The sequence below is a fragment of the Capricornis sumatraensis genome, chromosome 1, assembly GCF_032405125.1.
Source record: "Capricornis sumatraensis isolate serow.1 chromosome 1, serow.2, whole genome shotgun sequence".
In the NCBI taxonomy this organism is placed as follows: Eukaryota; Metazoa; Chordata; class Mammalia; order Artiodactyla; family Bovidae; genus Capricornis; species Capricornis sumatraensis.
This window is the reverse complement of record NC_091069.1, coordinates 167,969,511-168,113,689: the sequence shown is the minus strand read 5'-3', so window position 1 is coordinate 168,113,689 and position 144,179 is coordinate 167,969,511.

Genomic DNA, 144,179 nt, shown 5'->3' with positions numbered 1-144,179 from the left:
TTTAACTAATTACCTATCAAATATTCCTGGGAGCATGTTGCTAGGACAGGTATTTCTAACACTATCTTGCATATGGAGAAAATGAAATAGTGCTTTAGGGAGAAGTCAGTACAACAAAGTTGACAAACAAAATCTAAAAAGCTCAATTCTAACTCTGGCATCTTCCATCAAAGAGCCCAAATTCATCTCCATTAAGCATAACCCAAAGAGTGACTTGTAAAGTCTAGCTTACTTATTATCTACAGTCTCCAAACTCAGTCATCTTCATAATGCAGTTGCTGATGGAGGATTAACAACCCTAAATCTCCTGAAGTTGGTGAGATGTCATGTGGCAAAAGGCTAATTAGAAGAGCTTTGATAGATTTCAGAGGGAAGTGTGGCCATACTTGTAATACCTCCGTGGCTGATCTTCAGTTCCAAGCACCTTGGAGATATTCTGAAATGTTTTGCCATTTGGGAAATTAAAATTTACTGTGACAAAATTGCATATGTTAAAAAAAGAAAGCAAAACCAAACCAAAAGAATGACTTCAATTAATGGGTCAGCCTAGGGAAATGGATTTTTTATTTGTTAAGAACCAAGGGACTGAATAAAGATCCATCAATATACAGTACCAGGTAATTCTAATTAACTACAGTAAGCAAAGAGTTTGTCTCACTTAGTTTAGGAGTCGCAGGGGAAAACAGCACTTCCTTCTTAATGCACAGGCATTATCTAACTTTCCACGAAGGAGAGAATCTTGTTTCCCTGGAAATCTTTGCTTATTCTTCTCCCACTAATATTTTTATTAATCAGTATTTGATTATATTTTCATTTTCAAAATACTTTAAAATCTTAAGGTTTATAATAAGAGTTTTCTTGATTATTATCACTTTATTCTTAAAAAAAAAAAAAAAAAGGAGGTAGCTAGAACTTGGCAAGTAAAGGGATCGGCAAGAGATTATTGATTTTAAGGGTTCAAGAATTTGGAACTGCCCATTATATGGGAATATAAAGAAAAAGTCTGTCACCTGACTTCCAGCTTTGTCTGCCTAAGTTATATCTTGTGTCCATTTGGGGTCTTTTATTATTTTTTAGGGCTTCCCTGGTAGCCCAGCTGGTAACAAATCTGCCTGCAATGCAGGAGACCCTTGTTTGATTCCTGGGTCAGAAAGATCCTGTGGAGAAGGGATAAGCTACTCACTACAGTAAAACTGAATTTTAAAAATTTACTAAATCAACAATTTAGTTAACCTTAAAAAACTGCCCTCTATATTTCATGCATAGATGTATTTCATATATGTAAAAAGATAACTCTTACTATCTATTCTGGAAGTTTCACTTAACATACCAACTCTTCTGTCATTTTAAGTATTAATCAATTTTTTAGCTGTACATCATTTTGTTGTATTAAAATGATATAATTTATTAACCTATATTAGTGTGAAATACTCAGATTGTCTCTGGCTTTTTTCACTATTATTGATAACACTACAATGATCATCTTATTTACATACTAAATTATTACTTTAAGATAAATTCTAGGAGTAAAATTTTTGAGTCAGAAGATGTACCAGTCCTTGTGGTTTTTTGCTACATAATTTCACTTTTCTTTATATATGAATTGACCAATTTATAAGCCAATATAATGAATTAGTATGTCATTTTCACTATAACCTTGTTAACTGTGAATTCTGTCAAACAATTGATACTTCATTAAATGCAATATAGTGTTTCAAGTTCACTTAAATTTTCTTCTTTTTTTGGCAATGAAAAGAATGATATGTAAGCTAATTAAAGCTACTGGAATCATTAAACCTATATGGGTTGTTACTGTATTTTGATTAATTAAGCTTCAAATTTAGTTATATGCAGATGAGTTTAAAATTTTAGGAATTCCATGAGTGAAACTTGTTATACAATGACATATCACTAAATAAAATTATTTATAAGGTTGAACTGACTCAATCTCATATAAAAGTACCAAAAGAACCTTGTTAAAAAAAATGATCTCATTTGAAAGAGGCTTGAAATGAACTCATTATAACAAGGCATGGACCCTGGGGGCGTGGCTGCAGTATTTCAAATTTTATTTGTCTTTGATTGAAAACTCGATTTATTAATAGCATTTAACTGATTCTTTTATCCATGTGCATAGCATAATTCATATTCATCTTCCTTTCAGAAAGGCCACTGGAATAAAAGCTTGTTTGTTTGCTTGATCTTTCCCTGATTTCAGAGTTTACTGTTGAACTCTATAGGGGAAATAAATTAACTTTCTAAATACTTATTAGAAGTCACCTTAGGCAGAGTTGAAAAGTGAGAGTGGAGTCACTATTTTGGGACAGTGATATCTCATAGTTCTGAGGTGAACATTGCATCACTTTTTGGACCAGGGATCAAATACCCCGTGCAATATTTGTCTTTAGTGCTCACAGAGCCTACACAGGGCCGTCTCCATGGAGTGGATGTCCTTTGATAGTTTTCACCTATTGGTTCTGAAGTTTCATTTCATCTATACAGTAATCCTCATTTTAAAAAAAAAAATTGAAAGTCAGAGATGTTACATAATCACATAACAGCTATGTATTCATTTTATAGATGAAGAAACTGAAGCATAGGGATTATATAATATTCCAGAACCAGAAATTTGCAGGGGAGAGATTCTGACACAGAACCCCTGTGTCAGCGCAAGCTTTTAACCATGGTGCATTCTGAAAACTCTGAGTCTGGTGTTACTAGTGCAGAATAAAGAGAGGTGATCAACCCCCTCATTCTAGATATTACCATTACTACTGTGGCATCTAAAGTTTTCTTTAGAATTTCTTTCACAGTGTCATTATGGATGAGCCTCTGTTAGTCTTAATGTCTTCTAAATCTACCAAATCCTGTTTGTTTGGCTTCATTTTCCATATTTTTCCCCTTAAACTAAGTTGTCTACTGTTGGTGCCTGAATTCTTGTGGGAGAGGTCCTTACACCACCTTTATATAAGAAGGCATCTGGGGTTACCATAATTACAGACACCGAGAGCCTTTCACTAAGATTGAAATCAGATGCAAAGTTTTCAGAACATCCCTGTCGTGGAGAAGATAAACAATTTAAACATATTCTCCAATAAACTGAAATCCTTGGTTAAAATCAGAGTGAAGATAAATATGTATTTTCCTTTGTCAGCAATTGAAACTGATTTGTTTACTCACCTGTTTGATAATGTGATGATGGATATTGCAAGATACAGTACTGAACAGATAGAGGATTCTGTAATGAAAAAGTGAAAATCAAAATTTTAATATGATGCTTTATGTGTATTGGGGAAGATCTGGCATTTACAAATGGCCTGGATTCTATTATTGTTTGAAATGTTTCTTTGTATTCTTGGTGTATTTTCTTCACCTTGCATTTTTCTAAGTCTGTTGATAACAGTGCTAATGAAATGTTCTTCATATGCAAATCCTTTACATGTTGGGAGAGCAGACATGAAAGAAGTTGGTGATACAGCAGTGTAAGTGCCAGTGACAATATTAGTCATGGTAATGATAGAGAAAGCAGTGAGAGCAGTGTCTTATGGCTCCACTGGGAATTCACAACATCTTCAATGCATACGTTAAAGAACCCAGAAACAAAAGATCTGGCCAGTGCATAGACTCTCTCAACTCTCCCTTACCTCTGGGCCAAACCATTTCCTTCAAAACCATAGCACCTTAATTCCACATGGAAATGAGATGAGTTGATATCATCTCATTTTTTCTTTGTTTTGTAGATTGTGTGCTGGCAGTGAGAAAAGTAGCAGTTGGATTGGGACTAAACAAAAGCTATATATTAAAAAAAAAAATGAGTATATGAACCAGGGTGTCAACCATGGTTATGCATTGAGAACTGACAATCGCAGCTTATACTGAAAACCAGAACACACGGTGGCACACATTTATATACCTATTTGATTTTCTTTAACTGGACTTAGCAGCCCTGATGTAGATATAGAAACTGATTTTGTAGAATTGGTATGTAGTTGGGAGTTTGAAAGTATGCAAGTGTTTAGTCACGTCCCACTCTGGCAACCCCACAGAGAGTAGCCCACCAGATTCTTCTGTCCATGGAATTCTCCAGGCAAGACTACTGGAGTGGGTTGCCATTCCCTTCTCCAGGGGATCTTCCCATCCCAGGGACTGAACCCAGTGTCCTGCATCATAGGCAGTTTTTTTTACTGTCTGAGCCACCAGTGAAGCCCAGAGAGGAGTTTACATGGAGGTAAGATACTAGAGAGCAAAGTAAAGTGGGAGCAAGTGGTATAGAGTGCTCAAAATAATGGAACCAAGCTGGTGGTGGAAGGAACTGAAATAGGGGGAAAAAACTGATAGAAGGAAAATTGAGGTCTCGTAGAACTAGACATCTTAGTGAGCTTAAATAGTAGATCTAATGAACCTAAGGAACAGCAGAGGGGACAGATAAAACGTAGGAACTTGTAACTGGAGGAAGACAATGAAACACGTGACTTTGAAGTAGAGTGATGAAGTCAAGTGAGGGTAGATAGAGATAATGGGGAAACCCAGGGTGAATGGATGACTCAGATACTTGGGAGGCTAGATTATTCAACAGGTGCAAGCAGAAAATAAAGAGTTACCTGAGTAGGGAATGACACAACCCCAGACAAGAGGGAGGGGAAGGGCAAGGTTTTAGGGATGGTGAGAAAATAGAAGACACATGTGTTAATTTAGTGGGAGTAGATGATTTTGGGGCTTCCCAGGTGGTGCTAGTGGTAAAGAACCCACCTGCCAATGCAGGAGACATAGAGATGCAGGTTCGACCCCTGGGTTGGGAAGATCCCCTGGAGGAGGAAATGGCAACCCTCTCCAATATCTTAGCCTGAAAAATCCCATGGACAGAGGAGCCTAGTGGGCTAGTGGGCTACAGGTCACAAAGAGTTGGACACGACTGAAGCTACTTAGCACGCGTGTGCAGACAATTTTTAGAAATAAATTTTGTGTAGTTCCCCCTACTCCTCTTTCTCCTCTTCCCATTCCCACTCTTGTTCCTCTTCCTCCGCTTTTTCCTCCTCTTCTCCTTCATCTTTGACTATAAGTTGTATGAAAAAATACTGATTGAGATTTTAAGACTGTATAGAGTTCATGAATTTGCAGCCCAGCTCCCTAAACAAAATAAAGCTGGTTAAAGTACAGGGCTGAGTACTGCTATCATTATGCAAAAAAACAGTGTTGCGTGACAGGTTGGTCAATTGTATACATTTCCCAAAGCCACTTTTACAGAGAATGTGTAATGGAAAAATGATCTCCACCTTCAAACAATAATGTATCTAATGCTTTTTCTTCTCATTTGGGCAATATATCAGAACTCAAGATTTATGAATGTACTTTAGTATATTACAAAGGAAAATTGGTATAGTTTCTAATATACATATCTGATGCTTCCTCTCTTTATATACCTAAATAAACATATATATTCCAAGTGACAACTGATGTTTGGTCTCCATGGCCAAGAGAAAAAGGAGACTTTAAGGAATTCATCAGGTGGTACTTTTTGTTTTACTCTCGTATCACTACATCTACATTATCTATATAGCTATTTAAAATTTATTAAATATATTTATATTTAATAATATATAATTAAATATCATTACATATTCTTAATTTTGTGGAATATGTATATTTTTATTCTAGAATATATAGCATATAGCAATGCATAATATATAACCTATATATAACTTTATGCATTTATATGTATTTTATATATATTATAAATAAAGTATGTTTATAGATATACACACACACACACACACAAGCTGATAGGATTTTGACTGGATTCAGTCTACTTAGCATTATCGTATCTTCCCAGAATCACAAAGTCAGCCAGAGATAACATGTTAGACTTTATTTTGGATCCTGTTTTCTTAAAGTTTTATATTATTAATTTCTTCTGTCTTTTAGATTTCTTTAGGAATAGCAGAACTCATTTCTTCCCTTAGGAACAGAATAAGCTATAGAAATATTAAAATCTGTCCCCTCCCATTCACAAGAGTAATACATACATACATTTATATAAGCTTTGGGGTTCCCATCTACCACTGGGGGACTCTAACAGTAAAGGCACTCTGAAATATGAGTTGGCATTTCAATTTGGCCCAATTTCACCCTAAAGTTAACAATTCTGTGCTCACATTTCAAAAAAGGTTTAAGGTAGTGCTGAAGATGGAATCTGATAAGCAAATTTTTGTATAGTTCCACTTGCTCTCTCATTTTTCTTTTTCTCTTTTCATTTTAAATAATGAAAGCAGTATGACTGGAAAGGTCAAACACTTTAGATTTTGTCAGGCAGTTTGGGATTTCTTCAGTGAAGAACACATCCCAATTCCCTAGAATGTCAAATCAGCGGCTTAGTCGGTCACTAGAACCAGGACAGACGGGATCCCCCAGGAGGGTTGGCCCATTTTCCTTCTTACTTACACAATTAAAACTTGAAGATGTAGATTAATTTGACCTCAAAAAAAATTTTTAAAGAAAACTATTGTTTTTCACCTCTGAAAGAGTTTAAGCCAACAATTTGAAAAAAAAAAATTGAACTGTTCTCTAGAGATAGATCAAGAAGAGCAGCAGATGAAGAAGTAGAATGCCATATTTTTATATAGGTTATTTAATTAGGAAATTGTAAATAAATATTCATTGTGTAGACAATTGCATGTGTTTGATCAGCAGTGCCATTGCTAATATCAGGATCCAATTGTTGCGTTGAAAGTATGTGGCTTGGTTGTGGCTTAGCCCAGTTGAAAAAAAGTATTTTCTTTTTATTTTTTGCATTGAAAAGCTTTACAAGCCTTGTCTTTGGACAGGCACATAATATGGTTTTGGAAATAAGTTGTGAATACAGGGTTCTTGTCTGATTTACTCATGACAGTGTCCGGCAATATCCCTGACATGTTACGGGTTCCTAATAAGTGCTGACCAACCTAGATAGCATATTAAAGAGCAGAGATATTACTTTGCCAACAAAGGTCCGTCTAGTCAAGTCTATGGTTTTTCCAGTGGTCATGTATGGATGTGAGAGTTGGACTGTGAAGAAAGCTGAGCGCCAAAGAATTGATGCTTTTGAACTGTGGTGTTGGAGAAGACTCTTGAGAGTCCCTTGGACTGCAAGGGGATCCAACCAGTCCATTCTAAAGGAGACCAGTCCTGGGTATTCATTGGAAGGACTGATGCTGAGGCTGAAACTCCCATACTTTGGCCATCTCATGCGAAGAGTTGACTCATTGGAAAAGACTCTGATGCTGGGAGGGATTGGGGGCAGGAGGAGAAGGGGACGACAGAGGATGAGATGGCTAGATGGCATCACCAACTCAATGCACATGAGTTTGGGTGAACTCCGGGAGTTAGTGATGGTCAGGGAGGCCTGGAGTGTTACGATTCATGGGGTCACAAAGAGTTGGACATGACTGAGTGACTGAACTGAACTGAACTGAATAAGTGCTTATTGAACAAATGAATGGACGAATAACTGACTTTTGGTTAGAAGGCTTGAATTTTGTGATAGACATTCTGAATGGTTATGTCCAAATTATTTAATTCCTTTGCGTGGCTTCTTCCTCTTAAAGTTTCTATAGCTATTATAAAGATTAATAATATTGTTATTATTTATTCAGCTAGGGTTATTAGTTTACTTAGGAACACAGTTCATTAATAGTATTAGTATTGCTTGTATGTTACTATTATCACTGATTTTTGATGTCCTTACTGTTTCTATTACACTGCCATCTTCAATTTCAATCAAGACATCTCAACATAGAATTATTTTTGGAAAATAGTCTGATAATAGTATCATTTGTGTTGCTGTTACTATTGTATTATGGCATAAATTATGTAGTACATATGATATAGTACATAATTTTTATCAATATAAAAATTATTCAAATCACAATATTGTTTTGAATACCTTCTGTATCCAATTACTATTTGAGTCATGGAGGGTATTACAATAAACCAGACAGTCACAATCCCTGAACTCATAGTCTAGTTGAGGATAATAGTGCACAGAAAAACAGATACAAAGGAGGTGAAAAAAAGATAATGATAAATACTTAGAAGAATATAAATGGGTTAAATGTGAAAGAAAGTGATGGAGAAATGAGTACATTAGATTGGGTACTCAGAAAGCTCTCTGAGAAGAGATGATTTTTTAGCTGAACCTCAAATAAATATGGAACCAGTGCAAATGTCCTAATAGAGAATGAATTTGAAAGTTTCTAGAACAACAACGAATTCATTGTGGCTGAAACACAGACAGCAAGTGGATAACAATATTTTGTACCAGGATTTGATGCACAAAAACACGTAATGAATTTTTTCCCATTGTCCCTCTTTAAAGCTGTTATTTTTTTAATTACAGTAAGAGGAAGAAAAGCTAAACTAAAATGTGTTTAGAGTTTATTTCTAGCACAGTTTTTCCAGTCTAGTTGTTGGGCATGCTAGGTGGTGGTCAGCAGGCTGACAACATGTAAACATGTGGACATTCTCTGGCTTTGCAAGCAGGAAGTGTGTTCTGAGAGGGGACTGAGTTTTGCATATTTTGTTGTGCTTTTTTTTTTCATAGTAAAAGGAAGATGCACTTGAAAAAGAGGGTATTAAGAATGGAAAAATGGACTATGCATACATCTGTATGTCTCTGAAAATAAAAACATGTTCTTACACATGCTTGACTGTCATAAAATGTCATGAGGTAAAAATAGATGCATTTTATAACATCAGAAATGATTATGGATTGGGATTCATAAATACTATTAAATGGTAACTCAAATATTAGGAAGAAAATTTTAAATGTAGATTTTTAGTAGGCATTTGTGTCTTTCATTATCAAAATTATAAAACACACTCAATACCAGTAAGGAAAAAGTAGTGTAGTGCACCTTATATACCCATCATCAACTTCAACATTTATCAATGTTTCACCTATGTTGTTTTATATAAATTGCTGCTTTACTTTTTTTTCAGAGTACTGCAAAGCAAATACTAATTTTGACATTTTTTCACTCATAAATAATTTAGTATGTTTCAGTGTGCTTTAACAGAGAAGGGCATACGTTTAAAATACTACCACAGTAACATTATCATATCTACCAACATTAAAGACATTGCTTCATATTATTTAATAGCTAGATGTATTCACATTCCCTAATTGTCTTAGAGGTGTCTTTCTGTAATTGGTTTGTTCCAGTCGGGATCCAAAAATGGTCCACAAATTGAATTTGGTTGTAATATCTCTTAAGTCTCTAGTGTATTATGGCCTTCCTTCTCCAAAGTTTTTGTTTGTTTAGAAAATTGGGCCATTTGTCTTGTGAAATATCCCATAACTAGATTTTATTTTTTTCCTTCATGCTCTTGTTTAAATTGTTCCTCTATTCCACATAGTTTATATAACTAGAGTTTGATTAGATTTGGAATCAATTATTTTTTTTCAGGAATATTTGATCAGTGTGCCTAGTGCATCTGCATCACATATGCAGGAAAGCACCTAATAGCTGTGGTCACACTTTTAGTGACATTAAGATTAATCAGTGGATTCCGCTGCTATCCATCTGGTCCTATTATTAAGGTTTCCATTAATATTTTACCTAATAGCTTTGGTTTCCATTGATGAGTATTGCCTAGGCATGATTTTATTAAGGGGTTATGAAACAGTGATTTTACTTATATATTGTTTTCCACCCAGAATTCTTCTATGAAGAATTTTTCTTATCAACTATTTGATTGCCATGAATTATGCTATATAAAATTCTCCTAGCATCCATGTAGTAAAACAAACCAGCCAAGTAGAGTATCAATAAGTACAGAAGATGGTCTAACTGTCTATCTGTTTTAAGATGCTACCTCTGATCAAGATCATACGGAGGCTTTACACAGAAGTTAATGTTTGAATTGACTTGTTTCCTTTCCTTTCCTTTCTCTTCTTCCTTTTTCTCTCCTCCTCTCCCACCTTCTTCTTTCATCTTCCTTCCATCTTTTTCCTCTTCTTCACCCCATTCTCTCTTTTTCTTTCTTTCCCTCCATGCAATAAAGCTCACAGTTCTAAAGTATACAGTTTGGCATATTTTAACAGATCTGTGTAAAATGCTGTTGTTTAGTCACTCAGTTGTGTCCAACTCTTGCAATCCCATTAGCTAGCCGAGCTCCACTGTCCATGGAATTTTCCAGGCAAGAATACTAGAGTGAGGTGCCATTTCCTTCTCTGGGGGATTGTCCCAACCCAGGGATTGAACCTGCATCTCCTACTTGGCAGGTGGATTCTTTACCAATGAGCAACCTGGGAAGTGCTGAGTGTATATATGTAAGAAAGAAAGTGAAAGTGAAGTCACTCAGTCGTGTCCAACTCTTTGCGACCCCATGGACTGTAGCCACCAAGCTCCTCTGTCCATGGGATTCTCCAGGCAAGAGTACTGGAGTGGGTTGCCATTTCCTTCTCCAGGGGATCTTCCCAACCCAAGGATCGAATCCAGGTCTCCCGCATTGCAGGCAGATGCTTTAACCTCTGGGCCACCAGGGAAGCAGTAAAAGTGAAAGTTGCTCAGTCATGCCGGACTCTTTGTGACCCCGTAGACTAAAGAGTCCATGATATTCTCTAGGCCAGAATACTGGAGTAGGTAGCCTTTCCCTCCTCAAGTGGATCTTCCCAACCCAGGGATATGTAACTTTATTTTAAAGCAAGATATATTCAGTTCAGTTCAGTTGCTCAATCGTGTCTGACTCTTTGCGACCCCATGAATCACAACACAGCAGCCTCCCTGTCCATCACCAACTCCTGGAGTTCACCCAAGCTCATGTGCATCAAGTTGGTGATGCCATCCAGCCATCTCATCCTCTGTCATCCCCTTCTCCTCCTGCCCTTAATCCCTCCCAGCATCAGGGTCTTTTCCAATGAGTCAACTCTTCACATGAGGTGGCCAAAGTATGAGAGTTTCAGCATCAGCATCAGTCTTTCCAATGAACACCTAGGACTGGTCTCCTTTAGGATGGACTAGTTGGATTTCCTTGCAGTCCAAGGGACTCTCAAGAGTCTTCTCCAACACCACAGTTCAAAAGCATCAATTCTTCGGTACTCAGCTTTCTTCATAGTCCAACTCTCATATCCATACATGACCACTGGAAACCCCATAGCCTTGACGAGATGGACCTTTGTTGGCAAAGTAATGTCTCTACTTTTGAATATGCTATCTAGGTTGGTCATAACTTTTCTTCCAAGGAGTAAGCATCTTTTAATTTCATGGCTGCAATCACCATCTACAATGATTTTGTATATTAGGTTGGTGCAAAAGTAATTGTGGTTTTTGCATTGTTGAAATTTGCCGTTTGATATTGGAATACATTCTTAAATGTGGTTATATTATACAACATCTCAATGTGCATTTCTTGCTTTATGTTTTTTTTGCTAATGATTTACTACTTGCTATTTATTTTATATGCATTTTAGACTATGGAAATGATGTTAGACAAAAAGCAAATTTGAGCAATTTTCTTATTTGAGTTCAAAATTGGTCATAAAACAGCAGAAACAACTCACAACATCAACAACGCATTTGGCCTAGGATCTGCTAATGAACATACAGTGCAGTGGTGCGTCAAGCAAGTGTTGCAAAGAAAAGGGGAGCCTTGAAGATGGGGAGCATAGTGGCTGGCCGTCAGAAGTTGACAATGACTAATTGAAGGATCATAGAAGCTGATCCTCTTACAACTACACAAGAAGTTGCCAAAGAACTCAATGTCAACCATTCTATGGTCGTTTAGCATTTGAAGCCAATTGGAAAGGTGAAAAAGCTTGATAGGTGCATGCTCCATGAGCTGACTGCAAATCAGAAAAATAGTTTTGTAGTGTCCTCTTCTTTTATTCTATGCAACAACAATGAACCATTTCTCAGTAGTTGGGCTGAGAAGAAGCTCCAAAGCACTTCTCAGAGCCAAACTTACACCAAAGAAAAGTCATGGCCACTGTTTGGAGGCCTGCTGCCCATCTGATCCACTGCAGCTTTCTGAATCCCAGTGAAACCATTACATTTGAAAAGTATGCTCAGCAAATCAATGAGATGCACTGAAAACTGCAAAACCTGAAGCCAGCATTGGTCAATAGAATGAGCCCAATTCTTTTCCACAACCACACCTGACTGCATGTTGCACAACCAATGCTTGAAAAGTTGAATGAACTGGGCTTCAGAGTTTTGCCTCATCTACCATATGCATCAGACCTATGATCAACTGACCACCACTTCAAGCATCTTGACAACTTTTTACAGGGAAAATGCTTCCACCACCAGCAGGATGCAAAAAAACACTTTCCAAGAGTTCGTGAATCCTGAAGCACAGATTTTTACACTACAAGAATAAACTTATTTCTTGTTGGCCGAAATGCACTGATTGTAACGGTTCCTATTTTGATTAGTAAAGATGTATGTGAGTCTAGTTATAATGATTTCAAATTCATGGTCCAAAGCTGCAATTACATTTGCACTAACCCAATAGAATGTTTACATTGTCACAGAAAGTCCTCTGGCTCTTTTCAGTCACTTCTAACTCTCTCTCTCAAGAAATGACTTTCTTATTTCTGATATCTATCTCTGTAAATAATTGTGCTCTTTCTTGGAGTCTGTATCAATGAATCATACAGTATGGGACTTTCAAATTTTGCTTTTGCATGTGAATAAAAATATATCTTGGAGAAGGAAATGGCAACCCACTCCAGTATTATTGCCTGAGAAATCCCATGGACAGAGGAGCCTGGTAGGCTACAGTCCATGGGGTTGCAAGAGTCAGACACAACATGGTGACTAAACCACCACCACCAAAGATATATCTGGATACTTTTGCTTAACATAATGTGTTGGAGAATCATTTGTCTTGTCATGTGAATCAGTAACTCATTATTTTCTAGTCCCAGATTTATCACATTCTCCAGTTGGTGGACATTTGCTTCTTCCTAGCTTTTAACTCAAAGGGATAAGGTTACTATGAACATTTTTTTTATTATTTTTTTCCCAAATCTATTATGTGGACATATGGCTCATTTCACTTCATATTATCTCTTGGATAAAACCTTTAGGAGTGACAATTCTAGATCTACACAGTGAATTAATTCACCTTTATGGTGGTATAATTGAAGTATACCAAACTTCACTAGTTTGGGCATATATATACACACTCTTGATCAAGATAAATATTCCCATCATTTTCCAAAAGTACCCTGTGTCAAGTATCTGTAATCTATTTACATCTAAACACCCCATCATAGGAACACGTGATTTGCTTTCTGACATTATAGTTTGCATTTTGTAGACTTTCATATAAATGAAATAACATGTGTTTTATTTTTCCTGGCATAGTTCGTTCACTCAGCATAAAGATTTTGAGGAATCGTGCGCATTGTTGTGCATTTCTGTAATTCTTTCTTTTCATTGCAGAGTAGTATTTCATTGATATACCATTATTTGCTTATCTGTTCAACTGTTGATAAATATTTGGATTTTCCCAATAGTTTTTGGCTATTACAAAGAAAGCTGCAATGAATATTTACATATATAAGTCTTTGTGTGGACATTTGCTTTCTTTTCTGTTAGGGAAATAACTAGTTGTAAAATGATGGAAACTAGTTGCAAAATGATGGATGATAGGAAAATATTGAATTTTTAAAGAAACTACCAAACTTTCCCAAACATATCCCAAAGTGGTTATAGCATTTCCATTCAAAGAATATGAGTTGCAGTTGTTTCACATCCTTATTAGGACTCAAAATGGCTAGATTTTATTTCTTGTGGTGGTAGTGGTGGTTTTTAAGTTTTAACTTATCTAATGAGTGTATAGAGCATATCTCCTTGTTTTTGATTTTTATTTTACCAATGCCTCGTGATACTCAGCATCATTTCATATGCCATTGGCCATTCATATCTTTTCAAATCTTGTATCTATTTTCTTGAGTTGTTAGCACTTTTATAATTAAGTTCAAAAAGTTCTGTATATATTTTAGATTCAAGCTCTTAGTCTGATCACTGTGAATATATTCTACCAGTCTGTAGCTTGTCTTTTTGATTAATTAATGGTGTCTTTGAAGTTAAGAATTTTTTAATGTTGATGAAGTTCAATTTACCTTTTTTTTTCCTTTCTTGTATGACTCATCCTATCATATCCTAAGAAATCTTACTTACCTCACAATCACAAAGACTTTATCCGAGGAGTTTTACAGTTTTAGGTTTTACATTTAGGACTATAATCCAGTTTGAGTTAATTTTTATGTGTGGTATAAGGTAATGGAAGATGTTTACATTTTTTTTTTTCATATAGGAGTTCATTTATTGAAAAATCTTCCTTTCTCATTGAATTTCATTGGCACCTTTCTCAAAAATCAATTCAGATATGTATTTGTCTATTTCTCGACTCTCTTTTCTGTTCCATTGATCTATGTTTATCTTTTTCCAAATATCCAAACTATCTTGATTATTAGAGTTTTAACAGTAAGTCTTAAAATCAGGTCAAATAAATCTTCTAACTTTGTTCTTCTTTCTTTTAATTGCTTTATCTATTCTAGAGCCTTTGTATTCCTGTAAAGACTTTTAGGTCAACTTGTCAATTTCTATTAAAAAAAACCCTGCTACAAAATGGTCCCACAAGGACATTTATTACTTAGTGGTAATGGGTAATCATGCATTAATTATTTCCTTCATTCAGCATTAACTGTGGGTGTGACATATGCAGAGACTTATAGTGGAAATACAAATATGTATAACTCTAAGTTATAAATGTACCATCTTTTAAAAAATGACACTTCAAATGAAGGAGAATAGTAGAAAACATTACACTTTACCATATGTGCTATGAAGAAAATATGAAAACACTATTGTAGGGACTGAGACTAGGTTCTCTGTCTGGGAATGAGGGAAAGTATTTGACAGAGTGATTAATATATTGTTGTGTTCTATGTGTTTACCTTAGGATTTTTGTAGCTTAGGTCATTCAATTTCATTATTATATAGATCACATATGTTGTTTTTATTATATATTTATGTTTTGCTCATATTCAGTGGTTTTATCTGTCCTTATGTTTAAAAAATGCTTTATAAATTTGATTCTCTTCATTACAGATTTTATATACAATAAGAAAATACTTTAAGACAAAAATAAATTTAATTTAATTTTTAAAATAAAGCCTGCTAGAATTTTGATTGGAAGTATGTTGAATCCTTAAATCAGTTGAGAATCAGTTCAGGAATAATTTCCAAATTAATATTGAGCTTGGTCAATCGATTTTTGACAGGGGCATTATGCTAATTAAATGAGAGAAGGTATTTTAACTAGTGATTCTGGAATAACTGGATGCTCACAATAGGAAAAAAATGACTTCTATATCTACTTTATCCCATGTTCCAAAATTAATTTAAAATGATCACATTTAAAACTATAGCTATAAAGCTCTTGAAGAAAATGTGAGAATTATTTTTAACCTTATAGATGGCAAAGATTTCTTAGAATCCAAAATGTACAAGCCATAATAGAGAATAAAAATCCTATTAAGTTTGAGATAATCAAAATTAAAAACATCTGCTCGTCAAAAGGCATCATTAGGAAAATGAATAGGCAAGAAAAATCTAGAAGAAAACACTCAAAATTCATTTCTCACAAATAAATTGTATCAAGAAATAGAAAGCACTCCTAAAAATCAATAATAAAAAGACAAACAATCTAATTAAAAATGAGCAAAGGTATTGAACAGACAATTTACAAAGGAAGATGTATGAATGACCAGTAAAAACGTGAGTAGGTGCTTAACATCATTAATCATCCTGGAAATGCAAATTGAAAACTCAGTGAGGAATGCAAACTGAAACTCCAATGAGATACCATTTCACACTAGCTGGCATGGCTAAAATTAAAGAAAAATAAGACAATATAAAAAGATCTTGAGAATGTGAGGAGTAATTACAATTTCATATGTGCTAGAAAAATGTACAGCTTCCCCTATGTTTCAGGGGTAAGGAATCTGCCTGCCAATGCAAAAGACATGTGTTGGGTCCCTGGGTTGGGAAGATCCACTGGAGAAGGAAATGGCAACCCTCTCTAGTATTCCTGCCTGAAATGGACAGAAGAGCTTGGCTGGCTACAGTCCATAGGGCCACAAAGAGTCAGACACAACTGCGCACACAGCTAACTAACTAGAAACATTAATATGTAAAGTGTCACAAGCATTTTTTGAAAACTATTCAGCTGTTTCTTAGAAAGTAAAATATATCTTGATCCTTGAGTGTAACTGTAATTCTTATTTCAGCCTTCTGTTGGTAAGAGAGGCAGCCCAATCTCTTGACATTGTTTAGAGCCACAGAATAAACGTGGCTGTATTGTTTGTCACCAGGCGCTGATTAATGTGCCTCTCTTTTCACACAATTCCAGACCTTGCTTAAGACAGGGGGAGGTGGGGCGGGAAGCATTAGTACTCACCTGGAAAACCATGCCACGGTATGCTCACTTTCTACCTCATTGAGCCTCTGGGAACATAGAAGATTCTTAACCTGTGATATAGACTGACTCCCGGGTCATTTTAGTTGTAGTTCAGTATGACTCTTGTTCTTTCTTTCTTTCTTTATCACTTTCACCATTAGTATCAAGGCTAACCAGGTGACTGATTAGGCAGAATAAAGCTTGAAGAAAGTTAAAAAAGACAAAGATGAAGAAAGTAAGGAATAAAGGCGTAAAAAGAGGGAGGACTAAGTTGGCCTGGTGGACAAGGATTAATGCATTCTAGTGCTATATTTAAGGAAGAAAACAAAAGAAAAAGGGGGGAAATTAGACTTAATTAGTTCTTGTCCTACTTTATCCTAATAGTGAAATCAGTTGAGTATAGCGCATTTTCCTGTAGAATTCCCATATCTGCAACATGTCACTTTCTCTCTCTTTCTTTTTATCATGATTTCCACTGGTCCCTGTTAAACTTCATTTTGTTGATTTCTGATTACTTCTCCAATTTAACAATGTAATTTTGAATTCAGATGCCATCCTCTAGAGTGCTGCCCTCCCTGAACCTTCCTGGGTTTCATTTGTAAGTTTGGGAATAACTCTATTACCATTTCATGGTTGGATCTATTAAATATGCAGTTTGAAATGCATAATAAAATTCCCTAAACTATTTCAAGGTTTCACAAACATTAAAAATGATCAAACCCATAGAGTCCTCATGATTTAAGGTTTAGAATTTTCATTTTGTGCTAAAACATCAGACTCTGATATGGTATAAATTGTTATTTACACCTAGCTAGGAGTTCTGATGACGAGACCAAAATCAAAAACTTGGTATAATTCCAGTGTAAAGTCGGCAATAAGGAGCCAGAACCACTTGCTAATTAGGAAATATGAGTAGAGCTGCACCTACAAACCTAATTGATGCAGAGATATTTGTTAAATAACAAATCAAAACTGCCAAGCTCAGATTTTTTTTTTATTGCTACATGTAAACAGTTGTTTTTTGTGTGTGTGTGAATTATACTCTGTTTCAAATATATGAAATGTTTTAATTTACATCTGATGTTTAAAATATTTTCTCAATGCGGAACAGGTGTCCATCGTACTTAAGGAAGCAGCTTTGTTTGTTGAATATGACAACAGTTTTCAATGAAAGGGGAGATTGTCTCATTCACCTCAGATGTTATAATAATATGTTGAGAGTCTTCTCCCAGTCTCTCTTGCTTCATCTGCTATTAAGACATGTGATACTTTCCTAGTCTCCCTTCCAATGTAATTTGCAGCATTTCCCAGAGCTGCACACTGTCAACACAAGGCTCCAGAGTCTCCCAGCAGAAGAAGTGAGTCATGAGATCCCAGGATTCCTGGTTGCTATTTCTAGTTGGCCCCAAACTGAATGTATAACTTGTTCAAGTTGACACTCTGCTGTGCTATGCTGTGCTGAGTTACTCAGTAGTGTCCAGCTCTCTGGCCCCATGGATTGTAGCCCCTTGGCTCCTATGTCCATGGAATCTTCCCAGCAAGAATACTGGAGTAGGTTGCCATTTCCTACTCCAGGGGATCTTCCCAATCTAGGGATCCAACCCATGTCTCCTGTGTCTCCTGCAGGTGACACAGGAGACACGGGTTTGATCCCTGTGCAGATCTTAACCACTACCACCACATGGGAAGCCCTGAAATCTCTGAACACCTTTAAAAAAGTTGTTTGTGCTAAACAATTTCTGAATTCTCTTCCACTCATGAAGTATGTTCCTATTTGTTCCTTCCACTTATGAAATATGTTCCAATTCCTAATTGTTATCATCCTGCTTTTGAAAAATGCAATGATGTATTATTCCTCAATACACAAAATAGTATCAGAATATTGCTCAATGACAATAAAGAAGGTACATAGAGGTTCTGATGCTCTTTCTAACAATAATGATAATAATATTAATAGCAGCTGACATTTATTGAATGTTATGTGCCAAGCAGTACTGTAAGCCATGAACATATTCATGTAATCTTCAGAGTGGACCTGATTGACACAAGAGTAAACTGAGTAGAGAGAACTTAAATCTCTTTCTGAGCAAGTGGGTAACTGAACTGATGTGACAGGTGGTAGAACCTCACCATCTGAATCTGAAGTTCATGAACTTGACCACTTCATACCCTGTCATTCAATGTTATGGACTAGGTTGAAGAAGGCACTTTCTGGTATTTTAAAGTTGAGAGACCAAGGAGCCTAAGTTGAGCAAAAGATCTTCAGCATCGCTTCAGTCTAAAGTGAAGACACCACTTCAGCATTTATGAAGAAAGCTGAGTGGATTAGAAGAGAGACAGACTGGAAGTACCTAGGAAGGGCTATTATACTCAGTTTCTTATGAAGCATATAATTATCACGTGGCAAATGGGATTTGATGTTTTAGAAATATTATTACTAAATTTGTAAAATACTTTGAAAGTTGAATTTCATGATTCCAGTAAGTTCCCCTTGGATTTTATAAGCATCTATCTAATCTTTTAGCTATAGTTGAAAACTGCATAAAATTAGAAAAAGTTAAAGAAAAGTACTTGCTCCTTATGAAAGATAACATTTGCTCTTGTGTTATTTTTGCTAAATAGAATTTAAATTACCTTACTATATTCCATTGAACAAGTATACCATAATTAGCCATTCCTTTTCAAGAGGGCATTTAGGTTCTTCTGATTTTTCACCATTATCAGTCATGGGGATAATGGACATCTTTATATATGGATCTTAATCCATGGATACTTTGGCTGAATTTGTAGAAATGGATTTACTTGATTAAAGTTGATAATAGGTTCTCTGGCTTTTAATACATTTTGTAGGATGCACTTTTTGAGCACTTTTTTCATTCTTTTTTTTTTTTTTTTTCCTGCTGAAAATGGGATTGTGCCAATGAGCATAGTATAACCAGCAGGTTTGGTTGAGGGTCCTGTGATGACTTTCAGATGTTATTTGGCATAAGAAAATTATCTCCTACTGTCTCTCCAGAGTGAGATTCAATGACTAAGCTCCTCTTGTTTTTGCCAGGAAAGATTACCTGGGGAAATACAATACAGAACTTGAAACAAAAAACATCTGAGAAATCCATTATTCCTGACTAACCATTGACATTGTAACTTCTCATAGATTGTCATTTACAGTAATTACTTACACCCTTTCTTCAGACATCCACTTGAAATTTGACCAATAATTTCACACCTTCTGGGTAAATATAGAAAGTAATTGTGTCAATACTGCTCAAAATTCTTTTTGACCCTTTTAAGGAGTTTCAGTTATAGAAAATATCATATATATGATGTCAGCATTTACAATGAGATAAAGTTATATGACTATTTTATAGGTTAGAAATGAAATAATGAGTTAAGTTAATGTTTACATGCTAAGTTGCTTCAGTTGTGTTTGATTCTATGCAACCCTATGGACTGTAGCCCACCAGGCTCCTCTGTCCATGTGATTCTCCCAGCAAGAATACTGGAGTGGATTGCCATGCCCTCCTCCAGGGGGATCTTCCTGACCTAGGGATTGAACCTATGTCTCTTATGTCTCCTGCATTGGCAGGCAGGTTCTTTACCACTAGCGCCACCCTAGGTTAATGCTTATGTCATTTAAAAATATTTTATTATGAAGACAATAGACTTTCAAAGTGCTTTTCAAATTTAATAATGATATAATATCCCTAAAAAGTTTGATTGTTTTGTATCCCTCCTTGTCCAAGTATGTACAACTGAGCTTTCTATAATGAAGCACTTGCCATAAGTACACCAAGTTCTGCCAGACCTCAGTGTTTGGTTTCTGTGGCTGATTTTCAAAGCTACTTATTTGCCTCAGAATCTTCTCCATTTCACTACTATATGTGACTAGCTAAAATATGTTTCATGTCTAAAGGGAAATGCAATATTCTTTGAACCTAAGAAACCCTTTTAAATGGGGGGAGAGCCTGGTTTCTTTGAGTCGGCCCCCAAAGTCAAAACAGCTCTTCCTTTTCCAGATTTAAATGCAGCACTAATATAAAAATGAGTTCAGATATACTTAAGAGAAGGTCCATTATTAGCTATAGACATGAACTTTCAGATTTGCAAAATCCTTAGTTTTATGGAACTTGGAAATAGAAATATATGGAAATTTAGATTGAAGGATATTGGCAAAATTATATTTGCAAACTGTACCTATTGGCTGTTTTAAATAGGTAAGGATGTCCCAATTACTCACACTTTTGTGTGTGTGCTAAGTCACTTTGATTGTTTCCAACTCTGCAATCCTATGGACTGAAGTCTGCCAGGTTTCTCTGTCCATGGAATTTTCCAGGCATGAATACTGGAGTGGGTTGCCTCCCACTAGGGGATCTTCCCAACCCAGGGATCGAACCCGAGTCTGTTGTGTCTCTTTAAAACCAGCACCACCTGGGAAGCCCTAAAAAGCCCTTATTCACACCTTAAAAATGTTTATAGGAGGTGCTATGGACTGAATGTTTGTGTCACCCCAAAATTCATATGCTGAAGCTCTAACTCTGGTGTGGCTATATTCAGAGATTGTGCCTTTAGGAAAGTTATTAAGGATAAATGAGATCATAAATTTGGGACCTTGATTCAATAGAATCAGTGTCCATATAAGAAGAGATACCAGAGAGCTTGTTGTCTCTTTCACCCTCTGTACACAAACACCTAGAAAAAGCCATATGAGTATAAAGATGGCCATCTACAAGCAAGGAAGAGAGCTCTTATAAGAAACTGAATTGGCTGCACCTTGATCATTAATTCCCAGTCTCCAGAACTGTGAGGAAATACATTTCTTTGTTTCAGCCACCAAATCTATAGCATTTTATTATAGCAACACAAACACAAATACAGGTGGTTCCAAAGCAGAGGGAAGAGTCTGTAGATTGGGTTAGAATTGTGGGATACTTAGAGTAGGCAAGTTTTGTTCTATTAGCACTCCCTGGAATCCTTGTATATGGTTTATAGTTAGTATTATTTTATAATTATATTTTTTTTCTTCCTGTGTAGTCCATGGGAATAAAAAGAAAGAAATTAACATTTATTAGACACTTAACATGTGCCAGGCAACATTTCACATGTATTTTTTCATTTAATTGTTAGAAACATCTTGTAACTTAAGTATTATTATTCAAATAATTATAGTTAAAGAGATGAAATAACTTTCCCCTATATCACTTGATTAGTTAGTAGATAGATTTGGGATAGAGGCCCATCATATTTTTCCTACAAAGCCATTACCTTTTTTCATATTCTTTTCCATTATGTTATATTATAAGATATTGAATAGTTCCCTGTGCTATGCAGTAGGACACAACTGAAGCAACTCAGCAGCAGCAGCAGCAGCAGCAGGACCTTGTTTACTTCCTCCTTGGAAGTAAGTTATGACTAACCTAGATAGCATATTGAAAAGCAGAGACACTACTTTGCCAACAAAGGTCCATCTAGTCAAGGCTATGGTTTTTCCAGTCGTCATGTATGGATGTGAGAGTTGGACTGTGAAGAAGGCTGAGTGACAAAGAATTGATGCTTTTGAACTATGGTGCTGGAGAAGACTCTTGAGAGTCCCTTGGACTGCAAGGAGATCCAACCAGTCCATTCTGAAGGAGATCAGTCCTGGGTGTTCATTGGAAGGAATGATGCTAAAGCTGAAACTCCAATACTTTGGCCACCTCATGCAAAGAGTTGACTCACTGGAAAGAACTCTGATTCTTGGAGATTGGGGGCAGCAGGAGAAGGGGACGACAGAGGATGAGATGGCTGGATGACATCACGGACTCGATGGACGTGAGTCTCAGTGAACTCCGGGAGTTGGTGATGGATAGGGAGGCCTGGCGTGCTGCAATTCATGGGGTCACAAAGAGTTGGACACGACTGAGCGACTGAACTGAACTGAACTGAGGACCTTGTTTTTTATTTTATGTGTAGTAGTGTATATATGTTAATCCCAAACTCCTAATTTATCCCTTCCCCTTTCTCCTTTGGTAACTATAAATTTGTTTTCTATGTCTTTGATTCTGTTTCTCTCTTGTGAATAATTTCATTTGTAACTTATTTTAGATTCCACATATAAGTGGTAACATATGGTATTTGTCCTTCTCTGTCTAATTTAATTCACTTAGTATGATAATCCCTGAGTCCATCCGTGTTTCTGCAAATGCCGTTATTTTGTTTTACAGAGTAGTATTCCATTGTGTGTGTGTATGTGTGTGTGTGTGTGTGTGTGTGTGTGTGTGTGTGTGTGTGTGTACCCACGTCAATAGCCTTTTCATTATATAATATTAAGGATCCAGTCAGAAAATGGATCTGGAAGGGAATTGATTGTACTGGGAGTTTAAAAAAAAATTTAAAGGCCAGAAAGAAGACACGGAAGCAGCCCAGTAAGTACCACAAGCAAGGCATAGGTTCTATTTATTACCCTTGAGCTGGAGAATCTAAGGGAGTAAATAGTATCACCAGAGCCCAGAAGCATCCTGGTAGACATTTCTTGCCTGTTCTGTGTCAGATGATACTGTGGAGGGGAGGTTGTCCAATACCGGGCTGCAGACCTGCATCTTCTGTCAGATCAGCAGCTGCATAAAATTAGAAATAAAAAGTATGTTAGTCACTCAATCATGTCTGACTTTTTGCAGCCTCATGGACTGTGGCCCATCATGCTCCTCTGTCAATGAAATTCACCAGGCAAGAATATTAGAGTGGGTAGCATCCCCCTCTCCAGGGGATTTTCCCAACCCAGGAGTCAAACCCTGGTCTCCTGCATTGCAGGCAGATTCCTTATCATCTGAGCCACCAAGGAAGGTCTCACTCAATCATAACCAACTTTATGTAACACTACAGACTGTTGTCCACAAGGTTCCTCTGTCCATGGGATTCTCCAGGCAAGAATACTGGAGTGGGTTGCCTTGCCCCCTTTCAGGGGATCTTCCTGACCCAGGGATCAAACCTGCATCTCTTACAGCTCCTGCATTGATAGGAAGGTTCTTTACCAATAGTCACCTGGGAAATCCAAATTAGAAACAAAGTGCATAGTAAATGTAATGATCTTAAATCATCCTGAAACTATCTCCCAACCCCAGTCCATGGAAAAATTCTCTTCCAAGAAACTGGTCCCTGATGCTAAAAAGATGTGGGATCACTGATCTAACAAGAGCCAGAGCTGCTGCTCTAGACATTATCCAGGCAGAGAAAAAGAAAAAAAATAAATCATTCTGGCTTTTTTCTCTTCACATTCTCCAGTCTTGTAGCAGTGTCTGTCATTAGTCAAACTTCAGGAAGAAGCAAAAGGCTCAGGACATGTGGAACAAGACAGAAAAGGAGCAAGTAATATTCATATTAATAGATGTGAGAGCAAATAAGCAAACAACCTGGGTTGGCTGTTCACGTTGTCATCTAAGTGGCAGAGAGTCTCAGATCATGTAACTTTTTTACATTCCTCTTAAATCCCAGGAAAGTGTTATGTTCGTACTCACATCTCGATACCCCAAAGGGCCTTCCTACTTGTGTCGACTTTCATTTCACACATTGAAAAACCGTGATACAAAAAGGTAAGTTTATTTAGTAAAAGTCAAATAGCAGGTAACTAGCAGAGCCAGAATCAAATCCAGGAAATCTGAAGCCAAGTCCAGTTTCTTTCCATTTCAGCTTAAAATGCTCAATAAATACTTGTCAAACTGAACTGAACTGATTCAGCCGAGGTGATTATGGTGAAAGGAAAACTGCAAGTTTCCGAAAGCACAGCAATATGTTGTCATACAGTACCACAATGATACTGTTAGATAAAGAAAATTCCTGGTCAAACCCTCATCATAAGCCTTTCTTATCATTAATTATTGCTCATCTTTTTGTTATTTTTTTCTATATAGACTTTAAATTTTGTCTTGCAGTCAGTAGAAACAGAACAATTTTTAATTTATTTTGGATTACTGCCTGGTTTGTTTAAACAGTCTACTATAAAGCTGATGACTATCAAAACTATTAATACAAACTGGGAGTCAATCCATATACCAATCACATGTAAGGAACATGTAGTTTTTATTCTGTTTTTTTCTTAAAGGAACATGATTTGAGCATTTTTCTTGGCTGATCACATCTGAGATTAATCCCCCTTTGTCCTTAGTTTCTCATAACTTCAGGGTAGTAACTAAAAAAGATTCCTTTCACCCCCCCTCAAAAAATCTATGTTTATTTCACCTCATAAAAATTCACAGTAATTTCTTCTCAGAATTCTTTTTTATATTTCTCAGTAAAGTCAGAAGAGAGGTGAGGTTATATTTCTGTTTTCACAAAACTTGCCTTGGCAAAGGAAAAGAAAGGTGAAACTTTATTTTATATTCTTTCTTTGTGTTCTCCAAGGCCGCCAGACTACAATACCCCAAATCATAGAATTCAGGTACCTTAGCTATGGAATTGAAAATAGTTTTTTGTGGACTAAAACTTACATATTAAAATAAGCTCCCATCTAAAACTGACTGCCCCCACCTCTTCCTCCTTCTAGTTGATCACCTCTCCTCATCCCTTCTCCTTTCTTGCCCTCCCTCCCTCTCTCCCTCATCCCCTCTCTTGTTTTTCCCTCTCTCTCTCCCCCTCTCTTCCCCCGAGAGAGCACCCATATGTTACTATAAGCTCTATCCTCAAATGACAGTTTGCAGTTTAGATAATCCTGAGAAACCGTCAAGCTAGGTTCATTACGTGACTCTACTGTACGTTGCCAGTGTCTTCTCCTTTCCTCCAGATTTGTCTCTAACCCATAAGGTGGGAGTTTCATTTATTTGTAGCAGCATAGCCTCATCCCAGTTGTCATTCACAAAGAGTTAGTAGCTCTGTCTGTTGTTCATGGAATTAGGAATATCACTGTCCCCACTCACTCCCCACCATCATATGTATATACCCCCAATTCTCTATAGCTTTCTTAAGTGAATAGTGACTTCCGTCCATTTATGTACAGAGGCAGAAATATTTGACTAGTAAGAGTGAGTCTATCAGTCTCCATACTGCACATTCCAGGAGTCACCTGTCGCAGAATGGTCTCTGTGAACTGCATCCCCACAGCATTGTGCAGTCCACAATCATTGATGTAGACTCCCAGGAGTTATGCAGAAGGACACCTTAGCAATCGTATAAACAACGTGGTCTCAGGCAATTAAATGGGATACAGACAAAATCAGTGAAGCTTTGTTAAGATTATAAGACAGTTCTGATCATAATTCCTTAGGCTATATACCAATATCTTAACTTCCAAGTCCCTTTTGCCAGGCATCTTGAAAGTTTACATGTTCTCATGGCATCCAACTTTGTATTCTTTCATTCGAGGGTTCCAGTCCCCTTTCAGCTAGTCCTAAGCTTCTTCCTGACTCCTCCTCATTCTCTTAACAGTCCTCTACCTCCTACTGGACTATCTGTGTTCACCTTCCATTTGTTATTTCCACCACGTAGAACTCTTTATGTTATGTCCAGAAAAAGACAAAGGTCTCTCTCGTTTATCAGCTATCTATTAACCTTTGCTCATATAAATAATTACATGACAGTAAACTGATTACTTCCAATATGTATGCATAAGAAACTCAGACAGTATCATTCACCAAAGCTTATTTTTCATGAGAACCTGCAGGAGCAATTTTTATTAATCAGACTTACAAGGTATCTATCCTTTAAGTTGTTAATGGAGACCTAAGAATGCATTAAGAAGGTCCCACAAGTATGAGTTTAGTTGTCCTAGGGCACCTGCTTATGCTGAAAACAATTATAATTATTTTCTTTTCAGGAAAAAGGACAGCAGTAACTAGCATTCATCTTTGCAGACATTCATTCAGAACTATTCACAGTGTTAGGCAATATCCTGTCCTATCACTGTGCTTTTTCCAAAAGATCATTTATTCAGCATAAGGGACTACCCTGGTCTACAACAATTTAAAAACAGTTCTAGATCCAGAGTGGTTAACTATAACCCGTAGTCACTTGACTAGTTAGTTAATCACAGAGTGAGGTCTTGAGCTCAGACATTCTGAATATCCATAGTGTTGTATTATTTATCTTTTTAAAACAGTGTAAACTAAGCAATGTCCCTTTTATTTTCTCAATCTGAAAAAAATCTAATTAAAAAAAAAGAACAACGCATGTAAGAATTAAAGATTTTAAAATTTAAAAAAAGTAATAAATTTAAAAAAAATTTTTTAATAAAAATAAAAATACTGTTGTATGATTTCAAAAAAAAAAAAGAACTGTGTTAAAATAACACATTTTCTCTTCTGTTTTGGGTTTTCCATCAACTGGTACCTCTTATGTGAACCTGTGAAATCAGAAATAGGTCTGCTTAAGTAAGCCTTTTCACCATTGCTGCAATCTCCCCAATAATAATAAAAGTCTATTAAAATGTCCTAACTGTGAGTGGGTAAAGGATTCACCTGCAGTGCAGGAGCACAGGAGACATGGGTTCGATTTCTGGGTTCGGAAGATCTGCTGGAGAAGGGAAATAGCGATCCATTCCAGTATTCTTGCCTAAAAATTCCCACGGACGAAAGAGACTGGCAGGCTACAGTCCAAAGGGTCACCAAGAGTTGGACATGACTGAGCGACTAAGCACACCAGTGATATGACTTCTCCAATACTGCAGAAGCCATGATAACTCTGATAGACCTTTGAAATTTATGGGCAACACCTAGAGATCTGTATGGATCTCCATACATATTAGGGTTTAGCCTATAATTTTTTTTATTTTCTGGTTGGACACTAATGCTAGCTTAGATATGCTCCCCTTTCCCTTCATCATCTTCATGAGAAGTTTTTGTTGTTGTTACTGTCATTTTAAAGGGAATGGGGAGGGGTAGAGATTCCTAATGAAACAGTTTATTTTTTAGTACTTCAATAGAGAACAACTAACATGGACTGCAGTCAAGATGAGGGGTGATCAGCTAGATTCACTCACTGATCAAGCAGTGTTAAAGAGTTTATGTCACAGATATTTTAAAATAATTTTTCTTGTTATTTATTTGTCATTTGGGGCTGTACTAGGTCTTGGCTGCATCGCACAGGCTGTTGCTGCACACAGGCTTTCTGTAGTTGTGGCAAGCAGGGGCTACTTTCTGGTCGCAGTGTGCGGGCTTCTCCTTATGATGGCTTCTCTTGTTGTGGCACTCAGGTTTAGTAGTTGCAGCATGCAGGCTCTGGAGTATGTGAGCTCAGTAGTTGAAGTATGAGTTTAGTTGTCCTAGGGCACCTGGGATCTTGGTTTCTGGACCAGGGTTTGAACCCGTGTCCCCTGCATTGGCAAGTGGATTCTTAACCAGTGGACTACCCAGGAGGATCCTATGTCACAAATTTGTACCTCAGTAATGTTAAAATATTTTATACATCTGAGAATTTTTATTTCTTGTTAAAGTATAGTTGATTTAGAATGTTGTGTTAGTTTCTGGTATACAGCAAAGTGATTCACTTATATAGACATAATATATGTGTGTCAGTTCAGTTCAGTTCAATTGCTCAGTCGTGTCCGACTCTTTGGACCCCATGAATTGCAGCATGCCAGGCCTCCCTGTCCATCACCATCTCCTGGAGTTCACTCAGACTCGCGTCCATCAAGTCAATGATGCCATCCAGCCATCTTATCCTCGGTCATCCCCTTCTTCTCCTGCCCCCCAATCCCTCCCAGCATCAAAGTCTTTTCCAGTGAGTCAACTCTTCGCTTGAGGTGGCCAAAGTACTGGAGTTTCAGCTTTAGCATCATTCCTTCCAAAGAAATCCCAGGGTTGATCTTCAGAATGGACTGATTGGATCTCCTTGCAGTCCAAGGGACTCTCAAGAGTCTTCTCCAACACCACAGTTCAAATGCATCAATTCTTCGGCGCTCAGCCTTCTTCACAGTCCAACTCTCACATCCATACATGACCACTGGAAAAACCATAGCCTTGACTAGATGGACCTTAGTCGGCAAAGTAATATCTCTGCTTTTCAATATGCTGTCTAGGTTGGTCATAATTTTTCTTCCAAGGAGTAAGCGTCTTTTAATTTCATGGCTGCAGTCACCATCTGCAGTGATTTTGGAGCCCCCAAAAATAAAGTCTGACACTGTTTCCACTGTTTCCCTGTCTCTTTCCCATGGAGTGATGGGACCGGGTGCCATGATCTTCGTTTTCTGAATGTTGAGCTTTAAGCCAACTTTTTCACTCTCCTCTTTTACTTTCATCAAGAGGCTTTTTAATTCCTCTTCTTGTGTGTATATATGTATATATACATACATTCTTTTTCATATTCTTTCCTATTATGGTTAAGATATTGAATATAGTTCCTTGTGCTATACAGTAGGACCTTGTTATTTATGTATTTTATACATAGTAGTTTGTATTTGCTAATTTCAAACTCCTAATTTATTTCTCCCCCACCTCCTTTCTCCTTTGGTAACCTTGAATTTGTTTTCTATATACATTAGAGAATTTTATGTTGATTTTTAAAGTGCCAAAACTGTAAATGTTGAATTCATAAATATTGAGTAGCAAATATATCTGGCACTCATTCAACTGAAATGACCACATCTAGCCTTTTTCCCATTACCTTCTTTAGTGTTTCTGGGAAATAATTCTTTTTTAAAAGATAAATTTATTTATTTTAATTGGAGGCTAATTACTTTACAATATTGTATTGGTTTTGCCATACATCAACATGAATCCATCACGGGTGTACACGTGTTCCCCATCCTGAACCCCTGTCCCACTTCCCTCCCCATACCATCGCTCTGGGTCATCCCAGTGCACCAGCCCCAAGCATCCTGTATCATGCATCAAACCTGGTCTGACGATTCATTTCGCATATGATATTATACACGTTTCAATGCCATTCTCCCAAATCATCCCACCCTCACTCTCTCCCACAGAGTTCAATAGACTGTTCTATACATCTGTGTCTCTTTTGCTGTCTCACATACAGGGTTATCATTACCATCTTTCTAAATTCCATATATATGCATTAGTATACTGTATTGGTGTTTTTTCTGGCTTATTTCACTCTGTATAATAAGCTCCAGTTTCATTCACCTCATTAGAACTGATTCAAATGTATTCTTTTTAATGGCTGAGTAATACTCCATTGTGTATATGTACCACTGATTTCTTATCCATTCATCTGCTGATGGACATCTAGGGTGCTTCCATGTCCTGGCTATTATAAACAGTGCTATGATGAACAATGGAGTACATGTGTCTCTTTCAATTCTGGTTTCCTTGGTGTGTATGCCCAGCAGTGGGATTGCTGGGTCATAAGGCAGTTCTATTTCCAGTTTTTTAAGGAATCTCCACACTGTTCTCCATAGTGGCTGTACTAGTTTGCATTCCCACCAACAGTGTAAGAGGGTTCCCTTTTCTCCACACCCTCTCTAGCATTTATTGTTTATAGACTTTTGGATAGCAACCATTCTGACTGGTGTGAATTGGCACCTCATTGTGGTTTTGATTTACATTTCTCTGATAATGAGTGATGTTGAGCATCTTTTCATGTGTTTATTAGCCATCTGTATGTCCTCTTTGGAGAAATGTCTATTTAGTTCTTTGGCCCATTTTTTGATTGGGTTGTTTATTTTTCTGGAATTGAGCTTCAGGAGTTGCTTGTATATTTTTGAGATTAATTCTATGTCAGTTGCTTCATTTGCTATTATTTTTCCCCATTCTGAAGGCTGTCTTTTCAACTTACTTATGGTTTCCTTTGTTGTGCAGAAGCTTTTAATTTTAATTAGGTTCCATTTGTTTATTTTTGCTTTTATTTCCAATATTCTGGGAGGTGGGTTATAGAGGATCCTGCTGGGATTTATGTCTGAGAGTGTTTTGCCTATGTTCTCCTCTAGGAGTTTTATAGTTTCTAGTCTTACATTTAGATCTTTAATCCATTTTGAATTTATTTTTGTGTATGGGGTTAGAAAGTGTTCTAGTTTCATTAGTTTACAAGTGGTTAACAGTTTTCCCAGCACCACTTGTTGAAGAGATTGTCTTTTCTCCATCATATATTCTTGCCTCCTTTGTCAAAGATAAGGTGTCCATAGGTGCATGGGTTTATCTCTGGGCTTTCTATTTTTTTCCATTGATCTATATTTCTTTGTCTTTGTGCCAGTACTATACTGTCTTGATGACTGTGGCTTTGTAGTAGAGCCTGAAGTCAGGCAAGTTGATTCCTCCAGTTCCATTCTTCTTTCTCAAGATTGCTTTGGCTATTCGAGGTTTTTTTGTATTTCCATACAGATTTTGAAATTATTTGTTCTAGCTCTGAAAAATACCATTGGTAGCTTGATAGGGATTGCATTGAATCTATAAATTGCTTTGGGTAGTATACTCATTTTCACTCTATTGATTCTTCTGATCCATGAACACGGTATATTTCTCCATCTATTAGTGTCCTCTTTGATTTCTTTCACCAGTGTTTTATAGTTTTCTATATGTAGGTCTTTTATTTCTTTAGGTAGATATATTCCTAAGTATTTTATTCTTTTCGTTGCAATGGTGAATGGAATTGTTTCCATAATTTCTCTTTCTGTTTTCTCATTATTAGTGTATAGGAATGCAAGGGATTTCTGTGTGTTGATTTTACATCCTGCAACTTTACTATATTTATTGATTAGCTCTAGGAATTTTCTGGTGGAGTCTTTAGGGTTTTCCATATAGAGGATCATGTCATCTGCAAAGTGAGAGTTTTACTTCTTCTTTTCCAATCTGGATTCCTTTTATTTCTTTTTCTGCTCTGATTGCTGTGGCTAAGACTTCCAAAACTATGTTCAATAGTAGTGGTGAAAGTGGGCACCCTTGTCTTGTTCCTGACTTTAGGGGAAATGCTTTCAATTTTTCACCATTGAGGATAATGTTTGCTGTGGGTTTGTCATATATAGCTTTTATGTTGAGGTATGTTCCTTCTATTCCTGCTTTCTGGAGGGTTTTTATCATAAATGGATGTTGAATTTTGTCAAAGGCTTTCTCTGCATCTATTGAGATAATCATATGGCTTTTATTTTTCAATTTGTTAATGTGGTGTATTACATTGATTGATTTTCAGATATTAAAGAATCCTTACATCCCTGGGATAAAGCCCACTTGGTCATGATTTATGATCTTTTTAATGTGTTGTTGGATTCTGATTGCTAGAATTTTGTTAAGGATTTTTGCATCTATGTTCATCAGTGATATTGGCCTGTAGTTTTCTTTTTTTTGTGGCATCTTTGTCAGACTTTGGTATTACAGTGATGGTGGCCTCATAGAATGAGTTTGGAAGTTTACCTTCCTCTGCAATTTTCTGGAAGAGTTTGAGTAGGAAAGGTGTTCAGTCTTCTCGAAATTTTTGGTAGGATTCAGCTGTGAAGCCGTCTGGACCTGGGCTTTGGTTTGCTGGAAGATTTCTGATTACAGTTTCAATTTCCGTGCTGTGATGGGTCTGTTAAGATTTTCTATTTCTTCCTGGTTCAGTTTTGGAAAGTTGTACTTTTCTAAGAATTTGTCCATTTCTTCCACGTTGTCCATTTTATTGGCATATAATTGCTGATGGTAGTCTCTTATGATCCTTTGTATTTCTGTGTTGTCTGTTGTGATCTCTCCATTTTCATTTCTAATTTTATTGATTTGATTTTTCTCCCTTTGTTTCTTGATGAGTCTGGCTAATGGTTTGTCAATTTTATTTATCCTCTCAAAGAACCAGCTTTTGGCTTTGTTGATTTTTGCTACGGTCTCTTTTGTTTCTTTTGCATTTATTTCTGCCCTAATTTTTAAGATTTCTTTCCTTCTACTAATCCTGGGTACTTCATTTCTTCCTTTTCCAGTTGATTTAGGTGTAGAGCTAGGTTATTTATTTGACTTTTTTCTTGTTTCTTGAGGTATGCCTGTATTGCTATGAACCTTCCCCTTAGCACTGCTTTTACAGTGTCCCACAGGTTTTGGGTTGTTGTGTTTTCATTCTCACTTGTTTCTATGCATATTTTGATTTCTTTTTTTAATTTCTTCTGTGATTTGTTGCTTATTCAGCAGCGTGTTGTTCAGCCTCCATATGTTGGAATTTTAAATAGTTTTTCTCCTGTAATTGAGATCTAATCTTACTGCATTGTGGTCAGAAAAGATACTTGGGATGATTTCACCTTTTTTTAATTTACCAAGGCTAGATTTATGGCCCAGGATATGATCTATCCTGGAGAAGTTTTTGTGTGAGCTTGAGAAAAGGTGAAATTCATTGTTTTGGGATGAAATGTCCTATAGATATCAATTAGGTTTAACTGGTCTATTGTATCATTTAAATTTTGTGTTTCTTTGTTGATTTTCTGTTTAGTTGATCTATCCATAGGTGTGAGTGGGGTATTAAAGTCTCCCACTATTATTGAGTTATTGTTAATTTCCCCTTTCATACTTGTTAGCATTTGTCTTACATATTACAGTGCTCCTATGTTGGGTGCATATATATTTATAATTGTTATATCTTCTTCTTGGATTGATCCTTTGATCATTATATAGTGTCCTTCTTTGTCTCTTTTCACAGTCTTTGTTCTGAAGTCTATTTTCTCTGATATGAGTATTGCTACTCCTGCTTTCTTTTGGTCTCTATTCGCATGGAATATCTTTTTCCAGCCCTTCTTTTTCAGTCTGTATGTGTCCCTTGTTTTGAGGTGAGTCTCTTGTAGACAACATATATAGGGGTCTTGTTTTTGTATCCATTCAGCCAGTCTTTGTCTTTTGGTTGGGGCATTCAACCCATTTACGTTTAAGGTAATTATTTAGAAGTATGATCCTGTTGCCATTTATTTCATTGTTTGGGGCTCAAGTTTATACACCCTTTTTGTGTTTCCTGTCTAGAGAAGATCCTTTAGCATTTTTTGGAGAACTGGTTTGGTGGTGCTGAATTCTGTCAGCTTTTGCTTGTCTGTAAAGCTTTTGATTTCTCCTTCATATTTGAATAAGGATTTCCCTGGTGGCTCAGATGGTAAAGCATCTGCCTACAATGCAAGAGACCCGGTTCGATCCCTGGGTTGGGAAGATCCTCTGGAGAAGGAAATGGCAACCCACTCCAGTACTCTTGCCTGGAAAATCCCATGGATGGAGGAGCCTGTCAGGCTACAGTCCATGGGATCACAAAGAGTCGGACACGACTGAGTGACTTCACTTCACTTTATATTTGAATGAGATCCTTGCTGGGTACAGTAATCTGGGCTATAGGTTTTCATCACTTTAAGTATGTCCTGCCATTCCCTCCTGGCCTGAAGAGTTTCTATTGAAATATCAGCTGTTATCCTTATGGGAATCCCCTTATATGTTATTTGTTGTTTTTCCTTTGCTGCTTTTAATATTTGTTCTTTGTGTTTGATCTTTGTTAATTTGATTAATATGTATCTTGGGGGTGTTTCACCTTGGGTTTATCCTGTTTGGGAGTCTCTGGGTTTCTTGGACTTGGGTGATTATTTCCTTTCCCATTTTAGGAAAGTTTTCAACTATTATCTCCTCAAGTATTTTCTCATGGTCTTTCTTTTTGTCTTCTTCTGGGAATCCTATGATTCGAATATTGGGGCATTTAACATTGTCCCAGAGGTCTCTGAGATTGTCCTCATTTCTTTTGTTTTTCTTTTTTCCTCTCTGATTCATTTATTTCTACCATTCTATCTTCTACCTCACTAATCCTATCTTCTGCCTCTTTTATTCTACTATTTGTTCCCTCCAGAGTGTTTTTAATCTCATTTATTGCATTATTCATTATATATTGACTCTTTTTTATTTCTTCTGGGTCCTTGTTAAACCTTTCTTGCATCTTTTCAGTCCTTGTCTCCAAGCTATTTATCTATGATTCCATTTTGTTTTCAAGATTTTGGATCATTTTCACTATCATTATTTGGAATTCTTTATCAGGTAGATTCTCTATCTCTTCCTCTTTTGTTTGGTTTGGTGGGCATTTATCCTGTTCCTTTACCTGCTGGGTATTCCTCTGTCTCTTCATCTTGTTTTTATTGCTGTGTTTGGGGTGACCTTTCTGTATTCTGGCAGTTTGTGGAGTTCTGTTTATTGTGGAGTTTCCTTGCTGTGGATGGGGTTGTACGGGTGGCTTGTCAAGGTTTCCTGGTTAGGGTGTTCTGGTGGGTGGAGCTGGATTTCTTCTCTCTGAAGTGCAATGAAGTGTCCAGTAATGAGTTATGAAATAGCAATACGTTTGGAGTGACTTTGGGCAGCCTGTATATTGAAGCTCAGGGCTATGTTCCTGGAGAATTTGTGTGGTATGTCTTGCTGTGGAACTTGTTGGCCCTTGGGTGGTGCTTGGTTTCAGTGTAGGTATGGAGGCGTTTGATGAGCTCCTGTCAATTAATGTTCCTTGGAGTCAGGAGTTCTCTGGTGTTGTCAGGATTTGGACTTAAGCCTCCTGCTTCTGGTTTACAGTCTTATTTTTACTGTAGCTTCAAGACTTCTCCATCTATACAGCACCATTGATAAAACATCTAGGTTAAAGATGAAAAGTTTCTCCACAGTGAGGGACACCCAGAGAGGTACACAGAGTTACATGGAGAAGAAAAGAGGGAGGAGGGAGACAGAGGTGACCAGGATGAGATGAGGTGGAATCAAAAGAGGAGAGAGCAAGCTAGCCAGTAATCGCTTCCTTATGTGCGCTCCACAGTCTGGACCACTTAGAGATGTTCACGGAGTTACACAGAGAAAAGAAGAGGGAGGAGGGAGACTGAGGTGGCCAGGAGGATAAAGGGGGGAATCAAAAGGAGCGAGAGAGATCCATCCAGTAATCAGTTCCCTAAGTGTTTTCCACCATCTGGAACACACAAAGAAATTCACAGAGTTGGGTAGAGAAGAGAAGGGGGAGGGAGGAGAAAGAGGCAACCTGGTGGAAAAAAAGGAGAGTCCAAAGAGGGAGAGAGTGGTCAAGCCAGTAATCTCACTCCCAGGTAAAAATGCGTACTGAAGATTGGGTTCTTAAAGGTACAAAATTGATAACAAATACCAAAAAGCAAAGATTAGAAATCTAGAGTAGAGGTTAGATTTTCAAAAATTCAATATTAAAGAAAAAAAGTCACAAAATTATAATATATATATATGAAGTTTGCTTTAAAAAATAGGATCTCTCTTTTTTTTGCAAAGTAATAGTACATTATAAAAATGAAAATTAGAGTAATAGAGGACTTTAAAATTAGAAAAAATTAAAGAACAATAGTAAAAATAGTAAAAATATATCTAGGACTTTTTCTGGTGTTGTTGTGGGCAGTGTGGGGTCAGTTCATTTTTGGATAGTTCCTTGATCTGGCTTATATTTCTCAAGATTTATAGTGCCCTTCTTGGAGAAGGCAATGGCAACCCACTCTGGTACTCTTGCCTGGAAACTCCCATGGACGCAGGAGCCTAGTAGGCTGCAGTCCATGGGGTTGCTAGGAGTCAGACACGACTGAGCAACTTCACTTTCACTTTTCACTTTCATGCATTGGAGAAGGATATGGCAACCCACTCCAGGGTTCTTGCCTGGAGAATCCCAGGGACGGCAGAGCCTGGCAGGCTGCCATCTATGGGGTTGCACAGAGTCGGACACGACTGAAGCGACTTAGCAGCAGCAGCAGCAGCATAGGCCCCTTCTGATTTAGTTGATACTAACTACAGGGTTTTAATCTATTGCACCTGTCACTTCCAAGGAGGTTCCCTCTGTTGTAGCTTCTTCTGTTTGCTGGTCTCTTCAGTGTCTAATTTATACCATGACACAAGAGGGTGGTGGTGGACACTTTTTTAGGCTCACTTGTTCAGTTGTGCTGTGGGGAGGGAGGGACACTGCAAACAAATAACAGTGGCATGTGCTCGCAGTATCTCCGACACTGGGCCTGTCCCTGCTCATGGCACGTGTGTCCTCCCTGCCCACACTGCTCAGGCTCTAGGTTGTTCTGCTGGGAACCATCTGAGGCTGGCCCTGGGTTTTATGCACTTCCCAGGTCTAAGCTGCTCAGGTTCAAGCACTCGGGTAGTCCTCAAAGGCGCAGACTCAGTTGGGCCTACGTTTTGTGCCCTTCCCAGGTCCGAGCAGCTCAGGTGACCAGGTTTTTGGTGAGTGCGGTCGCTGCGATTTATCACCTCCGCCATCCCTGCTGCTCAGTTTTCTGGGTGTATAACTGGCGCACCTTCTCAGGCAGATGTTGACCATCCAGAATCCCAAGAAGTCTTGGTTAGGAACAAAGCCTGCTTGCAGTTTGGTAGATAATGCCTCTCTGGGGCCGCAATTGCCCCCTTCTGGCTCTGGCTGCCCTCGCCTGCCTGTCACCGGAGGGGGATGGGCCGGCCTGCAGCTGTCTAGCCCTGCTCAGTCCTTTGTTCTGTGACCAGGCCTGATGGTGTTTCAGGTTAGGGCTTTTCACGTGGTAGCTATCCCACAGTCTGGTTTGCTCTCCCAAGTTAGTTCCCTCAGATTGCCCTCAGGGCATTCAGGCCTAGTCCTTACTCCAAGCAATGCAGCCTGTGCCTCCCTGCCCAGCCCCGCTTGCTAGTGGCGCATTCAGGCCTCTGCGCTGCTTCTCCACTGGGGGAGTTACCATTGGGCACGTAATCTATGGGTTTTAATTATTTATTTATTTTTCCTCCCGATTGTGTTGCCCTCTGTGGTTCCAAGGCTCGCCACAGACTCAGCAGTGAGAGTGTTTCCTGGTGTTTGGAAACTTCTCTCTTTTTTACGACTCCCTTCCCAGGACAGAGCTCCATCCTTACTTCTTTTGTCTCTCTTTTTATCTTTTATATTTTTTCCTACCTCCTTTCGAAGACAATGGGCTGCTTTTCTGGGTGCCTGATGTCCTCTGCCAGTATTTAGAAGTTGTTTTGTGGAATTTACTCAGCGTTCAAAGGTTCTTTTGATGAATTTGTGGGGAAGAAAGTGGTCTCCCTGTCCTATTCCTCCGCCATCTTCTGGAGAAGTTTTTGAGAGTCCCTGTGGTCCACACTCCTCCACTCCACTCACTGGGTGCCAATCGATGGGGACCCAGGAGTCCACGAAATGAGTGTCCCCAATCACAATGGTGACCCCTCTGGGAAATAATTATCAACTCCAGGCTCATGTTCTGGTTGTGCCATTTGTGACCTGAAGCAGCAGGAGGGAAATTCTCCCTTCCCAGCCTTCACTTTTCTGCCTGGTTCTGGGGTCCATATATATATATATATATATATATATATAAATGGGAAGAAAAAAAAATTGAAAGAAATCTATCGTGGGGAACCCTGAAGCTGCAACACAAATAATGATTATTCCTGTCAAGGTTTAGCTGTGGTTGCTAAGTTACTGGCTTGTTCTGAAAAACCTTGAAGTATGGGACACATTAGGAGCTCATTAGGTCCCGGTGACTTGCAGTAAATGTACAATTTGTCTCTGTGCTAAACACACTTCAAACATAACAATAAAAAAATCCCATATGGCTTAAAATTGTGACCTTTCTCTTTCTTGTTTCATTTCTCCTCCCCCACCCCAACATCTAGTCTGGTGTTATTACAAAAGCAGCATTATTGAGAAAATAAATAGAAACATTTTGAAATGGATGGAAACAAGATATGTTAGCTTAAAGCCTTTGGCATTTAATGAAGGTATTTACAGAGAGAACCTCATGAAGGGTGGAAGAAAACCAAGAGAATATTCCATAATAATTGTTTACAATGCAAGTTGCAGGTCCATCAGCTCGCTTTCAGAGTGTACCTATAGTGTGTGTACACCAGACTGCAAAACCTTTGGGAACTTAAAGCACTTGATTGTGTTATCTTATATTTGTATCAATTTTCTGTTTATCCCACTAAACATTGTTTGTCCAATTCATAGATCTTGGAGTTAACCTAAAGACTTGTATTTGCAATTCAAAATTATGATATGTGGGGAATACCACATTCTTTCAGCCCAAACTCAATTATAATTTCAGTTTACTAAGCCATTTCCATGGGTAATTGGGCTTCCTTTTTCTCCTTTCAGTTACTGCAGCCCTGTTTCCATTCACACTGTTAATGTCCTTTGCTGCAGAGTTGCAGCTTTCTAAAGTTTTGACATGATAATGTTAGAGCAAACTAATGGAAAGAAAGCAGTTGGGGGGAAAGGATGGGACAGACAGGGTAAGCAGGGATAGAGTGGGTGTCAGAAAAGGTGGGGAGGATGAAAAGAGGAGGTGCTAGAAACTACTCTGGGGAAGTCTCTAACTGTGGCAGAGCTAGCAAATGGTAAAGACAGGAAGTAGCTACAGTGGATTTTTTATAAATATGCAAACATTTCAAATAAGGTTCCAAGATCATTTGGGAAGTGGACTCCAGAGAATTACTTGCATTTCCTATGTCAAGCTCATAAATCTACCTTAGTTTTTAGCTGTGTTGGCCTAAGATAATGGATACTGTTTGTCTCTCAGAGAACTTCCAAAAATGCTTAGATCTGAACTGCTTCGGAAGCGAACTCTTTTCCGTTCTTGTGCTAGTGATCAATGGGAAATCAAATGACATTCAAAGGAATCTAAATAAAAAATAATGCTCTAGATGAAATTCTTTCCTCATTTCTTATGACTATATTTCCATGCACATCCGAAACTGTGTGTGTATATGCCTTTCTGTATATTTTCCTTTCTTAATAAATCTTTGTTTCCAAGTTACTCCCATACATGACCGTTCTCTTCTCTTCTTAGCCCCAATGCAACAGTCTGGATTCCCTCAAAGTCTTCATGCTATTCACTTCAGATATTCACATTCCAAAGTATCTCTCCCTTTGCCCTATAGTTCTTTAAAAACCACACCTTCATCTGTGATATGTTCTTGTATTAAATATTTTCCAATTAAACAAAAAGCTCCACATCAACTCCTATTCCCTTTAGTGAGGAAAATAGAACAAGGAAGACTATGTACTTTGGAAGGTGAAAGATACTTGCACCATCAAGAGCAGACATTGATTCCTTTCTCAGTTTTCCCAGATACATCTGTTATTACAATAAAATATTTTTGTAAGTAGTAGGGGTTTTATTTGTTTTAAAAATTATATTCAGTATTATAATGGATTTGGTTAACTTATTATGTTTTTCTGCCCAGCACACAATATATTCTGTTAATAGATACCATTGCCTAGCAACAGGTGTAGACATGCAAATTAAGTTTAGTCATCAATTACTACTATTCAAGTAGAAACAGAATTCTCTCTGGACTTGGTATACAAAAGTTGAGAGAAGAAAATTATCTTTGTATTAGGGAAAAGACCTTCTATTAAGTTCTATTAGGTTTGCTAAATTGGGGAGGATATAAATCTGTAGCTGAGAGTTACCATCTTGGAGAAAGCTTTTTGCTACAGCATAAAGTTTTACAGAGAAAAGCAATAATGAAAGACAGGGAGTGTGACTCTTGACAGCACAGGATCAGAATTCTGGTACCTGAAGCCCAGATTCCACAAGCTTTCTCAGTCTTGCTTCCTCTATTCCTCCCCTCTCCCCATCCCCCCACCTCACACACCCTACCCCACCCCCAGCTTTAAGATTCCCATCAGCATAGAGGCATAATTTAATATTTTTTTTCTTAAAAACCAAGGCAAAAAGACTTTAATTTTATAACATCTTCAACCACTAGCCTAGAAACTTTTCAAAATAGTCTGATTCCAATTCTACCCATACCTTTCTTCATGTTAAGTTTTAATAATGTTATCTTTGGTTCATTCAGAAGATTACATATGCTACCGAGTCCAAGCTCAGTCTGCTCACAGTACAACAGGCCATGAATCAGAGATGAGGTACTGAGGCAAGGAATATAACTTTATTCCGAAAGCTGTAGGCCAAGAAGATGGCAGACTAATATCTCAAAATAACCATCTTATGGGGCCACGTTCTTTTATAGAGCAGAGGGAGGAGGAGCTGAGGAAATAAAGTAAAAAGGCAGAATAGAGAGGAAGAGGCAGTGAGGAAGTAAAGTAAAGAGAGCCATCAGTTTTGACAGACATCTCTGGGAATGAACACCCTATGGAAGAGATGTGTTAATCTCTTCTTTCCTCCAGCCATTCACAGGTGGGAAGGGTCAGATTATCTCCCTATGAACTGATCAAAGACACGTTAGTTAAATGGTCAGGCAAAGGGGCATGGTTCTCTGTGACAGGCCATTATATATGATTATAATAATACTTGTAATTAAAAGCAAATCAAAGAAAGTTCCAACATGGAGTGATAATTGGCTCTTCCCTGAAACATATATAACACATTTTATATTATAAAGCAGAATAACCCAATTTAAGAATTATAACATTACCAATTCTGTTTTATGTGCCTCTGTGTTCCTTTATGTCCCATTTCATTGTTTTCCCTAGGGAAAAGGTCACCACTGTCTTAAATGCTGTGTATATGTTTCCTTGCCTTTAATAGCTTTATCCAGATAGTTCTCAAACAAGATAATATCTCCCCTAGTTATCTCCACATTGTCAAGTCCAAGAGAAAACCCTCTGTCACCACTTTGACCTACCAAGAGCACTTGACATGCTCCATTATTGCCTCTCTTTTGAATAGTTTTCTTGGTCTCTGGGGAACAACTCTGTGTTGGTTTCCTACTTATCTCATTGAGTGATATTTCTCAAGTTCCTTCCTGAATGTTCCCCCCCCCCTTTTTTTTTAACTTACTACTTAACTACTAGAGAGTATAGGGCTCAGACTTTTTCCCTTATTTATTTATTCTTACTTCCTGGTGATCTCATCTAGGTCACAGCTATAAAGTCAATGATTTTGAAATACTGATCTTTAGTTGTAAACTCTTTTCTGAATTCTAGGTTTATTTATCCAACTGACAATTAAGTCTCATTTGGACATACAGTTCAGTTCAGTCACTCAGTCTTGTCTGACTCTTTGCAACCCCATGGACTGTAGCACGCCAGGCCTCCCTGTCCAATACCAACTCCCAGAGTTTACTCAAATTCATGTCCATTGAGTCAGGGATGCCATCCAACCATCTCAGGTTCTGTCATCCCCTTCTCTTCCCATCAATTTTTCCCAGCATCAGGGTCTTTTCAAATGAGTCAGCTCTTTGCATCAGGTGGCCAAAGTATTGGAGTTTCAGCTTCAGCATCAGCTTCAGCTTCCAATGATTTCCCTTAGGATGGACTGGTTGGATCTCCTTGCAGTCCAAGGGACTTTCAAGAATCTTCTCCAACACCACAGTTCAAAAACATCAATTCTTCAGCACTCAGCTTTCTTTATAGTCCAACTCTCACATCCATACATGACTACAGGAAAAACCATAGCCTTGACTAGACGGATCTTTGTTAGCAAAATGATGTCTCTGCTTTTTAATATGCTGTCTAGGTTGGTCATAACTTTTCTTCCAAGGAGTAAGTGTCTTTTAATTTCATGGCTGCAGTCACCATCTGCAGTGATTTTTGAGCCCCCAAAAATAAAGTCTCTCACTGTTCCCCATCTATTTGCCATGAAGTAATGGGACCAGATGCCATGACCTTAGTTTTCTGAATGTTGAGTTTTAAGCCAAGGTTTTCACTCTCCTCTTTTACTTTCATCAATAGGCTCTTTAGTTCCTCTTTGCTTTCTGCCATAAGGGTGGTATCATCTGCATATCTGAGGTTATTGATATTTCTCCCAACAATCTTGATCCCAGTGTGTGCTTCCTCCAGCCCAGCATTTCTCATATGTACTCTGCATATAAGTTAAATTTTCAGGGTGACAAGATACATTTTTGTCATACTTCTTTCCAGATTTGGAACAAGTCTGTTATTCGATGTCCAGTTCTAACTGTTGCTTCTTGACCTGGACACAGATTTCTCAGAAGGCAAATCAGGTGACCTGGTATTCCCATCTCTTGAAGAATTTTCCACAGTTTGTTGTGATCCACACAGTCAAAGGCTTTGGTCACAAAGTCAATAAAGTAGAAGTAGGTGTTTTTCTGGAACTCTTGCTTTTTCGATGATCCAAAGGATGTTGGCAATTTGGCCTCCTGAGACAACCATTTTGCTTTTTTGCATTTCTTTTTATTGGGGATGGTCTTGATTGCTGCCTCCTGTACAATGTCATGAACCTCTGTCCATAGTTCATCAGGCATTCTGTCTATCAGATCTAATCCCTTGAATCTATTTGTCACATCCACTGTATAATTGTAAGGGATTTGATTTAGGTCATACCTGAATGGTCTAGTGATTTTCCCTACTTTCTTCAATTTTAGTCTGAATTTGTCAATAAGGACTTCATGATCTGAGCCAGTCAGCTCCCGGTCTTGTTTTTGCTGACTGTATAGAGCTTCTCCATCTTTGGCTGCAAATATAATCAATCTGATTTTGGTGTTGGCCATCTGGTGATGTCCATGTGTAGAGTCTTCTCTTCTGTTGTTGGAAGAGGGTGTTTGCAATGACCAGTGTGTTCTCCTGACAAAACTCTATTAGTCTTTTCCCTGCTTCATTCTGGACTCCAAGACCAAATTTGCCCATTACCTCCAGGTATTTCTGGGCTTCCTATTTTTGCATTCCAGTCCTCTAAATAAAAAGAACGTCTTTTTTGGGTGTTAGTTCTAGAAGGTCTTGTAGGTCTTCATAGAACTGTTCAACTTCAGCATCTTCAGCATTATGGGTCAGGGCATAGGCTTGGATTACTCTGATATTGAATGGTTTTCCTTGGAAACAAAAAGAGATCATTCTGTCATTTTTGAGATTGCATCCAAGTACTGCATTTTGGACCCTTTTGTTGACTATGATGGCTACTCCATTTCTTCTAAGGGATTCTTGCCCACAGTAATAGATATAATGGTCATCAGAATTAAATTCACCCATTCCAGTCCATTTTAGTTGACTGATTCCTAAAATGTCGATGTTCACTCTTGCCATCTCCTGTTTGACCACTTCCAATTTGCCTTGATTCATGGACCTAACATTCCAGGTTCCTATGCAATATTGCTCTTACAGCATTGTAGTTTATTTCCATCACTAGTCACATCCACAACTAGGTGTTGTTTTGCTTTGGCTCTGTCTCTTTATCCTTTCTGGAGTTAGTTCTCCACTGATCTCCAGTAGCATATTGGGCACCTACCAACCTGGGGAGTTCATCTTTCAGTGTCCTATCTTTTTGCCTTTTCATACTGTTCATGGGGTTCTCAAGGCAAGGATACTGAACTGGTTTGCCATTCCCTTCTCCAGAGGACCACGTTTTGCAGAAATCTCCATGACCCATCCATCTTGGGTGGCCCTATACAGCATGACTCATAGTTTCATTGAGTTAAGACAAGACTGTGGTCCATGTGATCAGATTGGTTAGTTTTCTGTGACTGTGGTGTTCAGTCTGTCTGCCCTCTGATGGAGAAGGATAAGAGGCTTATGAAAGCTTCCTGTTGGGATGGACTCACTGAGGGGGAAAGTAGGTCTTATTCTGATGGGTGGGGCTATGATCAGTAAATCTTTAATCCAATTTTCTGTTGAAGGGTGGGGCTGTGTTCCCTCCCTGTTATTTGAGAGTGAAGTTGTTCAGTCCTGTTTGACTTTTTGTGATCCCATGGACTGTAGCCCACCAGGCTCCTCTGTCCATGGAATTTTCTAGACAAGAGTACTGGAGTACTCTTCATTTTCTTATCCATGGGATCTTCCCGACCCAGGAATTGAACCCAGGTTTCCTGCATTGCAGGCAGACACTTTACCTGTGAATCACCTGAGGCCAAACTATGGTGGAGGTGATGAAGATATTGGTGACATCCTTCAAAAGGTCCCATGCATGCACTGCTACACTCAGTGCTCCCAACCCTGCAGCAGGCCACCACTGACCCACGCCTCCACCAGAGACTCCTGGTCATTCACAGGCAAGTCTGGTTCAGTCTCTTGTGGGGTCACTGCTCATTTCTCCTGGGTCCTGGTGTGCACAGGGTTCTGTTTGTGCCCTCCAAGAGTCTGTTTACCTAGTCCTGTGTAAGTTCTAGTGGCTATATGGTGGGTTAATGGCGACCTCCTCCAAGAAGGCTTCTGCCATACCCAGGTCTACTGCACCCAGAGCCCCTGCCCCCAGAGTAGTCCACTGCTGACCTGTACCTCCTCAGGAGACACCCAAATACAGTTCTATCTCTGTGGGGTCTCTGGGTCCTGGTACATACAAAGTATGTTTGAGCCCTCTGAGTGTTTCTGGTGGTATGATTCTAAACGCAATTTTGCCCCTTCTACCATCTTTCTAGGGCTTCTCCTTTGCCCTTGGATGTTGGATATCTCCTCAAAGTCGCTCCAGTACTGCTCAGCTGCTGCACCAGCACCTACCATCTTGCTGGAACTTCTCTGCCCTTGGACGTGGGGTATCTCCTCACAGTCACTCCAGCACCATGCAGCTGCCACTCCAGTGCCGAGCAGCAGACAGTAGCATGTTAAGTTTAGTATCTGCAACACCAAGCCCTTTATCGCCTCATTATTCCTCAATATTTCCACCTCAGTAAATGGTAACTTGGAAAAGACCTGGATGCTGGGAAAGATTGAGGGCAAGAAGTGAAGGGGGTGCCAGAGAAGATCGGGGAGGACAGGGAAGCCTGGCGTGCTGCAGTCCATGGGGTCTCAAATACTTGGACATGACTGAGTGACTGAACAGCAACAGAATGGTAACTTTATTCTTTCAGTTGCTCCACCCAAAATTTCTGAATCAAACTTGACTCGTCTCTTTGATTCACATTCATACCCACATTCTGATGGTGGTTTAGTCGCTAAGTCGTATCTGGCCCTTGTGACCCCATGGACTATAGCCCACCAGGCTCCTCTGTCCATGGGATTTTCCAGGCAAGAATACTGGAGTGGGTTGCCATTTCCTTCTCCAGGGGATTTTCCCGACCCAGGAATCAAACCCTGGTCTCCTGCATTGCCGCGAGATTCTTTCTTTCTTTTTTTAAAGATTATTTTATTATTCTACTTAATATATTACTTGTTTTTATTTTTTCGCTATGCCATGAGGGCTGTAGGAACTTAGTTCTCTGATCAGGGATCAAACCCAGGCCCCCTACATTGGAAGTGCAGTCTTAACCACTGGACCACCAGGGAAGTCCCAGATTCTTAACTGACTGAGCTATGAGGGAAGCCCTTACCTACACTCTAAACATTAACTTTTTTTTTTCTGCCTCAAAATATATCTAGAATCCAACCTCTTTCTACCACTCTTTTGTTACCATTTAGTGCACATAACCATCCTCTCTGGTATTAGTCAGGAATCTCCATTGAATCAGCTTCCCTGGTGGCTCAGAGGTTAAAGCATCTGCCTGTAATGCGGGAGACCTGGGTTCAATCCCTGGGTCAGGAAGATCCCCTGGAAAAGGAAATGGCAACCCACTCCAGTATTCTTGCCTGGAGGATCCCATGGACAGAGGAGCCTGGTAGGCTACAGTCCAAGGGGTCGCAAAGAGTCAGACACAACTGAGTGACTTCACTTTCACTTTCACTTTCCATCGAATCAGAACTAACAGAATGAATATATAAATACAGATGTCAGTTCAGTTGCTCAGTTGTGTCTGACTCTGATCCCATGGAGTGCAGCACACCAGGCCTCCTTGTCCATCACTAACTCCCAGAGTCTACTCAAACTCATGTCCATTGAGTCAGTGATGACATCCAACCATCTCATCCTCTGTTGCCCCCTTCTCCTCCCACCTTCAATCTTTCCCAGCATCAGGGTCTCCAATGAGTCAGTTCTTCGCATCAGGTGGCCAGAGTATTGGAGTTTCAGCTTCAGCATCAGTCCTTCCAATGAATATTCAGGACTGAATTCCTTTAGGATGGACTGGTTGGATCTCCTTGCAGTCCAAGGGACTCTCATATATAAGAGGTGTCAAAAATTAGATGTAAGAAGTGTCCAAAATTCAAATGAGTAAATTTGAAGATTGAATTTGCTTTATGAGACAATTCATGAATCAGGCAGCATCCCATCTAGTTACTAGAAGGGTGCTCTGAGTGGTTATACAAAATTAAAGGTTTTTATAGGAAGAAGGATGGAGCAAGGGAGCTATTTACAATGAAAAGAAAGAATTATTTTGGACCAGGGCTTCTTTTGAGCATTGAGGGAATGGCAATAGTTTTCTAATATAATTGCCTCTTCTTCCTGTGAGGGCTAGGGAGGACCAATGTAACATATTACTTCATTGATTCTGACCAGAGACATTCTAAACTGGTTGATTATGATTACATTTCTGGGGAAGGTTGGAACTGCAGTTAGGTTAGGTATTAAATCTAAGTTAGTTATAATGGGCATTAGCACAAGTGACACCATTTTGGGCCTGTGGTTTTTCTCTTTAACAATTTCCTCCTTTTGATCAGACTCTCAGTCTATCTGAGGGATGTGGTAATACTTTAAGGCATTAGCAGCACTCTCAACTATCACTCTACAGCTTTGTTGATATTGAGATCAGACTCATGTAATATTACAGGACATGACTTCAGTGTCATATTTTTTTTTCCTTCATTCTTTTTGTGACACTTCAGCCTGAGAGACATCATTTGCTTGGAAGTTATTGGCTGCAAACTTGCATTTAAAGCTTTTGAGAGAATGTAGGAGAGTTATGATAATCTCTGGGATTATAAATCTAGGGAGATTATTATGATAGCTATAATCAGGTTAATTCCCAATTTCTGGAGTGTACTTAGGAGTCATGGTTCCAAAGATTCAAATCAAAGAAAGACCCCTTAAAGAAGTCACCTTTTTAAGCCAAATCATTTACTCAATGATCTCATATAACTGAGTTTCAGCTTCCCCAGAAGTGTCAATCTAAGTGTAGTAACCAGTGGTGGCCATAGCCCAGGCACCTCCTTGCTCAGTTATAAGATCAATAAGAGCTATTCTGTTGTCAAAACTTTGGCCAGAAAGTCTAAGGCTTGCTCTTGGGAAGCTGGTTTCTTAGCAATGAACTGTTTCCAAGAGTTAAGGAAAGGTTCCTAATCATAACTTCATTTGCATTTACCCCTAACCAGGGTAATAGGGCTCTGTCAAAAACAGTGAACCCTGAATTATGAAAGGCTTCCTGGTAGGTTTTTTTCTAGAATAGTTAGGGATACAGTTAAATAACTTAAGAGGCATGGTCCAATTATATGCCACTCATTAGGCATTTATAGTCCCAATGAGAATAATAATCACCACAGACAAGGACAAATTTCATCAAAGCACAAGTTATTCCCACTAAGGTGGCACTGTTAATAGATTCTTTCTCCAGAGTTACTGAATTTTCCCTGTCGAGCCAAGGGTCAGTGTTGTTTTCTACACATTGAAAAGAGAATCTCCTATCTTGAAATAGTCATCCTCAGTGCCTTGGAAAGATGGGTGCTGCTGGTGAGAATCCAGTGGGGGCAAATCTGATCTAGATAATTATTCATAGATTGAAATCTTTGGTAGAAAATCACTTTCTAAAAGGTTTATCCCCCTCCCCTTAAGAGTATCTCAGGAAATGCAGATGATGTTATTAGCTATCGAGATCAATGTCAGAGTAAAGAAAAGAATGAAAAGAGTAAAGAGTTTCATGGATAACTAAAGTAGGAAGTCTTGATCCAGTGTCTTGGGTAGGTGTCGTTTTCATCAATGTCAGTTACTTTTTCCTCAGCAATTTGATTCAGAAGTTTCCAGTGCTTGTGCAGTACCAGGTGTCAAGTGGGACTTTTTTCAGCTCTGAAATACACACCACGTCCCTGAAGTTTGACTCCCATGTGGGTACTGAGAAGGACCTAGTACAGACCCTTTTAAGGAGATTTAATCACTTTCTGTTCTTACTGATTCCAAGTCAGAAGGGTGGGAAAAAAAAAAACAAAATTGGAAATGTTAGTTTGGTTAATTATAGGCCGATATTTGAGGAAACTAGAAGAATTCAGGATCCAGTTCAATTTACAGTTATATTAAAATAACCCCAAAGACTAAAATCTAACATCTACAAAAGTGTAAACATAATTTTACTCTCTACAATTAGCTCTATTTTTTAACCAAAAAGAATTATAGTAAAAATAACTTTTTGCATAAAAATTTTCCCTTATTATTTATTTAAGTACAATAAGAAAAGTGATTGACCATTTAAGTTCTTTTTAAGACTGCTTTGTGGGCACAGTTTATAAAGAGTTTCAGATTTTATGCGGAATATCATTTCAGTCAAAGTCTTAGTCATATAGCCAATGTTTCCAATTGTGTCCTATCATAAACAGCATGAAAATAAGAATACTCACTGACAGTTTCTGAATTCTAAAAGTACCAGGTAGACAGAAAAAGTAAATGTTTCTTATTTGTTCACAAAAGCATATCTTATCAAGTTGTAGGTACTTTAAGACAAAAGTTTGTTTTAAATCTGGGAAAAAAAGGCCATTAAAGAACCAGGAATATTTTAAACACAAATTTATAAAATTATAATTATTCTGAACAGTACATTCATTCCTATGTTAATAAGTTTTGTTCCGCTTGAATCCAGATTTTCCAGTAGTTTTCTTGACTAATAAAGGGTGATAGAAACTTATAATTCCAAGAATTTTGTGAGGTTTTTTGTTTATTTGTTTCAAGGCTCATGTGATTTGCCCAGTGAAGTTGGTACCTCAGTTACTACAGCTTTTAGGTAAATTCTATAGGAATAATTGTGTTTTAGAAATGTCTATTTGAGGGTGATCTCTCCAAATATTTGGTAACATAAAATTTTAGAGCTGTGTTAAATTAAGTTAAATGATGGAAGTTTATTGAATAGCTGGGTCATTCTCAAATAAAGTGAGATTCTAAGACATCAATTACTAAACAGAAAAAAAGTTAGAACTATAAATGAATATGGTGCCACCCTGAGATGCTCTCAATAAGAAAGCAAATGTTTTAGAAATTATCTCTGGAATTTATGTTCACCAGTCTATCAACATGGTTCATAATTACTTCTTCAATTTAGTTCAGTTCAATTGTTCAGTCATGTCTGAATCTCTGTGACCCCATGGATTGCAGCGTGCCAGGCTTCCCTGTCCATCACCAACTCCTGGAGCCTACTGAAACTCATGTCTCAGTTTTCACTAAAAATTAAGGTTTTTAAGAGTTGACGATTCTAATTTAAACAGGTAATTAAAGCTAATAAAATAATAAAAGAAACGTTTCAGTATACAGCAGTAAAATAGGATGCATGTTTGGAGTAGAGAAGGTGTGAGGAATGGAATTGCATTTTATTAAGGAAAAAGAAAGTAAGTCTGTCTTAGAGTTCATTATTTCTGGATGGAAAAAGAAATAAAGGACGAACTAATATTGATATAGAAAGTGACAGAGGATTTGTGGATGGCCAAGACTGGCTAGATTTAGATTGAAATTAACTAAACAAGTGAATTTTACTGTTAAAAGCAAGCTGGGGCAAGACTAGATTAGATTTTCTCTCTCTGTTAAGAGGACAAAATATCCTTGGAATGCTGCTTTTGATAATACATTATGTGAATATCTGTGCTTTTAAGTGATCTGTATTTGCTTTTGAGATCTCTTGTAACTTTGGTTAGGTTAGTATATGGTGGGGAATACACAAAAGGAAGAATGTCCAATCAAAAGTCTACCACAATTTTATAAGGAAGGAATGTTTATAAAAATCTAAATAAACCAGGATCAATGGGGATTGAGAGGTGAGCGTAGACTTGAGTAATGTTTATATGAGTGAATCCACTGGTCTAGGTGATTAATTAGAATGTAAGAGAGAGAAAGAGTAATTGGGACTGAAGATATTGTGGTAATAATGATCACATGGAGAAAGAGAAAGACAATCTGCTCCTGAAATCCCGTCATCGGAGCAGTGTTTGATGTTCAGATATTTTCTGGTTGCTATAAATATTGATCACTATTATTCAGATGGGAAAATTCAGATGGAGAAGCAAAAATATTAAACATTTAGGGAAATCTCTCTACCAGTGTTATGTTTTTAAAGACAGTATGGCTTTGAAATCTTGATGCTGAAATCACAAGGCAGGCTCTTAAAATATCAACTGTCTCTGGCTGAGCCTTTTTAAAGAAATGACTCCCAGCTTTCCATGTTTATGAACTCCTCCATGGACCGTCACGGTAACTTATTTTCCTGGCTTCAGCCCATCTCCATGAGTTCTCCACTTTTATGTGTGTCTCACTCAAGCTAAATTATCTGTGTGACTTGGCAAGTCTTAGGTATGTGCCTGTTAGTGAGTTAATACTGCCACCTAGCATCTGAAGGGGATCTCTGTTGTCTTCCAACAGTAGACTCCCAGCGTCTCCTACACCAGACATCATTGCCAGAATTTCTACCTTGAAAAGAGCTTGTTTACAAATAATTAGCAATGCAGTTGAAGAGCTTCTCATTTTTACTTCAATATTTTGGCATGCTGTGCTGAATGTCTGGAGTGTCCGTCATTGCAGAGTGCCAGAGAAAAGTCAGGACAGCTGTGTGTTTGTGTGTCTGGTGTGCTTGCATGGATGTTCTACTTCAGGATGCAGAGATGGAGAGGGAGGGTGGGAGGGAGCCTGCAGAGCATGAAAAACAAACAAACAAACAAATAAACTCACAGGTGGACTAGTGTAGGAGGTAGCAACAGATTTGAAATCAAAGGATTGAACAGTTTGTCAGGAGTAGGGGTGGTGGGGGCAGGAAGGATGTAGGGAAATGAATGAAAAGGACAGGAGAGGGAATGGCATGGGCAGGAACAAAGAAGGAAAATGTAAATATTTGAATCATCCAAGGAGGAAGAACGGTTCAAGATCTTTCTCTCCTCTGCCCCGGCCCCTTCCTCTTTTTCTGCTCATCCATCCTCTTCCTCCTCACTCTTTGTCTTCCTTCCTCCACCCTGTCTCTCACATCTTTGGGCTGAATGCAGAGGACTCTTGCAAACTTCCCTGCTGTACTGCCTAGAACCAGCATTTCTTGGTCAAGGCCTGATTCCCCGCCCCCCCCCCCCCCCCCCCCCCCCGCCAATGTGTATTTCTTGGGTTTGAATACAATGTTTTGTGTGCCTGGTTAGTTTTGATGTGTGTGATGCATGAACGGAAGATCGACAGGTGTTCAAGTTCAGTTATTATTGAACTGGTCTAAAAGGACCTGTAGGTTCTAAGCTCCTGGAAAATACTTGTTCTCAAGAATTTACAGAGGTCACAGAAATATGCCCCTTGTGCATCTAAGTTTCTGGCAAAGACCTTTCAAAAAGCTGTTCTTACGTGCTGCTTTGAGCTGGGTTTGAGAACACTACTTCTCCCTGCTGCCCTCTGCTGTGACAGTTTGATGTTTCAAGTCTTCAAAGGTTTGCTTTAGGGAAATGTTTATACATCTGAAAGAAATTGTCTGGGTCCTGATACCTATGGTGTTTTCTTACCAGTAGCAATCGCACCAAACCCCCAGTTTGTCACCATCTGACTTCCTTCCTGAGTAGCTGCCTGTTTTTCTTTTCTTACTTTTCTCCTTCCTACATTTTCTCCAGGATAAACCACCTCTCACTTTAATCACTAACATTTATATTTCCTGATTCTCATAGTATATGTTTGTGAGTGTATCTGTGTCCTGGGCCACCACGAAGGAAGAATTGGTTCTACTCCCAAGACGTGCCAAATTCCCATAGTAAGATTACAGTCAGGGACAGAATCCAGGTAAAATAGAGTCACTTGGCTATTGCTATTTCCTACACTGACTTTTTTCTCTCCTTCCATAGCTGTCCTTGTGTCTTTTAACCTGTCCCCATGGGATACTATATTTGCATTTTCCCAGCAAAACAGCTTAGCATTTGACTCTCCTAATGCTTGAAAGAAGGAAATGGTGACCACTCCAGTGTTCTTGCCTGGAGAATCCCAGGGACAGGGGAGCCTGGTGGGCTGCCGTCTATGGGGTCGCACAGAGTCGGACACAACTGAAGCAACTTAGCAGTGCTTGAAAAAGTGATTAATAAAATCAAGTCCAGAACAGTCCTTTCATCAAGCTATGCCACTAGTCTATATACTGGTTTGTTTTTAAATAGGCTCGCGTATGTATGTTGCCTCCTATATATTGCATTTCATTAGGCCTAGGGAGATTGTAGATGACAGTAGTGGTAAAGGACCCGCCTGCCAATGCAGGAGACATAAGAGACACGGATTAGATCCCTAGGTTGGGGAGATGCCCTGGAGAAGGAGATGGCAACCACTCCAGTATTCTTTCCTGGAGAATCCCATGAAGAGAGGAGCCTGGAAGGCTCCAGTCCATGAAGTCGCAAACAGGCAGGCATGACTGAAGTGACTTAGCACAGCACACATTAGGCCTCTCTCTTGGGCTGGCATCACCCCTCTATCACTTGTGACTGTGCAACACTCAGAAGTATAACTGTATGTGCCACGCTTGCTGTCCTACTGTGCTACCTTAATCTCACTCCATGAGCAGCAAGACCTTCTCCACACTGGTCTTCCCTCCTTCACCCCTGTAATGTCTGTGTGAAAATTTTGCACGAACCCAGGCTCCTATGAGCAGGGCTGCAGCAGGACCAGCTGGCAGCAGAGTGGCATTGGACCGCAGACAGTGCAGAAATAAGAATTAAAATCATTTGTCTTCCTTCTTTCCATTGGCAGCCAGGGGAGCTGGTGGGAGAGGTTATGAATCCTAGCATTTCTAAGGTGACCACAGAGAAAAGGAAGAAGGTTTGGGCTTTGGGGAAATAGTGACACAGCTTAAGATATGGGTTGAGGCCTCTATCTTTTTTGCATGGCAATTCTGTACTTGTGCAGTTTATATTTCATTAAGATAAAGGTATTCCATGCTTTCAATGTGGAAATATAGCAACACAGTCTGCTTTCTGAACAGTGCTACATAAATCTAACCCTTTGCAAAACCACTTGGGCTTCTCTTTGTGTTAATTGAATCTGGTGATATATTGGTAAATTTAAGAAGCAGATTTTTTTTTTAATGATTTGGGAGAAAATCCATTGATTTAAATTACAGTTTTGTACTTCTGAATACTTTTTTAGCATTGTGGATTTGGGGGGGGGGTGGGGTGGAAACCATAACAGACATCAGCTAGTCCTCTTTTTTCTTTCCTTTTCCTCATCTTTAATACTCAGAATTCTAAACACTAGATGTCTCAGTCCATATGAATCGCTCAGACAATAAAATGTTTATAGTTGAGTTCCACTCAATGAAGTGTGTATCTGTTATAGGAAAAAATTGCTAGTTGGAGCTGGAAATTTATAATAGACACACACAAGCAGGCATCTTGGTGCAAATCACAGAACATGGAGCTCTTCAAATTGAATTACTCCAAGGAGCCATTTAGAATGATCAGGTCTTAAAGACAATACAGAATTCACAGAGAAAGCCTTCAAAGATTATTTTGTACATGATATTAAAACCAAGCATTAATTTTTCTCTTCAACCTCATCTAGATGTCAGGGTCTGTCCCAAAGTAAAAAAAAGGAGAGGCCCTGTAATGTTTATTTTATATTGTCTTTTTTTTTTCTTATGTATTTGTTAGACACCCTTTAAAAGGAGAGCTGTAAGCACTGAACATAAAATTAAGTATAATTTAATTATCAGGGGTTAATATTGGTTCTGTCTTTATTTAAGCTTCTTAATGCTCCTGATTTTCCTTTTCCTAATCTATGAAATAGAATGAGGGTGCTTTCACGTCCTTCGTTATAAATCAAATTATAGATATGTATGCTGTCTCCTGCAGTTTACTTACATTTCTCACATCACCCTTCTCCTCTATAACATGCATATATAGCACTTTTTAAATGCAGATGGCACAGTTTTTAGAGCTATAGAGTGAAGGTAGCATTTATCTCAGAATTTCTATAGCTCTGATTACCTAAATATGCTAATAGAAAAATTAGGCTAAGAAAAAGAGTAACTAAGCAAGATATTTTCATAGTTATGTTGGGAATTAAAACTTCAGAAAATGTGTTAACCAACCTACAATTACTTGGGGGAAAGGCAAAAGGAAACTGGGTGTAGAAGATTCTTTTTTTTTTTTTTTCACATATTTTAGTCATTTGCCATGATATTTGCAAACAGTAAATATATGAAAAGAGGAAGATGTACTAGGCTCAGTTTATAAGCTACCCCAGATTCACATTTCCCTTGGCTTCTGGTTGAACAGTATCATAAGATTTTCATCTGTGGGTCTCTTACAACTTGGCAAGTCTTGTGAGCAGAGACACTGACTACCTTTGTTCCAGAGATGAAGACAGTATCTTCCTTCAGAACAAAAGGCTGGTTTGCTTAGTGAAAGTGAAGTCACTCAGTAGTGTCCGACCCTTTGTGAACCCATGAACTGTAGCCTATCAGGCTCCCCAGTCCATGGAACTTTCCAGGCAAGAGTACTGGAGTGGGTTGCCATTTCCTTCTCCACGGGATCTTCCCAACCCAGGGATCGAACCCTGTTCTCCTACATTGCGGGCAGATGCTTTACCATCTGTCTATTATAAGTAAGAATATATCTTTTCCAGGCCAAAGGTCAGAGAAGCTTGTTGTTACTGTTCAGTAACCCAGTAATGTCCTACTGTTTCCAACCCCATGGACTGCAGCACACCAGGCCTCCCTGTCCCTCACCGTCTCCTGGAGTTTGTCTAAGTTCATGTTCATTGCATCGGTGATGCCATCCAGCGATCTCATCCTCTGATGCCCTCTTCTTCTTCTGCCCTCAATCTTTCCCAGCATCAGAGACTTTTCCAATGAGTCCTCTTTTGCATCAGGTGACCAAAATACTGGAGCTTCAGCTTCAGCATCAATCTTTCCAGTTTATATTTAGGGTTGATCTCCCTTAAGATTGACTGGTTTGATCCCCTTGCTGTCCAAGGGACTCTCAGGAGTCTTCTCCAGCACCACAGTTCGAATGAATCAATTCTTTGGTGTTCTGCCTTCTTTACAGTCCAGCTCTCCCAACCCTATGTGACCACTGGGAAGAACATAGCCTTGACTGTATGGACCTTTGTCGGCAGAGTGATGTCTCTGCTTTTCAACACACTGTCTAGATTTGTCATAGCCTTCCTGCCAAAAAGCAATTACCTTCTGATTTCATGGCTCCAGTCACCTTCCACAGTGATTTTGGAGCCCAAGAAGAGGAAATCTGCCACTACTTCCATGTTTTCTCCTTCTATTTGCCATGATGTAATGGGGGCGGATGCCATGATCTTAGTTTTTTTTAATATTTACTATTAAGCCGACTCTTTTCACTTTCCTCCTTCACCCTTATCAAGAGGCTCTTTAGTTCCTCTTTGCTTTCTGCCTTTAGAGTGGCATCATCTGCATATCTGAGCCTGTTGATGTTTCTCCTGGCTATCTTGATTCCAGCTTGTAACTTATCCAGCCCAGCATTTCTCATGATGTGCTCAGCATATAGATTAAACAAACAGGGTGACAGAAGACTGTCATACTCCTTTCTCGATCTTGAACCAATCAGTTGTTCCATATAGGGTTCTAACTGTTTCTTCTTGACCTGCACAGAGGTTTCTCAGGAGACAGATGAGATGATCTGGTACTCCCAGCTCTCTAAGAGCTTTCCCTAGTGAAATTCCCTAGCTTTTCTATAATCCAATGAGTGTTGTCAGTTGGATCTCTAGATCCTCTTCCTTTTCTAAACCCATCTTGGACATCTGGAATTTCTTGATTCGCATAATGCTGAAGCCTAGCATGCAAGATTTTAAGCATGACCCTACTAGCATGGGAGATGAGTGCAATGGTTAGCACTCATCCAATGGTTAGCACATTCTTTGGTACTACCCTTCTTAGGAACTGGGATGTGGATTGACCTTTCCAGCCCTGTGGCCACTGCTACATCTTCCAGATTTGCTGACATAATGAATGCAAAACCGTAATGGCATCACCCTTTAGGGATCTGAATAGTTCTGGTGGAATTTCTTCACATCCACTAGCTTTATTACTAACAGTGCATCTTAAGGCCCACTTGACTTTGTACTCCAGAATGTCTGGCTCTGGGTGACTAACCATACCATCGTAGTAATCCGGTTCATTAAGACCTTTTTTATACACTTCTTCCCTGTATCCTTTCCATCTCTTCTTGATCTCGTCGCTATATATTAGGTCTGTACCATGTTTATCCTTTATTGTGCCCATCTTTGGGTAGAACGCGCCTTTGATGTTTCTAGTTTTCCTGAAGAGATCTCTAGTTTTTCCCCTTTTGTTGTTTTCTTCTATTATTAAACACTGTTGATTGAAGAAGGCCTAGTTGTTTCTTCTAGCTATTCTTTGAAACTCTGCATTTAATTGGATGTATCTTTCTCTTTCTCCCTTGCTTTTCACTTCTCTTCATTCTTCCACTATCTTTAAGGCCAGATAACCACTCTGCCTTCTTGCTTTGTAATTTGGGATGGTTTTGTTTGCCACCTCCTATACAATATTACAGACCTCTGTCCATAGTTTTTCAGGCCCACTGTTAACTGGATCTAATCCCTTGAGTTCATTTGTTACCTCTACTGCGAATTCTTCTGGGATTTGATTTGCTTAGTAGTGTCTATCATAAGTAAGAATGTATCTTCTCCAGGGCAAAGGTCAGGCAAGCTTACTGCCTGTGAGTTCCCTAAGCTCTGAGTTATTCTTCTAAGGGACAACCTACCACATATCAAGGGCAACTTGACCTTGTTCAAGTCACCCAGTGGGAACTGGGTCTGAGAAAATGCACAGATGCTGGCACTCCAGTTAATGTTATCACTGCCCACCAGTCTCATGTCTTCTGCCAACATCCAGGAGGCAGATAACTGATTAACTGGGTAAAATCTCAGACCCTGCACAGTTCTTGAGAAGCAGCAGCTTGTCCTTTTCCCTTGGTTCTAGGTCCAACTCTCTATGATTGTTAACCTCACCGTTATAAACTATTGAGCTCTAGGTAGTGCTGGCTAAGAGCTGAAACCATGTCAGCTCACTCACTAGACTGGACCTCTAGAGGTAGCTACGTGGAGAGACCAGGTGACACAAAGCACACGTGCAGGAAAGCTAATGCTACATTGGGTGAACTTTGTTGGAAGGGAGAGAGGGGTCAGGGAGCGAGCCTTAAAAAAATATGTCTCACACTCTTCTCTTGGAGAGCCTCCCCTGAGATGCAGTCTTCTCTTACTCCTGTCTGACGATAGTCCAGATGCCTCACCGATGTCCCTCTTTTCTTTCTTTCTCCTCCTTCCTTCCCTTGCTCCTTTTCCCCTCATTTTGGCTTCTCTGAGATCTGATTCTGCAACAAATAGTAGTACAGAAGCTTTTGCCACAGGATTTGTTTTCTAGAAAACCTGGATTAAGAGAGGAATCTGGAATACTTGCCCCTCAATCCTGAATTTTTGCAATTAAAGCAAGTGTATGTGAAAATTGGTCAGCTGTCCATGTGAGCTCTTTAAACATGAACAATCTGGCAGAGGTCAATCTATGCAGAAGGCTTCTCTCAGGCACAGAAGCAGCCCAGCCATCTTAAAGCTGTTACATTCATCTCCCTATCATTGAAAACAGTGTCAAATAATAATTTCATTGTTTATAACTCTCTGCAGCTTTAGAAATCAAGATTTTACATAGTACACATTATCATTGTTTTTTACAATGGTTGTAACCTATACGATACATAAAGCATATGAACTACTGGATTATTTAGAGGAAACCTTTGATTCTGGGTTCCAGGCAGATCAAGGAATCATGGTTTTGGTACTATATTCCAATTCTGTTTGACATGGATGAAGTCTGAGAATTCATGCCCAAGATGCAAAATCATCAGAAGAGGAAAAAGATGACCTGTACAGATCAGGGATTAAAAGATTGTCTTGAAGTTTGATGGACAGACATGGTTTCAAATGCTACTTTCATCACTTCCTAGCTTTCAATATTTATCAAACACCTTCATGTGCAGTTATGTGTTGAACTGTATCCACCACCAGCAAAATTTATATGTTGATAGTCTAACTACGGGGGGCTTCCCTTAGTGGCTTAGACAGCTAAGAATCCGCCTGCAAGGCAGGAAACCCAGGTTTGCTCCCTGGTTTGAGAAGATCCTGTGGAGAAGGGAATGGCAACCCACTCCAGTATTCTTGCCTGGAGAATTCCATGGACTGAGGAGCCTGGTGGGGGTCACAGTCCCTGAAGTTACAAAGAGTCGGACATGATTGAACAACTTACACTTTCCCTTTTCTTTATAACTCCTAATACCTCAAAATGTGACCTGATTTGGAAATAGGGTCATTGCAGATGTAATTAGTTAAATTAAGATGAAATCATTAAAATGGCCTCTGATCAATTATGACTGGTATCTTTATAAAAAAGAGATCATTTGAACACAGATATATGGGCATAGAGAGAATGCCATGTGCAGATGAAGGCAAGATCAGGGTGATGTTTCCACAAGCCAAAAAATGCCAGATTTCTAGAAAACCAGTTAGGGGAAAGGCATAGAATAGATCCTTCCTCATAATCCTCAGAAGGAACCAACCCTGCCAATACCTTGATCTTAGACTTTTTGCCTCCAGATCTGTGAGACAATAAGTTTCTGGTATTGAAGTCACCCAGTTTGTGGTACTTCATTACTAAATTCCTAGACAACTCATACATGTGCTCTGCTTCAGGCTGAAAGCTCTACATAGAGAAGTGAACAAAATACAGACATAGCACCAGCTTTCATGCAATTTACAATCTAATATAAGATAAAAAGCAAGTAAAATATAGCTATAAACTGTAACATCTTAGGAAAGAAGCAAAGAGGATGGTATGAGAGAAAATTAGTGATAGAGACCAATGGTTACCTTAGATAGTAACACTGGGAAAATTTTCTCAGTTAGGATGCAATATCTAAACTGAGAACTTCCACTCAGAGAGCTCTGGGGTTGGGAGGTTGAAGTGAGAGAAGAAGCACCTGTGTGCACCCAGAGACCAGGGAGTGCTTAAAATACAACAAGAACTTAAAAAGTGAAACATCTCTATCCCGGTAAGGCAAGGAGGAATGGAAAAGAGAGATTGGACACTGAAGCTATGTCATGTGGTTATCCAGATGGAAACCATTTGGAGACTGTAACCAAAGAAGTGACGAGCCATTGTACTTGAAAAGCCTCATTCTGCTTTTGTGTAGAGAAAAGAGGGGGAAATATAAGAAAGGAAATGAGTGGATCAGTTGAAAATTCATCCCAGCAGTTTAAATGAGAAATTAGGAAATGGGAACCCACTCCAGTATTCTTGCCTGGAGAATTCCATGGACAGAGGAGCCTGGTGAACTTACAGTTCACGGGGTCACACAAAGTCAGACACGACTGAGAGACTGACACTTTTGTTAACATGAAGGCATGAGAGATGGTGCAGAATGGACAGTTAAGGGAGTTAGTGTGAAGAACGAATTAATAGAACTGGATAATTATTGGAGTTAGAGAAATGAAGGAAAATTAAAAAATCAAGATGGTTTCTAGGCTGTTGGCTTGAGCAGACAAATGGACAAATAGTGGTGTCATTTGCTTAGAGAGAAAATAGAGGAAGAAACAAGTTTGCATTCCTATGTGTGAAAAAAGAAAAGATGAGACAGAGGAAAAGAATAAAGAATTTAGTATTATAAAGTTAAGATCCTTTGAGAAATGAAACAGAAATGTCAAGTGGGCAAATGGTATGTACGTTTTGTCTTTAACACAGATCTGGTCTAGTGATAATAATTTGTTTTTCATCAGTGTATAAATTGTACTTAACACTATATGGGAATGACTAGGAAGAGAGTAGAAGTAGAAGAGAGAATATACACTCAAGCCTTAAGGTAGATGTTAAGCAAATCATATAACCCCTTTGAAACTTAATTCTATCACCTGTAAATGGAAATAGTATTACACTCTTAAAGTCATGTGTAGACTAAATGAATTCATGCTTATGTGTAAAATGTAATTCAGATCCTAAAAACTGAATACATGGTGGTTATTTCTATAATCATATGAATGTTTCTGTTTGGTACTGAAGCAACACAAATGATGGAAGTGGAAGACTGAAAAACAGAAAAAAATGCCATTTTTTAAAATTCAATGGAACACTTCAGTAAGGATAGTTAGCTCTTTAAAATGCACACCAGAAGCAAGTGAAGAATGAACGCTGAGAGTGGCCACTGTATTCCTAAGGAGATTTCAGAGAACTGCCTTGCTAGGACAGCAGGAATCAAACTCATGTGTAAAAAGGAGAGTGTAAAATGGAGAAAATCTGAGTAGTTTTAAAGGGCAGGGGCAGTTCAAGTGAATACTTTTTCCAGGGAGAGGATTATGTGTGAATTATCAAAGATAAAAAGGTAATTATTGAAGATAGGAAATGATGTGCCTGAAGCCTGATTTAAGTGCTGGGCAAGATATTACTGACAACAGAGCCAGAAGCCCTCCCCTTGGGGGCTAAATGTGGGCTTGATTTCTGGGAGGCAAGTGGTCTTCAGCTTTGATAGTGTGGGTGGCCACAGTGAGAAGAAGGCTATTTGAGATGGATAGCTGGGTTCCATAAAAGTGTGGGAAGACAATCACTTCCCAGGATGGTGGGCAAGAGAGAATAAAGGTCAGAAACCATGAAGTAGGTGGTAAGAAGGGAATACTTCGTGGCCGGGAAGAACTGGAAGATGCAGTACAATGTATGAGACTTACAATTGAGAGAGGGTTAAACTGCAGTGAGAGATGTGGCAGGGAAGGAAAGGCACAGATTGAGGGCCCCCAAATCTTATATTGATGATGTGCAAACCTCTTGGTGAGTGAGGTCAGCGCATATCAGTGAGAACAGGGGAAACCACGAGACAATATTGCTACACTGATCAACCACATTGGTGTTGACAGTTTCTTTAAGTATAGCTGAAGAAAGGATAGAAGACTTTGTAGTTATTCAGATAAAATCAGCATGTCTGATGAAACATGTACTTAATATAACGCATGCAGTAGCTTAAAGCATGATTCAGATAGAAGGCCACTGTTGTTTAACTGTATGCTGAATTAGAAAGAAATAATAAGATCACCCCTAATATTTGAATTGTATTGATGTGAATTTCAAATCACATGAAACTGAAGGAAGTCTTTGAGCCATTTTTCATTGTTTACATGGAAAGAGAAGCCAAGTGACCCTGTTCAAAGAACATATTTTCTCCTTGTTTTGTATTCCTATGCTGCTGCTGCTGCTAAGTCTCTTCAGTCGTGTCTGACTCTGTGCCACCCCATAGATCATAGCCCACCAGGCTCCCCCGTCCCTGGGATTCTCCAGGCAAGAACACTGGAGTGGGTTGCCATTTCCTTCTCCAATGCATGAAAGTGAAAGTTGAAAGTGAAGTTGCTCAGTCATGTCCGACTTAGAGACCCCATGGACTGCAGCCTACCAGGCTCCTCCGTCCATGGGATTTTCCAGGCAAGCGTACTGGAGTGGGGTGCCATTGCCTTCTCCTATAGTCTCACATTAATGTTAGATATGTGGCAAAGGATGAGTCCATTATGAATGAACGTATACATGTTTATACCAGTGTCCTATCTCTGGATGAGTTTCAGTGTAAATTGGCCAATGATGGGTCAGATACTGTGGAGGGAGTTTAATTTCAGATGAAAGAAAGAATGGTGTAGCCTATAAATCCACTAAGCAGTACATCTTAAAATTCTGAGAGACTCTGGATTTAAGAATTAGTAGATCAAGGCTGAACTGAGATCAAGGCCAGCTCACAAGTACATTCTATCTGAGATAAAGCATATATATATATAAATGTCCAAGTTCCAAATGAATGTGTGCTTTAGTTCTCCCTAAAACTTACCTAGGAAAGCAATAGTTTCCTGTCTTAAAGTTTTTACTAGAGAAAGCTTTGCTTTCTTTGGGAATATCTTTTTTCAACTTAAAAAGATTATCTTGTAGAACTTTCCATCAAAAAATGCCAGAATGGAGTATTGAAAAGAAACAAAGCTAAAACGCTATTTACATTTGAGGTGTTTTCTTAAAACAGTCTTTAAAGAATATATATTTCTTTAGAAAGGAGCTGGAAACTCTGGTATAAAGTACTAAACATTATGACACTGTATGAGACCTAGGAAGTTAGTGATATTTTCCTGGTGAGATGTGAAATTTGCCACCTCAATTTGTTTTATGGGAAAACAAATTAATTATATTATTTAAGTTGTTAATGAAATGAGTAGAATCTTATTTTATTCTACAGCAATGCTTTCTTTGTTACCTCTGCTTTCTTTGGTCTCCATGACAGTTTCATGCCTACCCATAACACAAATGTTATTTTAAGAAAATGGTGTTGAAATTAAAAAAGCTGTATCTAACATTTGTATTAAACTTTACTATCAAATTATACTATCACAACTCACTTATTAATCATCTTATGAGCCAATATTATTATTTTCATTTTCATTTTACAACATAGAAATTTAAAACTGAAGTATACAGATGCTCAGAAAATTTCCAGAGGTATACAGTAAGTAAAGAAACTGGGACTATCAACTTTTCTTGCTACCATTCCATGAGTTGGTTGTTGTTTTTTTTTCCCCCCCTATCTCCTCTATAGCTGTTCAAATTATACCTCTAAATTGGATATCTTTGGTACTTTCTTTCGGAGAAGGCAATGGCACCCCACTCCAGTACTCTTGCCGGGAAAATCCCATGGACAGAGGAGCCTGGTAGGCTGCAGCCCATGGGGTCACGTACTTTCTTTAGACTGCCTGAGCCGAAAACAATTTCTCCTTATCTGAGCTATAAACTATCACTAGAAGAAAAAGTTAGAAGATAAGTCCTTGACTCTGGAAATGCAGTAACCTGTTGCTTTTAGGATATTTGGGGGTATATAGAGGACTAGACAGTTTTTGGTTTTTTTTTAATCCCTTCAAAACCTTTAAGCATTGGAAAGAGATTACCATGAGGCATCAAACATATTCACTTGTCAATCTGACAATGCCCTCTGTTTCTGGGAAACAGAGCTGGTTGATTCCTTCCTTTCTGTGAATAGTGAAATGAGGACAAGCTTAGGAAACAAACAGAATCAAGTTCATGTCCCATTTCCTCCATTTATAAGCTTTGTGGTCTGAGAAATATCAGTCATTGAATCTCAACTTGGCATTCATATAATGGAAGAGAGAATGTCCTTGAATTAGAGATTCCTTTCTTCTTAGATTGTAGGAAATTTATGTAAAGAGACTATCATAGATAATTGCTAGAATCCCCAGCAGTACCTAGTTACTACTGCTATTTCTGCACCAGGACTTACAAATCATTCTGTTGCTGCTACCAGCCTTTTAAGAGCCTGCCCTAAAAATGTGTGGGAATTAGCATTAGAGACAGTATTACATAGTCTCCAAGAAGGTTATGTGCATTCCCCGAGTCGTCTACCCAATGTCTGTTCCTCCCACAACAATAACACAGCAGACTAAGGCCCACATAAAGAAACTATCCTATTTTATAATCTTTTTTGTGTATTGGCATAAGTGCTTTTATGTGATCTGGTAATTCCTTATTACTGTAAGGGCATCCCCCAGAAATTTTAGGACCATCAGCTGGCTCACGTGGTGCTATAAATGCTTTTCCCATGTCTTATGAGTCCAGTGATCAGAAGATTTTTCTGATGTACTGAAATCAAATGAATATAACGTGGGAATACCTGAACCAAAAAGTAAATAAATTTTTTGCATGCTTTGTTTGCAGCACCATGGTGTCATAAAGCAGAAAGAAAAGAAATGAGGCTTGTGATCATTTGTATTGTCGTTGGGTCTTTTCCAGTCATGAGGTACCTGTGATCATCAGCTATGGCTGATAGACACGGGCGGTCCTCAGAGCACAGGGCTTGGGCACTGTGCTGCATATTAAAAAAGGGGATCCTAGCAATGGCATCAAAGTGGATGTTTTTGATTTCCTTTTGAAAATGTTTTTACTATAGTTTGTGTGTATGCTTTTTTTATAAAGATGAAAGCTAACAGATTGGCTGTTTTCAAAATATGTATATTAATGAGACTAATCAGGCACCTTGAATTTGAAAGTAGATTGTACATTGATTCTGTTAAAATAATAGCTTTTAGATATCACAGAGGCAACAAGTCTAAAGTGGGCACAGAGCTGCAGTTTATTCATTGTGGGGAGGGGGAGTTGAGTAGATCAGAGTCTGGGCTTGGGAGTCAGATTGTCTGGACTCAAATCCCAGATCTGCACTTTCCTGGCTGTATAATCGTGGGCTAGTCACACCCTCCTTTGGTCTCAGTTTCTACCTGTGCAGAATGGGGATAATTATGGAGCTGTTGTCTGAATTCAGTAAGATTAATGTATGTAAATAGCTTAACATAGAGAGTGGCATCATCACAGGAGCTTAATTAGCAAATGTCAGCTACTGTTGTTTTAGTAATTTATTTCCTCAAAAGATATTTATTGGATTCTGAACAAAATTCCAAACAAACATAAATAAGACAGCCCCAGACCTCTAGGAGCTCACCCTCATGTGTGAGACACAGAGATGGATATGCTTATGTTCTAAATGCTCAGATAGAGGCAGGCATACCCTGAGTACTAAGGCAAAATGAATAGTATTCTCTTATTCAGAGAAGGCAATGGCACCCCACTCCGGTACTCTTGCCTGGAAAATCCCATAGACAGAGGAGCCTGGTAGGCTGCAGTCCATGGGGTCGCTAAGAGTTGGACACGACTGAGAGACTTCACTTTCACTTTTCACTTTCCTGCATTGGAGAAGGAAATGGCAACCCACTCCAGTGTTCTTGCCTGGAGAATCCCAGGGACAGGGGAGCCTGGTGGGCTGTCATCTATGGGGTCGCAGAGTCGGACACGACTGAAGTGACTTAGCAGCAGTGGGAAGAGAGATGGGGTGCCAGCTACAGCAAGGATTGGCAAACTGTCTCAGTGAAGGGCCAGAGAGTAAATATTTTCCATTCTGTAGGTCAGTGTCTCTGTTTCAGTTCTCAAACTACACCATCATAGTGAAAAAGCAGCTATATAGACCCTACATGGGTAAATAGATGCAGCTATCTTCCATTATCATTCTACTTACAAAACCAGGCCTTTATTATCCAAGACTCTCCAGAGAAAAAGAACCACTAGGATGTGTCCATGTACAGAAAACGATGTTAAAGAATTAGCAAATGAAATAACGGAGGGGGGCAAGTCCAAAATCTGCAGAGTAGACCAGAAGGCCAGAGCCCCAGGGATGAGCTGAAACTGAAATTCAGATCCTTGGGTTGTCAGGCTGAAGACCCTGGGGAAAAAGCCAGTGGGCAGCTCAAGCCTGAAGGCCATATGCTGCAGAACTTCCCTCCTGCCTTTTGTTCTATTCAGAACAATATATGTGACCCACTGACATGGTGGAGGGTGGTCTGCTTTACTCAGCATCCACTGATTTTAATGTAAATTTCCCTAGAACATCCTCCAAGGGGAGACATAAGACCAACCATTACAAGGCCTCAGCCAGATCTGGCCCTCTGTAGTTTGCCTACCCCTGAACTAGAAAGAGAATTCTTTCTGCTCAGCCTGAAGATGTGACCTGTTTTCCAAAAGCAGTGGTACTCTGATTCCAAGGTACTAAGAAATAGTCATAGAGTACTCTGCCAAATCCCAAGGCTTACAGACCAGAGTAAGGTGCCTGGAAGGATGTGAAATCAGGTTTGGTTATCGCCAGACCTCTTTCTCCCATCACTGAGAATGGGAGGGCCACTTAGCCTGAGCTTCATATCCAAATAGGATACAGTGGGGAGAAAGGAGAAACCAGAACTCATAGTGGGACACTGCTTTCTCCCCTAGAAAATGGGACTGTGGGAAGAAGAGGGAGTTTAGCTGAAGAAAAGGATTATGTAGGCACCTTCCCAAATGGAGTAGACAAAGTTATGTGGAAAAGGAGCCCCTCTCCTAATCCCAACCCCACATTCATTCAGTGTTCTGTTCGGATTCATACAGAAAGATTCCCATCATGTTTGGGTGGAAGTCTGAGAATATGAGTCTGTTGGTAAAATAGGAAAAGAAAAAGACAATGGAAAAAGCAGAGGAAGGAAGAACATGGGAAAAGAGAGGAGGGGTATAGAAAGCAAGGGGGGCATAACTCAGAAAATCAAGGGAGAGGGAGGAAAGGTGATTTTTTTTTTTAAGTTTTCAATTTCAATAGTCACACTCTCTCCAAATATAAAAAGCAGGCACAATTCAACACAACACTGAAGCTTGTGTGCAAAGTTAAGGAAAACTGAGACCTTGAATAAAAGGTTAAAGATGACTCTATAGTTTTGTTTTGTGTGTTTTGTTTTGGTGGCATGGCTCTTCCTCATGACCTGAACTCAGCAAAGAAATGGTTGTCCTGATGAAACATCAACAGCCAACCCACAGTAAAACTGACAAATTCTAAATTTTTCTTTAAGGCATAATTGCCAAAAAAATCTGTCATCACTTCTGCCCTCTGCATTTTGCTTTTTTAAAACTTGTATATATAATGTTTTCTTTTTAAATCCTGAAAAGTAGACAGTAAAACAGCTTCTGGAAGAATTTACCACCAACTGCCCACGAGTCTGGGAAGCTGAGGGGCTGGAGCAGGGCTGGGTCCAGAGAACAGGGAGGGGTCATCTCCTCACCTTTGTAGCTTTACTCGACAACTAAGTGAGGGGATGGTCAGGGAAAGGTGATTTTTTTTTTTTTTTACTTTAAAAATGTAAAACTAATTCTGTATCTCTCTTCTTTAGATTTTTCTGTTTCAAAAACAAGTCTTCTCTAGCTCAAAGGATCTTAGAAGATTTAATTCATTTAAATTGCAAAGTATTTCAAGACTCTTACATGAAAAGTATTACTGAAGTACAGAGCTTAGGTTCATTATTAATAAAATCAATCCTTAAGAGCAGTCTTTTTCAAATTCACTGGCTCCTGGAGAATGCCTAAGGTTAGTAGTAGATGACTCTCATCTAATAAAAGCATCAGACAAATGGAGGAATACATGTATCACAACCCCTTTAAGAGCGATTTGTAAGAGCAGTGTTCCAACATTAATTTGAAGGAAACGTCTTGGTATCGGGGTAGCTGACCTAAAAACCTGCATGAGAGTATAAAGTAAGGCAGATCTTAAATGCCCCAGAAATTTTTATATTGTTCAGTCCTAAGCCAATCAAAAAACTATGGAAGCTTTGTTTTCTGATATTTTTCTAAGTAAATATAATAAGAAGGAATAGAAGGGAAACTCTGTCACTGTGTTTTCAGAAGCAAGGATGGTTTATATCACTGCCCTTTCATTCATTTTTAATAAATTTACTGAAGTAAGTTTGAAGGTCAGGAAGCAACAGTTAGAACTGGACATGGAACAATAGACTGGTTCCAAATAGGAAAAGGAGTACATCAAGGTTGTATATTGTCATCCTGCTTATTTAACTTCTATGCAGAGTACATCATGAGAAATGCTGGTCTGGAAGAAGCACAAACTGGAATCAAGATTGCCAGGAGAAATATCAATAACCTAGATATGCTGATAAAACCACCCTTATGGCAGAAAGTGAAAAGGAACTCAAAAGCCTCTTGATGAAAGTGAAGAGGAGAGTGAAAAAGTTGGCTTAAAGCTCAACATTCAGAAAACGAAGATCATGGCATCTGGTCCCATCACTTTCTGGGAAATAGATGGGGAAACAGTGGAAACAGTGTCAGACTTTATTTTGGGGGCTCCAAAATCACTGCAGATGGTGATTGCAGCCATGAAATTAAAAGACGCTTACTCCTTGGAACGACAGTTATGACCAACCTAGATAGCATATTCAAAAACAGAGATATTACTTTGCCAACAAAGGTGCATCTAGTCAAGGCTATGGTTTTTCCAGTGGTCATGTATGGATGTGAGAGTTGGACTGTGAAGAAAGCTGTGACAAAGAATTGATGCTTTTGAACTGTGGTACTGGAGAAGACTCTTGAGAGTCCCTTGGACTGCAAGGAGGTCCAACCAGTCCATCCTAAAGGAGATCAGTCCTGGGTGTTCATTGGAAGGACTGATGCTGAAGCTGAAACTCCAATATTTTGGCTACCTCATGTGAAGAACTGACTTATTGGAAAAGACCCTGATGCTCGGAGGGATTGAGGGCAGGAGGAGAAGGGGACGACAGAGGATGAGATGGCTAGATGGCATCACTGACTTGATGCACATGAATTTGAGTGAACTCTGGGAGTTGGCGATGGACAGGGAGGCCTGGCGTGCTGTGATTCACGGGGTCGCAAAGAGTCAGACACAAGTGAATGACTGAACTGAACTGAACTGAAGTTTGAAGTTAAACTATATAACCTCTCTGTTGACTTACAAAGTATTTTTTAATTTTCCTTTGTACTGACTTTCTTTGTTTATTTGATACCCATCTATAAATATCATTTTACAAAATATTTGTATGAGTTATTTGTGTGGCAGACTTTGTGGCATAATATGAGATGTAAATAAACATAATATAAATCATATTTGTGTAAAAATAAGACAAACCATCAGTCACCAATTCATAAGCACAAACCCTGATGAATATTTGTGGTTGTGTCAAAAACCCCTGTCTTTCATCTTTCTGGAAAATGTTTAGAGTTCTTTTTTTTTTTTAAATATGTCTTTTCCTGTAACACTTTTTTCCTATTTCATAGATTCAATGGCCTCACTTACATCTGTGATGATATTAACCATCTTTTTTCCTTTTACTTCCTGCCTTGTCTGTGTTTCCTTCATTTCTTTTTCTTGTTTTGGTTTATTTTGTTTCTGTTTCTTTCTTTATTCCTCTGTTTTGGTCTATATCTGTCAGATCATAACTCTTCTCAGTATCTGCTGATGCTTCACTGTCCATTTATATTTGAGCTCAAGGTGTCACAACTCTGACTGAAGATGGCAGGCTTTACCTTAGAGTGGTCAGCTGTTGAAATCCACAGGTCTTTTCTCCTAGATAGTGTTTCCCCAAGGAAGGAGGCCTCTGATTTCCTGTCTGGAGGTTATAAAGCACATTGTCAGGTTTTTTAGAGCTGATCTAGGTGAGTAAAGCGGGTAAAAGACTCAAAATTCACTTATCATTTAGTGTGTAGATATACATTTAATTCTTCTGATTTTAATATTTGATCCCAACCTCAACTTTTTCTGATATTCAGAGCAAGCTTTCTCAACCTCTGCATTATTGATGCTTAGGATTGAATAATTCTTTGTTGTCTGGACCATCCTATAATTGCAGCATCTCTGACCTCTACATCACCACCACCCCCAAATTTGGAACCACGGCATCTTCCATGGGAGACAAATTGAACCTGATTGAGAACCACTGTTCTTAGAGAAGCCCTCTTATTCAAACACTCCAGAGAATGAGTGCCTTATTTTTTTTCCCCCACTGTGTATCTCTGTATGCATATGAAAGATTAGGAGGGAAGTGTATTTGTCATGGTATACAGATCTAGGAATCTAACTACATACAAGCTTTCAACCAATCTTTGCATTTTTATCCCTATTGAATCTTTAGAGTTATCTGCTACCAATAACTCTACATTCATTCTAGGAACTTTCCTGGGTTCCATGACAGTAAACCACTTGTTTCTTGGCTTCGCTCATAAAGATTCTTACTCTTCTTTCATCTGTGAAGTCATAAGAATTGTCCATCTGATTTCAGCTTCAAAAAATGTCGTGATTTGTCTTAACCATAGCTATTTCCACTCCTATCCTCTATGACAGTTGAGAGAATTGTTTTAACCCCATTAATGCTTGTCAGTTTGAAGAAGGACAATATATACATGTGCATTCTCTGTTGTATTTTTGCATGATTTTTCGATATTAAATGCAAACCTTCAGATAATGTCTGTGTTTATGGCAGCCCAACTTAAAGTAATGTCTGTATTTATGGTTGTGTACAGAACTTGGAAGGTTCATTTTATTTTTTCTAGGGCATTATTATTAATCCAGGAATAGGTGTTATAGATTGAACATTGATGTCTCTCCAAAATTCATATATTAAAAACCTAACTCCCCTCTGTGATAGTATTTGGAGGAGGAGGCTTTTTGGAGGTGATTAGGTCATGAGGACTGAGCTCTCTGTGAGGGGGATTGGTACCTTTATAGAAACAACCCCTGAGAGATCCTTCGCCCTTTCTACCATGTGAAAGTGAAGTGAAGTCGCTCAGTTGTGTCCGACTGTTTGCGATCCGTGGACTGTAGCCCACCAAGCTCCTCCGTCCATGGGATTCTCTAGGCAAGAATACTGGAGTGGGGTGCCATTTCCCAGATATCTATAAACTAGGAAGTGAGCCCCTACCAGACACTGAATCTGACAGCACCTTGATCTTGGACTTTATAGCCTCAAGAAAGGTTAGAGAGAAATTTGTGTTGTTTATAAGCCACCCAGTCCATTGTACGCTGGTGGAGCAGCTCTAGTGGATTGAGACAAAGAGCGCAGTGTATAAGTGACGGCCAAAGCATCATTACTGCTCAGGTTGTCTGTTCGGTTAACTGATTCAACTGATCCTCACGCCTGCTCTAATCTTTACAATTGCTCAGATAAATATTAGAACCTAGGGAAAGTGAGGCACAGAGAGGTTAAGTGTCTTGTTTAAAATGACAAAGCCAGTTTACAGTAGATCTGAGACTAGAAACTTAGTTTGCTTCTTTTTCAACTCTTCTAGTCTTTGTAGAATTAACGTTTCACAGAGAAAGCTCTCACAGCAAAGATGAAATAAGAAGACTGTCTGTTGGTTTTAGAAAGTAAAGTCACTCCTAAGGTTTACTCAGTAGAAGTAACGCACGGTTTCCTGGATGATGGTGAGCCTTTAATGGTGTGCAAGCCTTGTGAAGAGATGGTAATAAAAATAGACAACACCCACTGGGTATTTTACCAAATATTTGACTCATTTTAAGTTTTTATGTACTGTACACACTCACCGTGTCCTCACAGCAGCTTCTCAGGGGAAGGCTTATTGTTGGAAGACAGAAGCTGAAACTAAAATCTCTACTGAGCAATGCTTTCTTCTAAAAGTATTAGACTTATCCTCTTAAAAAAGAGAAATTATAGTAAAGTATTTTGGGATAGGAGAACTCAAAGTCCCATACTCTTTCCATTGAGTGGTAACCATGGTGCTACTATTAATCATATGAACTCATAGTACGGGAATTAAGCTTGTGCATTTGCTTGTTGGTTTAAATTCAGATAGTTGACTTTAAATTTCCAGCTCAAGTCAAGATCCCATTAATTTTACTTGGCAATTTGGCCACCTGGGTGAGCCTGTAGGTTCCTCATACAAAAATTTTGCAAAATAATATATATATATATATTTTACCTAATGAATATAGAAAACCACTTCAAAACATAGAAGCCTAAAATAGTTGTCTGGGACTATTTGATGTAGAATGGCCTTTGCTGGTTTCATAGACTGAATAATGATCCACAAGGCCAAGATGCTAACTTCTTGGTCCCTGGATCTTGTGAATATATTATTTTATATAGCAGAAAGGATTTTTCTGATGTGATTAAGTTAAAGGTCTAGAGATGGGGGAGTGTACTAGATTATCCAGGTGGGCCCATGATACCATGGCAAGCATCATTATAAGAAGGAGGCAAAGGGAGATTCTTCTACAGATGAGAAGAAGGCGGTGTGACGACAGAAGCATAGACTGCAGTGACAAACTTTGGAGAGAGGAAGAGTCCATAAGCCAAGGGATACAGTCAGACACTAGGCGCTGAAAAAGCCTCCCCTCAGAGCCTCAAGAGGGAACCAGAACCTTGATTTTTAACTTAGCAAATCTGATTTTAAACATAACCTTCAGAATTATGAGATTTTTTTTTTGTTGTTGTTTTAAGGCACTAAATTTGTGGTGATTTGTTATAGCAGCAAAAGGAAACTATACAGCTGAGTTTATAGCTGGAATGACTGGGACCCTCTTAAAATGTATAGTCTTCTTTCCTGCCTTTCCTCCGCAGGGTACATCTGCTAGCCATACTGAACTACAGTAGATCCTGTAGCGTTGCCATAAAGTCTGGAAACAGAGAGAAGAGTAGTTTCTTTTTTTTTTTTTTTTTCTTTTTGGATTTACTTCTGAATACCCAGGCTTACTTTTTTTAACATTTTATTTTGTATTGGGGTAAAGCCGATTGACAAAGGTATGATAGTTTCAGGTAAACAGCAAAGGGACTCAGTCACATACACATGTATCCATTTTTCCCCAAACTCCCCTCCTCTCCAGGCAGCCACATAACATTGAACAGAGTTCCCTGTGCTATACAATAGGACCTTGTCGGTTATTCATTTGAAATGTAGCAGAGTGTACATGTCCATCCCAAACTCTCTAACTATCGCTTCCCCCAAGAAACCATAATTTTGTTCTCTAAGTCAGTGAGTCTTTTTCTGTTTTGTAAGTTCATTTGTACCTAGGCTTACTTTTTAATGGGCTATGTAAAATGTGAAGATTTATTCGGTGAAAATTAGAAGTGTAATTCATCTAAAGCAATGACTCATAGATACATATGCAGAGATTGATGGAAATACATCATAACTGCACTGTATTCATTGCCATTTTCTACAGCCCATTTAATGGCACCATTAATAAGGGGTATCATATCAAACATAGCGTGTGATGTTTTTTAATATGCCATGTATTTTAATATCAATAATTACTTCATGTGTGTGTGTGTGTGTGTGTGTGTGTGTGTGTGTGTGTGTGTGTCAGTGTTTGTAGACATTATGGACACCATGTATAATGACCATGATGTTCCATGCTTCCCTCTGTGAGAGTCCCTATCTCCCCTTCCTGTCTGAGTGTGTGTGTGTGTGTGTGTGTGTGTGTGTGTGTGTGTGTGTTTGTAGACATTATGGACACCATGTATAATGACCATGATGTTCCATGCTTCCTTCTGTGAGATGCCCTATCTCCCCTTCCTGTCTGACTGTGTGTGTGTGCTCAGTCGTTCAGTCATATCTGACTCATTATGACCCCATGGAGTACAGTCTGCCAGGCTCCTCTGTCCATAGAATTTTCCAGAAAAAAGCAATTTACCATTTCCTATTCCAGGAGATCTTCCTAACCCAGGGATCAAACCTGTGTCTCCTGCATTGACAGGCAGATTCTTTACCATTGGGCCATTTGGGAAGCCCTTTGATGACTTTACAATATCCTAATTTTCCTTCAATATTTGGATCAAACAATCCTTTTACGAAACCCTTCCCTATCACTCAATATCAGTGGCTACATTGCATCAAAACTCCTCCTTATTCCCTTGATCTTTTGAACTTCATAAAGTGGAAATCGAAATGTATTCTAAAGGATTGATGGCACATGTACATTCCTTAAGCAAAAGTTAACTTCAGCATGGCAGGTGCTAATATCTCAGAGAAGGTAGAAACGAGTCTAATTGGTAATAAGTAAATAGAAAAGCTAGTCCTCTGAGAATTAAATTGTCCACAAAAACCAGATAAGCTCCTTTCAGATAATAGAACATTGCAGAAGTTAAATTATGTGCTTGAGACAAGCACTCAATCAAGTCCATCAGCTGGCTGAAAATTAACCTAGAGATGTCATCACTATTAATTTAATTTTTATCTAGGATCTTTCGTTTCTCATTTAAAATTGTTCTCAAATCTTACATTTTCTATGAAGTCTTCATCTACTAATATGCATCTCTGTTCAATGTTCATAATTATCTATACTTTACCCAGTTTTTCATAAGCATTGGGGGAAGAGTCCTACTTTATCTCTATGATATATTCATAAAGTGCAGGGTGCATTCACAAAGCTTCATATATAATCATAATAACAATAATTTGTATTGCAAATGACAGATACAGAATTGCTATTTCAGACCTCAAATTCTCAAATCAGAATAAATAAAGCTTTATGCATTTCATTAAAGCATTTCTCTCAAATCTGGTTTGTGGAACATAGATAACAATCTGCCTATTTCTGCAGTGATTTTTTTTCATTGAAAATGTGTCTAGCAATTTCTAACACATGCTTACACAAACTTATTTTGCATTTAGTAAGTAAAGTCAGGTGTTTTATAAAGCCAGTGCATTGGATCTTTGGTATATCAGCTTGATGGAATATTACAAAGCCATTAAAATGATGAATGTGCAGGCTCTCCAGATACAAGTAAAGCAATATACTGTAAGAAAAGTAATACACAGTGTGATAATGTTATTAAATCCATTGTATGCATTGTTAGTTATATGTGAAATTTGGAAGAGTCCACAGAGCAATATAACTAGCTGTTTTCTAAAGAAGATATTGTATTTTTCTGTATTTGGGATTAACATATGCACAGTGTCTGTGTGTGTGTACATATTTTCCTAGCAAGAATACTGGAGTGGGTTGCCATTTCCTACTCCAGTGGTTCTTCCCAACCTAGGGATTGAACCCACATTTCTTACATCTCCTGCATTGGCAGGTGGGATTCTTTACCACCTACTGTATAGCACAGAGAACTATACTCAACCTTTTGTAGTAACCGGTAAGGCAAAGAACCTGAAAAGAATATGTATAACTGAATCACCATGCTGTACACCTGAAACTAACACAAAATTGTAAATCAAATATACTTCAATATAAAATAAACAGTACTTGTTGAAATAAACTTCCCAAACATTGATTCTTATAATTTGTATTATGTCAATACAAATAAAAAGGGAAGTTGAAAGACAGCTTCTCATTTATAAAATGAGGGTATTCATTGAAACCATGTCTGGGTTTCCTTTGATCATTCAAGATCAGTCATTCATGATGATATTACTAGGAAGGAAAAGGTTTTCCTCTTCATTTTCATGACTGCAAGAGGAAATTACAAATACTCTCTCTGAAATCAGATGGTTTGTTTTAAATCATCTCTTTACCTCTGAAGATCCACTGAATATTTGAACTGGGACAAATTGATTATCCTTCCTAAATCTTGGTTTCTTCACCCATAAAGAGTGGACTGAATGAGAAAAAGCATATAAAGTGAGTTGTGTTTTTTTTTTCCTCAGAACTTGGTGCATATAAGCTTTCAGTAAAAGTAGCTAACCACACATATCTTGAGCCTATAACTGATTTATTGATAATTTCTTTTTTCAAAGGAAAGTCAGTGAAAGAATATGCCTAAGAATAATACTCTGCAACATTTAGGCCATTCTAGATGAAATCTCAATCAACAGGGAGTTTCTTTTATTTTCTTTAAAAGAGATGATTTCATATATTCAGCTTAATTCATAATGAAAGCACGTTTTTGCATGATGCCTGTAGTAGGTGACCTTTCTGCAGATGGGGCTTTATGATAGAGTTGCAGGTATCCTGAGAACACATTGAACATTTTGTGAATTGATTCCATTTTGTAAAAGGCACTGGAATCTGGGACTAAATGTCTTTAGACTAGATCAAATGTCAATCATGGTTCATTCAACATTTAAGTATTTAAATAGATGACTTGTGAGGCCAGCATGTTGTTCTCTTGCTAGAGTACATCCAAAAGGCTGGGCCTTATTCTGAGTGTGTCTTGTGTTCCCATCCTGACTGTAGGGTTTAGTATGATGGTGCAGTGAAGGGAAGCAAACAGGTGACCAAAAGAATGGTTAAAATATGATCAGATTTCTGAATATTTATATGTGTTACACATCTTCTTAGCCTCATTGTCAGTATGTTTAGAAAAATCCTCCAACTTACAAAGGGATGCAATTAAAGGCTCTTTGAAACTATGTAAGGGAAAGACTTTTTCTCATTGTTATTGTAAAGGTATGCAGCTCTCTCTCTTATAGGGAAATATTTAAAATATTCTTGTCTCTGTGAGGCCCACTCAGAGGACAGACAAGCATTTTGAAAGGATCCTCTGCCTCTTCAGAACTGGAAATCTCAGATATGTAAAGATTGTCTATGAAAGTTGAATAGGAATAAATAACATTGGCTTATTAAGTAATGAGAACTTTACTTAGGGAAAACATAGATGGGTTCATACTAGCCAATGTTAGAACTAGCTTCTTGAACCTTCTAACAGGTGAATTTAAGACAAAGGAAAAGCTGTTGCGTAGCTTTTCTATTCTGTTCCTTCTCTTTAGGCTAGATTACTTCTCCCTTTTCAACTCTCTTAATTCACTATATTATAACAATCTTTCTTCAGATCACAGAATGGATTCTTTAACAACAAATAACTGATTATTCATCTTTTTAAACCTGACATCTAGTACCAAAGACACTAAACATAAACATTTGACTGCTTCCAAAGGTAGAGAGGTCAAAAATTTAATTCGGCTCAAAATATGATTTATGTATAGTGGCCTAGGTCTTTTCAGGTGGTTCAGTGGTAAAGAATCCACCTGCCAGTGCAGGAGATGCAGGTTTGATCCTTGGATTGGGAAGAGTCCCTAAAGGAGGGAATGGCAACCGACTCCAGCACACTTGCCTGGAAAATTGCATGGACGTGCCTGGAAAATCCCATAGACAGAAGCCTGAGGGCTACATTCCTTGCAGTCATGGACAGTTGGACACAACCAAAGCGATTGAGCAGGCATGCACACAGTGGCTTAAGAAGAGAATATAGGCATCAGAGGTTCAGAATACTAACATGATTTGCAAGAACTATGTTTTACACTTCTATCAGAGCAGAACTGGGCAGAATGGAGCTTTTTGTGTGTGTGTGTGTGTGTGTGTGTGTTTGTTTTAACCCTGGACCCTATTCTGAGCTATGGCATTGAATATTTCTTTAGGTTGATTTCCGATGGCTTGGAATATGTGTATAAAGCACAGCATTTATCTGGCTTGCACAATAATTAGCAATCTCTTATTTTATAGGCTTCCCTGGTAGCTCAGAGAGTAAAGCATCTGCCTGCAATATGGGAGACCTGGGGTTCAGTCCCTGGGTTGGGAAGATCCCCTGGAGAAGGAAATGGCAACCCACTCCAGCACACTTGCCTGGAAAATTCCATGGACGGAGGAGACTGGTAGGCTACAGTCCAGTTCAGTTCAGTTCAGTTCAGTTGATCGGTTGTGTCTGACTCTCTGCAACCCCATGGACAACAGCATGCTAGGCCTCCCTGTCCATCACCAACTCCCGGAGTTCACTAAAACTCATGTCCATTGAGTCAGTAATGCCATCCAACCATCTCATCCTCTGCCGTCCCCTTCTCCTCCTGCCTTCAATCTTTCCCAGCATCAGGGTTTTTTCCAATGAGTCAACTCTGCGCATGAGGTGGCCAAAGTATTGGAGTTTCAGATTCAGCATCAGTCCTTCCAATGAACACCCAGGACTGATCTCCTTTAGGATGGACTGGTTGGATCTCCTTGCAGTCCAAGGGACTCTCAAGAGTCTTCTCCAACACCACAGTTCAAAAGCATCAATTCTTTGGTGCCCATCTTTCTTTATAGTCCAACTCTCACATCCATACATGACTACTGGAAAAACCATAGCCTTGACGAGATGGACCTTTGTTGGCAAAGTAATGTCTCTGCTTTTGAATATGCTATCTAGGTTGGTCATAACTTTCCTTCCAAGGAGTAAGTGTCTTTTAATTTCATGGCTGCAATCACCATGTGCAGTGAGTTTGGAGCCCCAAAATATAAAGTTAGCCACTGTTTCCCCATCTATTTGTCATGCAGTGATGGGATCAGATGCCATGATCTTAGTTTTCTGAATGTTGAGCTTTAAGCCAATTTTTTCACTCTCCTCTTTCACTTTCATCAACAGGCTCATTAGTTCTTCTTCGCTGTCTGCCATAAGGGTGGTATCATCTGCATATCTGAGGTTATTGATATTTCTCCCAGCAATCTTGATTCCAACTTGTGCTTCATCCAGCCCAGCATTTCTTATGATGTACTCTGCATGTAAGCTAAATAAGCAGGATGACAGCATACAGCCTTGACGTACTCGTTTTCCTATATGGAACCAGTCTTTTGTTCCATGTCTAGTTCTGTCACTTCCTGACCTGCATACAGCTTTCTCAAGAGGCAGGTCAGGTGGTCTGATATTCCCATCTCTTTCAGAATTTCCACAGTTTATTGTGATCCATAGTCAAAGGCTTTGGCATAGTCAATAAAGCACAACTATTTGTTTCTCTGGAACTCTCTTGCTTTTTTGATGACCCAGAGGATGTTGACAATTTGATCTCTGTCTGGAAGTTCACGGTTCACGTATTGCTGAAGCCTGGCTTGGAGAATTTTGAGCATTACTTTACTAGCGTGTGAGATGAGTGCAATTGTGTGGTAGTTTGAGCATTCTTTGGCATTGCTTTTCTTTGAGATTGGAATGAAAACTGACCTTTTCCAGTCCTGTGGCCACTGCTGAATTCATGGGATCGCAAAGAGTGGGTCACGACTGAGTGACTTCACTTTCACTTTCACTTTAATTCTCATCGACCTCAACTCCATCACCTACAAAGTGTGGCCCTAGGAATAGATTGTCTTCAAGATAGGACTCTGCTCTCTGTTTTTGTCTGAATTAGATTAGATTTTAGGACCACATGTTTTTTTTTTAATAACAGTAGGTTTTCCTCTCCTGTATATCCTAACATCTTGAGTTTAGTACCTCACTCAAAACAAAAGTAGCGTGTAAAGAAACAAGCTGTTTTCTTCCTCAGTTCTAAAATAATAGGGGCAAGGCTGAAAATGAATAGCTAAGACAGTTGCTTTTTGTGTTTGTAGAAATGTTTTTTCCATGTTCACCTATTGTAACTTTTTATTTTCAAGAAAATGCTATCAAATTGGAAGGTTTCCTATATCCTGCAGGTGGCCTTTTTTTTCCCGCTTTCATCTAATACCCGGAACTGTGTATTGAAAGAGATTTTTAACAGGTGTAACAATGAAGGTTTGCGTATATGCACGTGATACACCATTATTTTATGACCAAGAAGTCTTCTAGATCTCTTCTAGATATTTCTCCTAGATTGCTGAAGAGTTTAATCACTCCATATTGTACTGATTTTTCCATCTGTGAAATGGCCAGGATCTATCACACACATCTCTGGGTGCTGCTGTGAAGTATAACATAAGTGATTGATGCTTGTCTATCTTATCGGTGTCCCTTGGCAAAAGCACAGCAAGGCACAGTAATTGTTGCATTACCTATATGTGTCCCTGTGGCTGCTTTACACTTTACGCTGGGGAAGTAGACTTAATTCTGGACTACTTGGCTGTGGACAGATGGACTTCATCTTTCTTATTTTACTTGAACTAGACTACTCTCTTAGGAACTGTTTCTTTTGCTGTGATAATCCCCAAACCTCAGAACTCATCACTGATAACCAAACAAGCAAACAAACAAAAGGGTTTTAATTGCAAGCATGAAACCAGTAATATCAAAGTGAGAAGATTATATTACTTGGCATTGTTACATATCAAAACAAAATGTAAGGAATAGACTGTACACATTTGCTACCATGTCATTAACACTGCATGCTTGCCTTATTTAAGAGGTGGGGAATAGCTCACTGAATGTTAGTAATACAACGTTCCAACAGGCTGGACATTAGGGAGCAATTCAGTTTTCCCAGTCATCTAATCCAGAATGATTTGTGACTACTAATTGTTCACAGTATCTCATAGTTGTCTTGAAGCATATAAAACTAAATGGCATGGATTTCCTATTTTAAAACTTTTATTAAGTACTAAATGATGTATGGTATATGAGAAACAGTCTCATATAGATTATTGGGATATTTAAGAATCATTGAAAAAGAGAAAGCCGCAACTCTTCCTGTCTTTATACACATGGAAAATCTTGATAGAACAGCTTGTAAACATGAGAGCTTAAAATAACAGAGTAATGTAAGGGTGTTCATTGGAAGGAATGATGCTGAAGCTGAAGCTCCAGTACTTTGGCCGCCTCATGCGAAGAGTTGACTGATTGGAAAAGACTCTGATGCTGGGAGGGATTGGGGGCAGGAGGAGAAGGGGATGACAGAGGATGAGACGGCTGGATGGCATCACCGACTGAATAGACATGGGTTTGGGTGAACTCCAGGAGTTGGTGATGGACAGGGAGGCCTGGTGTGCTGCAATTCATGGGGTCGCAAAGAGTCGGACACGACTGAGCGACTGAACTGAACTGAACTGAACTGAACTGAATATAAGGATGTGGATTTTTGAGTCAGATATACCAAGGTCTCAATTCTGCCAATTTTATTTTCCTAGTGACTTTGGATAAGTTATTTAATCTCTTGAAGTTTCACTGTCTCATCTGTGTATAAAATTCCACTTAGTGGTTCAAAATTGGTTGAATATTGACAAGTTAGTGTATGACTCAACTTAATGAAAAGGATGTTATAGGACGGTGGGAAGGACATGAGTGAATACCCAGTATCAGGGGCTCGCTACTGCTTGGACTGATGTTGCTACTTTTACCTCTGCTACCGTTAGTATCTCAGCTACCACCACCACCCTCACTCCTACTACTGCAGTTTCTACTGCTTGCTGTTATCGTCATCATTATCGTATCAACCACCACTGCTCTTGTCAGCATGATCATCGTCACCATTTTCATTAAGAAAGAGGAAGTAGATATAGGAAAAATTTTTTCTTAAATTCCTCTGAACACGTTGAAAGTCCCCATTCTCATTCTTGGCAACTTCTACTTTATAGAGCAGTTTCTCTCTCTGCAGATCAGGAGAGAAGTTCAAGGCAAACTTGAACTTCTGTTAGACATCTAGTGATCCAAATATTATTTTGTTCTAAAACTTAGTACCAACAGTGAAAATTCCAACAGTGAAAGTTTCCAAGGGAGGGAAACTGAAAGATAATTAAAGGTAATTCAAGGAATACAGTAATTTAATTGAAGTAAAAATAAAGGGAAGAGAGACCACCCAAGGAATAAAGTGTGTTTAGGAAGAAAAAAAATGGTGAATTAGGCTGAGCCTTTCCTTGAAAAAGTAGAGAAAATGAAAGACAATTCCTTTTATGGAACAATGGGTGTGACTCTATTTGCTTTTCTCCTTGGCATATATTGCCTATGTTGAATTCATGCTGAAAATTCTCTCCTGAGAGGCAGCCAATGAAGTGGCAATAACCCCAACCTAGGTCAGATGCTGGAATTTACTACCACGTATCTGAGTGACCATGACCAAGTTGTGAGATCCTGCCATAGACAGATCCTATGATGCTCCTCACGATGCAGCTTTACTCAGCTACTTTCCAACTTAAACATGTGACTGTTTTTTGTCAAAAATCAGAAAGTAGAAAAGAATGTCACAGACACTGCTTAATTTCAATTTAGAAACAGTCTCTCTCAAATGAATGTTCAAGATTCTAACGCAATCATTTAGGAAAGGATATTCCCATTGGAGGAAGAGATGAAAACACGTTTTAAAGGTCAAGAATGTTTAACATTATTGTATTGATTCTAGCTGCCCTCTGAGGCCCAATATGGTCATAGTTGACTGCATTAAATACAAATACTTTCTCAAGCACTGGGGAGTTTTGATTGCCAAACGAAGACTTGATATTGCTCTGGGCAGTAAAGTAATTTCACATCCTTTGTGAGGTCCCAGTGTTTAATGGGTCACCCACCTAAGAGGTGTGGGATTTATCATGTTTGTGCCCCTCCTACCATCTTGTTGCAGCTTCTTCTGTCTTTGGACATGGGATATCTCTTTTGGGTGGGTTCCAGCATTCTCCTGTCAATGGCTGTTCAACAGTTAGCTACGATTATGGTGCTCTTGCAGGAGATGAGTGCATGTCCTTCTACTCTGCCATCTTGAATGAGAGAAGCTCTCATACATATAGTTTGAAAATTCAAATAATACTAATAGCCTAATGATAAAACTAGCACTGTCTTTTCCCCCAAAGTCTTTCCACTTACATCCCCCAGAGGTAGACTGTGAAGCCAACACTATCAAGTCATAGAGTCTCCTTGAATTTTGCTTCCTATCTTGACATAATAGAAAGGTCCCTTCTAATATTCTGTGGTACAAATAAACTTGCTTTTCTTTTTCCATTGATAGCATCAGCTTCAACTTTCTCACACCTGCCGAATAGCTTATCAGTCTTTTGTCTGCTTTCTAGCTTTGAAATTCCATTTGTCTCACTGATAATAGTCATTGTTGTATAGTTGCTAAATCATGTCTGATTCTTTTGTGACCTCCATGGACTGTAGCCTTCCAGGCTCCTCTGTCCATTGAATTCTCCAGGCAAGAATACTGGAGTGGGTTGCCATTCCCTTCTCTAGGGGATCTTCCTGACTTAGGGATTGAACCCAGGTCTTCCACACTGCAGGCAGATTCTTTACCATCTGAGCCACCACGGAAGACTTCCACAATAAGTCTGCCCAAATCAGTGCTGCTCCCATGCCATGTCAATACAACTTGGTGAACTTCAGGACTCTAGCAGAGAAAGGAATCCTCTAACTAGCTCCACAAAGCTATCATGGGACCAATTCAAAGTGTTCCGTGTCCCATCAGCTAAGATTTAAAGCCTCCATGATTGAATATCTGACCATGTGTGTTTCCAAAGGTTGGGGCTTCTTTGACAGATGAAGCAGACACATCCAGTTGTGAAGTGGTTTGTCTAGCATCCTAGCATTTCTTATCGGTGCTTTGATTACCTGTACATTGACATCTGTTGCCTTCACTCAGACAAATTTTTCTGAAGTATCAGACCTTTCTCACAATCCATAAATGGGGTTTCTTATAAAATCTGAAACTCAAGATTGCCAAAAATCTATAAGCATCAAATAGATTTTTCACATACTTACTATCCTGCAATAGAACATACAACACCGGAGGTCGTGTGCTATTCCTTTGACTATGCTTAGTAATAAATATAATATCGATCCTAACACAATTGATCCTGATTGTGCTTCATAGTCTGAAATCGTTTGATTCTATAGAGTCCTGACTCTATAGAAATTTTTTCCTGCATATGAGACTTACTCATTTTAAGATCATCTTGATCAAGACTGCATTTACAACTGCAAATGCAACAATATAAATCATTTAACTCTTACATGTCTCCCTGGTGACACCACCAAGCTGTCAGTGGTACACATTTAACTACCTAACTTCAAGACCAGTGATACTGGCCTTTCTTCTTATATGAGCTAATTTCCCTTACATGTAGTTAAAGAGAAATACAGTGGAGCAGAAACATGTGTATAATTTTTCTTATGTTGTCTAGATTTTACTAATTTCTTATAAAGTAGAATCTCATGTTTCATTTATTCTTCATAGCAACAAACATATCTATTAAAATGTATTACAGGTAGGAGGCATAATATTGAAAGAATATACAATAAACCCTTTAGGAAGCTCTCTACTACTCCCATCCTAGGGATGCGATGGTCCTGGCACAAACAGTTTAAGTGCTTAGATATCTGTTCGGACTTCCATTGCTTCCTTTCATCCAAATGAACATAATGGATGATATTCCCTCAACCATGAATGTACTCTATGGATGGGTTGATTTCAGCTTTACAGGAATCCAGCTGCCTGTGCTAGAACATAGCTACTACCAAAGAAATTATCCTATCATACACAAAGAATGTGGCATTCTGAAAGTTTCAGCCATGTTTATCAGAGACTATAAACCAGGATGACCTCCCCATCATTCAGTTAAATTCAGTTGCTCAGTCGTGTCCAACTCTTTGTGACCCAATGGACCACAGCATGCCAGGCCTCCCTGTCTTATCACCATCTCCTGGAGTTTACTCAAACTCATGTCCATTGAGTCAGTGATGCCATCCAACCATCTCATCCTCTGCCATCCCCTTCTCCTCCTGCCTTCAATCTTTCCTAGCATCAGGGGCTTTTCAAATGAGTCAACTCTTCACATCAGGTGGCCAAAGTACTGGAGTTTCAGCTTCAACATCAGTCCTTCCGGTGAACACCCAAGATTGATCTCCTTGCAGTCCAAGGAACTCTCAAAAGTATTCTCCAGCACCACAGTTCAAAAGCATCAATTCTTTGGAGCTCAGCTTTCTTTATAGTCCAACTCTCACATCCATGCATGACTACTGGAATCATTATAGGACATCTATGTCCCAACACAGCTGTTTGTTGCTAGTATCATAATTCAACAACTTTGTGTCATCTGGCATTTTAAAGCTTCTATAAGCACATAAAAGAAACACAAAGTTTCTATTTGGTATTTTGCAGACCTGCGTGTTCTTATAGACCTGCTGAAAATTATTACATAGGCATTGAGTCAGAAAATAAACTAATTAATCATTAATTGACTAATTATTAAAATAATTAATTTTCTGTCATAAGTATTACATGACACCTTTCTTATGCCTGAGAGATGAAATTCCTTAGTGTGTGAAACTTGACACAACTACACTTGTACCACAGTCTGTGCCTATGGGATTCCACACTGAAGAACAAAGAAAGGAAAGCTAAATAGTACATACATATATTCTTATACTTAATTTTAAGATATATATATCATTAGATAGTTTAGTTGTTTTATTGTACCTACGTTTTGTCAAGTCATCTGTAGTTATGAGTCCAAGTTGACTGGTTTTCAAAGAGATTTTCTTGTTCAAGGATAGATGCTACATTGTTTTACCTACTTGTTTGAAAGTGCAACTAGCAATACAGTCTGATTTTCCTCTTGTGGGGTGGGGGGGGGGAATGCCCACTGTTAAAGAATGATTATTGCTTAGCCAGCTGTTCAGACTCTCCTGAAACAGTTGTCATGGGAAGAGGAGTAGGTGGAAGATGAATAGACTCAAAGGAATACTTTTAAGGAAAAGGTTGAAGCAGGTTTTTTTGTGTGTGGGAAAGGGGAGAAATAATTATAAAGAAATTCTGGGAAAGATCAATGACTAGAAAATTACCCTTTGAACTCATCACTGAAAATCTATTTAATAATATTTTCTCTGCAAAAGACTAATATTTAAATTGACTCATATTGTCTAAGGCACCTTTTTCACACAAATGAAAGAAAAAAAAAAAAAAAAGCCCTCAAACATTCCAAAAAGCAGGGGGTGAGGGGGAAAATGATTTTCTTGCTTTTAGAAAAAAAATATGTTTACTACTTCCATTTATCACATTCAGAAATGGTATGGTTTAGTCTTATATTGTATACTTATATTTATATGATCAAAAGATGAATTAAGGAGATCAGAAGAAGAGGGAACTGTAAGTGTAGCAAAAAGTTCAAGTGTAGTGTAAAGTCACCATACACTACTTACATTTAATATTGAGTTAAGAAATCTAGCTGTATGTAGTTATCAGGGAATATATTTTGGACCATTTTAAGCATCTAAAAAGATCTATACAACTTTTTGGGGTTTTTTCCATTAGTGTCTTAAAATCAACCTCATTGAGTTATATTTTGTGTACAATAAAATATACTCATTTTAACTGCCCATTTTGATGTGTAGTAAGAAAGGTATAGAGTTGTGTATTCTCAACCACAATAAGATACACAGCATTTCCATTAACCTGAGTGTGGCCTTATGCCCTTTCATCAGCAAAAGCCTTCCTTCACTCCCAGTTCCTAACACCCACTGATGTTTCTGTCACTATGTTTTTTGTCTTTTCTAGATATTCATATAAATGAAGCAATAGAACATATTGTGAGATTTGGCTACCTTCTTTCACCTAACTTCATGCTTTTTAGATTAAAATATGTTGTTGCATGTATCAGTAGTAATTATATTTAATGGCTGAAAAGTATTTCACTATATGGATCTACCACAGATTGTTTACCAATTCATCAGTCAATGGACATTTGGGTTGTTTCCAACACTTTTGCTGATATGAATAAAGCATCTTTGAACACTCAAGTACAAATCTTTTTGTCGTCATAAGGTTTTGTTTTTCTTATGTAAATACTTAGAAGTGAAATTATTGAGTCACATGGTAAGTACATGTTTAACTTTATAAGAAAGTGTGATTTCTTCCAAAGAGGAGAAACCTTTATGTTTCCACCAGTGGTGAATGAGCATTCCATTTGTCCCCCATTCTCACCAATACCCACCCCAGTATTCCTGGCCTTCCCTTGTGGTTCAGCTGGTAACGAATCCACCTGCAATGCAGAAGACCTGGGTTTGATCCCTGGGTTGGGAAGATCTCCTGGAGAAGGGAAAGACTACCCACTCCAGTATTCTGGGCTGGAGAATTTTACAGTCCATGGGGTCGCAGAGTCGGATACAATTGAATGACTTTCACTTTCACTTTGGGCTTCCCTTATAGCCTAGTCGGTAAAGAATCTGCCTGCAATGCAGGAGACCTCGATTCAATTCCTGGGTTGGGAAGATGTGCTGGACAAGGAATAACCTACCCACTCCAGTATTCTTGGGCTTCCCTTGTGGTTCAGCTGGTACAGAATCCACCCAGTCTCCAGGCCCAGGATTCTGCCCTGGAGAATTCCAACATTCTGGCCTGGAGAATTCCATGGACTGTATAATCCATGGGGTTGCAGAGTTGGACATGACTGAGTGACTTTCACTTTCTTTCTTTCTCACCAATATCCTGTGTAGTTTTAGATCAGTGAATTATTTTGATTATGAACCACAAAAAGAATTTCATTTTACATTATAATTCATGATGCACACACATACTAGGAAATGATACATTGATTTACTGTAAATAAGACAGTCTGACCTCAGCTTTCTGTTCTCATATATTTTGCTAAAAATAAAAATGTATACTTTAACTAGTAAACTATTTATACAACCTACTAATAGTTTGACCTATAATTTAAAAAACATACCTCATGTTTTAATACACATTTACATGTTCACACAAACACCTAATTTTAGGCTGTTGGTCTATTTTTATGACAAGTGAAAGTGAAAATGTTAGTCGCTCGGTCACGTCTGACTCTTTGAGACCCCATGGACATGAGACCATGGATATATGCTATAGTGTATATGGTTTTCTCTACCAGGAATCAGATATTTGAAATTAGAAGGGAAAGCTGGCTAAAGAATGAATCTGGGTTTGGGATTTTGCCAGCTAGATGAGAATGACATAAAAAAGCAGGAGATGGACAGAAGGTGGTTGAACTTTGAATTGAATCAGGGGCTGGATGTGGTGGAAAGTTTTAGTGGCAACAAGCCTGTACCAAAAGATGAACCACATTGGCCAGAGCTTGGATCCATTACAGCCATCACCCTCAGCCACCAAAGTGACTACCTTTTCTCTGCATCTTTTCAAACTATTTTGTATTAGAACCTATGTCAAAAGGATGGGTTCAGGGGGAAAAAAAAAACTATTGGTAATGATTAAATGCTTAGAAAGAAGACAAATTATGATCTAAAACCATTAGGTTTAACCATTTTATGTATTTAACCATTGCCCTTAATCTGTATTTTTTTTAATGTTTGTTCAGAAATAAGTTATACTCAAATGATTGATGGTTAAATTTGAGAGACTAAAGAGATAGTAAATGACATTGTGCTAGAATGATATTCATTTGGAAGATAATGGAGTACTAAAACGTAAAAAAATAAACATTTAAGTTTTTCTGGGTAACTCATGGATTTTGTTCCATTTTTAAAAAATTTTGCACCAGCCATTGCTTTTCCTCTTCAAGTTCACCAACATTGTTCCTTCTATCAGTGAGTATTCAGCTAAACTAAGCTTTTTAAGGTCTTATATTAGAGGAAACTGTGTGAAGTTGCAGAAATGGTTAGCACACTGATTCAACATTCCAGGTTAGCAAAGGAACATGGTCCAAGGTCACTGAATAAATTACACTGTAGCAAAAAATGAAAATTACACCCTGACATAGTATGATTTTAATAAAAAATGAAAATGGGATTTATGACCCCCTTTCTTCAGGCTACTAATGTTCATTGCCAAAAGATGAATCCCTTCTGTGACATTAAATGTGAGATAGGGTACAGAAAATGTTGTGGACTAATTCATTGCCAGGAAGAGAGGCAAAGTGCATACATGTATGTGTTTCTATACCCATCTGCTATCATGTTGAAGCCAAATATGTTTGATGTGAATAAATTAGTCAAAGTAAGATGATATTTTTCCCAGTGCAAAAACTGGAAGTCTAATGAATAAATGAGATGCAGGTCTAACAGAATTAACAGACAGAAAGTAGCAATGCTGATTAGAAAGAAGTGATAGCCATTTGAATTGTACTACTGAAAAATAATTTAACATACCCCTTTTAGAAGAAACCATTGATAGGCCACTGTCAATCTGAAGGGACATGCTGTATTGAGTCTCTAATAAGATACCTCTAATTATAATATTAATGAACACTTCATTAACAACTCATAGAATCAAGTAAAGGAAAATAAAATGCATAATTTACAGATGAAATAAGTATAAGGTCTTGTAACATGATGTGAGTTTGAATTGGTGCACATTATACCAGGATTAAATTTGAGGAATTGATTAAAACCAAGAAGATAAAAGCCATATAGTACCAATATAAAATGTCTCAGTGATGGCAGAAATGAACAGATGCCCTCATTTAGAATGACAAAAACTGAGACAGATTCTGTAGGATGGTTGGATGCATAGATTAATGAGTCTGTTAATAAGTTAACATTTTACTAAATGCATCATGAAGGGAGTATCTTTTCCAAAAGATATTTTTATTTTGTCTTAAAGAGAAAGCATTCATTTATGAACTCTAAAATTCAAGATTCTGTTCATCAGTTTCTTCATGAAAACTCTTACTGATAAAATAGGACATTGCATAGCATAATTAATAAAGGACTTCTTTCTCCAGAAGCACCCTTTGTGTTTAGAGGATAACCTTTCTTAACACAGTGTTTCTTTGCTACTGCTCCATCTTTATCACTCCTGTTTAGATTGTCAGCCCCTTGAAACTTCCATCTATGCCTCTGTCTCCATCTCCTACCTACTTACTTTCTGAAGCCTATATATTCAATCTCCTGTTACTTTATAGGCTCAAATGTTTCACTTGCAAGATATTAAAAATGTCCTTTCTGCCTGTGCCATGTCTTCTCTTCAGACTTTATTTTCCTTGAACTCTAACATTTGGCACCTGTAATCATCCATCCCTCTCTCTTTTGAAATGCTTTTCTCTTTGGCCTCCTGTGCATATATCCATTCTCCTTTTTATCCCCCAAAACCTGACCCTTCTTTCTTAATCTTTTTTTCAAGAGCCTCTCCTTTTCTTCTTCCTCAGTTCAGTTCAGTTCAGTTCAGTCGCTCAGTCGTGTCCGACTCTTTGCGACCCCATGAATCGCAGCACGCCAGGCCTCCCTGTCCATCACCATCTCCCGGAGTTCACTCAGACTCGCGTCCATCGAGTCAATGATGCCATCCAGCCATCTCATCCTCTGTCATCCCCTTCTCCTCCTGCCCCCAATCCCTCCCAGCTCAGAGTCTTTTCCAGTGAGTCAACTCTTCGCATGAGGTGCCCAAAGTACTGGAGTTTCAGCTTCAGCATCATTCCCTCCAAAGAAATCCCAGGGTTGATCTCCTTCAGAATGGACTGGTTGGATCTCCTTGCAGTCCAAGGGACTCTCAAAAGTCTTCTCCAACACCATAGTTCAAAAGCATCAATTCTTCGGCTCTCAGCCTTCTTCACAGTCCAACTCTCACATCCATACATGACTACTGGAAAAACCATAGCCTTGACTAGACGGACCTTAGTCGGCAAAGTAATGTCTCTGCTTTTGAATATACTATCTAGGTTGGTCATGACTTTTCTTCCAAGGAGTAAGCGTCTTTTAATTTCATGGCTGCAGTCACCATCTGCAGTGATTTTGGAGCCCTACTAAGAATAAAGTTCACCAAATCTGTGTGCTCCAATCTCTTCTTTCCTCTGTATATTCAATCTATTTTGAATATTTACTCTTCAGATAGTATCTTCAGCCTTAAACTTTCACTACTCTCATTCAGTAACTTATTCTACTAGTCACTCTGCCTTTGAGTCTTCCCAACCATAGCTTCAGACTGTGAGGATCAGAGACAAGCCATTCCCACTGCCACTTCTAAATTTTTAACAGCCAAATACATTAGTATTAAAATGGCTCTTTTATACCAATTAATTATGAGATAATTTGTTATACAGAAGTAGCAGCTGTAGCAATGTCCCTTGTCAGTTACATGAACTTTCCTACTTTGTAGCTTGTCTTTTCTTTTTTTTTCTTCCTTTTCTTCTTTTCGTATGTTAAGTTAGTTATATTTGACATACAACACTGTATATGTTTAAGCTATACAACATATTGGTTTTATATGTTTATATTGCAATTTGATTGCCATAGAAGCATTAGCTAATCTCTATCAACTTCTTATTCCCTTAATGATGGCTATTGATGAAGAAGAGAAGACAATGGCAACCCACTCCAGTACTCTTGCCTGGAAAATCCCATGGATGGAGGAGCCTGGTGGGCTGAAGTCCGTGGGGTCTCTGAGGGTTGGACACGACTGAGCGACTTCACTCTCACTTTTCACTGTCATGCATTGGAGAAGGAAATGGCAACCCACTCCAGTGTCCTTGCCTGGAGAATCCCAGGGACAGGGGAGCCAGGTGGGCCACCGTCTATGGGGTCACAAAGGGTCGGACACAACTGAAGTGACTTAGCAGCATTGATGAAGAGAAATCCAGTTTTCAATCTTGTTTTTCATGATTCGGGCTTATAGTGGTTCTGTTTACTAACAGTTTTCCTGCCCAGTATATTTTCTTATGTTAACATTTGGAAACTTTACTATTTTGCTTTTATTTATTTTCTGCTATCCAAATGAAATTAATTTATATGATGTAAGAATTAAGATTAATTAATTTTTCCTAATGGCTATCCGGTGGACCCAATATCAATTATTGAAAAACTGATTTTCTCTTCATTTATGTTCAGGTCTATTCCTGAATTATCTATTTTCTTTCAGTTGCCTACTTATCTTTCCTTGTACACTACCATTTCTTAATTATTATATCTGTATAAGTTTTTACATATGATTGCATAGATTCTATGACTTTCTTTTTGAGAAATTTGAGTTCTTAAATATTTTGAAGCTTTTGCATTTCATATAAATTTTAAATCAGCTTTTCAGTTTACATACACACACACACACTTTGTTAGGATTTTCATTGCAATTGTTTTGCATTATTTGCAGATATTTTCTCCCATTCCAGAAGTTGTCTTATTGTTCTGTGGATGGTTTACTTCCCTTTTTCCTTTGTGAAAGCTTTTAAGTTTGATTATATCCCGTTTGTTTGTTTTTGCTTTTATTTATTTTGCCTTGGGAGACTGATCTAAGAAAATATTACTACAATTTATGCCTGAGAATGTTTTGCCTATGTTCCTTTCTAGGAGGTTTATGATATCAGATCTTGCACTTAGGTCTTTAGATGATTCCGAGTTAATTTTTCTATATGGTGTGAGAGAATGTTCTAAGTGCAGTGATTTATATGTAGCTCTACAGCTTTCCCAACACCACTTGTGGAAGAGCCTGTCTTTGCTTAATGGTATATTCTTGCCTCCTTTGTTGTAGATCAATTGGTCATAGGTGTGTGGTTCATTTCTGGGCTCTCTACTCTGTTCTCTCAATCTGTCTACCTGTTTTTGCACTACTACCATGCTGTTTTGACTACTGTAGCTTTTGTAGTATAGTCTAAGGTCTGAAAGGGTTTTGCTTCCAGCTTTGTTCTGTTTTCCTCAGGATTGCTTGGGCATTTCTGAGTCATATAGAATTTAGGATTATTTTCACTAGCTCTGTGAAAAATATCCAATTTGGGTCACATTAAATCTGTAGATTTCTTTGTGTAGTATAGCCTTTTTAACAATATAATTCTTCTAATTCAAAAGCATGAGATTTATTTCCATTTCTTTGAATCATCTTCAGCTCCCTTTGTCAATGTTTTGTAGTTTTCAGTTTGTAAACATGAAGTCCTTTATTAGGTTTATCGCTAATTTTTTTTTAACTTTCTCTGTTATTTCATTGTTAGTGTAAAGAAATGCAACAGATTCCTATGTATTACTCTTATACCCTGCCACCTTGCTGAATTTGTTTATTAATCCTAGTAGGTTTGGTTTTGTTTTGTTTTGTTTTGTGGTGGAGTCTTTAGGGTTTTCTAGATAGAGTATCATTGTTGTTGTTCAGTCACTCAGTCATGTCTGACTCTTTGCAACCCCGTGGACTGCAGCACACCAGGCTTCCTGTCCTTCACTATCTCTCATAATTTGCTGAAACTCATGTTCATTGAGTTAACGATGCCATCCAGCCTTCTCATCCTCTGTCACCCCCTTCTCCTCCTGCCCTCAATCTCTGCCAACATCAGGGTCTTTTCTAATGAGTCAGCTGTTCACATTAGGTGGCCAAAGTTTTGAAGCTTCAGCATCAGTCTTTCCAATGAATATTCAGGATTGATTTCCTTCAGGATTGACTGTCATCTGAATATAGTGACAGTTTTACCTCTTCCCTTCCAATTTGGATATCTTTTTAATTCTTTTTCTTGTCTGACTGCTGTGGCTAGGACTTCCAATAGTATGTTGGATACAAGTGGTGAGAATGGACAGCTTTCTCTTGTTCCTGAATTTGTCAGGAAGCATTTCAGTTTTTCACAATTGAGTATTATCTTGGCTGTGGGTTTGTCATAAATAGCTCTTATTATGTTGAAATATGTTTTCTCTGTACCCACTTTGCTGAGAGTTTTTATCATGAATGAATGTTGAATTTTGTCTAATTCTTTCTGTATGTCTATTGCAATGATCATATGCTTTTTATCTCTCCTCTTTTTAATATGGTTTATCACATTGATTGATTTATGTGTATTGTAGCATCCTTATAACCCCAGAATGAATCTAACTTGTTCATGGTGTATGATGCTTTTTATGTATTGTTAAATTCAGTTTGCTAATATTTGTTGAGTGTCTTTGCATTTATCAATAACCTCAGATATGCATATGATACCAGTCTTATGGCAGAAAGTGAAGAGGAACTAAAGAGCCTCTTGATAAAAGTGAAAGAGGAGAGTGAAAAGGTTGACTTAAAGCTCAACATTCAGAAAGCTAAGATCATGGCATCTGGTCCCATCACTGCATGACAAATAGATGGGGAAACAGTGGAAACAGTGCGGACTTCATTTTCCTTGACTTCAAAATCACTGTGGATAGTGATTGCAGCCATGAAATTAAAAGACACTTGCTCCTTGGAAGGAAAGTTATGACCAACCTAGACAGCATATTAAAAAGCAGAGACATTACTTTGCCAACAAAGGTGCATCTAGTCAAGGCTATGGTTTTTCCAGTGGTCATGTATGGATGTGAGAGTTGGACTATAAAGAAAGCTGAGTGCCAAAGAATTGATGCTTTTGAACTGTGGTGTTGGAAAAGACTCTTGAGAGTCTCTTGGACTGCAAGGAGACCCAACCAGTCTATCCTAAAGGAGATCAGTCCTGGGTGTTCATTGGAAGGACTGATGCTGAAGCTGAAACTCCAATACTTTGGCCACTTTATGCAAAGAGCTGACTCATTTGAAAAGCCCCTGATGCTGGGAAAGATTGAGGGCAGGAGGAGAAAGGGACAACAGAGGATGAGATGGTTGGATGGCATCACCAACTCAATGGACATGGGTTTGGGTGGATTCTAGGAGTTGGGTGATGGACAGGGAGGGCTGGTGTGCTGTGATTCATGGGGTCGCAAAGAGTCGGACATGACTGAATGATTGAACTGAACTGAACTTTTCATTTATATTCATCAAAGACTTTAGCCCATAATTATTGATTTATTTTATTTAGTGCCTTCTTCAGGCTTTGTATTATATGTTTGGTAAAATTCTCCAGTGAAGTTATCTGACCTTGGATGTTTGTTTACAGGGAGTTTTTTAATTGCAAATTCTATTTGACTTCCAGTAATTAACCTGTTCAATTTTTTTTTTTTCTTATTAAATCAGTTTTGGCAAGATGTATGCTTCTAGAAGGCTGTCTGTTTCTTCTGTGTTGTACAATTTGTGGCATATAACTGTTCATAGTAGTCTCTTGTTTGTTTTGTTTTGTTTTGTTTTTTTGCTTTTCTGTGCTATGGGTTGCTATTTCTCCTCTTTTACTTTCTTACTGTGTTTATTTGGATCTTCTCTCTTTTCTTCTTGGTGAGCCTGTCTATAGGCTTGTCAACTTTGTTTATCTTTTCAAAAACCCAGCTCTTGGTTTTATTGTTCTTTTCCTATTTGTTTTAACCTCTAGTTTCCTTGTTTCAGTTCCTATATTTATTATTTCCTTCTTTCTGCCAACTTTTGGTTCTGTTTGTTCTTTTTTTCTAACACTTTTATAGTACGTTTGGCGGTTTATTTGAGATTTTTCTTGTTTCTTGAGGAAGGACTATATCACTCTGAACTCCCCTCTTAGAACTGCTTTGCTGAATCCCATAGATTTGTATAATTATGTTTTCATTTTTGTTTATCTCCAGGTATTTTCTGATTCTTTTATTTCATTGTTGACTCACTGGTCTTTTAGTAGCATGTTATTTAGTCTCCGTGTGTGTGTGTGTGTGTGTGTGTGTTTTCTGTTTTCTTTTCCCATTTTTCTTTCTGTGGTTGATTTTTAGTTTCACACCACTGTGGTCAGAACAGATGTTTGAAATAATTTCTATCATCTAAAATTTGTTGAAAATGGTTTTATGACAGAATATATTATCTATCCTAATTTGTGTGTATTTTTTTAAAGAAATTCTACCTAATCTTTACAACAGTTATAAAAATGAAAGGAAGGAATGCCCAAAAAGCATATGGAATAAAAGACCAAAATCTATTTTTCTCTACTATAAAGCAATTCTTTTCCCCTTTAGGTGATATTTACTGTTTATTGAAAGCAACAAAAAGTGTTTAACTTTTATAAGATTTTCAATCATGTGTTTACTTTGCAAGGCTACTCACAACTATTTTCTCCCTATTGCGATTGAGATATGGGGATAAAAGATACATTATATTCTTCCAAAAAACAAGCATATTTCATTTCTTTTTCAACAGTTTAATCTATCATTTATAAAATTGTTTTCTATGTTTTTTTTTTCCTTTCATTTCTTCTATTATTTGTTTCAACTTAACCAAAGTCTCATACTTTATCAGATTTCCTCAGTTTTTCCCTAATGTTCCATTTTCTGTTTCAGCATTTTATCCAGGGTATTACATGATATTTAGTGATCAGGACTCCTTGGTTTTGACAGTTTTTTGGACTTCCCTTGTTTCTGATAGTTTTCAACATTATAGGTTATATATTTTGGAGAATATCTCTTCAGTTCAGTTCAGTTCCATTGCTCAGTGGTATCCAACTCTTTGCAACCCTATAAATTGCAGCACGCCAGGCTTCCCTGTCCATCACCAATTCCCAGAGGTTACTCAAACTTACGTCCATCGAGTTGGTGATGCCATCCAACTATCTCACTCTCTGCTGCCCCCTTCTCCTTCCGCCCTCAATCTTTCCCAGCATCAGGGTCTTTTCCAATGAGTCAATTCTTTGGAAAAAGTATTGGAGTTTCAGCTTCAGTATCAGTCCTTCTAATAAATATTCAGGACTGATTTCCTTTAGGATGGACCAGTTGGATCTCCCTCCTATCCAAGGGACTCTCAAGAGTCCTCTCCAACACCACAGTTCAAAAGCATCAATTCTTTGGCACTCAGCTTTCTTTATAGTCCAACTCTCACATCCATACATGACTACTGGAAAAACTTAGCTTTGACTAGATGGATCTTTGTTGGCAAAGTAGTGTCTCTGCTTTTTAATATGCTATCTAGGTTGGTCATAGCTTTTCTTCCAAGGAGGAAGCATCTTTTAATTTCATGACTGCAGTCACCATATGCAGTGATTTTGGAGCCCCCAAAAATGAAGTCTACACTCTTTCAACTGCTTGCCACCTATTTGCCACGAAGTGATGGGACCAGATGCCGTGATTTTAGTTTTCTGAATGTTGAATTTTAAGCCAACGTTTTCACTCTCCTCCTTCACTTTCATCAAGAGGCTCTTTAGTTCTTCTTTGCTTTCTACCATAAAGGTGGTGTCATCTGCATATCTGAGGTTATTGATATTTCTCCAAGCAATCTTGATTCCAGTTTGTGCTTCTTCCAGCCCAACATTTCGCATGATTTAGTCTGCATATAAGTTAAATAGAGAAGGGTGACAATATACAGCCTTGACATACTCATTTCCCAATTTGAAATCAATCTGTTGTTTCATGTCCAGTTGTAACTGTTGCTTCTTGACCTGCATATAGATTTTTCAGGAGGTAGGTCAGGTGGTCTGGTATTTCCATCTTTTTAAGAGTTTTTCACAGTTTGTTGTGATCCACACAATCAAAGGCTTTGACATAGTCAATAAAGCAAAAGTAGATTTTTTTTGGAACTCTTTCTTTTTTGATGATCCAACAGATGTTGGCAATTTGATCTCTGGGTTCTCTGCCTTTTGTAACTCCAGCTTGAACATCTGGAAGTTCATGGTTCACGTACTTGAGTGGGAATATTTTTTTGTTTTTCCTGTGATTATGCTGAGACAATGTGTTTGTGGAAGAAAAACCACAGAAGTAAAGTGTCATTCTCATTACATTATTTTAAAAGTACATACTAGCAATATGACTTTTCACTGTTAATGTTAATCTTGACCTCCTGGCTTGAGGCAGTGTTTTATCAGGTCTCTCCTTGGTAAAATTACTTTCCTTTTCTTGCTTTATAACCTGCACTTTTTGAAGTAAGTCACTACATGTGGCCCTTACTGACATGTGAACTTATACTCCTTAAGGGTCAGCTATCTGTGTAAGTTGGAATTGTTCTGCACAGGAGGTTTGTCTATACTCCCACTTATCTATTTAGCCAATCATTTATTTATATCACCATGATCTCATGCATGTTTATTTTTTACTTAGAGTTATAATATGATGATATTTTATTTGTTGTTCAAATTGTTCCAGGTTTGATTATTGCAAGCTTTTTCAGTTAGATCCTGAATTCCTTTGACATACTAATAAACATGATGAGGCTTTGGGGTTTTGTTTGTTTGTTTATTCATGTTCTGAACATTTTCTTATTTTCTTGTAGCACAATGTAATCTAAATTTATCATATATATTTGCTACCCCTTTCATTGGGCTTCCCTTGTGGCTCAGCTGGTAAAGAATCTGCCCTTAATGTGGGAGACCTGGGTTTGATCCCTGGGTTGGGAAGGTCCCCCGGAGAAGGGAAAGGCTACCCTATGTTTGCCTGGAAAATTCCATGGACTGTATACTCCATGGGATCACAAAGAGTCAGACATGACTGTGTGACTTTCACTTCACTTCACTTTACCCCTTTTATAAAATCAGCTATTTCTCCAAGAAACCTTGCCTTTTTTTTAATTGGATAATGGTATTAGAAACCAAGATCTGGGTGCTAAGTGTGCTTTCTTGCATAATTCTTTATGGATTATGTTTCCTAGGTAATCTACATTTTCCCATGTTATCAAATTATTGAAATAAACTTGTTTGTAATATGTTCATATAATATCTATGTGATCTGTAGTGATGCCAGTGTTACCATTTGATATCAGCTATTTGTTAATTCTTTATTTTTCCTTGAGTACCTTTGCTAAGGGTATATAAATAATATTCTTTTCAAAGAAACAATTATTGGCTCTGTTGAACTCCTTTATTACATGTCTGTTTTCTACTTTTTTTTTTAATTTTTGATTCTGTATTATCTTCTCCCTATTTATTTGAGTTTAATGTGTCCTTCTTTTTAAATAATTTTTTGAGATAAGTAAGCAGAACTTTAGCTGTATGTCACAAGTTTTGATATTTTATACATTCATTATTTTTTACTTCTATATAACCTCTAAATCCCAGTATATTTTTTAATCTATGGGTTATTTAGAAATGAAGTGATAAATAGTCAAACAAATGAGTGTTTCCTAGTTCACCGATTCACTGAAATCAGAAACAGTAGTCTATGATTATTTCAGTAATTTGATGTTTGGTGCTTTTTAGGCTATTTCCTTTATAGCCCAGGATATGGTAATGTGGTTAATATCCTATACATACTTGAAAAGAATGTGTGTTCTACATTTGCTTTTAAGTTTCCATATCCTTTTTATTTATTTTTTTCCCTCTACTCTCATGGTTACCAACAGGTATTTTTTTAAAGTATAAATTCCAGGGCTGTCTATTATATGAACCAGTTTTACTGGTTTCATCCCCTGTTTTTTGTTTTTTTTTTTACTTTACAATACTGTATTGGTTTTGCCTTACATTGACATGAATCCACTCATCCCCTGTTTTCTTGGGGTTTATAAACAAATAGCACATTTTAAATATTCTTATATTTTATGGCTTCCCTGGTGGCGCTAGTGGTAAAGGACCTGCCTGCCAGTGCAGGAGACATAATGAGACACGGGTTCAATCCTTGAGTTGGGAAGATCCCCTGGAGGAGGGCAAGTCAACCCACTCCAGTATTCTCTCCTTGGCTGTCCCACGGACAGAGGAGTCTACAGGCAGAGGCAGGACAGAGGCAGGCTACATTTCATGTGGTTGCAAAGAGTTGGACACGAGTGAAGAGACTTCATGCACACATATTTTATGTAGGTGAGGCTGTAAATGTAATTCAGATGTAAATAAAAAATATACTATTACCTACTGGTATATGAAGTGCTAATAGTGCCATTAAAAAAATAGAAGGAAGGATAAACATGAAGAAAGATATTCATATCATGAGATGAAATTTGAAGGTGAGAAAAGAGAGGGGACTGAATACATTTGCAGAAAAATTAATGAAATAAGTTAGCTTAAAATTGAATTAGAAGTATGGAGTGTCCAGGGCAACCTCAGTCATCGCCCACCTGTGGGAGAAAGAGAATGAGGGTAGAACAATGTAAATAAAACGGAAGCAAGTGAACATAAAGTGTGAGAGCCGTGGGAGGGGATCAGAGTCGAGTCAGGAGAGGAAGGGAAAAAGGTGAGACAGAGTGCTAAAATTTGAGTGACCGGTAAAGAGTACTTAGGTCTGTGATTTTCTGAATAATGGCTAAACTCAAGGAAAATTCTACAGGAAGGAGCAGAAGAATTTGCCTTTCTCCTCAGGTTATTTCTTGTTTTGTTTTCAACCTATTGATCTTTCACTTGAAGAACTTTCAGTAAAAGGTTCCTTTTGAAAACACACACAGTGGGCGAAAGTGTACTACAGTCAGAAAGGAGGGAAGAGAATCTACATGCTTTAGAAGTGCCCCTTCTAGTGTTCAAAAGCAATTTACTTATTCAACAACAAGACCAGGAGAACAATCTTTGACTTTAAAAACTCAAACAGCTGGAAGAGGCAGCATGAATGTTCTGACACATCCTGAGCTTCTGATTAATGAGTGATTCAGGGATTTCAGGAATAAAAGATGGTGTTTTCAATGGTTGTTCTAAGAGAAATTATTTTTTAATAGAAACACAAAATCTCAGCCCTATAAACGTTTAATGATCTTTTGACTTTCCATTCCTACGTACTTATGATTCCACCCTCTATATCCATGTGTGTGTGTGTGTGTGTGTGTGTGTGTGTGTGTGTGCTCAGTCATGTCTGACTGTTTGCAACCCCGTGGACTGTAGCCCGCCAGGCTCCTCTGTCTGGAATTTTCCAGGCAAGAATACTGGAGGGGGTAGCCATTTCCTACTCCAGAGGATCTTCTTGACACACTCTTCTTCTTGACCCCAGGGATCAAACCCGTGTCTCTGGCATCTCCTGCATGGGCAGGTGGATTCCTCACTACTGTGCCATCTGGGACGCCCCCTATATGCATGTACTATAACCAATAATTTGACAGATGGGATTTTTGGTCTTTGAGATAAGTTTCTGTGTTGAAATTTTGAGGTATGTGTTGTGGGTTAGGTGTTTGTGTGACATTTGCACACTTTCCCTTCCAACTTTGGAGCTATATCTGTGACATCTTTATTTTCTTGTTTTGCAATGCTGTCGTTATGCAGACAAAAAGGTCGATGACTTTTATGCTATTATTGTTTTCAATTAATTAGAAAGATCTCCCCCACCCTTTGTTCTTTGAAATGTTTCTCTCTTATTCCCTGGAGATTAATGGGGGCAGATCAGCAAACACAGATGACTCTGCAGCAGGGATGCCAGATTCATTTTCAGGATTCAGTTTTGAGCCAGCATATTGGTTCTACCTGCTGCTTGGTGTTACAGTTATTATTGAATTTAGCAGATGGAAGGGGAGAGTTTTAAACTTGGGAACACAGATGGAGAGCAGACTTCAGAGGATTATTCTAGAGTTTAGAGAAAGGTTGTTTCACTTTGGAACAAATCCTTAGAACTAAAGTGATTAAATCTCTGTCCAGACACAGAGACAATACACACAATTAAAACCACTCAACCATTCAAGAAATGTGTTCAGACCAATGGTTTCAGGTTATCCAACAAGAATCAAACCTAACAAACTGAAGGGTAACTTTTTTTCCTTCCTAGCTTGAAAAAAAATTATTTTAAATCTTTTAGCAGTAATAACACAATTAAGAAAAGAGATTTTCATTGGTGTAGCTTATGGAGATTTAGAGGAGCAGTGTAACTTGGGGAAAGGTATTAGATGCTTCTTAAAGGTTTTGTAGATTATTATTACCTTAGGGTATTTACAACTATTTATAATAAAGCCAAAAGTCCAGCAGATTCAGAAAACTTATCTCCTTGGAGATGATGCACATTAATCAGACTCAAAGGAGAATGAATTACAAAGCTACAGTATCAGTTTACTAATTTTTCCTTGAGACGTGTAGGTGTATCATAAGAATTGAAATATTTAAGTCATCTCTAGAATAGAGGGCAATGTGGAAAAACAAATCATAACCAGACCATAACAAATACAGAATTTTTTCCATGCAGAAATTTGGGGAGCAGACTCCATAGTTATTTCCACAATAGAAATGACCTTGCTGATACAACCAGACTATTAAAATCCTTTCTGAGCAGTAGAGCATCCAGGTAGCTAGATGATTCTGTAGCCTGACTGCCTGGCTACAGGGGATTCTGTAGCCTGAATCCCACCCTGCTATCTACTATCTGTGTGACCCTGGGCAAGTTACTTAGCCTTAGTTATAGTAATTTTATTTATAAAATGAGATTAATAATAGCACCTATATTATAGGTGAAGTGAAAGTTCCTCAGGGCAACTCTTGTGTCTGACTCTTTGCAACCACATGGAGTCTACAGTCCATGGACTTCTCCAGGCCAGAATACTGGAGTGGGTAGCCTTTCCCTTCTCCAGGAGGTCTTCCCAACCAGGGATCGAAAGCAGGTCTCCTGCATTGCAGGGGGATTCTTTACCAGCTGAACCACAAGGAAAGCCAAGTAATACTTGAGTAGGTGGCCTATTCCTTCTCCAGTGGATCTTCCTGACCCAGGAATCAAACTGAGGTCTCCTGCTATATCATAGATTTATTATGAATATTTGCTGTTGTTCAGTCACTCAGTCATTTTAAACTCTTTGTGACCCCATAGACTGCAGCACACCAGGGTTCTCTGTCCTTCACCATCTCCCAGACTTTGCTCAAACTCATGTCCATTGTGTTGATGATGCCATCCAACCATCTTGTCCTCTGTCATCCCTTTCTCCTCCTGCCTTCAGTCTTTCCCAGCCTCAGGGTAATGAGTTAATATTTTTCTGATAAAGACTAGAACAGATCCTGTAAACAAGCATACTGTGTTTGTTAAATATATATTATGTGCTGTGCTTAGTCACTCAGTCGTGTCCAACTCTTTGCGACCCCATGGACTGTAGCCCACTGTAGCCCACCAGTAGCCCACTGTAGCCCACCAGTCCCCACTGTCCATGGCGATTCTCCAGGCAAGAATACTGGAGTGGGTTGCCATGCCCTTCTACAGGAAATACATATTATATATGTTATTATACTATAAAATATATTAGTATGTTATTATTATATATATTATTACATTATTAAATATATATTATCTATATCATACATATGATATATATTTATGAATAGTCTAGGGAGTAGTATTCTTGAATGCCTTCTTTCAAGATTTAAAGTTTTGCTCCATCATTTCATTGGGCAAGACTTGGAGAAGACCTTCTCTGTACTCAGTTGTCACATCTCTAAATGAGAATGTGACCAAGAGTATGTTAAAGGGTTCTTTTGAAGATTAAATGATTGATGTATGTGAAACACTAGGGAAGTGCCTGGCACATAGCAGATAGCCAATAAATATAAGTAATTGTTATTGTGCTCCTCCTGGACTATATATATATATATATATATATATATATATATATATATATATACATATATACATATATATAGATAGATTTATTTTCCTTTCCTAGTTCTAAATTTTCTGAATGTACCCACCAAAAACATATCATCTAATTATTTTGCTGTTTCAGCAGATATCTTGTAGACCTTGAAGACACTTGGATTTCAGATTTTTTTCTCTTTTATTGCTTATTCATGTGTTTTAATTGCCAACATCTATAGAGCTTTATCTGTCTGTGTGCATGCCCCTGAAATAAAGTTTCTACACCCATCATTTCATCAGCACACATCTTTGTGATACAGGTAGTTCCTCATAATTAACTGATAAAAAAAAAAAAGTTAAGGATTTGAGGAGATAAGTAATTGGCCAAACTCTACTAGGTAGAATTCAAGCCCAAGACCCAAGACTTTTAGACCCATGTATTTGTCCTTGGGCTTCCCTGGTGGCTCAGATGGTAAAGGATCTGCCTGCAGTGTGGGAGAGCTGGGTTCGATCCCTGGGTTGGGAAGATGCTCTGAAGAAGGGAAAGGCTACCCACTCCAGTATTCTGACCTGAAGAATTCCATGGATAGAGAGCCTGGCAGACTACAGTCCATAGCGTCGCAAAGAGTCGGACACAACTGAGTGACTTTCACTTAAGATTTGTTCTTACTTAGCACACCATGGCAGGAAACCTCACAGTATCTCCTATGTACTGATGATACTGACATGCAGTAAAAATTATGGTGTAATTAATGTGGAAGTATTAGAGACCACAGTAATACATATGAATCAAAAATTACAGATAAAATAAATTTCATCAAAAAGCAGGTGGTTTCAAGTAAGTGCAAAGTCCAGATTGAAAAATAACTTAAAATTCTGGTATTGCTTTCTAACATTATAAATGCTTCAAAAATATAAACTGGCACAGATCATCAAAATATAGCCGATTCATGCATGTATACCAGAAAAGTGTACCATTCGCTGCTGACTCACATACTTTTATAAACAATAAACTTAAATGATTTTTCAAGCAAGAAGTAATTATATTTTAGTGCTAAAGTTTGTTTCAATTTAATACAAAAAGTACAAGTATCTTATATTATTGCAGACTTTAAATTAGTCTAGCTTGTTCATTTTAATGCAGTGCAGTCCAATTTGACTTGATTCTGTTTGATTCAATTCAGTATATTTATTGAATACTATTATATATACAGTATTATGCATGAGCTAAACATAATTAGTTTTTATTTTATATGTGTTAAGATAAGGCACATGTGAAAGGAGACAATGAAGCATTTTATTTGCTGGGTTTATCTTGCAAATATGTTAAAAGTTCTAATCAGGCACTTTTTTCAATTTAAAATGTAAAGCTTTTAAAAGAAAGTATCTTATAATAGGGTTTCCCTGATGGTTTAGATGATGATGATTTTTGCCTGTAATGCATAAGACCGGGGTTTGATCCCTGGGTGAGGAAAATCCCTTAGAGAAAGGAATGGCTACCCACTCTAGTATTCTTGCCTGGAGAATTCCATGGACAGAGGAGCCTGGCGGGCTGTGTAGTTCATGAGATCTCAAAGAGTCAGATATGACTGAGCAACTATCACTTCACTTCATCTTATAAATAGGCTTGTGTTTTCTATCATCATCACTTAAAGGAGAAAGCAGACAAGGATGAGGAAAAGAGGTGAAGAATCTCAGAGTTAGGTACACATTACTATAACCAGTGGCAAGCTAGTGACTATTCTCTGGTGAAAAAAATGTCCCAGATTTGATTTCCCCCCTATCACGGCCAAATGCAGTCAACTAATGATTCAAGAACCAGCTTGCAAAGTACCTAAATATTTATCAAATGACTTTGAGGAACCATATGAAGTACAAGCAGGCTCCAGAGCACCATTGGTCCATTGCTATGCGTTTCCTTTGTGGAGGCAGATTTGCCCTTTTTTTTCTTTTAATGTCTTCTCTATTAGACTGTGAAATCCCAAAGACAGTGTTTGAGTCTACCATACATAGCCTTGCAGCTTCCCACACCTGGCCCAGTGTGTGGGGGTAGATTAGGCTCAGGAATCCTTTTGAATGAATTTAGTTGATAGTGCCCCCCCACCCCCACCCTCACACATACCGAAGGATTCTCATCACAATCCTCTTCAGGAAAGATGCCTAACTATGCAATCCTTTATTCTTTAGATGGCTGATAATATGAAAAGAGAATCTGATGATCGTTGGTACTAACATCTACCCATATTTATTCAATTAACATCTTAATTTAGGTATTTCCCCATTGGGGCAAGAATAATAATAAATCCTACAGATACAGAAGCTTCCCAGGTGGCACTAGTGGTAAAGAACCACCTGCCAATGCAGGAGACTTAAGAGATGCAGGTTTGATCTCTGGGTCAGGAAGATCCTCTGGAGGAGGGTATGGCAACCTACTCCAGTATTCTTGCCTGGAAAATCTCATGGATAGAGGAGCCTAGTGGGCTACAGTCCATAGGTCACAAAGAGTCAGATATGACTGGAACAATTTAGCACGCACACATGCACATATACAAAGATAAAAGCGACCAGGATCTCATAAGAAACTCATAGTCTAGCCAGAAAGAAAGATGAAATACTGACAGTGGAATGTGATGAGGCTATGCCTGTGAGAGAGGCATGCACCCCAAGCTATGGAAACACATGACTCTAGCCTGACCACTGAAGGATAACAAATTGTTTCTTTCAGTTTTTGTTACTCTCTCCCATGCCTAGCTCTGTGCTTTCCCATGATATGTGCTTGGTTAATAGCCACAGTTAAAGTGACTGAATTTTCACCCACATTATCTCAATGATGTTTTGTCTCTTTCAAATAGCAACAGCAGTGTTGTGGAGAGAAGTGTATATGTTCTTATATCTCTATGCTCAGATCTTGTTGGAAAGTTACTTAAAATTCTGAAAAACCAAATGGTGAGTTTAGGTAGAGCCTGATTATGGCAATCAGCTTTACTGAGTACTTCTATAGTTGATGCCAAAAGTAAAATGATTATTCTTGAAAGAATGAGGCATTGTAAGGGTTAGAGAATAAAAAGGACTTTATTAGTATTCAAATATGTGGCTGTTAGTTGCACAATTTAGAATTATAAGAAAAACTTGGCAAGTTTTTCTCTTATTTTATTGAGCAAGGTTAGGGAAATGTTGAGCGAATCCTAGAATATAATTTTATAAGCAGAAAATGTATAATGTTCCCTGTATTTACAACAGTATGGTCAAGGCCCTCAAGATGGCTGTTCTCTTGCTCTCTGTACATCTCCTGCCCAACCAATGCTTGCTTCACCTCTCTGTCTTACGCACAGTGACTTTCCAGCATGCTTGTCCCAGGTCGCAGCTGGTGATTGTTCTCAGCAAACTGGTGGTCAGGGGCTTGCCCCTCTCCTGGTTTCCCTAGTAACCAATGAGCCAACCAGATATCAATTACCCCATAACTGGCAATTTCCCACTGCCTGAGAGGGAAGCTAGCCACCATGTTCTGCCCACCATCTTCTGCACACGGTGAGGAGTTGCTGTGGGACCTTGCTTCAGACCTGTAAGATCCCCCATCCATTACGCCACTGGTGTCTCTCTCAGTGACTCTTTCTTTCTTAAGGGACAATTGCAGGCCAACAGCAACTATATCAGTGCTCTTTGTCCACATCTCATCCCACACTGAACACCTGTCAGGCAGGGCTTAAGTTTTACTTAATTAATGACTTTTCTTTCAAAATGATTTTTAACTTTCAACTAGAGATGTATCAGTTATGCTGTCAGCAGCCGGCGGAGCTATGCTATGTGAAGTACTCACTAGGTTGAGGGGACTCCCATTCTTAGAAGAAACAGAGCCTCCTTCCCGATTTAGACCCTGACCTCTCCCATTTATTTATGTTTAGTATTTGTTTGTTTGGCTGTGTTGGGTTTTAGTTGTGGCACTCAGAATCTCTAACTGCTGCATGTGGGACCTAGTTTGCTGACCAGAGATCCAGCCCAGGCCCCCTACATTTGGGAGCGCAGAGTCTTAGCCACTGGACCACTGTGGAAGTTCCTTCCCCACAGTTTAGATCGGCATCACCTGAGGCACCTCAGTGCCCACATTCATGTCTTATTCCAACCTAACCTCATTGACTCACCCACTGGCTTCACTTGGCCAAATGCAAAAACAATTTCATTGCCACTTGCTTAAAAACAGGGTTTTGAAAATTACTGCTAGCTACTGCAATCAGATATAATGTCGTTCTTTATCCCTATTCAGCTTTAAAATGTTACTCGACCATCACAAAATTTATACAAGATGGGCAGAGGGAAAGGGGAACTTGACAGAAAGTAAATTGAAGAAGCAAAAAGGCCTGAATCCTGCAGCTCCCTCTGTTAGGGGGGAAACCAAAGAGAGCAAGTTTCTTTTAAAAGCAGGCAACAGGGCTAATGGCTTAACGCTACGCACTCTCAGCCCATGGATGAGGATCAAGCTGACTCATAAAATGCATTCTGTTCAGCTTGCAGTCCTGTTGTTTCTCAAATGGCCTTCCCTGGCAAGAACTGAGGCAGGCAAGGCAAGCCACATGTAAACACGGGGCGGGGCCAACAGAATAAGCCTGCATGTGAGCAGCTGCAAACAATCCATTTTAATTCCAAGTCAGTGTTTAAGGACCCTGGGTGTTATCGTTAGGGAGGTGGAAGTGAAAGTGGAATTGGATTTGGCAGGCATGTATTTTCCTATGGACCGTGCTCAATTCTTCTAATCATAGTTATTATGAATGTTCCTTTCCAATTTATTCCTCATGTCACTTTGTGCTTCGTGTTCTCCCCACCATCTGCTAGTTGAAGGTATGGAGAGGGGTTTTTGATTCTACAAATAATAAGGTGGAAAGGTGATTACCATTAAACTGTATAAACATGCACACAAATCTCCCTGGCTTCTGCCCTGCAGGGCCAACCAATTGCGGACATTTGATAAAGGTTAGAATTATCTGAAGTGTGCAAGGACCTCGGTCATAATCATGTTATTTTCCAAATGCAAATGTCTGAGTGTATCACGGAACATTCTCTGGGCCTTCAGCAAACCAGGAATAATCCCTAAATCCCTTTCCACGTAAGCCATTATTATTTTTATAGCTCATTTGTCAGTAGGCCATCTTTATAATAGTACTTCCCTGGTGACTCAGTGGTAAATAAGTTTGCAGTGCAGGAGACAGGGGTTCCATCCCTGGGCCAGGAAGATCCATGGAGAAGGAAATGGCAACCCACACTAGTATTCTTGCCTGGAAATTCCCATGAACAGAGAAGCCTGGTAGGCTACAGTCCATGGGGTCACAAAAGTTGGACATGACTTAGTGACTAAACAACCACATCTTTATAATAATAGAATAAGGCTCGAAGTGAGGAGGACGTATAAGACTAGAAAACAAAAGGATATTTGACTATTTAAACTGGATTTCAAAGTTTTTTCCTGCAGCCTCTATTCTCTATGTCAACGCACTGATTCTGAGCACCTACTCTTGTTCTATCCTTTAATTCAGTGCCCACAGTCTAGGCTTTCTGACCCTTCCCATTCGTAACCTCTGAAAACATGTGTGTATTCAACTGGGTTATGGATTATACCATAATGAAGCTGATGTGGTGGGGAGGACCATTTCTATTTGTCTTTTATTCTCTAAAAATTCTGTTTTTAACTGAGATATCAACGTGCAGTTGTTATATGGATGAGTTTTTAAAAGCTTTAGAGAAAGTTTCCCCAAAGTGAAGGGTATTAGCTCTGGTATCCTGGCCAAAGTCCAAATGAGTAATTACATTCTTCCCTGCTAAACCTTTCTTGTAGTTTTAATTGGAGATGACGTTTTTTATTTCTTTCCCTCTACTGGTATCTATTGTTGCTGAGCATCTGTTAAAACTTTGCTGCATTTCACTCCAGTGGAGAATTCTTTGCAGTAGTTATCCTAGTATTAAATGGCCTCTTTAAATACACCCCATTTGCAGTTTATGTGTGGGCGTGAGCAGGTGTGAGTAGAGACTTAAATACAATGATTTATAAAGTGCCTTTGGATCCTGGATGGAAAGGGCAATTTCAACCTGGGTTATCAGCAGTATGTGAAAAACACGCTTCTGTAAACCGGTTACTAATTACACAATTACCTCTAGTGGCACAAGTAAAAAATGATGTGATGCTTTTCAGCAAATTCTGGTTTTAAGTAAATAATTCTTGGCGACAAATGATTAATTGTGTTAAGTAGTCTTTACTAGATGCAATTTAGAATAAGTCATTTTCTAAAACAACAGAAACAAAACCCCCAAACCTAAAATAACATAATGAAATAATTGTAATCTGTAATAAATTTGTCTCCCTAGAAGGAATTTTATACAGAGTGTAAAGAAAAATACTTGCTTATTATTATTTTTTTTCTTTTTAAAAGAGCATTCATGTACTTTATACAAGGAAGTGTATAAGGAAAGCTATTACCTACCTATGAGGTCAGGTGAAATTTTTCACAGTGAGATGATATTCTCCTGGATCTTATAAACAAAGCTACTCCTGATAGGGATAATTTGAGAACTGATATTAGCTCTGATTTGAGAACAGTTGCACCTAAGGGACAAATAAAGCCATATGCCACTGCTATCATAAAACGTTTTCCTGGCATGATAAAAACTGATCTGTAACTCTTCAGTTTAGGGTTTTAAATTTTCACAGTGATGCTGAAGTTCATACATCTTTTAATTAGTTCTTATACGTGTCCAAAATGTTTGGCAGAAGTGGGACACAGTAGACACAGTGGAGGGCGCATTAAGCTCTCTAAGTTTGGAGTCCTCAGGATAGTGATGTTTCCCCCTACTCTTTGATTAATAAGAAATATAGGGAATATAAATCTCTAGTCCCTTCTCTCCAATGGGAGAGAAGAATACTGGTGCTTATTTTCCTGTGCCATAGAGGCTGCAGCATATTAAGATGGGAAGCATTTTAATATAATTTAATTTAAATATGCCCTGCAAGATCATGATTCTCTGGCATAATGAAGTATCTATACACCTTAGTGAGCCTGAATGACAGTTAATACAATCTGGTGAAATAAACGCAAAAACCATTTCCTCTGAGGAGGTTGTCTTTTCATTATTTGCCTAGACTGAAAAGGAGCCTGTGTCCCTGCCTACTTTTAAAAAAATAAATGGCATCTAGTTTACCAGTCAGTACATATCATAAAATGATTAATTGGGTTTTAGTGACCAGGAATGATTGTGGAAACTGAGATAAATGAATAGGCTATATCCCAGGCCACGACTGGGCTTCCCAGGTAGTGCTAGTGGTAAAGAATCCCCACTTGCCAATGCCTACGTGAGAGACACAGGTTCGATTTCTGGGTCAGGAAGATCCGCTGCATAAGGGAATGTCAACCCACTCCAGTATTCTTGCCTGGGGAATCCCTGGGCCAGAGGAGCCTGTTGGGCTATAGTCCATTGGGTTGCAAAGATTTGGACACAACTGAACCGACTTGGCACACAGGCACAGCCTGCTGTGCTCTTCAGTGGAGCCTAGTGTAAACTCAAGAATAGCACAAACATTCTGTATAATACTGCTCTGTTACTAAAATTGAAAATATGAGCAGCCAGTGCGGAGGGACAGAAGAGAGTATCTTTGATAGAATTAGCTGAACCCTCACTCGGCACCTAGTGAAAATGAATCTGATTCCGTTATTCATCCCTTTGACTTGCTCCAAGATCTAAAGGTGTTGAAAGTCCCAGCTAAGTAGCCTCTGCCACAGAAAACGTTTTTGTATTTGCATAATATTTTCAGGGATGCTCAACTCATCCTGAGCCTGAAGGGATATGAATGTTCTCTGCATATTTTACGTTGCTTTCATTTTCTACAAAGACTTGGTCTAAATTGTAAGATGGAAATGGATGTACAGTGAATGTTTGTCATAAGCAGTTAGCAGGTCTTTCTGTGATATATAAAGTAGGGAAACCCCAAATGTAACTTATTTGAGTTACAGTGATCTTGAAAATTATCACTGTTTAAAGAAGGAATTTTATTTTCCTTATATATGTTCCTTCTGGACTCTTTAGCTTATTCTCTATAAGTATATATAACTGCATATAAAGAGACTCTTTACATTTTATAAATAGGTTTATTCCAGATTTTCTTATACTGAGTTTATGGCTAATCGGTCAGTCAGTATTAAACTAAATTTCCCCAATGATCTGTTCAGATCCTGGTTGTTTTCTTACTACTGATTTATGGATTCAGCAAATGTTCATTCTATGTGGGATAAATGCCAAGAACTAATGATTCCAAGAAAAATAAAGCATAATCCTTGTTCTCAATTGTGTTTCTGTCCACATCCTGCTTGGTATTGGTACATCAGCAGATCATCGCTTTAAAAAAAAAACAAACAGACTTTTTCTATGAGATGTAAATGTAATTAAATTAACAATTAAGTTTTCATGAGTTATTTCTGAACTAGGTCTAAGATACAGGATTACGAGGTAATTCAGGTTATTTTTCTTTCAAATAAAATGTAAATCAAGATAATCATTTATGGCCATTTAAGATTCCATGATGTTCAGCTTTGAACTGTTTGTCCCCTACCATTTCCCTTTGGGAAAATATATATCACTTTTCTATATTTTCTTATAAATTCAGCTTGTTAGAGAACCTTCAATTTTTGCTCTTCCCTATTGTACAGAGTTGCTTTGGTTGTCTGTCAGTTTTCATTCCAAGCCCAAAGAAAGACAGTGCCAAGGAATGTTCAAACTACAGCATAATTACACTCATCTCACACACTAGCAAATAATGCTCAAAATTCTCCAAGCCAGTCTTCAACAGTATGTGAACCATAATCTTCCAGATGTTCAAGCTGGATTTAGAAAAGGCAGAGGAACCAGAGATCAAATTGCCAACATCCACTGGATTGTCGAAAAAGCAAAAGAGTTCCAGAAAAACATCTACTTTTGCTTTATTGGCTACGCCAAAGCCTTTGACTGTGTGAATCACAACAAATTGTGGAAAATTCTTCAAGAGATGGGAATACCAGACTACCTGACCTGCCTCTTGAGAAACCTATATGCAGGTCAGGAAGCAACAATTACAACTGGACATGGAACAGACTGGTTCCAAATCAGAAAAGAAGTATGTCAAGCCTGTATATTTAATTTATATGCAGAGCACACCATGTGAAATGCCAGTCTGGAAGAAGCACAAGCTGCAATCAATGATTGCCAGGAGAAATATCAATAAACTCAGATATGCAGATGACACCACCCTTATGGCAGAAAGTGAAGAACTAAAGAACCTCTTGATGAAAGTGAAAGAAGAGAGTGAAAAAGTTGGCTTAAAACTCAACATTCAGAAAACTAAGATCATGGCATCTGGTCCCATCACTTCATGGCAAATAGATGGGTAAACAATGGAAACAATGAGAGACTTTATTTTGGGGGGCTCCAAAATCGCTGCAGATGGTGATTGCAGCCATGAAATTAAAAGACACTTGCTCCTTGGAAGAAAAGTTTTGACCAACCTAGACAGCATATTAAAAAGCAGAGACATTACTTTGCCAAGAAAGATCCATCTTGTCAAGGCTATGATTTTTCCAGTATTCATGTATGGATGTGAGAGCTGGACTATAAAGAAAGCTGAGTGCCAAAGAATTGATGCTTTTGAACTGTGGTATTAGAGAAGACTCTTGAGAGTCCCTTGGACTGTAAGAAGATCCATCCTAAAGGAAATCAGTCCTGAATATTCATTGGAAGGACTGATGCTGAGGCTGAAATTCCAATACTTTGGCCAGCTGATGTGAAGAACCGACTTATTGAAAAAGACCCTGATGCTGGGAAAGATCGAAGGCAGGAGGAGAAGGGGATGACAAAGGATGAGATAGTTGGATGGCATCACCAATGGGATGGACATTAGTTTGAGTAGGCTCTGGGAGTTGGTGATGGACAGGGAAGCCTGGCTTGCTGCAGTCCATGGGGTCACAAAGAGTTGGATGACTGAGTGACTGAACTGATAATGAACTCAAAATGTCCCCATTTCAATTACAGTAAAGGGATCCTAGTGTACAGAATTCAAAAAGTGCTTTAGAACATTTGACGTATCTAGTAGTATATTATGGATGAACTGAGGGTGTTACTCTCTGCTTGTATAAGAGACTCAATATAGTTCTTTCTCCCTTCATCTGAGAAATGAAACATGAAACTTATATATCAAGTCTTCAAACACTGACATCATCTTACATGGGTTACCTGTTCTTGCTCAGTGTAAATTCCTCAATCCAGCAGTGGATACTTACTCACAGTTTCTCTTGATCCTGTACAGTTGTCTGTGGCAGTTTTGCCTTTGCCTTTCACAATATTATACCCTTCTATATATTGAGATTAACATGCTTTTAAAAATTTTCTCCACCTGTTTATTTTTTTCTTTTGGTAAGATCCAGCTCAAATCTCACTTAAATCTTTTGTTAATTTCTGTATGCCACAGTGATCCTTCCCTAATCAGCAACTCTCTCAACAATATGACCCCATTAACACAGGGAAAAAAAATCCCTTATATCTGGAGTTTTGGAACTATTCTCTACTTGCTTTATGCTTTACTCACTCTTATTTATTTGTTCATTCGTTTGTTTATCCATCCATTTATCACTGAATGCCTGTCCATCCATTTATCACTGACTACCTAGAATGTGCCAGACTCTCTGCTAGATTCTGGGAAAGCAGAGAAAAGAAACAGAGCTAGGCGTATGCTCTGAAAAACTGTGTAGTCTAATGGAGAAGCACAGGAAGTAGATACTCCCATCATACCCCTGCCTCAGCCCCCAGTTCACAAAAAGGACAGACAACGATTCCATCAGTAATCCTGGTTCCCGTTGTGAAGTTCCCCAAGGATGATATTAGTGGTTGTGGTGATAGCAATGGTGATACGGTTGGCGGTAGTGGTATTAGTGTAGCTTGTGGTCCATTAATTGGAGCTTAGAAATGAACTGCAAACTATATTCTCTCCTGCTCTATAATCCTAACAGCTGAGTTTTAGAATAATAGGGACATTATCAAGAGTTTGCTACTCAGAGGTATTTGGGTACATGTGTGGCTTAAAGTAGTTCCCCGTATTATTCTGGATGGTGCAGAAGTTGAACAGGGCTTGCTACTTTTACCTGGGAGACCTTCCTGGTGGCTCAGATGGTTAAGTGTCTGCCTACAATGCAGGAGACTGAGGTTCAATCACTGCGTCGGAAAGATCCCCTGGAGAAGGAAATGGCAACCCACTCCAGTACTCTTGCCTGGAAAATCCCGTGGACAGAGGAGCCTGGTTGGCTACAGTCCATGGGGTTGCAAAGAGTCGGACACAACTGAACGACTTCACTTTCTTTCTTTCACTTTCAATTTGTTACTAAAGAAAGGGACATACATAAAGGAATGTACACATTATTAATTATGCATGATTTCCTTTTTGTCCCCATTGGAGAAAAATGATACAAAATATTCATATAATTTTTTGGAAATAGATAGAAGCAGCACCTATGTCAATGTGGGGGTGTGAGAATGACTCAGTATTGGGGAAGAATAATCATTTGAGCTGACTCCAGGAGAATAAATAGGAGCTCACCAAACACATAGGAGAAAGGGAGAAGATAAAAGGGAAAATTGTTACAAGGGAAGTGCTGTTATTAATACAAGTTTCATTGTTGGTGCACAAAGGGGTTGCAAATTTTTGCTTATGACTTGACAACAGAATGAAAGTTAAAAAGTGTGAAGAGCCAATTAGTCAGGGAAAATTCATGAAAGGTTTAAATGTTATGCAAAGGATTTAGGATATTATTTAGAAAGTCACTGAAGAATTTTAAGCATGGGTTGGTCAGCCATGAGTTTTGAAAAAATCATTCTGGAAAGAGAATAGAGGATGGATTAAGGGGAAAAGCAGAAAAACAGTGAGATACTCTTAAAGTTATGTCATTATTTCCTACTGAGCTCAACCAAGAAAGAAGTCTTGGAATAGGATGAAGGGAGTGGATTTGAAACATAACTAGTGTTAGGTGGCTTATTGGACATGACTATGAAGTGATAAAGGAGTCTGGGATCATTCCCAGAGTTTCCCACTCACAGGTCTGTGAGTGGTGCTATTAAGCAAGCCAGGTAATTTACAAACATGACTCTGTTTGGGTGATTGGAAGGCATTCATTCTCTCCCCAATGAAAATGTAATATTCTCAATGTCAGGGACCTTTTCTTTCATTTATTTTATTCTAGCCATTGTGTGGTACTGCAGAAATTGCATTAACAAGTGATTACTGAATAGAATAAGGAAGCACAGATAAGCCATTAGTATTTTACTGAGAGGCACAGTGAAGCATAGGAAATAGTTAAGAGAACCATGTGTATATTTGCATTAAATATGCATTACATTTGCATACAATTTCAGTGAATCTGTCAAAATAGTTTCATTTTTCATGTGGATTTTAAATATTCAAAATCTATTATTTCTATTATTGATGTCTTTTAAAAAGCCAATACCCATATTAGACAAAATGTCACTAGCATGCTAAAGACAAGAAGGGGCAAACCTACTAGCATTTATTCATATTCAGATACTCCCAAAGGGCTACTTACTCCTCTCCCTAAGGGTTATTTGTTATATTTGTAATTAACACATTATAGTGAAGTCGCTCAGTCGTGTCCGACTCTTTGCGACCCCGTGGACTGTAGCCCACCAGGCTCCTCCCTCCATGGGATTCTCCAAGCAAGAGTACTGGAGTGGGTTGCCATTTCCTTCTCCAGGGGATCTTCTGGACCTAGGGATCAAACCATGGTCTCCCACATTCCAGGCAGACGCTTCAACCTCTGAGCCACCAGGGAAGCCCCAGTTATATAGAAAAGCAGCACTTACTAAAGCTCCGTTAGTAGCAACCTAATCATGGAAGGGCTTGAAGAGAGCATATGTAACAAGAATGTAAGGTTGCACCCTCCTCTCAGGCTGTGAGTATCTTAGTCTTCCATTTTGTTTTAATTTTTCTAGAAGGAGCTGAACGGCTATTGGGAGGATTGTTTGCAGTGGATGGAAGCTAAAATGGATGGGTGTATCCCAATGGCCAGTCCAGCTACTTGTTCCAATTGACCATGTTACAGTCACCCACAGAGCTCACCAAAAGACAGATTTACAGTCTGCATCACTGGAGATTCTCTTTCAACATGTGCAGTGTGAACACTGAGCAGGAGACAGGGTTGAAAATCATTAAATAACCTTAGCTCTTTGTATTTGACATTTTCAGAATTTTTCTCAACATCTGCTTGCAGGGGAGCAGTGACAAGACCTGGCTATGACTCTGGTTCCTCACCAAACTTGAGAAGGGCTCTGGGCCCCAAACACATGGAAAAATAACCTAGATCACACACTGAGTATCTGGGATCCAGAAATGAGTCATCCAGATTCCAAAACTCAAGGACCCTCTCATCTGACCATAGTTACACTAGAAATCTTGAGCTTCTTGACCAAGCTCAGTCCTTTTATTTAACCAGCAAATCATATATAAAATACTTGTCTAAGCTCAGTCCTTTTGTTTAATCAGCAAATCATATATAAAATACTTGTCTAATCATAGTGAGCTATTTTTATATAACTGATTACTATTTCTTCATTTCCTTTCCTTCTTCCACACTCCCTTCCTCTTTTTCTCTCTTCCTGCTGTTATTTCCTTTCTTCTGTCGAAAGAAAATTCAGAGAGCATTACTTGATGTGAATAGTTTGAGCAAAAAATGGGGAGACTTCCAGCCAAGAGTGGTTCAGAAGCTTGGCTCTCAGTAGCTATAGGTCAGTTCATAAAGCATGAATGAGAAAGTACATTTGTTGTTGCTAAGTGTATTTTAATGATCGGTTACTAAAAACTTTCATTCCTTTTCACTGAATAAGCTTACTTGTTGGTAGCTGATAATCTAGGAACCTGTAAGGTCATGAAGACAGCACTTCAGGGAAATCTGGGCAGTTTTAAGTTCTGGTTACTTGACTGAATGTTTGATCCAGGAGTATCTTCAAACTGTGGCTTCCACTTTGGTTTTTCTTTTTTTGTTGTTGTTGTTGTTATAACTTCCTTTTTAATTTTATCATGGGCAAATTTAACAACAACAATAAAACCACAAAATAAACAACAACAACAAAACTTGTGCATTTTTGCTAAATTCTGAACTTTACAGAAATGACAATATATATCACAAAGTTTTCTGCAACTGACTTTTTCCGCAGAGTATTATGTTTTTGAGATTGATCTTTGCTGCTTCATGTAGCTGTGGATCAAGCATTTCCACTCAATCTATTTTGTTGTGCTGTGCAAAGATGGTGCAAATAAATATTCACTTTTACCCCTATACATTACGTTCTCTCCAGTTTTTACAATCATGAATAGTGCTACTGTGAACACTATTTCATGTCTTCTAGTATACTTATGTGATAATTTTGTTAGAATATCACCTAAAATTAAAATTACTGGATCTTAAAGACTACAAATATTCAACTTTACAAAAAATGACAATGATCTTACAAAGTAGTTGTATTAAGGTAGATTCCATTTATAAGTGCCCTTTAATCTACTTAATCCCACCAACACTTGGTGTTTCAAGACTTCTTAATATCACCAATTGAGAAACTTTAAAGGGTATTTCATATTGACCTTAGTTTGCATTTTCTTGGGTATTAATAAGACCAATAATTTTATATGCTTATTTGCCATTTTTAATTTCTTCTGTGAAATGCTGGCTCAAATAATTTGCCTGTTTTCTTTTTTTTTAATTTTTTTTAAATTTAATTTTAAAATCTTTAATTCTTACATGTGTTCCCAAACATGAAACCCCCTCCCACCTCCCTCCTCATAACATCTCTGTGGGTCATCCCCATGCACCAGGTTTTTCTTAACACTGTTATCCATGGGAGCAGAATATTGAGTTAATCACATATTTCATATTGTAGTCCCCCTTCCTTTGTGCATGGCCTCTCTGATTTCTTTTTTTCTCCTTACTCATTTCCCTTTTTCCTACCGGACAGTTAGGCTAGTATGTTAGATATATATTCTTAAATATATAATGCTGGGTTGTTGTGCTAAAATGTGTTGTGCTAATGATGTTGTGCTAAAAAGTTTATTTTTCCTAAGTATAGTTTTAGGATCCACTCATTCCTTTATATTTACATTTAATTTGTTTCTTCCCATAACTTCATGACTCTGAAGTTGGATGACTTCAATGCATTTTTCTTATCTGTTCTCACATCACTAACATAAACAATACTGGTATAAACATTCTTGTTCAGATTTCCTCCTAGATCTGTGAAAAAGTTTCGTTAGATATATGTCTGGGAGTTGCTGTGTCAGAGGCCATATGTTTAATTGATTGCTCTGAAAGTGAAAGTGAAGTCGCTCAGTCGTGTCCGACTCTTTGCGACCCCATGGACTGTAGCCTACCAGGCTCCTCCGTCCATGGGATTTTCCAGGCAAGAGTACTGGAGTGGGTTGCCATTTCCTTCTCCAGGGGATCTTCCTGATCCAGGGATCTAATGAGGGTCTTCCGCATTCCAGGCAGACGCTTTAACCTCTGAGCCACCAGGGAAGCCCACATTGATTGCTCTCAGTTCAGTTTAGTTCAGTTCAGTTCAGTCGCTCAGTCGTGTCCGACTCTTTGCGACCCCATGAATCGCAGCACGTCAGGCCTCCCTGTTCATCACCATCTCCCGGAGTTCACTCAGACACGTCCATCGAGTCCGTGATGCCATCCAGCCATCTCATCCTCGGTCGTCCCCTTCTCCTCCTGCCTCCAATCCCTCCCAGCATCAGAGTCTTTTCCAATGAGTCAACTCTTCACATGAGGTGGCCAAAGTACTGGAGTTTCAGCTTCAGCATCATTCCCTCCAAAGAAATCCCAGGGTTGATCTCCTTCAGAATGGACTGGTTGGATCTCCTTGCAGTCCAAGGGACTCTCAAGAGTCTTCTCCAACACCACAGTTCAAAAGCATCAATTCTTCGGCACTCAGCCTTCTTCATAGTCCAACTCTCACATCCATACATGACCACAGGAAAAACCATAGCCTTGACTAGACTGACCTTAGTCGGCAAAGTAATGTCTCTGCTTTTGAATATGCCATCTAGGTTGGCCATAACTTTTCTTCTACAAAGTAAGCGTCTTTTAATTTCATGGCTGCAGTCACCATCTGCAGTGATTTTGGAGCCCCCCAAATATGAAGTCTGACACTGTTTCCGCTGTTTCCCCATCTAGTTCCCATGAAGTGATGGGACCGGATGCCATGATCTTCATTTTCTGAATGTTGAGCTTTAAGCCAACTTTTTCGCTCTCCTCTTTCACTTTCATCAAGAGGCTTTTTAGCTCCTCTTCACTTCTGCCATAAGGGTGGTGTCATTGCTCTAAGTACTGCTAAATTGCTGTCCATCACATTGTACTAGTTTATACTTCTAGCAGCAATGCTTGGGATTCTTTTTTTCTCACTTCTTACTCCACACGTGGAATACTTCAGATTTAAATTTTGCGTGTTTCATGGATGTTAATTGATGGCTCAAGCTTTTAGTTTTCATTTATTTCTCATTGTGAAAGAGTTTGCACATGTCTTCATATTGTTTTTAACCATTTAGGATTCATCCCCCATTCATTTTTCTTGTGGTTTCCCTGCCTTTTTATTAATTTTAAAGAGTTCCTTGGATAAGCAAAATGTTAATCATGTGTCATTTTATATAGAACAATGATCTCTTCCCAGTCTTTTAATTGTTAAGTGTACAAATAGCACTCTATGTTAAATGGAAATTTCAAGTAACTTTTTGTCATACTCAAAACCATTTTTTTTTAATCTAATTGTTTTGCACTGGGGATTTTACTTAGGAAGTCTTTCTCCATACTTTAGACATGGAGATAGTCTCCTCTGTTTTCTTCATTTAGCTTTCGATGTTTACCTTTTATCTTTAAGATTTTAACACATTTTTGAGTCAACTTTTCAACATGATATGGGAAAGAAATCCAGGATGATTTTTATCCATATTTGTGAATCAGTTTTCTCAATACCATCTACTAAAAATGAGTTCTTTTTCTTGTCAATATGTAAAACCACCTTTATAATATTGAAACTTCAAAATTTGCATACTTAAGAACTTTCTTTTCTATTGCAGAGGTATAAATCTGTTTCATAAGTACAATGCTAACTTTCTGGTGCTTTTCATTATCTTGTATGAGAATATCCGTCTCTAATTTTCTTTGTAAACAGAGTTGCCCTATTTATTTACTTTTCACCCTTTGCATGTGTGTATATGTATGTTTTCTAGGCTCTGCAAAGGATACTAGATTTTTTGTTGGGATTTTAGTTTATAAAGTTAGGAAAAAATATCTTTATAACAAAAATGCATACCTTGAGCTTAATGTATCTTTTAATTTATTCAATTACTATGTTAAGAGAGTTTTTACAATTAAGTTTGTAAAGATCCTGTGATCATGCTATTTTTCTGAGTTTTCTGTATTCAGCATTAAGTTTTTGGAATATACTCTTCGTATTGAGGATGTTCTCTACTCCCAATTTTCTAAGTTTTAATTGATAGGTTATATTTGCAAATAATTTTTCATCATTTATTAAGATGTATGATTATTTTCCTTCACCCATTAGTGTATTGAATTACACTGCTACCTTGCTGATGTTAACATCTCTAATTTGAGGGATAAGTACTTCCTAATCAGAATATAGACTTTTAATATACTCATGGATTTGATTAGCTAAGAGTATTTAGAATTTTCTTATGTTCAAATTTTAAATGGACCTATAATTTCCATTTCTTGTACTGTTTTTATTTAACTCTTTGAATAAACCAAGTTACTGTTTTTCTTTTGTAAAAATTTTTTTTTAAATTTGAGAATTATCTATTACTTGAAATTTTAGCAAGATTTATCTGTAAAGTCACCTGGATATCACTTTTCTTTTTTTTAAAAGAAAATCTTTGATTTTTATGGTTATAATTATCTATTAATTTTTCTATGCTTTAACTTATACATTTTCTACTTTTTTGATATGCTTTTTGTTTAGATTTGGAAATTTCTTATCATACAGTTGTCCTTTATAAACATTTTATTATTTTTCTCATTCTCTGCTGTCTCTCTTTCTCATTTTGTCAGTGGCACATTCTGTCTGTTTCCCTCTCTCGTCTGTGTGTGCTCAAGTCCCTTCAGTCATGTCCAACTCTTTGTGACCCTATGGACTGTAGCCCACCAGGCTCCTCTGTCCATGGGATTCTCCAAGCAAGAGTACTGGAGTGGGTTGCCATGACCTCTTCCAGGGAATCTTCCTGACTTATCTTTCTTACCTATTGTGAAAACTTTCCATATTTTATTATTTTTCATAGAAAACTGGGTGTTTGTTTTTATTAATTATATCTGTTTTCACTTAAATGATTTCTGTTCTAATATGTTCTTAATTTTCATATATTTGGATTTACTAAATTATTGACCTTAAATGTTTAATTTTTTCAATAGATCTTGTTTTCAAATAAAGCACTTAAACCTATAAATTTCTAAGTTACAAGTTATCTGTGCCTAACAGTTTTGAATGTACTATTTCTATGTGTACATTTGAATGTACTGTTTTTAATGCCACTTAAGTATACTCTAATTTGTTAAGATTTTATCATTTTTCTATTTTAATTTTTTTTCCTTTTAATGCAATTTTTAAAGGTTACTTTGCATTTACAGGTATTACAAAATCTCTGCTGTATTTTCTGTGTTGCCCAGTACATCCTGGAGTCTATCTTAAACCCAGTAGTCTGTACCTCCCACTCCCCGATCCCTATGTTGCCCCTCCCCAACACTTTGTTCTTTATGTTTGTGAGTCATCTTTTTTGATATATTCACCAGTTTGTTGTATTTTTTAGACTCCACATATAATTGATATCATACAGTATTTGTGTTTCTCTGACTGACATTTCACTTAGCATAATGCCCTCCAAGACCATCCTAGTGTTAGTGGCTTAGTTGTGTCCGACTCTTTGAGACCCCATGGACTGTAGCCCACCAGATTCCTCTGTCCATGGAATTCTCCAGGCAAGAATACTGGGGTGGTTGCCATTCCCTTCTCCAGGGGATCTTCCTGACCCAGGGAGTGAATCCAGGTCTCTCACACTGAAGGCAGATTCTTTACCATCTGAGCCACTGAGTCTACCCATGTTGCTGCAAATGTTATTCTTTCTTTATGATTGAATAGTTATTTTCTAAGCAATTATTTTTGAAAACTCAAAAAATTATCTTTAGCCAAGGACCTGTTTAGAAATAACAGTGGTTTTTTTTTTAAATCATTTCCAGACAAACTGACATCTTAGCTCTATCTTTTTATGAATAATTTCTGGTTTAATTGTATTTTGTCAGAGTCTTAGTAATACTCTTTGGAATTTATTTTTGGTTTCTTTGACTAGTACATTGTCAATTTTTATGAATGTTCTATATTATGTACTTGAAAAGAATATGTATCTCTTGGTTATATGAGGTGAAGTTCTATATTTGTCTATTAAATCAAACTATTCAAATCACGTTCTTAATATATTCTATATCTTTTCTCATTTTGTTCTTTTGTCTGCTTATCTTTTCTTCTGGGAAGTCTAGTTTAAATTTAAATATTTGATTTATGTAATTCTCACATTTCAGTCAGTTGTTGATTTATATATTTTGGGACTGTATGGTTAGGTTCATATATTTTCATGCTTGTTTTATCTTTTTGATGTATTTTATATAATTTATTTTTTTAATTTTATTTTTGATTGGTTCATTATATTCATTTGCATAAAATCCCTGTATCTAAAGTCAGAAGTCTTTATTATACTTTTTCCCTCGTTAGCTCTATTGCTATAATGCTTTCATAGCCAGATATTAGCAAGGCTAACCAGAGAAGCACCTTTATGAGTAATTGTCCCTAACTTATTTCTTCCTGTTTCTTACTGTTCATGTGCTTCCTAAGTCAGGTAGAGGATTATGTGAATGTGTCTGAATAAATGAATACTGAGTTACCCCTGCTAATGAGCATCTCACTCCCATAATCTGAGTAGAGTGGAAAAGAGAAGTTCCCCCCAGTTGAAAATGGACAAGGATGCTAGCCCCTGGAGGTCTCATTGTTTGATGGGAGATGTAGGACATGGGCTAATGGATATCAAGTATAAGCATACGCATATGGCATATGCGTGTTCATTTTTTCTATACCTTTTCCAAAACAGGGGTTATTTTTCTCCATTTTACAAATAAAGGAACTGAGGTTCAGTGAAAAAGAATGCGTTTTCTCAGTCTCACAGAGCTAATAAATAATGAAAGTAAAACAGAAACAGGGCCATTCTGATTCTGAAGTTCACATGCTTTGAACCAGGAAATTGCTATACTCTCATTCTGTATTAAGGAAATTTGAGGTAGGGGAGTCCCTTTTATCTCAGGATCATCTAAGAGTTGAAAATCAGGGTGAAAATATCCCAGTTTTACACTTTTGTCTGTCCATGGGGTCACAAAGAGTCAGACACAGCTGAGCCACTGAACACACACACATATACTGTAGATGGATAGAATGACTCTACAAAAGGAAATAAGAGGGAGATGGGACTGCTTTTAAAGAAAGCCAGCACTGCTGACCATCCTAGCATAGTGTTACTGAATGTCTTTCAAGGTTTTTCTTTTAAGAAAATGTAGCAGAGAAATTCAGATTGTTAAAGTTAATTGCAGGATTAAATTGCCATTTGTCAATAGGAATGTAATTTGTATTATAAATTACAGGACTGTAGCTTTCAGGCATATTTTATCAATATGTTTCCAATGATTTAATAACAATATTTCTCAAAAATAAGCCAAGGCACTTTTTCCTCTTTTTAAATGAACATGTTCAGAGGGTTTTCATCAGCGTGCTAGCCAGCTCTGCAAAATTTCTAGTAAATAAATTATCACCAGGAGGCTCAAAATCCATTACCATAAAAAAAGCCATTTTTCCCTCCCTAATCGATTGCCCACTGTGCGACTGCTAATGGGACCATACACACATGTTGTGCAGAGGGAATTCATTTTCAGGTTCCCTCTCTTCTGTAGAATTTATTTTACAAAGAATTTCTCACCAAACTCATAAATTAGTCAATGCATAAAATGAACACTTCAGCTTCCAGTAGGAAAAACATTAAGATTGTTCACCTAGAGAATTTTCCAAGCTGGTTCCCAAGGAAATGAAGGTCACACTAGGTGCTCTGCAAACGCTGCAGAACCTTCCTTCTCAGAAAACCAGCCCTTTCCCTGCTCCCAACAATATAGTACATAGATTTACATGTTCCTCTGGGTATTCATATTTCCTCTTGTGCTGATAGATATTCCATTTGACAAGTGCACTGAGCAGTATTGGCTTTGGACTTAGAAGTTTGAAAGTCATCTTGGGGCACCTAGATCCATTTTATCAAGCTATCTCAGCTCATCCCCACAATCCCCTCTTTTACCTCCAATCCCCACTCTTTCACAGATGGTATTGCTGCTGCTGTGGCTGCTAAGTCGCCTCCGTTGTGTCCGACTCTGCAATCCCATAGACGGCAGCCCACCAGGCTCCGCCACCCCTGGCCTTCTCCAGGCAAGAACACTGGCGTGGGTTGTCATTTCCTTCTCCAATTCATGAAAGTGAAAAGTGAAAGTGAAATCACTGAGTCGTGTCCAACTCTCAGCAACCCCATGGACTACAGCCCACCAGGCTCCTCCATCCATGGGATTTTCCAGGCAAGAGTACTGGAGTGGGTTGCCATTGCCTTCTCCGTCACAGATGGCATTGCAGTTGTATAAATCCTGGTTTGCAGCCTTCTATACACTCAGGGCCTTGACTGTCAAATCAGCCTCAACCATGCACGAATAGCTCATCTTAGGAACTAAAATTGGATTTCCCATATGGTGCTACTGGTAAAGAATCCACCTGCCAATCCTGAAGATGCTAGAGAGTCAGGTTAGATCCCTGGGTCAGGAAGATCCCCTGGAGTAGGAAATGGTACCCCATGCCAGTATTCTTGTCTGGAGAATTCATGGGCAGGAGAGCCTGGTGGGCTACAGTCCATGGGGTCACAAAGAGTCAGACACAGCTGAGCACTCCTGCTACTACTAGGGACTAAAATAAAGCAATTGGCATGGAAAAGGTCTAGCCACCTTTTATCCTAACTGAGAGATGTTAAATCTAATATTTTACTTAGAAATGATTTAGACAACTCCAGTTGTCTTCCCATGGTGACTTAGAATTCTGAAACTAGAGGCAGATTTAAATTCAATGATTTAATCACTTTCAGTTCACAGGTGGTTTGTCTTGATAAAGGTGGTACTCTAGGAAGAAGTTCTTCCCTCATAGCTCAATCAGTAAAGAATCTGCCTGCAATGCAGGAGACTTGGATTCGATCCCTGGGTCGGGAAGATCCCCTGGAGAAGGAAATGGCAACCCACTCCAGTATTCTTGCCTGGAGAATCCCAGGGACAGAGGAGCCTGGCGGGCTACCGTCCATGGGGTTGCAAGAGTCGGACACGACTGAGTGACTTTCACTTCACTTCACTAGGAAGAAGTAATGTCTGGAATCCAGACTAAATTTCTGATTTTTTATTTTCGGATGAAAGTACACATTCTGAGGGACATTTCAGTGGTGGTGGAGTTCACCAGCCTGAGAAGGATATGACTACCAATATTGGTGTGAATTGAGTGTGGATAGGAGAAAGCAGGCCAGGAATGGAAAAACAAGGGACATTTAAAGGGATTTAGAAAATGGCAAATTATAGTAGGAATAATAGTGGAGTTAGGTGATTTCTCCATATGTACAGATCCAGCTCTGCCTATCAACATATGCCATCCTTAAAGTGTTTTTGAACTTCTCTCATAGTAACGTATTTTTTTTCTCCATCTCTCCTTAGGTAAGTTGTGGTTCCTGCTTTTAAAATTCTATTATTCCAGAAAAAGTCATGTGTATGGGGCAGGTAAGCACTGTATTCTGGCTTCTCAATATTTCATCTTCAAGTAACAGCTTCTCTGTGTATTTTTACTTGGATAGATATCTAATTGCAGAGTTCAGAGTTTTCACATATTCAAGGACCTGGTGGTTTAATAACCTTATGTAAGCCAAACGGTCATTGGGAGACTGTTATACAGGACTACAGTGTTGGTTTATATATTTATGTTTGCTACTCAGCTTTTTGTGAGTTTCTTGCTGGGTTTTGTCTGGCAGATCTGGATGAGTTCTCAAAAACTATGTGAGGCTCCTTCTCCTAACACTCGGTTATGCAAAATTATAGTATTCAATATAGTTAATTTCTCTATATCAACATTACACAGCTATGTTATTATTGTGCTTTATGTTGATTCATCATACATTCTTACATGATTATGGTCTGGCACAAATATAGGTAACACATTTTAGAAATCCTTTTGCTTTTTCTTTGTAAATCTCAAGTTAAATTATCTTTTCTGATTTCCTCCTGTTATTTCATTAGGCTTTCATAAATATAAGATTCAGTGATACACAGGTAGATAGATAGGTAAATAAAGAAAAAGAGAAGAAAAGGATGAGGGAAGAAAGAAGGAAGAGAGGGAAGAAAGAAAGAAAACATATCACTTGGATAATAAGGAATAAAACTATGGCTATTATTAAAATATCATAAAAATCGGAGTGAAGGATGGAGATTTATAATTTGTATGGATTTTATATTTTAACCACTGGGGATTTTTAATGTCCTGTTATTTGCTCAAATGCATCATTCCCTGAACAAGCTACAATATTCATGGCTGTTTTTCTAAGTACAGAGCCCCCATACACATTTTATTAGAGGATTTGTGTGTGTGTGTGTGTGTGTGTGTGTGTGTGTTGAGACTGGATCCAATCAAATCAAAATCTTAATTGGAGTTAACTGAATGGTTTCTAGATTGCCAAAATGGCGGGCCTTAAACAGGGGAAATACAAGTGTAAATCACCGAGTCCTGAAAATAGCCCCAGATCCTTAACAGTTTGAAAATAAATAGCTGTAGTGGGATTTATGGTATTAAAGCTTTGGTCTAATTACAAACATTAATTTTCTTTAGTGGCATTGCTATAGCAACTCTACAGCTAGAGGGTCTTTGGCAAGACCCAAATTATATATCTTAGAAATGCTTTCCTCAGTTATTAACACCTTACATTATTGGAACTTTAAGATAGTTTATATTCAAATGGGCTTTTCATCAGTTACATAATTTGTTTGCTCTTTAAAACTTTTTAACTATAGTGAAATGTCTCCATATTTAGGTTTTTTACTTTATTACATACTTCTCAAATACAACCTCAAATTTCCTTTGTGTTAGGTTTTTAACTACAAGAGAACAAAATTTTTAAATATATATTTTCATTGATATTAAAAAAAGAATTTTAATTGTTTTGGGAACTCTTAGAGTTTTCTAACGCCTATGTAATTATAATCTCAATCTTATGATGTATCAGCATTTTTTTGCATCCAATTTTATAAACAAATGCAAAACTATAATAATGCAGTCTTGAGTGGGAAATCTAAAGCCACATAACTTAGGTAATTCCTAAATATAAGCAGCCCTGGGGTAAGAATGGAATATGTCACTATATGTATAGCAGATATGCACACATGTGAAATAAACTGGCTAAAATTGTCAGTGGTTAACATTGTTTCAAGTTAGTAAACAATTATAGTTTTTAATCCTCTTTATATAGGACTGGTTAAATTACACATTAAAAATGAATTTAGTTGTAGACCATCTTTTAATCAGGAAGGTCAACTCAATAATAATTTAATAAACATCTTTTATTATTGGGAACTAAACACTGTTGAGAATAGATAAATGAACAAAATAAAAATGGTGTTCCCCATGTAGCCCTTAGTAGCATAGTCATGGTAGGTAAAGTCAGATATAAAAATAGTGTAATATAGAATATAAATATATATCAACTGAAATAAGTGGTATAAATGCAAGAAAAATTAATATTTTAGATGGAGAATTAAGAGAAAACTTTATGAAAGGATTACTTTTATGACAGGGTTGGTAGATGGGTAGAAATTTGTTGAAGTTTAGAATCATACCCATGAGCAAGATGCAGGAAAGGGAAAGTCGTTTTGAGGAACCCAGTGTGTTTTAACAAAACTGTTAGAGGATGTAACTGTCTATTAAAAAACAAATTAGGTTAAATAATTTTTAAGTCTCCAGAATTACTATTTTTGACTATATGTGGCTTTGAGATTGTAAGAATCTTGATTTCATGACATTCTCTTCTCTTTAATTTAATGCTGCATCTTTCATAGGAGTTTTGCATGTACATGTTTACATGCAATACAATGAGTGAGTTGTCTATAAAAAATATAAGTTCCTCCTTTGGTTTATAAATTCATTGAAAAGGAGATTATAAATTTAAGGACAAATCATTCATCTTTTAACTAAGATTTTTGCATATAGTGTACTTTAGATAAACATGTTTCATTGTCTTATTAAGACAGTTTTTCGTTGTCTTGACTTCTTACTTCACGAAGCTACAACTTGTACATTCCTCCATGGGTCTCCAAATTATTGACTATGTGCCCTAGAACAGAGCAGTTGAACCTTACAAATATGTAGCCTAAGGTAGTGGTGTTTAAGAGTTGAAACTCTGAATTCTGTCTGCTTATGACTGAATTTGTTTCACCACTACCAGCAGTATAGTTTTGGACAAGTTCCTTAAAACCTTTGTGCTTTGGTTTCCTCATCTTTAAAATAGGAAAGGAAAATTCATAGGTATTTTGAAAATAAAAGACATTGGTATATCTAAAAAGATAGAAATATGCTTGGCTCATAACTCTGAATGTGCTTATTATGTTCATCTTTGAATGCTGAAGTATTTAAAAAACAGCTTTAATTTCAATGCAGTAGAGGGTCTTTTCTTAAAATTCAATATAATTATAATTATTTCTTGGATTTAGTTAATGAAAATCATACTATAGACCATGCTCCTATAGACCATTTTAACAATCACCGAGAATATGTACATGTAAAAAGATTTATTTTATGTAGAATTGTCTCCGAAGTCATTTTCAAAGAATAAATCTGAAACTGGAGAAATTTTAGGTGTTGTACCTCTGCCTTATAACTCAGCATTTTGTTCTTGGTTAATTTGCTTCATAGTTGTTCCTGGTACCAGAAATCTTACCAATGAGGTCAGACTTACCATCTTTAATTCTCTTCTGATGCAGACTTCTCATCTTTAATTCTCTTCTAATGTCTCCTATTTATGCTTATATTGTCATTCCTAACAAACAGTCGTGTATCACCCAGATTTTTTTTTCAGATTTTATTCTGCAATGGTAACTGAGAAGTGTATTTGGTAATAATAGGTATTGCTGTTTTCATTTGTCTCAAGGGCTATTTTATTTGTATCTATTTCAGTGTAATGATGCAAGCCTTGACGGCACTCTGGAATGAGCTGTGTAATAGGCAACACTTGAGTGAGAAGGAAAGACTGACCCACAGAAATATGGAAATGTGAATTTTCCTTTAGAACACACTTTTCCAGAAGAAACAAGGACTCTGATGGGAGTGTTTTCAATATCGTTTCTCTATTCCACTATGTAATAGCAGAAAAATATTGAATAATACAATTCAGTAAAGTTTCATATTTTTATGAGCAGTTTAATCAGAAGTACTGCTATTTTTCTAAATAGCATTATTATTAGTCTTTGGATTGTGAAGACCATGAATATGTCAAAAAGAATGATACAATCACTTTCACTTATAGTCCAAGGTACACAAAATACTGAACCAGAGGTAAAGTACACACTGTGATTGCATTTAATGAAGTTCAGTTGCCTTCCATTTACTTTGGAGAATGAGGGGAGAATGTGTGTTTGAAGCAGAAGTTGCTTGAAGAAGTGAGTTAGTCGATATAGCAGAAAATAATTTAGAACCAAGAGTAAGGAATACCTTAGAAGAACACTAAGTATCAGTGTGGATAAGATGACCACTGGGGGAGAGACAGTTTAGCCTGTAAAAGCATAGAAATCAACCGTTTCCCCCCACCTCCTACCTTGGTTTCTAATTGAGTAATGTGTAGAGGTAGGGTTTCATTATACACTTCAAGCTTGGGATTTATTTTCTCAAGGCAACTAGCTATAAAAATCTTTCTGGGTTGTAAAGAATTATGCATACACACATAAAATATTTTGTTAGAGTTTGTTATTTAATAGTGGCATTCACCTAAGTTTTGCAGTTCAAGATGTTACAGACCTTTGCTGACTATACCTTGGCTATATTTCAAAATTGTTGTGTGTGCATGGGTATATGTATTTGTAGCAGATAGTGCATAATCAATCGTTCATTTTGTTTCATATTTATTCCCCACACTTCCCCTTGCTCTGCTCTGTATCACTGGTCCCTGACCCTACAAACTGTATTTTCCTAGTGCTGCTGCCAACTGGCTGCTACTAAGTTTAGCAAATGGGAGACACTGGTAGGAGATTGGCTGTGAGAGCAAATAAGCCAGGCTAATTCTGTCATCTCTGCATGCTTCAACATTTCTTCCATGATCACAGGACAGCCTCTGCTGTGATTTCAGTTCCTGTTGAGTGGCCAGGCTCTGTGATAACAACTTATCCTTCCTTTGATTCTAGGGATGGCAGTTGTTATTGTTTACTCTCTAAGTCACGTCTGACTCTTTGTGATCCCATGGACTGTAGCCCATCAGGCTTCTCTGTCCTTGGTATTCTCCAGGCAAGGATACCAGAGTGGGTTGCAATTTCCTTTTCCAAAGGATCTTCCTGACTCAGGGATGGAACCCACATCTCCTGCACTGGCAGGTGGATTCTTTACCACTGAGCTACTAGGGAAGTCCAGGGATAACATATCTTTCTGATAATTCCTGATTTATTTTAGCATCCTCCGTTTAGTTTTCAGCAATTCCATCATCATGTAACTTCTTTCCTGGATTAAATTCCTTCTAATGAACTATCTGCCATGGATTCTATTTTCCTGACTATATTTATACTGATTTTAAAGGTTGGGCTTAGCATTTTGAGTCTGCCTCAGTCGAGTTCATGACCATCCCACCTTTAAAATGGATAGTAAGCCACCACACAGGTACCAGAGTATCTTACTAAACTCTCCTAGATCTTTGTATCACAGGCATGGTTTCACCTCCAAAACGTTCACGTTAGCCTTGCACCTTTGTAAGCAAACCCAGCAATGCTCTCAATCTCTTATACCTCACTACAAATGCCAATCTGATTGGAGAAGCAAATTGCTAATGTGCTTTGATGAACCTATTTTCAGGGAAGGAATAGAGATGCAAATGTAGAGAACAGACTTTGGGCAAAACAGGGCAAGGAGAAGGTGGGCTAAGAGAGGACCATTGACTTATATACAATACCATGTGTAGAATAGATAGCCAGTGTGATGCTGCTGCATGGACAGTGGGAACTCAACCCAGAGCTCTGTGACAACCTAGAGGGGTGGGTGGGGGAGAGGTTCAGGAGGGAGGGGACATGTGTACTTGTGGTTGATTCATGTTTTTGTATTGAAGAAATCAACATAAACCTGTAAAGCAGTTATCTTCCAATTAAAAATAGACTTTAAAGTAAATTAATGAAAATTTTTAAAAATTAAAAAAAATTCCAAACAATAATATTGATTTAAATTTTATTAGGTTGGTGCTAACATAATTGCAGTTTCAGACTGTGAATTTTAAATCATTATAACTAGGCTCAAACATATCTTTATTAATCAAAATAGGAACCATTACAATCAACACATTTTTGTCAACAAGAAATAAGTTTGTTTATCTCTATGGCATAAAAATCTGTGCTTTAGGATTTGGCATACTCTTGGAAACTGTTTTCTGCCTCCTGCTGGTTGTGAAGTGTTTCCCCGGCAAATGTGGTCAAGATGCTTGAAAGAGCAATAGTCAGTTGGCAAGAGGTCAGGTAAATATGGAGGATGAGGCAAAACTTTGCAGCCCAATTCATTCAACTTTTGAAGCGTTGGTTGTACAACATGCAGTTGGGTGTTATTGTGGACAATTGAGCCCTTTCTGTTGACCAATGCTGGCTGCAGGCATTGACGTTCTGGTGCATCTCATCAATTTACTGAGTGTACTACTCAGATATAATGGTTTCATCAGGATTCAGAAAGCTGTAGTGGATCAGATGGGCAACAGACCACCAAAACCCTGGGCAAGACCCTTTTTTTGGTACAAATTTGGCTTTGGCAAGTGCTTTGGAGCTTCTTCTCAGTCCAGCTCCTGAGCTGGTCATCTCCAGTTTTCACATACAATCCACTTTTTGTCACAAGTCATAATCCGATCAAGAAATGGTTCATTATTGTTGTGCAGAATAAGAGAAGATGACACTTCAAAATGACAGTATTTTTTTTATTTTCAGCCAGCTCATGAGGCACCCACTTATTGAGTTTTTTCATCTTTGCAATTTGCTTCAAATGCCGAATGACCATAGAATGGTCAACATCGAGTTCTTGGGCAACTTCTCATGTAGTTGTAGGAGGATCAACTTCGATAATGGCTTTTACTGATGGCGGGCCACTACACTCTTCATCTTCAAGGCTCCTGTTTCTTTTGCAAAACTTCTTAAACCACCACTGCACTGTATGTTCACTAGCAGTTCCTGAACAAAATGTGTTGTTGATGTTGGAGGTGTCTCCACTACATTACAACAAGTTTTGAACTCAAGAAAATCGCTGGAACTTCCTTTTTGTCTAACATAATTTATATAATCCAAAATAAGTATAAAATAAACAGGAAGTGATGTCATTAGAAAAAAAAAACATAGAATGAGAAATGCACATTAAAATGGTATATAACATAAATTTAAGAATATATGCTAATATCAAATGCAAAATTTCAACAAGCAAAGAACACAATTACTTTTACATCAATCTAATAAAAGGAATTTACAGATGGGAAAGGTTTTAAAATTTTAAAAACATTTTACTTTTTTCATGGAGAAGGTTAAGTCTCAATATTACCTGAATGGTTGGTGTCACATGGATGGGAAATGTCCTTCTAAGTAGAAAAAGAATGTGGAAAAATGGGTATGGTAACAAACATAGCTGTAAAAGTCTGAGACCACTAAGACAGGCTATGAGTGAGGGGAGCTTAGGGAAATCAGTTCAGTTCAGTCATTCAGTCATGTCTGACTCTTTGCGATCCCATGACTGCGGCACACCAGGCCTCCCTGTCCATCACCAACTCCCAGAGTTTACTCAGACTCATATTCATTGAGTCAGTGATGCCACATAACCATCTCATCCTCTTTTGTCCCCTTCTCCTCTCGCCTTCAATCTTTCCCAGCATCAGGGTCTTTTCCAATGAGTCAGTTCTTCACATCAGGTGGCCAAAGTATTGGAGTGTCAGCTTCAACATCAGTTCTTCCAATGAATACTCAAGACTGATCTCCTTTAGGATGGACTGGTTGGATCTCCTTGCAGTCCTAGGGACTCTCAAGAGTCTCCCCAAATGCCACAGTTCAAAAGCATCAATTCTTTGGCACTCAGCTTTCTTTATAGTCCAACTCTCACATCCATACATGACTACAGGAAAAGCCATAGCTTTGACTAGACGGACCTTTGTTGGCAAAGTAATGTCTTTACTTTTTAATATGCTGTCTAGGTTGATCATAACTTTCCTTCCAAGGAGTAAGCATCTTTTAATTTCATGGCTGCAGTCACCATATGCAGTGATTCTGGACCCCCAAAAATAAAGTCAGCCACTGTTTCCCCATCAATTTCCCATGAAGTGATGGGACCAGATGCTATGATGTTAGTTTTATGAATGTTGGACTTTAAGCCAACCTTTTCACTCTCTTCTTTCACTTTCCTCAAGAGGCTGTTTAGTTCTTCTTTGCTTTCTGCCATATGTTATCTGCATATCTGAGATTATTGCTATTTCTCCCAGCAGTCTTGATTCCAGCTTGTGCTTCTCCAAGCCCAGCATTTCTCATGATGTACTCTGCATATAAGTTAAATAAGCAGGGTGACAATATACAGCCTTTTCCTATCTAGAACCAGTCTTTTGTTCAATATCCAGTTCTAACTGTTATTTCCTGACCTGCATACATATTTCTCAAGAGGCAGGTCAGATGGTCTGGTATTCCCATCTCTTGAAGAATTCTCCACAGTTTATTGTGACTCACACAATAAACACAAAGTCAAGAGCTTTGGTATAGTCAATAAAGCAAAAATAGATGTTCTTTTGGAACTCTCTTGCTTTTTCGATGATCCAGTGGATGTTGGCAATTTGATCTCTGGTTCCTCTGCCTTTTCTAAAACCAGCTTGAACATCTGGAAGCTCATGATTCACATATTGTTGAAACCTGGCTTGGAGAATTTTGAGCATTACTTTACTAGCATGTGAGATGAGTGTGATTGTGCGGTAGTTTGAGCATTCTTGGGCATTGCCTTTCTTTAGGATTGGAATGAAAACTGACCTTTTCCAGCCCTTGGCCACTGCTGAGTTTTCCAAATTTGCTGGCATATTGAGTGCAGCACTTTCACAGCATCATCTTTTAGGATTTGAGAGAGCTCCACTGAATTCCATCACCTCCACTAGCTTTGTTCATAGTGATGCTGCCTAAGGCCCACTTGACTTTACATTCCAGGATGTCTGGCTCTAGGTAAGTGACCACACCATTATGATTATCTGGGTCATGAAGATCTTTTTTGTACAATTCTTTTGTGTATTCTTGCCACCTCTTCTTAATATCTTTTGCTTCTGTTAGGTCCATACCATTTCTGCCCTTTATCAAGTCCATCTTTGCTTGAAATGTTCCCTTGGTATCTCTAATTTTCTTGAAGAGATCGCTAGTCTTTCCCATTCTATTGTTTTCCTCTATTTCTTTGCACTGATCACTGAGGAAAGCTTTCTTATCTCTCCTTGCTATTCTTTGGAACTCTGCATTCAAATGGGTATATCTTTCCTTTTCTCCTTTGCTTTTTGCTTCTCTTCTTTTCACAACTATATGGAAGGCCTCCTCAGACAGCCATTTTGCATTTTTGCATTTCTTTTTCTTGAGGATGTTCCTGATCCTTGCCTTCTGTACAATTTCATGAACCTCTGTCTATAGTTCATCAGGCACTCTGTCTATGAGATCTAGTCCCTTAAATCTATTTCTCACTTACACTATATAATCTAAGGATTTGATTAGGTCATACCTCAATGCACTAGTGGTTTTCCCTACTTTCTTGAATTTAAGTCTGAATTTGGCAATAAGGGGTTCATGATCTGAGCCACAGTCAGCTCCCAGTCTTGTTTTTGCTCAATGGCATATGCTAATTTATTTAAAGATAAGCCAATTGCATTTTTTTTTCAGATTTTTGACAAAGTGTATCCAATACTTATAGTTCATTTTGGATAAAAGACATAATTTATCAATACTAAAGCATCACTTTAGATGCTCCACAGCCAGTCAATGATAAGAATATTGCTTTTTACTAAAGAAGAATTGTCTCTAGCCTGATTGACATTAAAAATTATTTTTGCCTACAAACAATCTATCTCTTTAGGGTCTCATAGAATTACACTTGGTACATATATTCTGAAAATGTTTAATCAAGATAAAAAAATTAGAATAAACCTGATGCTTCTAGTCATGTTGTGGAAATAGTACAAGTGAAATTCAAATTTTAAGTGAGTAATACACCCAATGTATTCTCTTTTCAAATTATAGTATATGCATATATTATAGTCCATACATGGTAAAACTTAGAAAGGCTATCAAAGTCATATTGGCACTATCATGGAAGTCAAATAATATGAGTTGGGAAAATATCTAGGAAGACTTTAGTCCAACATTGTCATTATAAAAAATAATAAAGCTATGATTTACATAAATCAAATGATTTATCTACACAGAGTCACACAGCAAGGTAGCAGATGAGTCAGGAATAGAATTCAGTTCTCTTAATTTCAAGCACAGAAAAATAGGATTACTCATTCTACTTTTATTTGTGCCAAATTCTGTTGATCAGTACCTTGTTACGCTCTCACACTCGGATATCTTTTGGATAATATATCAAAAGAAAAATGCATAGAATAAAAGAAGACTGGTAAACCTAGTGATCCTTTGTTACAGGCTGAGTTAAAAGAGAAGTCTCTCTCTCAAATTGCCCATTAGAAAAAACAGGTCAAAAGATACTAGATGAGAAATGTTCCAATCTTGGGAAAAGTCATATAATTTTATGACTACTATGTGTGAGTTTGGAGTAAATTCAAGGAGAGGAAAAATATATGATTTTCAGTCATGGACAGCAATTTCTTTGGCTTGAAAAATCCTAGGAATTATATACCAGTGAGTAATATATTGGTAAAGAAATTAGGATAATAGGAAATGGAATTATCTCATTATTTCCAACTGAGCTCTCATTCTGTATTTCCGGTTCAGTTCAGTTCAGTTCAGTCGCTCAGTCGTGTCCGACTCTTTGCGACCCCATGAATCGTAACACGCCAGGCCTCCCTGTCCATCACCAACTCCCGGAGTTCACTCAGACTTGAGTCCATCGAGTCAGTGATGGCATCCAGCCATCTCATCCTTGGTCGTCCCCTTCTCTCCCTGCCCCCAATCCCTCCCAGCATCAGAGTCTTTTCCAATGAGTCAACTCTTCGCATGAGGTGGCCAAAGTACTGGAGTTTCAGCTTCAGCATCATTCCTTCCAAAGAAGTCCCAGGGCTGATCTCCTTGCAGTAGGTATGATATATTGCCAAGTTTATACTAATATCACAAATTTCCAATACCACACAGAATTAATAAATATTAACATTGTCATATTTATTTCAAATTTATTTTATAAATAAAACTTTATAAATTGAGTAATGCTCTATTTTCCTATTCCCTTTTAAAAAACAACTTATCTGTAGCCTCATGCTTATTTCTATAAATCTAAATGTTTATAGTTTCTGCTATTTGCTGGGCATATGAGGATGTTTAGCAAACTTACTGATTCTAATTTGAAAGAATTAGAATAGTTTACTTTCTTGTGCCTTTAAAAATCCTTGTTATCTCTGATTCTGTTCTATTTTATATTTCATCTAATTTTTAACATCTTGGATTCTAAATAACATCAAGAAAAATGGCATAAAATTTAAAACACTGAAATACACAGTATTTTCTACTTTTTCATATTCTTGCTTACATATTTCCATTTCCCTTTTTCTCAAACCCTATGGTTGTCATTACTTCTTATACAACCCTTACCTGATGGTGATGACTCTTCTATTTATCTTTCTTCTTCTCTTTTCCCTCTTCCTCATTATTATTATTATTATCATGCCTTGAATATGAGAGTCAGACCTGCATCAGTTCAGTTCAGTCGCTCAGTCGTGTCCGACTCTTCGCGATCCCATGAATTGCAGCACGCCAGGCCTCCCTGTCCATCACCAACTCTTGGAGTTCACTCAAACTCTTGTCCATCTAGTCGGTGATGCCATCCAGCCATGTCATCCTCTGTTGTCCCCTTCTCCTCCTGCCCCCAATCCTTCCCAGCATCAGGGTCTTTTCCAATGAGTCAACTCGTCGCATGAGGTGGCCAAAGTATATGATACCTAAATTGCTTTGGTGGTATCTATCCAAATAGATAATGCCTTAATTTTAAAGTTTCTTGAAGCATGGAAGACTTGGCATTAGAATGAGTTTCTATACTCAATGGGATAATTGAACAGAAAAGTATCTGGAATCATGGTTAACTATGGAAGAAGCAATCCTCCTTAACATAGTTTGTTATTGTTGAAATGACAAGAGTTCTGAGTTTTAAAGCTATAGTTGGGAGCAAATGATACAATGGCTTCTTTCCACCCAGATGTTAAAAGCTAGAAAACAGTCTAATCTCAGTTTGACATGAAATGAAAGTCCTGTTTTTGAATATAGATCGTGTTCCAGTTCTCCATACTCTTTTTAAGCCTGCTGGCTGTGTGACTATAATGGGCTGGCGTCATGACATCTTCAAAGGCCAGTATAAAGCTGGGGAGCCAGAGCAGGGTAGAATTCAGTCATGGCTGTACTGAAAGGTCAAGCAGCACATGTGTTTGCAAGCATTCCTCTCGCAACTCCCTAGTTAGTATACAACTTGAGGTATTGACGGGTCTGAAAAGCCATCTGTGTGATCATCAGTGGAGCCTGTGAACAACACAAATCACAGACAGAATCCTGTGGTTCTATTGTGTCAGTTTCCCTAAGATCTGCATTAACTAATTGCTTTGATTTTGTTCCTGTGGGGTGCTCTGTTCTCTGTTAACCTAATACAATGTTATTATTAAAACTGAACTGAAAACCAGGCTATAGTGTTACTATCGAGCTATCTGCTTACTCCCTTAGGTAATGTAATACTTTGGTTCCCAGTTAGGACATTCTTTCATTAAAGAGTCACAATGCTGCTTACAAATATTAACTCATTAATTTGCTGTGGCATCTCTCTGTGACTCCTAGAAAGTATTATTTTCCACAGTTTATAAAAGGAGAAAGAGAATGTAGGCACATTTTCCTAAATTCACACTGGAAAAGAGGGACAGGGAGAGGATGAAACAATTACATGCTTCCCCTAACATCTTACCAGACCTCCCACAGCTACAGTGTTATTTCTTTTGTTGAACTTGTCACAATCCAAAAAGCTTACCAGATTGTGGCTTAACCCTCAGTCATGTGTGATCTCAGGTGAATACTTTTGTCTCCAAATCTCAGTTTCCTCATATATAAAGTAGTGGAAACAATATGCTTTATGAGGATTGTTGAGAGGACTGCAGTAGATCCTTTTTGTAAACTGCTTAGTAGACTCCTTTCTTGGTATATAGTAAGAAAATGAAAGCATTTCTTAATTAAATCAAGCCACTTTCAATAGTTACAGTGTCTAATAGTAGAAGTGCTATTTCACAAGGTAGTGAATTACCCATCACTGCCAGGGTGTATCCAGAGACTGATAACCATTGCACATGTCTTAGAGGAGGGCCCATGCATTGGCGTGTCACTAGCTGGTTTCCGAGGTCTCTTACAACTCTTAACAGTCCAAGCAGTGGTAGGCAGAGAAGCATTATATTTAAGGATCATAAAAAGTCTTGACACTTGCACAGCTCCTTATAGTTTGAATGTGTACTTTGATTATGTATACAGATATTCTCATTTAGTCCTCATAATAACCCTGTGTGCTTCCCTGATGGTTCCTACGGTAAAGCGTCTGGGAAGACAGGAAAGGTATAATACCTTTCTTTTGTTTATGGGAAAATAGTAGCATCAGAGAAGTTAAATGACTTTCTCAAGATCATATATTTAAAAAGCTGGAACTAACACCCTGTTTTTCAACTCTGTGTTCCTGCATCTTGCATCATGCAGAGTTTATTCATGTTTCTCTTCTTGGATGGGTACCATTTAAACAGACTTTTAAATATTCACCTTCTTTTCAGCATCTCTCTTCTGTGTTCTCCACATCTAGTCAGTTCTTCCAGTGTCCACACAGAGCAATGCTGCAAAGCTCATACGCACTGAATGAAGACCCAAAGCGAAAAGTGAAAGTGAAAGTCACTCAGTCTTGTCCAACTCTTTGGGACCCCATGGACTGTATAGTCCGTGGAATTCTCCAGGCCAGGATACTGGAGTGGGTAACTGTTTCCTTCTCCGGGGTATCTTCTCAACCCAGGGATCAAACTCAGGTTTCCTTCACTGCAGATTCTTTACCAGCCTAGCCACCAGGGAAGCCCAAGAATCCTGGAGTGGATAGTCATTCCCTTCTCCACAGGATCTTCCCAACACAGGGATCGAACCCAGATCTCCAACATTGTGGGAAGATTCTTTACCATCTGAGCCACCAGGAAAGCCCAAGAATACTAGAATGGGTACTCTATCCCTTCTCCAGGGAACTTCCTGACCCAGGAATCCAACCAGGGTTTCCTGAATTGCAGCAGATTCTTTGCCAGCTGAGCTTCCAGGAAAGACCTGAAAACTGGGAAGAACTTTACCACCCCACCCCTAACCTCACCTTCCTCCATATTTTGCTCTAACATCCAGAATAAGATGAATGCCAAGAGCAGACACCATCCTGTGTTATTCTCTGTGTAGCAATGGCATTCTGAACAGTCATGGGGAGAGGGAAGGAACATTTCTTGCTGTGAATTAGTCTTGAAATGAAAACCGCTTTTTGATCTAAATCTGTGGTTGCATAGTCATTCAGCTGGTGACTAATTGGGGTGGCTGTGACTGGGCTGGTAGCAGGAAGCCAGTTCTATGAGGCTGAGAATGGGCTCCCACCTTGCTGTAATTTACTGCCATAATGAGAGGAAGGAGAAAAATGCTGCAAGTGTTTAATAGCTAAGCAAAGTATATTCAGACTTTTTTTTTTCTTCTTGTTCATCAAGCTTCAAACACACATCACAAGCAGATTCAGTTGCCATTTAGTTCGGATCATTTCAGCCTTTTTTTTTTTTTTTTTTTTTCATTTTTTCCAAGCTTAACTCAATGTCTTTTACCATTTACCGCAACTAATACACTATCTGCTCTCTGAAAAATGAGATAAACACCTTCAGCTAGTGCAGGCACTGGATTTGTTCTTCGACACATCTCCCCAAGGCAGGAAAACAAAAGACTTAAATAGGCATGAGTGCTGCTTCTAAGGCTTAGTTGAAACTTTCCTCCTGTTTCTCCTACTGGGAAGTAGAAGGTTAAACAAGATCCATGTGAAGGTCCTTCTCCATGTTATGTGTGGGCCATTCATCCTGTCTCATTGTCTCTCCCTCCTGTGAATCAGTAAGGCAGTCAGACCAGTTGTAGGAATACATTAGCTCAGTTGATATGTGTTTGGGCAGGTCATACATGAATTTCGAGTCAGAATGATTTGCGGAGAAGGAAATACCAAGAGAGTGAAATCATCAGGAAATCTTGAAAAGAGAAGTTCATTCCTTGTTTTATTCCATCTTTCATTTTCTATTCAGTAAACCATGAACACCATATAATTAAGATAATTATAAACTTGAACCATTTGGGTACTTCTCAGACTTTCATGAGAGACATATCAGTAATAAGACAATGAAATCTGTGTAGTAAGAGATGACAATTCAGGTCTTTCAAAGGCAGAGAAAAAGGGACCCAGACTATGTCTAAGGAGTGCTGAAAGGTCTTCCTAGAGGTGGAGATGCATGAATAGAGTCTCACAGAATGAAGTCACAGAGTAAATTCAGGAAAAGGAGTCTTTCTAGATAGCAGGATATACCAATTCAAGACCCTGTGAAGAAGCATGAGATGTCCAAGCCAAATGGTTCGGGGTGATTAAAGGAACGTGCCTACCTGAGGCAGTGGCATGAGTTGTGGTTAAGAATTATGGAGAGGTGGCTTTTAAAAGTCCTCACATGTCTTGAGAAGGAGTTTAGAATTCAATTGTGATGACAGGTTATCTGGTTAAGTTTTTAGATTAAGGCAATTCCAAAGGCCACCATGTTCTAGCATCTGATCTATGTGAGTAGCCACTGGTCTATGTCCCTTTCTTCAGTTTTCTTCCATTTAAGCTGAGACTGAGACACTGCATTTCCAGAACTTGGTTGGCATTGATGTAATTCACTTGCATCTCTGTGCTGAAGGGGTGGACTCATCTAAGTGTCAAGGTATACAAAAGCACTTCATGACGTTAAAGCAGTCCTTTTTCAAGCTGGACTGAGGCCATCATATTGGGGCCAGAGAAGGGAGAGACTGAGGGAGATGATATGGGAGGAGAGGTGGGAGGACTTGGACCACAATTCAGTGAACAATTTGGATTCAATGGCAAATGAAACCTGGAGCTTGGGCTATTGGCAATGATAACATTTCCCAGTCTGAAAAAGGAACAGGCATGTGGAAGAACTGTGGCACAGGAGAAACAGCTTAGGATACTGTAATTCTTACATTGAATTTGTTGATGGCTCACACATAGCTCAAAGCATCTGATTGTCCTTGATGTTTCTATAGCAGTATTCACGTAGGTTTTAAATGACGATTACTTCAATAACATTGTTAAATAGACCTTGAAGTGAAGAGGCTGTCGTGTCCAACTCTTTGTGACACCATGGATTGCAGCCTGCCAGGCTCCTGTGTCCATGGGATTTTCCAGGCAAGAATACTGGAGTAGGTTGCAAGTAACCCATAAACTTCCTTAGGATTATATGCATGCCATCTTGTGGGAACAAGAGCGAGGGGGTCTATATATTTATGTTAATAACAAAAGTAATTTATAAATAAACAATACTAATATATAATAACAATGAAACATACCATGCACCAGGTGTATGTTAAGCATATTTTGTATGTTATATATTAATATATTATGTATTTAATCCTCACAACCATAGGATGGAAGTAGTCTCATGATTAGCATTTTACAGAAGAAAAAATCTAAGATCCAGTAAATGAAATGATTGGCCAGGACCTTAGGATAGCATATGACATAAATAGGATTTAGAACCAGACTTGGTATTTAAAAAAATAAGTGGAGTGTATAAGGCTGATATGTATTATTTCAGGTTTTTCTGTGACATATTACAGAAAATCTCTACCAAACATCTTGACCAACCCAATATATCAATAACACATAGCATCAGTCAGCCTGTCCTCATAAAGCTCTCAAAAGAGAAGATTTTTGTAAAATAGCCAGCCAGTGGGAATTTGCTGTATGATGCAGAGAAACCAAAGCCGGGGCTCTGTGACACCTAGAGGAGTGGGATGCGGAGGGAGGTGGGAGGGGAGTTTAAAGGGGAGGGGACATGGGTATGCCTGTGGCTGCTTCGTGTTGGTATAAGGCAGAAACCATCACAATATTGTAAAGGAATTATCCTACAATTAAAAATATTTTTTCCTAAAAAAAAAAAAAAGAAGTCCAAACTTATTAGCCTAAATATTCATTGGAAGGACTGATGATGAAGCTGAAGCTCCAATGCTCTGGCCACCGATGCGAAGAGCTGACTCATTGGAAAAGATCCTGATGCTGGGAAAGACTGAGGGCAGGAAGAGAAGAAGACAACAGAGGATAAGATGGCTGGATGGCATCATCAGCTCCATGAACATGAGTTTGAGCAAATTCTGGGAGATGGGGAAGACAGGGAAGCCTGGCATGCTGCAGTCCATGGAGTCACAAAGAGTCTGACATGACTTGAGGGACTGAACAACAAAAACTTACTTAGGCCAGTGAGAATATTTGCAATGATAATTCGATAGATTAGGTGGAGGAAGATGGAGGAAAGAGAGAGAGAATGAACAAGAAACTTTTTCCATCTGTAAAGACCAGAAACTACCATCCAATGAGAGTGTATTTCATCATGGGTAATAGGGAAGCATGCATTTGGAGTTTGGAAGATAGAACTACCCTTGAAGCAGTCCTGAAGAAAAGTGCTCAGGTGATTCTGCAGGGGCTTCTGCTAATGAACTGCTTTGCTCACTGGAGATGAGCCTCCAGGCTGTTCCCTCAGGCCCTGCCATTGACATCCTGGTGCCAAACAGAAAAGCTGGCTGCAGACAGCTGCCTGAGCTTCCCTCGCGAAGATGAACCGTGGGATGGCGCCTGCTAACTAATGAAAGGCATCAAGGACAGTGAGAGACATAGCAGATAGATAAAGACATTTGGGTTCACTAATATTAGAAAGTAAATTTTTATAAGAACGTTTTGAAAAAAGTATTCTTGTCAGTGAGCTTTCAAGTATGATGTCAAACTTCACCCTGTCTTTTTCCTCCCAGTTGTCCTTTTCTCTAAACTTAAGGTGATGGAAGAAATGTGTTCCAATGTCTTGGCTTACATCTAGCCCAGGAAATTCTATTAGACTTCCAAAATTAGTTTTTCTACAGTTTCAATTAGGCCAGAAAGTCTTCTTCATCCCCTTTTTTAGGAAAGTGTGAATCCCTGGCCCACTATGTTAATTTACATTCAGGGAGACCAAAAATAAACTTGTTGAGAAATACATTTGACAGCCAAGGGTTTGAAAGATTCTGTAGTGATGTGGGGTTACTGCTGTATTTTTTTGAAAATCTATAGCCAGACCTCTGGCCTTTAAGGGGGGAAAAGGTGCTCAAAATACCCAGTGGTGCCATTACTCCCAACACAAGGAAGTAAACACATAAATATAATGTTAGTAGTGATTGTAAAAGCATGTTTCGTTTTGTTTTGAAGTTTGTTATCACTTTAAGTAGCTGGAGCAGTGCATTTTGAAATTCACCGAAGGCATTGTGCATACATCTTTCTGCAGGAAATCTGTGATCATCAACCTTAATTGAAAGTTAAAACAAAGCATTTAAACTATCTGGCTGTCATTGTGGGATACCTTCCTTATATTGCATATAAAAAAATACACTTTTTCTGACTTGCCTGTTTCTGCTTGCCTTGTCTTTCACCCTTAAACAAGATACACTTGTGAAAATGGATGCATTTTGAGAGAAATGAGAGCGAAATGACAACGGAATAAGAGGATAGCTAGTACCTGAGCAGGAAAGACATGCAAAAGGGAAGCAGTATTGGAGGAGGATTATGAGAAAATTAAACAGATAAATTTAGAGAAACATCAAATAATTCTTTCTATGTATCTCTTTATCTCGTCCCATTACTCTCTTTGAAGAGCAGGAGCCCTGTAATTTCTCTCTTTGTCTTTCTTGTCCTCCACTGAATCTCCAGGACTGCTAAAACAAATCAAGTCAAGAATTAACCTTTTAAGCATGAAATCTATCTCTTTGCTATGCTCTGCATGTTCTCTATAAATCATTCTGTGGAAGAAGCCTGAGAGATGTACTGTTCCAATCCTCAGGTGACTAGTCGGGCGATGCTGGCAGCAGCTCCCTTGCTTACTATGAGAGCCTTTCCTGGTTGAAATGCTATTGTGTTCCAGCCTTGGATGGGAACAAGCATTTCACATAATTTCCTCATGCAATATACAGCAACACTACAGATATAAAACTAGCCCGGTGGCAAGGTTATAGGCCCAGAGGAAAGAATGGTAAAATATAATTATCTG